Genomic DNA, 144,179 nt, shown 5'->3' with positions numbered 1-144,179 from the left:
GAAACGTGATGCAAAAACCATTCATTGAGAAGAAAACTTCTTTTATAGTCACATATGCCTTCAAAAGCTTTGTTTCTCCCTTTAAATGGTTATATAATCTCATAATTGATTTTAAGTTGAGTTTTTTTTACATTTTTGGTTAAAACAGATTATAATTGAATGTTTACCTCGAGAAACGTGATGCAAAATCCATTCATTGAGAAGAAAACTTCTTTTATAGTCACTTATGCCTTCAAAAGCTTTGTTTCTCCCTTTAAATGGTTATATAATCTCATAATTGATTTTAAGTTGCGTTTTTTTTACATTTTTGGTTAAAACAGATTATAATTGAATGTTTACCTCGAGAATCTTGAAGCGAAAGCCATTCATTGAGAAGAAAACTTCTTTTATAGTCACTTATGCCTTCAAAAACTTTATTTTCTCCCTTTAAATGGTTATATAATCTCATAATTGATTTTAAGTTGCGTTTTTTTAAATTTTTAGTTAAAACAGATTATAATTGAATGTTTACCTCGAGAAACGTGATGCAAAAACCATTCATTGAGAAGAAAACTTCTTTTATAGTCACTTATGCCTTCAAAAGCTTTGTTTCTCCCTTTAAATGGTTATATAATCTCATAATTGATTTTAAGTTGAGTTTTTTTTACATTTTTGGTTAAAACAGATTATAATTGAATGTTTACCTCGAGAATCTTGAACCAAAAACCATTCATTGAAAAGAAAACTTCTTTTATAGTCACTTATGCCTTCAAAAGCTTTGTTTCTCGCTTTAAATGATTATATAATCTCATAATTGATTTTAAGTTGAATTTTTTTACATTTTTAATTAAAACAGATTATAATTGAATGTTTACCTCGAGAAACGTGATGCAAAATCCATTCATTGAGAAGAAAACTTCTTTTATAGTCACTTATGCCTTCAAAAGCTTTGTTTCTCCCTTTAAATGGTTATATAATCTCATAATTGATTTTAAGTTGAGTTTTGTTTACATTTTTAGTTAAAACAGATTAGAATTGAATGTTTACCTCGAGAATCTTGAAGCGAAAGCCATTCATTGAGAAGAAAACTTCTTTTATAGTCACTTATGCCTTCAAAAGCTTTGTTTCTCCCTTTAAATGGTTATATAATCTCATAATTGATTTTAAGTTGCGTTTTTTTTACATTTTTGGTCAAAACAGATTATAATTGAATGTTGACCTCGAGAATCTTGAAGCGAAAGCCATTCATTGAGAAGAAAACTTCTTTTATTGCCACTTATGCCTTCAAAAGCTTTGTTTCTCCTTTTAAATGGTTATATAATCTCATAATTGATTTTAAGTTGAGTTTGTTTTACATCTTTGGTTAAAACTTGATTATAATTGAATGTTTACCTCGAGAATCTTGAAGCGAAAGCCATTCATTGGGAAGAAAACTTCTTTTATAGTCACTTATACCTTCAAAAGCTTTGTTTCTCCCTTTAAATGGTTATATAATCTCATAATTGATTTTAAGTTGCATTTTTTTTACATTTTTGGTTAAAACAGATTATAATTGAATGTTTACCTCGAGAAACGTGATGCAAAAACCATTCATTGAGAAGAAAACTTCTTTTATAGTCACTTATGCCTTCAAAAACTTTGTTTTCTCCCTTTAAATGGTTATATAATCTCATAATTGATTTTAAGTTGCGTTTTTTTAAATTTTTAGTTAAAACAGATTATAATTGAATGTTTACCTCGAGAAACGTGATGCAAAAACCATTCATTGAGAAGAAAACTTCATTTATAGTCACTTATGCCTTCAAAAGCTTTGCTTCTCCCTTTAAATGGTTATATAATCTCATAATTGATTTTAAGTTGAGTTTTTTTTACATTTTTGGTTCAAACAGATTATAATTGAATGTTTACCTCGAGAATCTTGAAGCGAAGCCATTCATTGAGAAGAAAACTTCTTTTATAGTCACTTATGCCTTCAAAAGCTTTGTTTCTCCCTTTAAATGGTTTTATAATCTCATAATTGATTTTAAGTTGAGTATTTTTTGCATTTTTGGTTAAAACAGATTATAATTGAATGTTTACCTCGAGAAACGTGATGCAAAATCCATTCATTGAGAAGAAAACTTCTTTTATAGTCACTTATGCCTTCAAAAGCTTTGTTTCTCCCTTTAAATGGTTATATAATCTCATAATTGATTTTAAGTTGAGTTTTGTTTACATTTTTGGTTAAAACAGATTAGAATTGAATGTTTACCTCGAGAATCTTGAAGCGAAAGCCATTCATTGAGAAGAAAACTTCTTTTATAGTCACTTATGCCTTCAAAAGCTTTGTTTCTCCCTTTAAATGGTTATATAATCTCATAATTGATTTTAAGTTGTGTTTTTTTTACATTTTTGGTCAAAACAGATTATAATTGAATGTTGACCTCGAGAATCTTGAAGCGAAAGCCATTCATTGAGAAGAAAACTTCTTTTATTGCCACTTATGCCTTCAAAAGCTTTGTTTCTCCTTTTAAATGGTTATATAATCTCATAATTGATTTTAAGTTGAGTTTGTTTTACATCTTTGGTTAAAACTTGATTATAATTGAATGTTTACCTCGAGAATCTTAGAGCGAAAGCCATTCATTGGGAAGAAAACTTCTTTTATAGTCACTTATACCTTCAAAAGCTTTGTTTCTCCCTTTAAATGGTTATATAATCTCATAATTGATTTTAAGTTGAGTTTTTTTACATTTTTGGTTAAAGCAGATTATAATTGAATGTTTACCTCGAGAAACGTGATGCAAAAACCATTCATTGAGAAGAAAACTTCTTTTATAGTCACATATGCCTTCAAAAGCTTTGTTTCTCCCTTTAAATGGTTATATAATCTCATAATTGATTTTAAGTTGCATTTTTTTTACATTTTTGGTTAAAACAGATTATAATTGAATGTTTACCTCGAGAAACGTGATGCAAAAACCATTCATTGAGAAGAAAACTTCTTTTATAGTCACTTATGCCTTCAAAAACTTTGTTTTCTCCCTTTAAATGGTTATATAATCTCATAATTGATTTTAAGTTGCGTTTTTTTAAATTTTTAGTTAAAACAGATTATAATTGAATGTTTACCTCGAGAAACGTGATGCAAAAACCATTCATTGAGAAGAAAACTTCATTTATAGTCACTTATGCCTTCAAAAGCTTTGCTTCTCCCTTTAAATGGTTATATAATCTCATAATTGATTTTAAGTTGAGTTTTTTTTACATTTTTGGTTAAAACAGATTATAATTGAATGTTTACCTCGAGAATCTTGAAGCGAAGCCATTCATTGAGAAGAAAACTTCTTTTATAGTCACTTATGCCTTCAAAAGCTTTGTTTCTCCCTTTAAATGGTTATATAATCTCATAATTGATTTTAAGTTGAGTTTTTTTTACATTTTTGGTTAAAACAGATTATAATTGAATGTTTACCTTGAGAATCTTGAAGCGAAAGCCATTCATTGAGAAGAAAACTTCTTTTATAGTCACTTATGCCTTCAAAAGCTTTGTTTCTCCCTTTAAATGGTTATATAATCTCATAATTGATTTTAAGTTGCGTTTTTTTTTACATTTTTGGTTAAAACAGATTATAATTGAATGTTTACCTCGAGAATCTTGAAGCGAAAGCCATTCATTAAGAAGAAAACTTCTTTTATAGTCACTTATGCCTTCAAAAGCTTTGTTTCCTCCCTTTAAATGGTTATATAATCTCATAATTGATTTTAAGTTGCGTTTTTTTTACATTTTTGGTTAAAACAGATTATAATTGAATGTTTACCTCGAGAATCTTGAAGCGAAAGCCATTCATTGAGAAGAAAACTTCTTTTATAGTCACTTATGCCTTCAAAAGCTTTGTTTCTCCCTTTAAATGGTTATATAATCTCATAATTGATTTTAAGTTGCATTTTTTTTACATTTTTGGTTAAAACAGATTATAATTGAATATTTACCTCGAGAAACGTAATGCAAAAACCATTCATTGAGAAGAAAACTTCTTTTATAGTCACTTATGCCTTCAAAAACTTTGTTTCTCCCTTTAAATGGTTATATAATCTCATAATTGATTTTAAGTTGAGTTTTTTTTACATTTTTGGTTAAAACAGATTATAATTGAATGTTTACCTCGAGAATCTTGAAGCGAAGCCATTCATTGAGAAGAAAACTTCTTTTATAGTCACTTATGCCTTCAAAAGCTTTGTTTCTCCCTTTAAATGGTTATATAATCTCATAATTGATTTTAAGTTGCATTTTTTTTACATTTTTGGTTAAAACAGATTATAATTGAATGTTTACCTCGAGAAACGTGATGCAAAAACCATTCATTGAGAAGAAAACTTCTTTTATAGTCACTTATGCCTTCAAAAACTTTGTTTTCTCCCTTTAAATGGTTATATAATCTCATAATTGATTTTAAGTTGCGTTTTTTTAAATTTTTAGTTAAAACAGATTATAATTGAATGTTTACCTCGAGAAACGTGATGCAAAAACCATTCATTGAGAAGAAAACTTCATTTATAGTCACTTATGCCTTCAAAAGCTTTGCTTCTCCCTTTAAATGGTTATATAATCTCATAATTGATTTTAAGTTGAGTTTTTTTTACATTTTTGGTTAAAACAGATTATAATTGAATGTTTACCTCGAGAATCTTGAAGCGAAGCCATTCATTGAGAAGAAAACTTCTTTTATAGTCACTTATGCCTTCAAAAGCTTTGTTTCTCCCTTTAAATGGTTATATAATCTCATAATTGATTTTAAGTTGAGTTTTTTTTACATTTTTGGTTAAAACAGATTATAATTGAATGTTTACCTTGAGAATCTTGAAGCGAAAGCCATTCATTGAGAAGAAAACTTCTTTTATAGTCACTTATGCCTTCAAAAGCTTTGTTTCTCCCTTTAAATGGTTATATAATCTCATAATTGATTTTAAGTTGCGTTTGTTTTTACATTTTTGGTTAAAACAGATTATAATTGAATGTTTACCTCGAGAATCTTGAAGCGAAAGCCATTCATTAAGAAGAAAACTTCTTTTATAGTCACTTATGCCTTCAAAAGCTTTGTTTCCTCCCTTTAAATGGTTATATAATCTCATAATTGATTTTAAGTTGCGTTTTTTTTACATTTTTGGTTAAAACAGATTATAATTGAATGTTTACCTCGAGAATCTTGAAGCGAAAGCCATTCATTGAGAAGAAAACTTCTTTTATAGTCACTTATGCCTTCAAAAGCTTTGTTTCTCCCTTTAAATGGTTATATAATCTCATAATTGATTTTAAGTTGCGTTTTTTTTTTACATTTTTGGTTAAAACAGATTATAATTGAATGTTTACCTCGAGAATCTTGAAGCGAAAGCCATTCATTGAGAAGAAAACTTCTTTTATAGTCACTTATGCCTTGAAAAGCTTTGTTTCTCCCTTTAAATGGTTATATAATCTCATAATTGATTTTAAGTTCCCTTTTTTTTACATTTTTGGTTAAAACAGATTATAATTGAATGTTTACCTCGAGAATCTTGAAGCGAAAGCCATTCATTCAGAAGAAAACTTCTTTTATAGTCACTTATGCCTTCAAAAGCTTTGTTTCTCCCTTTAAATGGTTATATAATCTCATAATTGATTTTAAGTTGCGTTTTTTTTTACATTTTTGGTTAAAACAGATTATAATTGAATGTTTACCTCGAGAATCTTGAAGCGAAAGCCATTCATTGAGAAGAAAACTTCTTTTATGGTCACTTATGCCTTCAAAAGCTTTGTTTCTCCCTTTAAATGGTTATATAATCTCATAATTGATTTTAAGTTCCCTTTTTTTTACATTTTTGGTTAAAACAGATTATAATTGAATGTTTACCTCGAGAATCTTAAAGCGAAAGCCATTCATTGAGAAGAAAACTTCTTTTATAGTCACTTATGCCTTCAAAAGCTTTGTTTCTCCCTTTAAATGGTTATATAATCTCATAATTGATTTTAAGTTGCGTTTTTTTAAATTTTTAGTTAAAACAGATTATAATTGAATGTTTACCTCGAGAATCTTGAAGCGAAAGCCATTCATTGAGAAGAAAACTTCTTTTATAGTCACTTATGCCTTCAAAAGCTTCGTTTCTCCCTTTAAATGGTTATATAATCTCATAATTGATTTTAAGTTGCGTTTTTTTTTACATTTTTGGTTAAAACAGATTATAATTGAATGTTTACCTCGAGAATCTTGAAGCGAAAGCCATTCATTGAGAAGAAAACTTCTTTTATAGTCACTTATGCCTTCAAAAGCTTTGTTTCTCCCTTTAAATGGTTATATAATCTCATAATTGATTTTAAGTTGAGTTTTGTTTACATTTTTGGTTAAAACAGATTATAATTGAATGTTTACCTCGAGAATCTTGAAGCGAAAGCCATTCATTGAGAAGAAAACTTCTTTTATAGTCACTTATGCCTTCAAAAGCTTTGTTTCTCCCTTTAAATGGTTATATAATCTCATAATTGATTTTAAGTTGAGTTTTTTTTACATTTTTGGTTAAAACAGATTATAATTGAATGTTTACCTTGAGAATCTTGAAGCGAAAGCCATTCATTGAGAAGAAAACTTCTTTTATAGTCACTTATGCCTTCAAAAGCTTTGTTTCTCCCTTTAAATGGTTATATAATCTCATAATTGATTTTAAGTTGCGTTTTTTTTTACATTTTTGGTTAAAACAGATTATAATTGAATGTTTACCTCGAGAATCTTGAAGCGAAAGCCATTCATTAAGAAGAAAACTTCTTTTATAGTCACCTATGCCTTCAAAAGCTTTGTTTCCTCCCTTTAAATGGTTATATAATCTCATAATTGATTTTAAGTTGCGTTTTTTTTACATTTTTGGTTAAAACAGATTATAATTGAATGTTTACCTCGAGAATCTTGAAGCGAAAGCCATTCATTCAGAAGAAAACTTCTTTTATAGTCACTTATGCCTTCAAAAGCTTTGTTTCTCCCTTTAAATGGTTATATAATCTCATAATTGATTTTAAGTTGCGTTTTTTTTTACATTTTTGGTTAAAACAGATTATAATTGAATGTTTACCTCGAGAATCTTGAAGCGAAAGCCATTCATTGAGAAGAAAACTTCTTTTATAGTCACTTATGCCTTCAAAAGCTTTGTTTCTCCCTTTAAATGGTTATATAATCTCATAATTGATTTTAAGTTCCCTTTTTTTTACATTTTTGGTTAAAACAGATTATAATTGAATGTTTACCTCGAGAATCTTGAAGCGAAAGCCATTCATTCAGAAGAAAACTTCTTTTATAGTCACTTATGCCTTCAAAAGCTTTGTTTCTCCCTTTAAATGGTTATATAATCTCATAATTGATTTTAAGTTGCGTTTTTTTTTACATTTTTGGTTAAAACAGATTATAATTGAATGTTTACCTCGAGAATCTTGAAGCGAAAGCCATTCATTGAGAAGAAAACTTCTTTTATGGTCACTTATGCCTTCAAAAGCTTTGTTTCTCCCTTTAAATGGTTATATAATCTCATAATTGATTTTAAGTTCCCTTTTTTTTACATTTTTGGTTAAAACAGATTATAATTGAATGTTTACCTCGAGAATCTTAAAGCGAAAGCCATTCATTGAGAAGAAAACTTCTTTTATAGTCACTTATGCCTTCAAAAGCTTTGTTTCTCCCTTTAAATGGTTATATAATCTCATAATTGATTTTAAGTTGCGTTTTTTTAAATTTTTAGTTAAAACAGATTATAATTGAATGTTTACCTCGAGAATCTTGAAGCGAAAGCCATTCATTGAGAAGAAAACTTCTTTTATAGTCACTTATGCCTTCAAAAGCTTCGTTTCTCCCTTTAAATGGTTATATAATCTCATAATTGATTTTAAGTTGCGTTTTTTTTTACATTTTTGGTTAAAACAGATTATAATTGAATGTTTACCTCGAGAATCTTGAAGCGAAAGCCATTCATTGAGAAGAAAACTTCTTTTATAGTCACTTATGCCTTCAAAAGCTTTGTTTCTCCCTTTAAATGGTTATATAATCTCATAATTGATTTTAAGTTGAGTTTTGTTTACATTTTTGGTTAAAACAGATTAGAATTGAATGTTTACCTCGAGAATCTTGAAGCGAAAGCCATTCATTGAGAAGAAAACTTCTTTTATAGTCACTTATGCCTTCAAAAGCTTTGTTTCTCCCTTTAAATGGTTATATAATCTCATAATTGATTTTAAGTTGCGTTTTTTTTACATTTTTGGTCAAAACAGATTATAATTGAATGTTGACCTCGAGAATCTTGAAGCGAAAGCCATTCATTGAGAAGAAAACTTCTTTTATTGCCACTTATGCCTTCAAAAGCTTTGTTTCTCCTTTTAAATGGTTATATAATCTCATAATTGATTTTAAGTTAAGTTTGTTTTACATCTTTGGTTAAAACTTGATTATAATTGAATGTTTACCTCGAGAATCTTGAAGCGAAAGCCATTCATTGGGAAGAAAACTTCTTTTATAGTCACTTATGCCTTCAAAAGCTTTGTTTCTCCCTTTAAATGGTTATATAATCTCATAATTGATTTTAAGTTGCATTTTTTTTACATTTTTGGTTAAAACAGATTATAATTGAATGTTTACCTCGAGAAACGTGATGCAAAAACCATTCATTGAGAAGAAAACTTCTTTTATAGTCACTTATGCCTTCAAAAACTTTGTTTTCTCCCTTTAAATGGTTATATAATCTCATAATTGATTTTAAGTTGCGTTTTTTTAAATTTTTAGTTAAAACAGATTATAATTGAATGTTTACCTCGAGAAACGTGAAGAAAAAACCATTCATTGAGAAGAAAACTTCATTTATAGTCACTTATGCCTTCAAAAGCTTTGCTTCTCCCTTTAAATGGTTATATAATCTCATAATTGATTTTAAGTTGAGTTTTTTTTACATTTTTGGTTAAAACAGATTATAATTGAATGTTTACCTCGAGAATCTTGAAGCGAAAGCCATTCATTGAGAAGAAAACTTCTTTTATAGTCACTTATGCCTTCAAAAGCTTTGTTTCTCCCTTTAAATGGTTATATAATCTCATAATTGATTTTAAGTTGCGTTTTTTTTACATTTTTGGTTAAAACAGATTATAATTGAATGTTTACCTCGAGAATCTTGAAGCGAAAGCCATTCATTGAGAAGAAAACTTCTTTTATAGTCACTTATGCCTTCAAAAACTTTGTTTTCTCCCTTTAATCGGTTAGATAATCTCATAATTGATTTTAAGTTGCGTTTTTTTAAATTTTTAGTTAAAACAGATTATAATTGAATGTTTACCTCGAGAAACGTGAAGAAAAAACCATTCATTGAGAAGAAAACTTCATTTATAGTCACTTATGCCTTCAAAAGCTTTGCTTCTCCCTTTAAATGGTTATATAATCTCATAATTGATTTTAAGTTGAGTTTTTTTTACATTTTTGGTTAAAACAGATTATAATTGAATGTTTACCTCGAGAATCTTGAAGCGAAGCCATTCATTGAGAAGAAAACTTCTTTTATAGTCACTTATGCCTTCAAAAGCTTTGTTTCTCCCTTTAAATGGTTATATAATCTCATAATTGATTTTAAGTTGAGTTTTTTTTACATTTTTGTTTAAAACAGATTATAATTGAATGTTTACCTTGAGAATCTTGAAGCGAAAGCCATTCATTGAGAAGAAAACTTCTTTTATAGTCACTTATGCCTTCAAAAGCTTTGTTTCTCCCTTTAAATGGTTATATAATCTCATAATTGATTTTAAGTTGAGTTTTTTTTACATTTTTGGTTAAAACAGATTATAATTGAATGTTTACCTCGAGAATCTTGAAGCGAAAGCCATTCATTGAGAAGAAAACTTCTTTTATAGTCACTTATGCCTTCAAAAGCTTTGTTTCTCCCTTTAAATGGTTATATAATCTCATAATTGATTTTAAGTTGCGTTTTTTTTACATTTTTGGTTAAAACAGATTATAATTGAATGTTTACCTCGAGAATCTTGAAGCGAAAGCCATTCATTGAGAAGAAAACTTCTTTTATAGTCACTTATGCCTTCAAAAGCTTTGTTTCTCCCTTTAAATGGTTATATAATCTCATAATTGATTTTAAGTTGCGTTTTTTTTACATTTTTGGTTAAAACAGATTATAATTGAATGTTTACCTCGAGAATCTTGAAGCGAAAGCCATTCATTGAGAAGAAAACTTCTTTTATAGTCACTTATGCCTTCAAAAGCTTTGTTTCTCCCTTTAAATGGTTATATAATCTCATAATTGATTTTAAGTTGCGTTTTTTTTACATTTTTGGTTAAAACAGATTATAATTGAATGTTTACCTCGAGAATCTTGAAGCGAAAGCCATTCATTGAGAAGAAAACTTCTTTTATTGCCACTTATGCCTTCAAAAGCTTTGTTTCTCCTTTTAAATGGTTATATAATCTCATAATTGATTTTAAGTTAAGTTTGTTTTACATCTTTGGTTAAAACTTGATTATAATTGAATGTTTACCTCGAGAATCTTGAAGCGAAAGCCATTCATTGGGAAGAAAACTTCTTTTATAGTCACTTATGCCTTCAAAAGCTTTGTTTCTCCCTTTAAATGGTTATATAATCTCATAATTGATTTTAAGTTGCATTTTTTTTACATTTTTGGTTAAAACAGATTATAATTGAATGTTTACCTCGAGAAACGTGATGCAAAAACCATTCATTGAGAAGAAAACTTCTTTTATAGTCACTTATGCCTTCAAAAACTTTGTTTTCTCCCTTTAAATGGTTATATAATCTCATAATTGATTTTAAGTTGCGTTTTTTTAAATTTTTAGTTAAAACAGATTATAATTGAATGTTTACCTCGAGAAACGTGAAGAAAAAACCATTCATTGAGAAGAAAACTTCATTTATAGTCACTTATGCCTTCAAAAGCTTTGCTTCTCCCTTTAAATGGTTATATAATCTCATAATTGATTTTAAGTTGAGTTTTTTTTACATTTTTGGTTAAAACAGATTATAATTGAATGTTTACCTCGAGAATCTTGAAGCGAAAGCCATTCATTGAGAAGAAAACTTCTTTTATAGTCACTTATGCCTTCAAAAGCTTTGTTTCTCCCTTTAAATGGTTATATAATCTCATAATTGATTTTAAGTTGCGTTTTTTTTACATTTTTGGTTAAAACAGATTATAATTGAATGTTTACCTCGAGAATCTTGAAGCGAAAGCCATTCATTGAGAAGAAAACTTCTTTTATAGTCACTTATGCCTTCAAAAACTTTGTTTTCTCCCTTTAATCGGTTAGATAATCTCATAATTGATTTTAAGTTGCGTTTTTTTAAATTTTTAGTTAAAACAGATTATAATTGAATGTTTACCTCGAGAAACGTGAAGAAAAAACCATTCATTGAGAAGAAAACTTCATTTATAGTCACTTATGCCTTCAAAAGCTTTGCTTCTCCCTTTAAATGGTTATATAATCTCATAATTGATTTTAAGTTGAGTTTTTTTTACATTTTTGGTTAAAACAGATTATAATTGAATGTTTACCTCGAGAATCTTGAAGCGAAGCCATTCATTGAGAAGAAAACTTCTTTTATAGTCACTTATGCCTTCAAAAGCTTTGTTTCTCCCTTTAAATGGTTATATAATCTCATAATTGATTTTAAGTTGAGTTTTTTTTACATTTTTGTTTAAAACAGATTATAATTGAATGTTTACCTTGAGAATCTTGAAGCGAAAGCCATTCATTGAGAAGAAAACTTCTTTTATAGTCACTTATGCCTTCAAAAGCTTTGTTTCTCCCTTTAAATGGTTATATAATCTCATAATTGATTTTAAGTTGCGTTTTTTTTACATTTTTGGTTAAAACAGATTATAATTGAATGTTTACCTCGAGAATCTTGAAGCGAAAGCCATTCATTGAGAAGAAAACTTCTTTTATAGTCACTTATGCCTTCAAAAGCTTTGTTTCTCCCTTTAAATGGTTATATAATCTCATAATTGATTTTAAGTTGCGTTTTTTTTACATTTTTGGTTAAAACAGATTATAATTGAATGTTTACCTCGAGAATCTTGAAGCGAAAGCCATTCATTGAGAAGAAAACTTCTTTTATAGTCACTTATGCCTTCAAAAGCTTTGTTTCTCCCTTTAAATGGTTATATAATCTCATAATTGATTTTAAGTTGCATTTTTTTTACATTTTTGGTTAAAACAGATTATAATTGAATATTTACCTCGAGAAACGTAATGCAAAAACCATTCATTGAGAAGAAAACTTCTTTTATAGTCACTTATGCCTTCAAAAACTTTGTTTCTCCCTTTAAATGGTTATATAATCTCATAATTGATTTTAAGTTGAGTTTTTTTTACATTTTTGGTTAAAACAGATTATAATTGAATGTTTACCTCGAGAATCTTGAAGCGAAAGCCATTCATTGAGAAGAAAACTTCTTTTATAGTCACTTATGCCTTCAAAAGCTTTGTTTCTCCCTTTAAATGGTTATATAATCTCATAATTGATTTTAAGTTGCGTTTTTTTTTACATTTTTGGTTAAAACAGATTATAATTGAATGTTTACCTCGAGAATCTTGAAGCGAAAGCCATTCATTGAGAAGAAAACTTCTTTTATAGTCACTTATGCCTTCAAAAGCTTTGTTTCTCCCTTTAAATGGTTATATAATCTCATAATTGATTTTAAGTTCCCTTTTTTTTACATTTTTGGTTAAAACAGATTATAATTGAATGTTTACCTCGAGAATCTTGAAGCGAAAGCCATTCATTCAGAAGAAAACTTCTTTTATAGTCACTTATGCCTTCAAAAGCTTTGTTTCTCCCTTTAAATGGTTATATAATCTCATAATTGATTTTAAGTTGCGTTTTTTTTTACATTTTTGGTTAAAACAGATTATAATTGAATGTTTACCTCGAGAATCTTGAAGCGAAAGCCATTCATTGAGAAGAAAACTTCTTTTATAGTCACTTATGCCTTCAAAAGCTTTGTTTCTCCCTTTAAATGGTTATATAATCTCATAATTGATTTTAAGTTCCCTTTTTTTTACATTTTTGGTTAAAACAGATTATAATTGAATGTTTACCTCGAGAATCTTGAAGCGAAAGCCATTCATTGAGAAGAAAACTTCTTTTATAGTCACTTATGCCTTCAAAAGCTTTGTTTCTCCCTTTAAATGGTTATATAATCTCATAATTGATTTTAAGTTGCGTTTTTTTAAATTTTTAGTTAAAACAGATTATAATTGAATGTTTACCTCGAGAATCTTGAAGCGAAAGTCATTCATTGAGAAGAAAACTTCTTTTATAGTCACTTATGCCTTCAAAAGCTTCGTTTCTCCCTTTAAATGGTTATATAATCTCATAATTGATTTTAAGTTGCGTTTTTTTTTACATTTTTGGTTAAAACAGATTATAATTGAATGTTTACCTCGAGAATCTTGAAGCGAAAGCCATTCATTGAGAAGAAAACTTCTTTTATAGTCACTTATGCCTTCAAAAGCTTTGTTTCTCCCTTTAAATGGTTATATAATCTCATAATTGATTTTAAGTTGCATTTTTTTTACATTTTTGGTTAAAACAGATTATAATTGAATATTTACCTCGAGAAACGTAATGCAAAAACCATTCATTGAGAAGAAAACTTCTTTTATAGTCACTTATGCCTTGAAAAACTTTGTTTCTCCCTTTAAATGGTTATATAATCTCATAATTGATTTTAAGTTGAGTTTTTTTTACATTTTTGGTTAAAACAGATTATAATTGAATGTTTACCTCGAGAATCTTGAAGCGAAAGCCATTCATTGAGAAGAAAACTTCTTTTATAGTCACTTATGCCTTCAAAAGCTTTGTTTCTCCCTTTAAATGGTTATATAATCTCATAATTGATTTTAAGTTGCGTTTTTTTTTACATTTTTGGTTAAAACAGATTATAATTGAATGTTTACCTCGAGAATCTTGAAGCGAAAGCCATTCATTGAGAAGAAAACTTCTTTTATAGTCACTTATGCCTTCAAAAGCTTTGTTTCTCCCTTTAAATGGTTATATAATCTCATAATTGATTTTAAGTTCCCTTTTTTTTACATTTTTGGTTAAAACAGATTATAATTGAATGTTTACCTCGAGAATCTTGAAGCGAAAGCCATTCATTCAGAAGAAAACTTCTTTTATAGTCACTTATGCCTTCAAAAGCTTTGTTTCTCCCTTTAAATGGTTATATAATCTCATAATTGATTTTAAGTTGCGTTTTTTTTTACATTTTTGGTTAAAACAGATTATAATTGAATGTTTACCTCGAGAATCTTGAAGCGAAAGCCATTCATTGAGAAGAAAACTTCTTTTATAGTCACTTATGCCTTCAAAAGCTTTGTTTCTCCCTTTAAATGGTTATATAATCTCATAATTGATTTTAAGTTCCCTTTTTTTTACATTTTTGGTTAAAACAGATTATAATTGAATGTTTACCTCGAGAATCTTGAAGCGAAAGCCATTGATTGAGAAGAAAACTTCTTTTATAGTCACTTATGCCTTCAAAAGCTTTGTTTCTCCCTTTAAATGGTTATATAATCTCATAATTGATTTTAAGTTGCGTTTTTTTAAATTTTTAGTTAAAACAGATTATAATTGAATGTTTACCTCGAGAATCTTGAAGCGAAAGCCATTCATTGAGAAGAAAACTTCTTTTATAGTCACTTATGCCTTCAAAAGCTTCGTTTCTCCCTTTAAATGGTTATATAATCTCATAATTGATTTTAAGTTGCGTTTTTTTTTACATTTTTGGTTAAAACAGATTATAATTGAATGTTTACCTCGAGAATCTTGAAGCGAAAGCCATTCATTGAGAAGAAAACTTCTTTTATAGTCACTTATGCCTTCAAAAGCTTTGTTTCTCCCTTTAAATGGTTATATAATCTCATAATTGATTTTAAGTTGAGTTTTGTTTACATTTTTGGTGAAAACAGATTAGAATTGAATGTTTACCTCGAGAATCTTGAAGCGAAAGCCATTCATTGAGAAGAAAACTTCTTTTATAGTCACTTATGCCTTCAAAAGCTTTGTTTCTCCCTTTAAATGGTTATATAATCTCATAATTGATTTTAAGTTGCGTTTTTTTTACATTTTTGGTCAAAACAGATTATAATTGAATGTTGACCTCGAGAATCTTGAAGCGAAAGCCATTCATTGAGAAGAAAACTTCTTTTATTGCCACTTATGCCTTCAAAAGCTTTGTTTCTCCTTTTAAATGGTTATATAATCTCATAATTGATTTTAAGTTGAGTTTGTTTTACATCTTTGGTTAAAACTTGATTATAATTGAATGTTTACCTCGAGAATCTTGAAGCGAAAGCCATTCATTGGGAAGAAAACTTCTGTTATAGTCACTTATGCCTTCAAAAGCTTTGTTTCTCCCTTTAAATGGTTATATAATCTCATAATTGATTTTAAGTTGCATTTTTTTTACATTTTTGGTTAAAACAGATTATAATTGAATGTTTACCTCGAGAAACGTGATGCAAAAACCATTCATTGAGAAGAAAACTTCTTTTATAGTCACTTATGCCTTTAAAAACTTTGTTTTCTCCCTTTAAATGGTTATATAATCTCATAATTGATTTTAAGTTGCGTTTTTTTAAATTTTTAGTTAAAACAGATTATAATTGAATGTTTACCTCGAGAAACGTGATGCAAAAACCATTCATTGAGAAGAAAACTTCATTTATAGTCACTTATGCCTTCAAAAGCTTTCCTTCTCCCTTTAAATGGTTATATAATCTCATAATTGATTTTAAGTTGAGTTTTTTTTACATTTTTGGTTAAAACAGATTAAAATTGAATGTTTACCTCGAGAATCTTGAAGCGAAAGCCATTCATTGAGAAGAAAACTTCTTTTATAGTCACTTATGCCTTCAAAAGCTTTGTTTTTCCCTTTAAATGGTTATATAATCTCATAATTGATTTTAAGTTGAGTTTTTTTGACATTTTTGGTTAAAACAGATTATAATTGAATGTTTTCCTTGAGAATCTTGAAGCGAAAGCCATTCATTGAGAAGAAAACTTCTTTTATAGTCACTTATGCCTTCTAAAGCTTTGTTTCTCCCTTTAAATGGTTATATAATCTCATAATTGATTTTAAGTTGCGTTTTTTTTTACATTTTTGGTTAAAACAGATTATAATTGAATGTTTACCTCGAGAATCTTGAAGCGAAAGCCATTCATTAAGAAGAAAACTTCTTTTATAGTCACTTATGCCTTCAAAAGCTTTGTTTCCTCCCTTTAAATGGTTATATAATCTCATAATTGATTTTAAGTTGCGTTTTTTTTACATTTTTGGTTAAAACAGATTATAATTGAATGTTTACCTCGAGAATCTTGAAGCGAAAGCCATTCATTGAGAAGAAAACTTCTTTTATAGTCACTTATGCCTTCAAAAGCTTTGTTTCTCCCTTTAAATGGTTATATAATCTCATAATTGATTTTAAGTTGCATTTGTTTTACATTTTTGGTTAAAACAGATTATAATTGAATATTTACCTCGAGAAACGTAATGCAAAAACCATTCATTGAGAAGAAAACTTCTTTTATAGTCACTTATGCCTTGAAAAACTTTGTTTCTCCCTTTAAATGGTTATATAATCTCATAATTGATTTTAAGTTGAGTTTTTTTTACATTTTTGGTTAAAACAGATTATAATTGAATGTTTACCTCGAGAATCTTGAAGCGAAAGCCATTCATTGAGAAGAAAACTTCTTTTATAGTCACTTATGCCTTCAAAAGCTTTGTTTCTCCCTTTAAATGGTTATATAATCTCATAATTGATTTTAAGTTGAGTTTTTTTTACATTTTTGGTTAAAACAGATTATAATTGAATGTTTTCCTTGAGAATCTTGAAGCGAAAGCCATTCATTGAGAAGAAAACTTCTTTTATAGTCACTTATGCCTTCAAAAGCTTTGTTTCTCCCTTTAAATGGTTATATAATCTCATAATTGATTTTAAGTTGCGTTTTTTTTTACATTTTTGGTTAAAACAGATTATAATTGAATGTTTACCTCGAGAATCTTGAAGCGAAAGCCATTCATTAAGAAGAAAACTTCTTTTATAGTCACTTATGCCTTCAAAAGCTTTGTTTCCTCCCTTTAAAAGGTTATATAATCTCATAATTGATTTTAAGTTGCGTTTTTTTTACATTTTTGGTTAAAACAGATTATAATTGAATGTTTACCTCGAGAATCTTGAAGCGAAAGCCATTCATTGAGAAGAAAACTTCTTTTATAGTCACTTATGCCTTCAAAAGCTTTGTTTCTCCCTTTAAATGGTTATATAATCTCATAATTGATTTTAAGTTGCATTTGTTTTACATTTTTGGTTAAAACAGATTATAATTGAATATTTACCTCGAGAAACGTAATGCAAAAACCATTCATTGAGAAGAAAACTTCTTTTATAGTCACTTATGCCTTGAAAAACTTTGTTTCTCCCTTTAAATGGTTATATAATCTCATAATTGATTTTAAGTTGAGTTTTTTTTACATTTTTGGTTAAAACAGATTATAATTGAATGTTTACCTCGAGAATCTTGAAGCGAAAGCCATTCATTGAGAAGAAAACCTCTTTTATAGTCAGTTATGCCTTCAAAAGCTTTGTTTCTCCCTTTAAATGGTTATATAATCTCATAATTGATTTTAAGTTGCGTTTTTTTTTACATTTTTGGTTAAAACAGATTATAATTGAATGTTTACCTCGAGAATCTTGAAGCGAAAGCCATTCATTGAGAAGAAAACTTCTTTTATGGTCACTTATGCCTTCAAAAGCTTTGTTTCTCCCTTTAAATGGTTATATAATCTCATAATTGATTTTAAGTTCCCTTTTTTTTACATTTTTGGTTAAAACAGATTATAATTGAATGTTTACCTCGAGAATCTTGAAGCGAAAGCCATTCATTGAGAAGAAAACTTCTTTTATCGTCACTTATGCCTTCAAAAGCTTTGTTTCTCCCTTTAAATGGTTATATAATCTCATAATTGATTTTAAGTTGCGTTTTTTGAAATTTTTAGTTAAAACAGATTATAATTGAATGTTTACCTCGAGAATCTTGAAGCGAAAGCCATTCATTGAGAAGAAAACTTCTTTTATAGTCACTTATGCCTTCAAAAGCTTCGTTTCTCCCTTTAAATGGTTATATAATCTCATAATTGATTTTAAGTTGCGTTTTTTTTTACATTTTTGGTTAAAACAGATTATAATTGAATGTTTACCTCGAGAATCTTGAAGCGAAAGCCATTCATTGAGAAGAAAACTTCTTTTATAGTCACTTATGCCTTCAAAAGCTTTGTTTCTCCCTTTAAATGGTTATATAATCTCATAATTGATTTTAAGTTGCATTTTTTTTACATTTTTGGTTAAAACAGATTATAATTGAATATTTACCTCGAGAAACGTAATGCAAAAACCATTCATTGAGAAGAAAACTTCTTTTATAGTCACTTATGCCTTGAAAAACTTTGTTTCTCCCTTTAAGTTACGTTTTTTTTTACATTTTATTTTAAAACAGATTATAATTGAATGTTTACCTCGAGAATCTTGAAGCGAAAGCCATTCATTGAGAAGAAAACTTCTTTTATAGTCACTTATGCCTTCAAAAGCTTTGTTTCTCCCTTTAAATGGTTATATAATCTCATAATTGATTTTAAGTTGCATTTGTTTTACATTTTTGGTTAAAACAGATTATAATTGAATATTTACCTCGAGAAACGTAATGCAAAAACCATTCATTGAGAAGAAAACTTCTTTTATAGTCACTTATGCCTTGAAAAATTTTGTTTCTCCCTTTAAATGGTTATATAATCTCATAATTGATTTTAAGTTGAGTTTTTTTTACATTTTTGGTTAAAACAGATTATAATTGAATGTTTACCTCGAGAATCTTGAAGCGAAAGCCATTCATTGAGAAGAAAACTTCTTTTATAGTCACTTATGCCTTCAAAAGCTTTGTTTCTCCCTTTAAATGGTTATATAATCTCATAATTGATTTTAAGTTGCATTTGTTTTACATTTTTGGTTAAAACAGATTATAATTGAATATTTACCTCGAGAAACGTAATGCAAAAACCATTCATTGAGAAGAAAACTTCTTTTATAGTCACTTATGCCTTGAAAAACTTTGTTTCTCCCTTTAAATGGTTATATAATCTCATAATTGATTTTAAGTTGAGTTTTTTTTACATTTTTGGTTAAAACAGATTATAATTGAATGTTTACCTCGAGAATCTTGAAGCGAAAGCCATTCATTGAGAAGAAAACTTCTTTTATAGTCACTTATGCCTTCAAAAGCTTTGTTTCTCCCTTTAAATGGTTATATAATCTCATAATTGATTTTAAGTTGCGTTTTTTTTTACATTTTTGGTTAAAACAGATTATAATTGAATGTTTACCTCGAGAATCTTGAAGCGAAAGCCATTCATTGAGAAGAAAACTTCTTTTATAGTCACTTATGCCTTCAAAAGCTTTGTTTCTCCCTTTAAATGGTTATATAATCTCATAATTGATTTTAAGTTCCCTTTTTTTTACATTTTTGGTTAAAACAGATTATAATTGAATGTTTACCTCGAGAATCTTGAAGCGAAAGCCATTCATTGAGAAGAAAACTTCTTTTATAGTCACTTATGCCTTCAAAAGCTTTGTTTCTCCCTTTAAATGGTTATATAATCTCATAATTGATTTTAAGTTGCGTTTTTTTTTACATTTTTGGTTAAAACAGATTATAATTGAATGTTTACCTCGAGAATCTTGAAGCGAAAGCCATTCATTGAGAAGAAAACTTCTTTTATAGTCACTTATGCCTTCAAAAGCTTTGTTTCTCCCTTTAAATGGTTATATAATCTCATAATTGATTTTAAGTTCCCTTTTTTTTACATTTTTGGTTAAAACAGATTATAATTGAATGTTTACCTCGAGAATCTTGAAGCGAAAGCCATTGATTGAGAAGAAAACTTCTTTTATAGTCACTTATGCCTTCAAAAGCTTTGTTTCTCCCTTTAAATGGTTATATAATCTCATAATTGATTTTAAGTTGCGTTTTTTTAAATTTTTAGTTAAAACAGATTATAATTGAATGTTTACCTCGAGAATCTTGAAGCGAAAGCCATTCATTGAGAAGAAAACTTCTTTTATAGTCACTTATGCCTTCAAAAGCTTCGTTTCTCCCTTTAAATGGTTATATAATCTCATAATTGATTTTAAGTTGCGTTTTTTTTTACATTTTTGGTTAAAACAGATTATAATTGAATGTTTACCTCGAGAATCTTGAAGCGAAAGCCATTCATTGAGAAGAAAACTTCTTTTATAGTCACTTATGCCTTCAAAAGCTTTGTTTCTCCCTTTAAATGGTTATATAATCTCATAATTGATTTTAAGTTGAGTTTTGTTTACATTTTTGGTGAAAACAGATTAGAATTGAATGTTTACCTCGAGAATCTTGAAGCGAAAGCCATTCATTGAGAAGAAAACTTCTTTTATAGTCACTTATGCCTTCAAAAGCTTTGTTTCTCCCTTTAAATGGTTATATAATCTCATAATTGATTTTAAGTTGCGTTTTTTTTACATTTTTGGTCAAAACAGATTATAATTGAATGTTGACCTCGAGAATCTTGAAGCGAAAGCCATTCATTGAGAAGAAAACTTCTTTTATTGCCACTTATGCCTTCAAAAGCTTTGTTTCTCCTTTTAAATGGTTATATAATCTCATAATTGATTTTAAGTTGAGTTTGTTTTACATCTTTGGTTAAAACTTGATTATAATTGAATGTTTACCTCGAGAATCTTGAAGCGAAAGCCATTCATTGGGAAGAAAACTTCTGTTATAGTCACTTATGCCTTCAAAAGCTTTGTTTCTCCCTTTAAATGGTTATATAATCTCATAATTGATTTTAAGTTGCATTTTTTTTACATTTTTGGTTAAAACAGATTATAATTGAATGTTTACCTCGAGAAACGTGATGCAAAAACCATTCATTGAGAAGAAAACTTCTTTTATAGTCACTTATGCCTTCAAAAACTTTGTTTTCTCCTTTTAAATGGTTATATAATCTCATAATTGATTTTAAGTTGCGTTTTTTTAAATTTTTAGTTAAAACAGATTATAATTGAATGTTTACCTCGAGAAACGTGATGCAAAAACCATTCATTGAGAAGAAAACTTCATTTATAGTCACTTATGCCTTCAAAAGCTTTCCTTCTCCCTTTAAATGGTTATATAATCTCATAATTGATTTTAAGTTGAGTTTTTTTTACATTTTTGGTTAAAACAGATTATAATTGAATGTTTACCTCGAGAATCTTGAAGCGAAAGCCATTCATTGAGAAGAAAACTTCTTTTATAGTCACTTATGCCTTCAAAAGCTTTGTTTTTCCCTTTAAATGGTTATATAATCTCATAATTGATTTTAAGTTGAGTTTTTTTGACATTTTTGGTTAAAACAGATTATAATTGAATGTTTTCCTTGAGAATCTTGAAGCGAAAGCCATTCATTGAGAAGAAAACTTCTTTTATAGTCACTTATGCCTTCAAAAGCTTTGTTTCTCCCTTTAAATGGTTATATAATCTCATAATTGATTTTAAGTTACGTTTTTTTTTACATTTTATTTTAAAACAGATTATAATTGAATGTTTACCTCGAGAATCTTGAAGCGAAAGCCATTCATTAAGAAGAAAACTTCTTTTATAGTCACTTATGCCTTCAAAAGCTTTGTTTCCTCCCTTTAAATGGTTATATAATCTCATAATTGATTTTAAGTTGCGTTTTTTTTACATTTTTGGTTAAAACAGATTATAATTGAATGTTTACCTCGAGAATCTTGAAGCGAAAGCCATTCATTGAGAAGAAAACTTCTTTTATAGTCACTTATGCCTTCAAAAGCTTCGTTTCTCCCTTTAAATGGTTATATAATCTCATAATTGATTTTAAGTTGCATTTGTTTTACATTTTTGGTTAAAACAGATTATAATTGAATATTTACCTCGAGAAACGTAATGCAAAAACCATTCATTGAGAAGAAAACTTCTTTTATAGTCACTTATGCCTTGAAAAACTTTGTTTCTCCCTTTAAATGGTTATATAATCTCATAATTGATTTTAAGTTGAGTTTTTTTTACATTTTTGGTTAAAACAGATTATAATTGAATGTTTACCTCGAGAATCTTGAAGCGAAAGCCATTCATTGAGAAGAAAACTTCTTTTATAGTCACTTATGCCTTCAAAAGCTTTGTTTCTCCCTTTAAATGGTTATATAATCTCATAATTGATTTTAAGTTGCATTTGTTTTACATTTTTGGTTAAAACAGATTATAATTGAATATTTACCTCGAGAAACGTAATGCAAAAACCATTCATTGAGAAGAAAACTTCTTTTATAGTCACTTATGCCTTGAAAAACTTTGTTTCTCCCTTTAAATGGTTATATAATCTCATAATTGATTTTAAGTTGAGTTTTTTTTACATTTTTGGTTAAAACAGATTATAATTGAATGTTTACCTCGAGAATCTTGAAGCGAAAGCCATTCATTGAGAAGAAAACTTCTTTTATAGTCACTTATGCCTTCAAAAGCTTTGTTTCTCCCTTTAAATGGTTATATAATCTCATAATTGATTTTAAGTTGCGTTTTTTTTTACATTTTTGGTTAAAACAGATTATAATTGAATGTTTACCTCGAGAATCTTGAAGCGAAAGCCATTCATTGAGAAGAAAACTTCTTTTATAGTCACTTATGCCTTCAAAAGCTTTGTTTCTCCCTTTAAATGGTTATATAATCTCATAATTGATTTTAAGTTCCCTTTTTTTTACATTTTTGGTTAAAACAGATTATAATTGAATGTTTACCTCGAGAATCTTGAAGCGAAAGCCATTCATTCAGAAGAAAACTTCTTTTATAGTCACTTATGCCTTCAAAAGCTTTGTTTCTCCCTTTAAATGGTTATATAATCTCATAATTGATTTTAAGTTGCGTTTTTTTTTACATTTTTGGTTAAAACAGATTATAATTGAATGTTTACCTCGAGAATCTTGAAGCGAAAGCCATTCATTGAGAAGAAAACTTCTTTTATAGTCACTTATGCCTTCAAAAGCTTTGTTTCTCCCTTTAAATGGTTATATAATCTCATAATTGATTTTAAGTTCCCTTTTTTTTACATTTTTGGTTAAAACAGATTATAATTGAATGTTTACCTCGAGAATCTTGAAGCGAAAGCCATTGATTGAGAAGAAAACTTCTTTTATAGTCACTTATGCCTTCAAAAGCTTTGTTTCTCCCTTTAAATGGTTATATAATCTCATAATTGATTTTAAGTTGCGTTTTTTTAAATTTTTAGTTAAAACAGATTATAATTGAATGTTTACCTCGAGAATCTTGAAGCGAAAGCCATTCATTGAGAAGAAAACTTCTTTTATAGTCACTTATGCCTTCAAAAGCTTCGTTTCTCCCTTTAAATGGTTATATAATCTCATAATTGATTTTAAGTTGCGTTTTTTTTTACATTTTTGGTTAAAACAGATTATAATTGAATGTTTACCTCGAGAATCTTGAAGCGAAAGCCATTCATTGAGAAGAAAACTTCTTTTATAGTCACTTATGCCTTCAAAAGCTTTGTTTCTCCCTTTAAATGGTTATATAATCTCATAATTGATTTTAAGTTGAGTTTTGTTTACATTTTTGGTGAAAACAGATTAGAATTGAATGTTTACCTCGAGAATCTTGAAGCGAAAGCCATTCATTGAGAAGAAAACTTCTTTTATAGTCACTTATGCCTTCAAAAGCTTTGTTTCTCCCTTTAAATGGTTATATAATCTCATAATTGATTTTAAGTTGCGTTTTTTTTACATTTTTGGTCAAAACAGATTATAATTGAATGTTGACCTCGAGAATCTTGAAGCGAAAGCCATTCATTGAGAAGAAAACTTCTTTTATTGCCACTTATGCCTTCAAAAGCTTTGTTTCTCCTTTTAAATGGTTATATAATCTCATAATTGATTTTAAGTTGAGTTTGTTTTACATCTTTGGTTAAAACTTGATTATAATTGAATGTTTACCTCGAGAATCTTGAAGCGAAAGCCATTCATTGGGAAGAAAACTTCTGTTATAGTCACTTATGCCTTCAAAAGCTTTGTTTCTCCCTTTAAATGGTTATATAATCTCATAATTGATTTTAAGTTGCATTTTTTTTACATTTTTGGTTAAAACAGATTATAATTGAATGTTTACCTCGAGAAACGTGATGCAAAAACCATTCATTGAGAAGAAAACTTCTTTTATAGTCACTTATGCCTTCAAAAACTTTGTTTTCTCCTTTTAAATGGTTATATAATCTCATAATTGATTTTAAGTTGCGTTTTTTTAAATTTTTAGTTAAAACAGATTATAATTGAATGTTTACCTCGAGAAACGTGATGCAAAAACCATTCATTGAGAAGAAAACTTCATTTATAGTCACTTATGCCTTCAAAAGCTTTCCTTCTCCCTTTAAATGGTTATATAATCTCATAATTGATTTTAAGTTGAGTTTTTTTTACATTTTTGGTTAAAACAGATTATAATTGAATGTTTACCTCGAGAATCTTGAAGCGAAAGCCATTCATTGAGAAGAAAACTTCTTTTATAGTCACTTATGCCTTCAAAAGCTTTGTTTTTCCCTTTAAATGGTTATATAATCTCATAATTGATTTTAAGTTGAGTTTTTTTGACATTTTTGGTTAAAACAGATTATAATTGAATGTTTTCCTTGAGAATCTTGAAGCGAAAGCCATTCATTGAGAAGAAAACTTCTTTTATAGTCACTTATGCCTTCAAAAGCTTTGTTTCTCCCTTTAAATGGTTATATAATCTCATAATTGATTTTAAGTTGCGTTTTTTTTTACATTTTTGGTTAAAACAGATTATAATTGAATGTTTACCTCGAGAATCTTGAAGCGAAAGCCATTCATTAAGAAGAAAACTTCTTTTATAGTCACTTATGCCTTCAAAAGCTTTGTTTCCTCCCTTTAAATGGTTATATAATCTCATAATTGATTTTAAGTTGCGTTTTTTTTACATTTTTGGTTAAAACAGATTATAATTGAATGTTTACCTCGAGAATCTTGAAGCGAAAGCCATTCATTGAGAAGAAAACTTCTTTTATAGTCACTTATGCCTTCAAAAGCTTTGTTTCTCCCTTTAAATGGTTATATAATCTCATAATTGATTTTAAGTTGCATTTGTTTTACATTTTTGGTTAAAACAGATTATAATTGAATATTTACCTCGAGAAACGTAATGCAAAAACCATTCATTGAGAAGAAAACTTCTTTTATAGTCACTTATGCCTTGAAAAACTTTGTTTCTCCCTTTAAATGGTTATATAATCTCATAATTGATTTTAAGTTGAGTCTTTTTTACATTTTTGGTTAAAACAGATTATAATTGAATGTTTACCTCGAGAATCTTGAAGCGAAAGCCATTCATTGAGAAGAAAACTTCTTTTATAGTCACTTATGCCTTCAAAAGCTTTGTTTCTCCCTTTAAATGGTTATATAATCTCATAATTGATTTTAAGTTGAGTTTTTTTTACATTTTTGGTTAAAACAGATTATAATTGAATGTTTTCCTTGAGAATCTTGAAGCGAAAGCCATTCATTGAGAAGAAAACTTCTTTTATAGTCACTTATGCCTTCAAAAGCTTTGTTTCTCCCTTTAAATGGTTATATAATCTCATAATTGATTTTAAGTTGCGTTTTTTTTTACATTTTTGGTTAAAACAGATTATAATTGAATGTTTACCTCGAGAATCTTGAAGCGAAAGCCATTCATTAAGAAGAAAACTTCTTTTATAGTCACTTATGCCTTCAAAAGCTTTGTTTCCTCCCTTTAAAAGGTTATATAATCTCATAATTGATTTTAAGTTGCGTTTTTTTTACATTTTTGGTTAAAACAGATTATAATTGAATGTTTACCTCGAGAATCTTGAAGCGAAAGCCATTCATTGAGAAGAAAACTTCTTTTATAGTCACTTATGCCTTCAAAAGCTTTGTTTCTCCCTTTAAATGGTTATATAATCTCATAATTGATTTTAAGTTGCATTTGTTTTACATTTTTGGTTAAAACAGATTATAATTGAATATTTACCTCGAGAAACGTAATGCAAAAACCATTCATTGAGAAGAAAACTTCTTTTATGGTCACTTATGCCTTGAAAAACTTTGTTTCTCCCTTTAAATGGTTATATAATCTCATAATTGATTTTAAGTTGAGTTTTTTTTACATTTTTGGTTAAAACAGATTATAATTGAATGTTTACCTCGAGAATCTTGAAGCGAAAGCCATTCATTGAGAAGAAAACTTCTTTTATAGTCAGTTATGCCTTCAAAAGCTTTGTTTCTCCCTTTAAATGGTTATATAATCTCATAATTGATTTTAAGTTGCGTTTTTTTTTACATTTTTGGTTAAAACAGATTATAATTGAATGTTTACCTCGAGAATCTTGAAGCGAAAGCCATTCATTGAGAAGAAAACTTCTTTTATGGTCACTTATGCCTTCAAAAGCTTTGTTTCTCCCTTTAAATGGTTATATAATCTCATAATTGATTTTAAGTTCCCTTTTTTTTACATTTTTGGTTAAAACAGATTATAATTGAATGTTTACCTCGAGAATCTTGAAGCGAAAGCCATTCATTGAGAAGAAAACTTCTTTTATCGTCACTTATGCCTTCAAAAGCTTTGTTTCTCCCTTTAAATGGTTATATAATCTCATAATTGATTTTAAGTTGCGTTTTTTTAAATTTTTAGTTAAAACAGATTATAATTGAATGTTTACCTCGAGAATCTTGAAGCGAAAGCCATTCATTCAGAAGAAAACTTCTTTTATAGTCACTTATGCCTTCAAAAGCTTCGTTTCTCCCTTTAAATGGTTATATAATCTCATAATTGATTTTAAGTTGCGTTTTTTTTTACATTTTTGGTTAAAACAGATTATAATTGAATGTTTACCTCGAGAATCTTGAAGCGAAAGCCATTCATTGAGAAGAAAACTTCTTTTATAGTCACTTATGCCTTCAAAAGCTTTGTTTCTCCCTTTAAATGGTTATATAATCTCATAATTGATTTTAAGTTGCATTTTTTTTACATTTTTGGTTAAAACAGATTATAATTGAATATTTACCTCGAGAAACGTAATGCAAAAACCATTCATTGAGAAGAAAACTTCTTTTATAGTCACTTATGCCTTCAAAAACTTTGTTTCTCCCTTTAAATGGTTATATAATCTCATAATTGATTTTAAGTTGAGTTTTTTTTACATTTTTGGTTAAAACAGATTATAATTGAATGTTTACCTCGAGAATCTTGAAGCGAAAGCCATTCATTGAGAAGAAAACTTCTTTTATAGTCACTTATGCCTTCAAAAGCTTTGTTTCTCCCTTTAAATGGTTATATAATCTCATAATTGATTTTAAGTTGCGTTTTTTTTTACATTTTTGGTTAAAACAGATTATAATTGAATGTTTACCTCGAGAATCTTGAAGCGAAAGCCATTCATTGAGAAGAAAACTTCTTTTATAGTCACTTATGCCTTCAAAAGCTTTGTTTCTCCCTTTAAATGGTTATATAATCTCATAATTGATTTTAAGTTCCCTTTTTTTTACATTTTTGGTTAAAACAGATTATAATTGAATGTTTACCTCGAGAATCTTGAAGCGAAAGCCATTCATTCAGAAGAAAACTTCTTTTATAGTCACTTATGCCTTCAAAAGCTTTGTTTCTCCCTTTAAATGGTTATATAATCTCATAATTGATTTTAAGTTGCGTTTTTTTTTACATTTTTGGTTAAAACAGATTATAATTGAATGTTTACCTCGAGAATCTTGAAGCGAAAGCCATTCATTGAGAAGAAAACTTCTTTTATAGTCACTTATGCCTTCAAAAGCTTTGTTTCTCCCTTTAAATGGTTATATAATCTCATAATTGATTTTAAGTTCCCTTTTTTTTACATTTTTGGTTAAAACAGATTATAATTGAATGTTTACCTCGAGAATCTTGAAGCGAAAGCCATTCATTGAGAAGAAAACTTCTTTTATAGTCACTTATGCCTTCAAAAGCTTTGTTTCTCCCTTTAAATGGTTATATAATCTCATAATTGATTTTAAGTTGCGTTTTTTTAAATTTTTAGTTAAAACAGATTATAATTGAATGTTTACCTCGAGAATCTTGAAGCGAAAGCCATTCATTGAGAAGAAAACTTCTTTTATAGTCACTTATGCCTTCAAAAGCTTCGTTTCTCCCTTTAAATGGTTATATAATCTCATAATTGATTTTAAGTTGCGTTTTTTTTTACATTTTTGGTTAAAACAGATTATAATTGAATGTTTACCTCGAGAATCTTGAAGCGAAAGCCATTCATTGAGAAGAAAACTTCTTTTATAGTCACTTATGCCTTCAAAAGCTTTGTTTCTCCCTTTAAATGGTTATATAATCTCATAATTGATTTTAAGTTGAGTTTTGTTTACATTTTTGGTTAAAACAGATTAGAATTGAATGTTTACCTCGAGAATCTTGAAGCGAAAGCCATTCATTGAGAAGAAAACTTCTTTTATAGTCACTTATGCCTTCAAAAGCTTTGTTTCTCCCTTTAAATGGTTATATAATCTCATAATTGATTTTAAGTTGCGTTTTTTTTACATTTTTGGTCAAAACAGATTATAATTGAATGTTGACCTCGAGAATCTTGAAGCGAAAGCCATTCATTGAGAAGAAAACTTCTTTTATTGCCACTTATGCCTTCAAAAGCTTTGTTTCTCCTTTTAAATGGTTATATAATCTCATAATTGATTTTAAGTTGAGTTTGTTTTACATCTTTGGTTAAAACTTGATTATAATTGAATGTTTACCTCGAGAATCTTGAAGCGAAAGCCATTCATTGGGAAGAAAACTTCTGTTATAGTCACTTATGCCTTCAAAAGCTTTGTTTCTCCCTTTAAATGGTTATATAATCTCATAATTGATTTTAAGTTACATTTTTTTTACATTTTTGGTTAAAACAGATTATAATTGAATGTTTACCTCGAGAAACGTGATGCAAAAACCATTCATTGAGAAGAAAACTTCTTTTATAGTCACTTATGCCTTCAAAAACTTTGTTTTCTCCCTTTAAATGGTTATATAATCTCATAATTGATTTTAAGTTGCGTTTTTTTAAATTTTTAGTTAAAACAGATTATAATTGAATGTTTACCTCGAGAAACGTGATGCAAAAACCATTCATTGAGAAGAAAACTTCATTTATAGTCACTTATGCCTTCAAAAGCTTTCCTTCTCCCTTTAAATGGTTATATAATCTCATAATTGATTTTAAGTTGAGTTTTTTTTACATTTTTGGTTAAAACAGATTATAATTGAATGTTTACCTCGAGAATCTTGAAGCGAAAGCCATTCATTGAGAAGAAAACTTCTTTTATAGTCACTTATGCCTTCAAAAGCTTTGTTTCTCCCTTTAAATGGTTATATAATCTCATAATTGATTTTAAGTTGAGTTTTTTTGACATTTTTGGTTAAAACAGATTATAATTGAATGTTTTCCTTGATAATCTTGAAGCGAAAGCCATTCATTGAGAAGAAAACTTCTTTTATAGTCACTTATGCCTTCAAAAGCTTTGTTTCTCCCTTTAAATGGTTATATAATCTCATAATTGATTTTAAGTTGCGTTTTTTTTTACATTTTTGGTTAAAACAGATTATAATTGAATGTTTACCTCGAGAATCTTGAAGCGAAAGCCATTCATTAAGAAGAAAACTTCTTTTATAGTCACTTATGCCTTCAAAAGCTTTGTTTCCTCCCTTTAAATGGTTATATAATCTCATAATTGATTTTAAGTTGCGTTTTTTTTACATTTTTGGTTAAAACAGATTATAATTGAATGTTTACCTCGAGAATCTTGAAGCGAAAGCCATTCATTGAGAAGAAAACTTCTTTTATAGTCACTTATGCCTTCAAAAGCTTTGTTTCTCCCTTTAAATGGTTATATAATCTCATAATTGATTTTAAGTTGCATTTGTTTTACATTTTTGGTTAAAACAGATTATAATTGAATATTTACCTCGAGAAACGTAATGCAAAAACCATTCATTGAGAAGAAAACTTCTTTTATAGTCACTTATGCCTTGAAAAACTTTGTTTCTCCCTTTAAATGGTTATATAATCTCATAATTGATTTTAAGTTGAGTTTTTTTTACATTTTTGTTTAAAACAGATTATAATTGAATGTTTACCTCGAGAATCTTGAAGCGAAAGCCATTCATTGAGAAGAAAACTTCTTTTATAGTCACTTATGCCTTCAAAAGCTTTGTTTCTCCCTTTAAATGGTTATATAATCTCATAATTGATTTTAAGTTGAGTTTTTTTTACATTTTTGGTTAAAACAGATTATAATTGAATGTTTTCCTTGAGAATCTTGAAGCGAAAGCCATTCATTGAGAAGAAAACTTCTTTTATAGTCACTTATGCCTTCAAAAGCTTTGTTTCTCCCTTTAAATGGTTATATAATCTCATAATTGATTTTAAGTTACGTTTTTTTTTACATTTTTGGTTAAAACAGATTATAATTGAATGTTTACCTCGAGAATCTTGAAGCGAAAGCCATTCATTAAGAAGAAAACTTCTTTTATAGTCACTTATGCCTTCAAAAGCTTTGTTTCCTCCCTTTAAATGGTTATATAATCTCATAATTGATTTTAAGTTGCGTTTTTTTTACATTTTTGGTTAAAACAGATTATAATTGAATGTTTACCTCGAGAATCTTGAAGCGAAAGCCATTCATTGAGAAGAAAACTTCTTTTATAGTCACTTATGCCTTCAAAAGCTTTGTTTCTCCCTTTAAATGGTTATATAATCTCATAATTGATTTTAAGTTGCATTTGTTTTACATTTTTGGTTAAAACAGATTATAATTGAATATTTACCTCGAGAAACGTAATGCAAAAACCATTCATTGAGAAGAAAACTTCTTTTATAGTCACTTATGCCTTGAAAAACTTTGTTTCTCCCTTTAAATGGTTATATAATCTCATAATTGATTTTAAGTTGAGTTTTTTTTACATTTTTGGTTAAAACAGATTATAATTGAATGTTTACCTCGAGAATCTTGAAGCGAAAGCCATTCATTGAGAAGAAAACTTCTTTTATAGTCAGTTATGCCTTCAAAAGCTTTGTTTCTCCCTTTAAATGGTTATATAATCTCATAATTGATTTTAAGTTGCGTTGTTTTTTACATTTTTGGTTAAAACAGATTATAATTGAATGTTTACCTCGAGAATCTTGAAGCGAAAGCCATTCATTGAGAAGAAAACTTCTTTTATGGTCACTTATGCCTTCAAAAGCTTTGTTTCTCCCTTTAAATGGTTATATAATCTCATAATTGATTTTAAGTTCCCTTTTTTTTACATTTTTGGTTAAAACAGATTATAATTGAATGTTTACCTCGAGAATCTTGAAGCGAAAGCCATTCATTGAGAAGAAAACTTCTTTTATCGTCACTTATGCCTTCAAAAGCTTTGTTTCTCCCTTTAAATGGTTATATAATCTCATAATTGATTTTAAGTTGCGTTTTTTTAAATTTTTAGTTAAAACAGATTATAATTGAATGTTTACCTCGAGAATCTTGAAGCGAAAGCCATTCATTGAGAAGAAAACTTCTTTTATACTCACTTATGCCTTCAAAAGCTTCGTTTCTCCCTTTAAATGGTTATATAATCTCATAATTGATTTTAAGTTGCGTTTTTTTTACATTTTTGGTTAAAACAGATTATAATTGAATGTTTACCTCGAGAATCTTGAAGCGAAAGCCATTCATTGAGAAGAAAACTTCTTTTATAGTCACTTATGCCTTCAAAAGCTTTGTTTCTCCCTTTAAATGGTTATATAATCTCATAATTGATTTTAAGTTCCCCTTTTTTTACATTTTTGGTTAAAACAGATTATAATTGAATGTTTACCTCGAGAATCTTGAAGCGAAAGCCATTCATTGAGAAGAAAACTTCTTTTATAGTCACTTATGCCTTCAAAAACTTTGTTTTCTCCCTTTAAATGGTTATATAATCTCATAATTGATTTTAAGTAGCGTTTTTTTTACATTTTTAGTTAAAACAGATTATAATTGAATGTTTACCTCGAGAATCTTGAAGCGAAAGCCATTCATTCAGAAGAAAACTTCTTTTATAGTCACTTATGCCTTCAAAAGCTTTGTTTCTCCCTTTAAATGGTTATATAATCTCATAATTGATTTTAAGTTGCGTTTTTTTTTACATTTTTGGTTAAAACAGATTATAATTGAATGTTTACCTCGAGAATCTTGAAGCGAAAGCCATTCATTGAGAAGAAAACTTCTTTTATGGTCACTTATGCCTTCAAAAGCTTTGTTTCCTCCCTTTAAATGGTTATATAATCTCATAATTTATTTTAAGTTCCCTTTTTTTTACATTTTTGGTTAAAACAGATTATAATTGAATGTTTACCTCGAGAATCTTGAAGCGAAAGCCATTCATTGAGAAGAAAACTTCTTTTATAGTCACTTATGCCTTCAAAAGCTTTGTTTCTCCCTTTAAATGGTTATATAATCTCATAATTGATTTTAAGTTGCGTTTTTTTAAATTTTTAGCTAAAACAGATTATAATTGAATGTTTACCTCGAGAATCTTGAAGCGAAAGCCATTCATTGAGAAGAAAACTTCTTTTGTAGTCACTTATTCCTTCAAAAGCTTCGTTTCTCCCTTTAAATGGTTATATAATCTCATAATTGATTTTAAGTAGCGTTTGTTTTACATTTTTGGTTAAAACAGATTATAATTGAATGTTTACCTCGAGAATCTTGAAGCAAAAGCCATTCATTGAGAAGAAAACTTCTTTTAAAGTCACTTATGCCTTCAAAAGCTTTGTTTCTCCCTTTAAATGGTTATATAATCTCATAATTGATTTTAAGTTGCCTTTTTTTTACATTTTTGATTAAAACAGATAATATTTGAATGTTTACCTCGAGAATCTTGAAGCGAAAGCCATTCATTGAGAAGAAAACTTCTTTTATAGTCACTTATGCCTTCAAAAACTTTGTTTTCTCCCTTTAAATGGTTATATAATCTCATAATTGATTTTAAGTTGCGTTTTTTTAAATTTTTGGTTAAAACAGATTATAATTGAATGTTTACCTCGAGAATCTTGAAGCGAAAGCCATTCATTGAGAAGAAAACTTCTTTTATAGTCACTTATGCCTTCAAAAGCTTTGTTTCTCCCTTTAAATGGTTATATAATCTCATAATTGATTTTAAGTTGAGTTTTTTTTACATTTTTGGTTAAAACATATTATAATTGAATGTTTACGTCGAGAATCTTGAAGCGAAAGCCATTCATTGAGAAGAAAACTTCTTTTATAGTCACTTATGCCTTCGAAAGCTTTGTTTCTCCCTTTAAATGGTTATATAATCTCATAATTGATTTTAAGTTGCGTTTTTTTTACATTTTTGGTTAAAACAGATTATAATTGAATGTTTACCTCGAGAATCTTGAAGCGAAAGCCATTCATTGAGAAGAAAACTTCTTTTATAGTCACTTATGCCTTCAAAAGCTTTGTTTCTCCCTTTAAATGGTTATATAATCTCATAATTGATTTTAAGTTGCGTTTTTTTAAATTTTTAGTTAAAACAGATTATAATTGAATGTTTACCTCGAGAATCTTGAAGCGAAAGCCATTCATTGAGAAGAAAACTTCTTTTATAGTCACTTATGCCTTCAAAAGCTTCGTTTCTCCCTTTAAATGGTTATATAATCTCATAATTGATTTTAAGTTGCATTTTTTTTTTTACATTTTTGGTTAAAACAGATTATAATTGAATGTTTACCTCGAGAATTTTGAAGCGAAAGCCATTCATTGAGAAGAAAACTTCTTTTATAGTCACTTATGCCTTCAAAAGCTTTGTTTCTCCCTTTAAATGGTTATATAATCTCATAATTGATTTTAAGTTGCGTTTTTTTTACATTTTTGGTTAAAACAGATTATAATTGAATGTTTACCTCGAGAATCTTGAAGCGAAAGCCATTCATTAAGAAGAAAACTTCTTTTATAGTCACTTATGCCTTCAAAAGCTTTGTTTCCTCCCTTTAAATGGTTATATAATCTCATAATTGATTTTAAGTTGCATTTTTTTTACATTTTTGGTTAAAACAGATTATAATTGAATGTTTACCTCGAGAATCTTGAAGCGAAAGCCATTCATTGAGAAGAAAACTTCTTTTATAGTCACTTATGCCTTCAAAAGCTTTGTTTCTCCCTTTAAATGGTTATATAATCTCATAATTGATTTTAAGTAGCGTTTGTTTTACATTTTTGGTTAAAACAGATTATAATTGAATGTTTACCTCGAGAATCTTGAAGCGAAAGCCATTCATTGAGAAGAAAACTTCTTTTATAGTCACTTATGCCTTCAAAAGCTTCGTTTCTCCCTTTAAATGGTTATATAATCTCATAATTGATTTTAAGTAGCGTTTTTTTTACATTTTTGGTTAAAACAGATTATAATTGAATGTTTACCTCGAGAATCTTGAAGCGAAAGCCATTCATTCAGAAGAAAACTTCTTTTATAGTCACTTATGCCTTCAAAAGCTTTGTTTCTCCCTTTAAATGGTTATATAATCTCATAATTGATTTTAAGTTGCGTTTTTTTTTACATTTTTGGTTAAAACAGATTATAATTGAATGTTTACCTCGAGAATCTTGAAGCGAAAGCCATTCATTGAGAAGAAAACTTCTTTTATGGTCACTTATGCCTTCAAAAGCTTTGTTTCCTCCCTTTAAATGGTTATATAATCTCATAATTTATTTTAAGTTCCCTTTTTTTTACATTTTTGGTTAAAACAGATTATAATTGAATGTTTACCTCGAGAATCTTGAAGCGAAAGCCATTCATTGAGAAGAAAACTTCTTTTATAGTCACTTATGCCTTCAAAAGCTTTGTTTCTCCCTTTAAATGGTTATATAATCTCATAATTCATTTTAAGTTGCGTTTTTTTAAATTTTTAGTTAAAACAGATTATAATTGAATGTTTACCTCGAGAATCTTGAAGCGAAAGCCATTCATTGAGAAGAAAACTTCTTTTATACTCACTTATTCCTTCAAAAGCTTCGTTTCTCCCTTTAAATGGTTATATAATCTCATAATTGATTTTAAGTAGCGTTTGTTTTACATTTTTGGTTAAAACAGATTATAATTGAATGTTTACCTCGAGAATCTTGAAGCAAAAGCCATTCATTGAGAAGAAAACTTCTTTTATAGTCACTTATGCCTTCAAAAGCTTTGTTTCTCCCTTTAAATGGTTATAGAATCTCATAATTGATTTTAAGTTGCCTTTTTTTTACATTTTTGATTAAAACAGATAATAATTGAATGTTTCCCTCGAGAATCTTGAAGCGAAAGCCATTCATTGAGAAGAAAACTTCTTTTATAGTCACTTATGCCTTCAAAAACTTTGTTTTCTCCCTTTAAATGGTTATATAATCTCATAATTGATTTTAAGTTGCGTTTTTTTAAATTTTTGGTTAAAACAGATTATAATTGAATGTTTACCTCGAGAATCTTGAAGCGAAAGCCATTCATTGAGAAGAAAACTTCTTTTATAGTCACTTATGCCTTCAAAAGCTTTGTTTCTCCCTTTAAATGGTTATATAATCTCATAATTGATTTTAAGTTGAGTTTTTTTTACATTTTTGGTTAAAACAGATTATAATTGAATGTTTACGTCGAGAATCTTGAAGCGAAAGCCATTCATTGAGAAGAAAACTTCTTTTATAGTCACTTATGCCTTCGAAAGCTTTGTTTCTCCCTTTAAATGGTTATATAAGCTCATAATTGATTTTAAGTTGCGTTTTTTTTACATTTTTGGTTAAAACAGATTATAATTGAATGTTTACCTCGAGAATCTTGAAGCGAAAGCCATTCATTGAGAAGAAAACTTCTTTTATAGTCACTTATGCCTTCAAAAGCTTTGTTTCTCCCTTTAAATGGTTATATAATCTCATAATTGATTTTAAGTTGCGTTTTTTTAAATTTTTAGTTAAAACAGATTATAATTGAATGTTTACCTCGAGAATCTTGAAGCGAAAGCCATTCATTGAGAAGAAAACTTCTTTTATAGTCACTTATGCCTTCAAAAGCTTCGTTTCTCCCTTTAAATGGTTATATAATCTCATAATTGATTTTAAGTTGCATTTTTTTTTACATTTTTGGTTAAAACAGATTATAATTGAATGTTTACCTCGAGAATTTTGAAGCGAAAGCCATTCATTGAGAAGAAAACTTCTTTTATAGTCACTTATGCCTTCAAAAGCTTTGTTTCTCCCTTTAAATGGTTATATAATCTCATAATTGATTTTAAGTTGCGTTTTTTTTACATTTTTGGTTAAAACAGATTATAATTGAATGTTTACCTCGAGAATCTTGAAGCGAAAGCCATTCATTAAGAAGAAAACTTCTTTTATAGTCACTTATGCCTTCAAAAGCTTTGTTTCCTCCCTTTAAATGGTTATATAATCTCATAATTGATTTTAAGTTGCATTTTTTTTACATTTTTGGTTAAAACAGATTATAATTGAATGTTTACCTCGAGAATCTTGAAGCGAAAGCCATTCATTGAGAAGAAAACTTCTTTTATAGTCACTTATGCCTTCAAAAGCTTTGTTTCTCCCTTTAAATGGTTATATAATCTCATAATTGATTTTAAGTTTCGTTTTTTTTACATTTTTGGTTAAAACAGATTATAATTGAATGTTTACCTCGAGAATCTTGAAGCGAAAGCCATTCATTGAGAAGAAAACTTCTTTTATAGTCACTTATGCCTTCAAAAACTTTGTTTTCTCCCTTTAAATGGTTATATAATCTCATAATTGATTTTAAGTAGCGTTTTTTTTACATTTTTGGTTAAAATAGATTATAATTGAATGTTTACCTCGAGAATCTTGAAGCGAAAGCCATTCATTCAGAAGAAAACTTCTTTTATAGTCACTTATGCCTTCAAAAGCTTTGTTTCTCCCTTTAAATGGTTATATAATCTCATAATTGATTTTAAGTTGCGTTTTTTTTTACATTTTTGGTTAAAACAGATTATAATTGAATGTTTACCTCGAGAATCTTGAAGCGAAAGCCATTCATTGAGAAGAAAACTTCTTTTATGGTCACTTATGCCTTCAAAAGCTTTGTTTCTCCCTTTAAATGGTTATATAATCTCATAATTGATTTTAAGTTCCCTTTTTTTTACATTTTTGGTTAAAACAGATTATAATTGAATGTTTACCTCGAGAATCTTGAAGCGAAAGCCATTCATTGAGAAGAAAACTTCTTTTATAGTCACTTATGCCTTCAAAAGCTTTGTTTCTCCCTTTAAATGGTTATATAATCTCATAATTGATTTTAAGTTACGTTTTTTTAAATTTTTAGTTAAAACAGATTATAATTGAATGTTTACCTCGAGAATCTTGAAGCGAAAGCCATTCATTGAGAAGAAAACTTCTTTTATAGTCACTTATGCCTTCAAAAGCATCGTTTCTCCCTTTAAATGGTTATATAATCTCATAATTGATTTTAAGTAGCGTTTTTTTTACATTTTTGGTTAAAACAGATTATAATTGAATGTTTACCTCGAGAATCTTGAAGCAAAAGCCATTCATTAAGAAGAAAACTTCTTTTATAGTCACTTATGCCTTCAAAAGCTTTGTTTCTCCCTTTAAATGGTTATATAATCTCATAATTGATTTTAAGTTGCCTTTTTTTTACATTTTTGATTAAAACAGATAATAATTGAATGTTTACCTCGAGAATCTTGAAGCGAAAGCCATTCCTTGAGAAGAAAACTTCTTTTATAGTCACTTATGCCTTCAAAAACTTTGTTTTCTCCCTTTAAATGGTTATATAATCTCATAATTGATTTTAAGTTGCGTTTTTTTAAATTTTTGGTTAAAACAGATTATAATTGAATGTTTACCTCGAGAATCTTGAAGCGAAAGCCATTCATTCAGAAGAAAACTTCTTTTATAGTCACTTATGCCTTCAAAAGCTTTGTTTCTCCCTTTAAATGGTTATATAATCTCATAATTGATTTTAAGTTGCGTTTTTTTTTACATTTTTGGTTAAAACAGATTATAATTGAATGTTTACCTCGAGAATCTTGAAGCGAAAGCCATTCATTGAGAAGAAAACTTCTTTTATAGTCACTTATGCCTTCAAAAGCTTTGTTTCTCCCTTTAAATGGTTATATAATCTCATAATTGATTTTAAGTTGAGTTTTTTTTACATTTTTGGTTAAAACAGATTATAATTGAATGTTTACCTCGAGAATCTTGAAGCGAAAGCCATTCATTGAGAAGAAAACTTCTTTTATAGTCACTTATGCCTTCAAAAGCTTTGTTTCTTCCTTTAAATGGTTATATAATCTCATAATTGATTTTAAGTTGAGTTTTTTTTACATTTTTGGTTAAAACAGATTATAATTGAATGTTTACCTCGAGAATCTTGAAGCGAAAGCCATTCATTGAGAAGAAAACTTCTTTTATAGTCACTTATGCCTTCAAAAGCTTTGTTTCTCCCTTTAAATGGTTATATAATCTCATAATTGATTTTAAGTTGCGTTTTTTTTACATTTTTGGTTAAAACAGATTATAATTGAATGTTTACCTCGAGAATCTTGAAGCGAAAGCCATTCATTGAGAAGAAAACTTCTTTTATAGTCACTTATGCCTTCAAAAGCTTTGTTTCTCCCTTTAAATGGTTATATAATCTCATAATTGATTTTAAGTTGCGTTTTTTTAAATTTTTAGTTAAAACAGATTATAATTGAATGTTTACCTCGAGAATCTTGAAGCGAAAGCCATTCATTGAGAAGAAAACTTCTTTTATAGTCACTTATGCCTTCAAAAGCTTCGTTTCTCCCTTTAAATGGTTATATAATCTCATAATTGATTTTAAGTTGCATTTTTTTTTTACATTTTTGGTTAAAACAGATTATAATTGAATGTTTACCTCGAGAATTTTGAAGCGAAAGCCATTCATTGAGAAGAAAACTTCTTTTATAGTCACTTATGCCTTCAAAAGCTTTGTTTCTCCCTTTAAATGGTTATATAATCTCATAATTGATTTTAAGTTGCGTTTTTTTTACATTTTTGGTTAAAACAGATTATAATTGAATGTTTACCTCGAGAATCTTGAAGCGAAAGCCATTCATTAAGAAGAAAACTTCTTTTATAGTCACTTATGCCTTCAAAAGCTTTGTTTCCTCCCTTTAAATGGTTATATAATCTCATAATTGATTTTAAGTTGCATTTTTTTTACATTTTTGGTTAAAACAGATTATAATTGAATGTTTACCTCGAGAATCTTGAAGCAAAAGCCATTCATTGAGAAGAAAACTTCTTTTATAGTCACTTATGCCTTCAAAAGCTTTGTTTCTCCCTTTAAATGGTTATATAATCTCATAATTGATTTTAAGTTGCCTTTTTTTTACATTTTTGATTAAAACAGATAATAATTGAATGTTTATGTCACGACCCAAATTCCGGGTCATGACCGGCGCATGGGTCCAATGGACATAATCCACTAAATCCAAGCAAGCCTATTATTTATTTTACTTATGATTCTATTTATTATCACTAAGTCGTATTTCATGACTTTGAGTCAAAATAGTGATACACATTGCCAACTCGTACTGGCATTACTCTTTTAAAATTTACATTTAAGTTCATCTATACATAACAAAATAATACTCGACCTCCAGCGGAGTGACTCGGATGGATATACAGCTACCGAATGCCGAGACACCTACCAGAAGATGTACACAGATCTACAAGGACACCTCGTCCTAATTATCGGCTACCTCGTGATCTGAAAACATGAATTTGAAAATGGTGAGTATAAACCCAGTGAGTGAACAAGGAAGGGAACAAGCAACAATTAGGAAAAATTTAAAATCATGATGCACTTGTTTCAAACAATGCAATTTAGTTCATTCCTATTTAAAACCCCTCCAAACCCCAGAGTTTTTCGCTACAGCGAGCATGAATTTCGATGCAGTGAAAACAAAGCAACAAGAGAAACATTTTTCCTCACTCAACAATAGCCATCCTGCTAAACTAATAAAATCAACCTAACATTCATGAAAATTCTCAAAGTATAATGTGTCAAATTTTACGTACATTACAACCATAAATCATTGTCCATCAATTTGCTATATCACACACATTTACATATGTATATATATATATACGTATATACCCATCATCATCATCTCATCAACCCATCATCATCATCACCAGCTCATCATCATCATCATCACCAGCTCATGCGCACTCCCTACTCGCACATGGCTGGGTCATCACCGGATTATGCGCACTCCCTACTCGCACATAACCGGGTCATCCTCGGCTTATGCACACTCCCTACTCGCACATAGCCGAGTCAACATAATTACACAACATTATATTCAAGCATATATGTATATCAACATAATGCAGCCACATAGAAATCCATAATAACCACATTTCATAACATAAACCTTTTCTTAAAAGCTTGTTCCCAAGGCATTCATTTTCATGAAAAATTTCATAAAATCATTCAAACACTTTGTTCAAAATAGTCATATTCCCAAAACAATTTTGATAGGCAGTCCACTCACAGGTGTTGAAAATTCGGATTCTGGGTGAACTCTGACTAATAGTCCTCAGGCGTAATTCCTTTGCCTTTTCCGGACGTCTCACCACCTTGACAAATAACAAAGTCGAGGAATTTACTATATTGTCCCTAAATTGATATAAATTAATTTAAACTACTAATGCTTGATATGTAATGCAAAAATATGTCTGATTACCGCTTAATCACGGTATCGATTAAATTTGACCGATCACCCGATTAATCGGCGATTGTGTCCAAATCACCTCCAAATTAATTCATTTCTCCTCTAATACCTTAATTTACCACATACATTTAAATAAAGCCAAATTCAGCATTAGAACCCTCACAATTCCTTATAGAAAAAAATTTGGTCATTTGGTGTACTAGCATCGAATCTTTTTCTACATAACCGTTTCACCTTACTTCATCATTTTCCATGCCATTTTCCTTGAAATAAAAACAATACCCCATTGATATTCAGCCCTCATGGTTCAGCCAACAAGGAACCCTAGAGAAATTGAATATTTCTTTTGTGTTTTTGTTCATAACCATGCTTAACTATCCCTAAACACTAACATAGTCTAAAATCAAATTATTCCAACAACAATTCCTCTTCCATACCCATTTTTCAGAATTGAATTCATCATGATAACTCAATATTCAACCATGGAAATCAAGAACAAAAGCATGGGTAAGCTAGGTATCAAGGAGAATTAAAGAAATTTTAACTTACCTAGCTTGTTTCCTTGATTTCTTCACTTTTTCTTTGAATTTCCACCTAGGTTTTCTTGTTTTTCCTTTTGTTCTTCCTTTTTTTCTGGTTGCTGGATGTCTAGGCCGAATATGGTGAGGGAATTGGGGATTTAATGGGCTGATTTCTATAGAAAATAATAAAATAATCAAGCATGCCATGTGTCACATGCTTATTGGCCAAATTTTTAACTTTTTGACTTTTTCTTCTTAATTTTCCACCACAAATATTCTGGTATTTATCCAATCCTACCACAATTAAAATCCCTTGGTCTTGACAAGTGCTGGGCCGAAAATTTTACTGATTTGCCCCCGAGACAAAAAAAATTACGATTTTGCCCTTATACTCTGAAATGTACCGGAATCTCATTATTTCTACTTTTCAACCTAAAATAACACTAATATTGATCAATATTAACTAAATGGGGCAAAAATTGTTTAAAAAAAAAAATTTTCGTTTAGTCCACTAGTGGCAAAATTACCATTTTGCCCTTGTGCTCTATAAATACCGAGAATCAAAATTTTTCACTACTAAACATCATTTTATACTCCAATAATCATAATTATATTTCATATAATTATTCTTGGTCAAATGTGATCAAATCTTGGCTAAAAATCTCCATTTTATCATCAAATGGTAAAATGACCGTTTTGTCCCTAATCGGTCAATTTTCTGATGGACTCCAAACTGGACCTTGAACTCCAAATCACTATTCTAAACCATTCTGTTGGTTTTAAAATTTTCAAATTCCTCTTAGAATTTCTATTTGAACTAGTTCAAGGCTCGATTTAACTTAATTGTACCACTCGATACAATACCGTCTTTTAATCGAGCTTGACAGGGTCTCACATTCTCCCCCACTAATAAAAATTCGGTCCCCGAATTTAAATTCAATGTAGAGTGGCTTACCTTTACATATCGAAGAGGTGTGGATGCTTTGTCCGCATCTCATCCTCAGCTTCCCACGTTACCTCCTCGCTAGTGTGATTCCGCCACAACACTTTCACTGAGGCTACATCCTTTGAACGGAGCTTTTTAACTTGCCTATCAAGGATAGCTACCGGTTGTTCCTCATAGGTTAGATCATCTTGCAACTGAATTGTTTCATACCGTATTACATGTGATGGATCTGGGTTGTACTTCCTAAGCATGGATACATGAAACACGGGATGAATATTAGAGAGGTCTGGTGGTAATGCCAAACGATAAGCCACCGCTCCAACCTTTTCTAAGATCTCGAATGGCCCTATATACCGAGGACTTAACTTCCCTTTCTTGCCAAACCTCATTATCCCTTTAGTTGGCGAAACTTTCAAAAATACATGATCTCCTACTTGGAACTCCAAGTCTCTCCGTCGGTTATCAGCATATGATTTCTGTCTACTTTGTGCTGTTAACATCCTTTGACGGATCATGTGTATTTTCTCGGTTGCATCCTGCACCAATTCAGGCCCCAAAAGTTTCCTTTCTCCCACCTCTAGCCATCCAATGGGTGACCTACATCTTCGTCCATATAAGGCCTCAAATGGTGCCATTTGGATGCTAGTTTGGAAACTGTTGTTGTAGGCAAATTCCACTAAGGGTAAATATTGTTCCCACCTGACACCAAGGTCTATCACACAAGCCCTCAACATATCCTCCAATGTCTGTATGGTCCGTTCAGATTGTCCATCAGTCTGAGGGTGGAAAGCTGTGCTGAAATCCAACTTAGTGCCCAATGCTTCTTGCAACTTTCCCCAAAACCTACTAGTAAACTGAGCTCCTCTGTCAGATACTATAGAAATGGGAATACCATGTAGTCGCACTATCTCATCCACATAAACTCGAGCATATTGGGCAGCCCCATAAGTAGTCTTAACCGGAAGAAAATGAGCTGACTTTGTTAACCGGTCCACTACTATCCAAATTGAATCATATCCCCCACTGGTTCGAGGCAAACCCGTTACAAAGTCCATAGCAATATGTTCCCACTTCCACTCGGGTACTGGTAATGGCTGTAGTAGCCCTGCAGGCTTTTGATGCTCGGCCTTAACCTGCTGACAAACTAGGCACTTGGAGACAAACTCAGCTACATCTCTCTTAAGTCCTTCCCACCAATACACCTCTTTCAAATCTTGATACATTTTTGTAGCCCCTGGATGTACCACATAAGCTGCCATGTGAGCTTCCTCTAATATTTCTCTCCTCAACCCGTCACCATCAGGCACATAAAGTCTGGTTCCATACCTCAACACTCCATCTGTGCCTTTAGTAAACATTTTTCCTTTCCTACCCTGAGGATCCTCTAAGGCCTTAATCACAAATTCATCTTTACTTTGTGCTTCTTTAATCCTATCCATTAAAATAGGCCTCACTCTAAAGTGTGCTAACAAAGCATTTGTCTCCGCAACTTCCAAACGCACACCTATGTCTCCCAAACTATGGATCTCTCTAACCAAAGATCTCCTACCAATGGAAATATGTGCCAAGCTTCCCATTGATTTTCGACTCAAGGCATCCGCCACTACATTGGCCTTACCGGGATGATAAAGAATAGTACAATCATAATCCTTTAGCAACTCCATCCATCTACGTTGCCGTAAGTTAAGATCCCTCTGCTGAAATATATACTTCAGACTTTTGTGGTCCGTGTATATCTCGCAAGTCTCACCATACAAGTAATGTCTCCAAATCTTTAAGGCAAACACGATTGCTGCCATTTCCAAATCGTGTATGGGGTAATTCTGCTCATGCCTTTTAAGTTGCCTAGATGCATACGCAATCACCTTCCCATGTTGCATCAATACACATCCTAAACCAACCCCCGATGCATCACAAAACACCGTGTAACCCCCTGTGCCTTGCGGCAGGCTTAACACTGGAGCTGTGGTGAGACATGCCTTAAGCTTCTCAAAACTATTCTCACAAGCATCAGACCACTCAAATTTTGTATCTTTACGTGTCAGCTTAGTCAAAGGGGCAACTATTTTGGAGAAGTCTTTCACAAAGCGACGATAATAGCCAGCTAAACCCACAAAGCTTCTAATCTCCGTAACTGATGTTGGCCTTGGCCATTTTTCCACTGCTTCAATTTTCTTTGTATCAACTCGTATCCCCTCCTTAGATACCACATGCCCCAAGAATGCAACACTTTCGAGCCAAAACTCACACTTGGAGAACTTAGCATACAATCGATGTTCTCTCAAAATTTGGAGCACTATCTTAAGATGCTGCTCATGCTCCTCTCGACTCTTTGAATATATCAAAATATCATCAATAAACACCACTACAAACTTATCCAAATAAGGTTTGAACACTCGGTTCATCAAATCCATAAAGGCTGCAGGAGCATTCGTGAGCCCAAATGACATCACTAAGAACTCATAGTGCCCATATCTTGTTCGAAATGCGGTCTTGGGTATATCTTCGTTCCGGATTCTCAACTGATGGTACCCAGATCGCAGATCTATCTTAGAAAAACATTGTGCTCCTTGTAGTTGATCAAATAAATCATCTATCCTTGGGAGAGGATATTTATTCTTCACCGTCACTTTATTAAGCTGTCGATAATCAATGCACAGCCTAAGTGACCCATCTTTCTTCTTCACAAATAACACTGGTGCTCCCCATGGGGATACACTAGGTCGTATGAAACCTTTATCCAACAAATCCTCCAACTGATCCTTAAGCTCTTTAAGCTCTGCAGGTGCCATTCTATATGGGGGTATGGATATAGGTCTAGTGTCGGGAATCAAATCTATGCAAAACTCAACCTCCCGTTCAGGAGGCAAACCTGGTAGCTCTTCAGGAAATACATCCACGAACTCCTTCACCACCGACACTTGAGTTACATCTCCAATCTTTGCCTGACTATCCTTTACAACAGCCAAGTAACCTATACAACCCTGTCGTAATAATCTTCTGGCAGATATGACCGATATCAAATTGGTTGGAGCATTACTCCTATCCCCTTGAATACTAAATGATGGTTCACCGGGGAAATCAAATCTAACCAATTTATGATAGCAGTCCACACTAGCATGACAGGGTGATAACCAATTCATCCCCAAGATTACATCAAAGTCTAAGGTGTCTAGCACCACTAGATTCACCGAAGTGTCTTTATCCTTGACTCGCACTACACAAGACTCATATTCCCACTCGGCCACAAATATCTCCTTTAAAGGAGTAGACACCACTAATTGTTCCTCTCTCCTAACACGACCTCTACCCAACCGAGATGCAAAACATGGAGAGATAAAAGAATGGGTAGCACCAGGATCAAATAGTACTCGAGCATTCATATTACAAACGGAGAGAATACCTGAGACCACGGCATTGGATGTTTGAGCCTCCTGCTGTGTTAAAGCAAACACCCTCGCTTGGCCTCTACCAATAGAACTTTGATGTCCGGACCCAGATGGTCTGCCTTGAGAGGAAGTACCCGCACCTCTACCTCTCGATCCACTAACCTCCCGGCCAGATGAGACAGCAACTGACGGAGCAGATGAAGCTGGCTGAGTGGAACCACGAGCAGAATCTGGTGATTGATGTGCCATCGGACAATCCCTCCTAATATGCCCAGGTTGACCGCACCCGTAACAAGTTTTTGTAGTAAGGAAGCACCGTCCACTATGTCGTCTCCCACAAGTATCACAAGAGCGAATGACTTGACTACTCTGTCTAGAATCTTGCTGCCTCCTAGAATTGAAGGTTCTCTGTCCCACCCTAATATTAGCACCAGGTGCGTCACTCCCCTGCTGCGGTAACCGTGAGTCCCTCTGTGGACCCTGACGGCTAGAAGATGAACCACCACTGCTGAAATCTCTACGGCCCTGATAACCCTCTGTCTTGCCCCTTTTTGCTCTATCTCTCGCAGCCCTACTCTCATTGGTCCTCATCTCGATGCGTTGAGCACGATCCACTGCTGCAGAATAGGTAGTGAAATCTCGGGATGCCACAGCCCTAAATAATGGCTCCACTAACCCATCCACAAATCTCTGAATCTTCATCTCCTCAGTAGAAACGAGATAGGGCGCATAACGAGCTAGCTGCGTGAACTTGATGTCATACTCAGACACCGTCATGCTTGAAGTCTGTACCAAAGTCTCAAACTCTCTAGCTCTAGCATTACGCACACTGAGTGGTAAGAATCGATCTAAGAAGGCTACACTGAACTCACTCCAAGCCAACGGTGTTGCATTAGTCGGTCTGCCTCTACATAAAGAGCTATACCATTCCTGCGCCACATCCTCTAATTGGAAGGCGGCTAGCTCAACTGACCGAACACTAGAACATCCCAAGGCTTTACAAATTTTCTCCATCTTATCCAAGAAAACCTGGGGTTTCTCCGATGCATCAGACCCTGAAAATGTTGGAGGCTTAAGCTTGAGAAAGTCAGGAAGAGAAATATCTAGATGTCCCCTCTCCTCCTCATGATGTTGGTGATCGGCCTGTCCTTGGGAGCTAGGGGATTCTTGTACTGTAGGTCTCCCCTCTACTACCCTTTGTATATCTTCCATGCGGGTCGCCATCATCTCTACAACCCGGTTAACTCCCTGTAGGCCTGCCGCCAAATCCTCAATAGTAATACCCCTAGCTGGGTGTCTATCTACATCACCTGAGGACTGTCCCTCTTCTTGCCTACTCACAGGCGTATCCAACCCCATCGGCCTAGTGACCCTGCCACGTCTACCTCGGCCTCTCTGGGTGGATGCCCGTGGTCTATCTGCCATCTCAATGGGAACATCTTGCTCCCCTGCCCGTCTTGAGGCGGCTCGTGTCTTAGGCGGCATTCTTACCTAGACAAAAGCAAACGCCTGTTATTAAACACATATTATAATCATACTTAAAGCAACAGGTGGTTTCTAAGATAGGGAATCTATGCGGTCATTTGGTTGTAAAATGTGCCGCGGTTCACACTTTACAACTGAAGTTCCCACATAAAGACCCGACTCTCCGCTGGACTAACAAAAAGGAAGTTCTAGGACCTAGACAAACCTAGGGCTCTGATACCAATACTGTCACGACCCAAATTCCGGGTCATGACCGGCGCATGGGTCCAATGGACATAATCCACTAAATCCAAGCAAGCCTATTATTTATTTTACTTATGATTCTATTTATTATCACTAAGTCGTATTTCATGACTTTGAGTCAAAATAGTGATACACATTGCCAACTCGTACTGGCATTACTCTTTTAAAATTTACATTTAAGTTCATCTATACATAACAAAATAATACTCGACCTCCAGCGGAGTGACTCGGATGGATATACAGCTACCGAATGCCGAGACACCTACCAAAAGATGTACACAGATCTACAAGGACACCTCGTCCTAATTATCGGCTACCTCGTGATCTGAAAACATGAATTTGAAAATGGTGAGTATAAACCCAGTGAGTGAACAAGGAAGGGAACAAGCAACAATTAGGAAAAATTTAAAATCATGATGCACTTGTTTCAAACAATGCAATTTAGTTCATTCCTATTTAAAACCCCTCCAAACCCCAGAGTTTTTCGCTACAGCGAGCATGAATTTCGATGCAGTGAAAACAAAGCAACAAGAGAAACATTTTTCCTCACTCAACAATAGCCATCCTGCTAAACTAATAAAATCAACCTAACATTCATGAAAATTCTCAAAGTATAATGTGTCAAATTTTACGTACATTACAACCATAAATCATTGTCCATCAATTTGCTATATCACACACATTTACATATGTATATATATATATACGTATATACCCATCATCATCATCTCATCAACCCATCATCATCATCACCAGCTCATCATCATCATCATCACCAGCTCATGCGCACTCCCTACTCGCACATGGCTGGGTCATCACCGGATTATGCGCACTCCCTACTCGCACATAACCGGGTCATCCTCGGCTTATGCACACTCCCTACTCGCACATAGCCGAGTCAACATAATTACACAACATTATATTCAAGCATATATGTATATCAACATAATGCAGCCACATAGAAATCCATAATAACCACATTTCATAACATAAACCTTTTCTTAAAAGCTTGTTCCCAAGGCATTCATTTTCATGAAAAATTTCATAAAATCATTCAAACACTTTGTTCAAAATAGTCATATTCCCAAAACAATTTTGATAGGCAGTCCACTCACAGGTGTTGAAAATTCGGATTCTGGGTGAACTCTGACTAATAGTCCTCAGGCGTAATTCCTTTGCCTTTTCCGGACGTCTCACCACCTTGACAAATAACAAAGTCGAGGAATTTACTATATTGTCCCTAAATTGATATAAATTAATTTAAACTACTAATGCTTGATATGTAATGCAAAAATATGTCTGATTACCGCTTAATCACGGTATCGATTAAATTTGACCGATCACCCGATTAATCGGCGATTGTGTCCAAATCACCTCCAAATTAATTCATTTCTCCTCTAATACCTTAATTTACCACATACATTTAAATAAAGCCAAATTCAGCATTAGAACCCTCACAATTCCTTATAGAAAAAAATTTGGTCATTTGGTGTACTAGCATCGAATCTTTTTCTACATAACCGTTTCACCTTACTTCATCATTTTCCATGCCATTTTCCTTGAAATAAAAACAATACCCCATTGATATTCAGCCCTCATGGTTCAGCCAACAAGGAACCCTAGAGAAATTGAATATTTCTTTTGTGTTTTTGTTCATAACCATGCTTAACTATCCCTAAACACTAACATAGTCTAAAATCAAATTATTCCAACAACAATTCCTCTTCCATACCCATTTTTCAGAATTGAATTCATCAAGATAACTCAATATTCAACCATGGAAATCAAGAACAAAAGCATGGGTAAGCTAGGTATCAAGGAGAATTAAATAAATTTTAACTTACCTAGCTTGTTTCCTTGATTTCTTCACTTTTTCTTTGAATTTCCACCTAGGTTTTCTTGTTTTTCCTTTTGTTCTTCCTTTTTTTCTGGTTGCTGGATGTCTAGGCCGAATATGGTGAGGGAATTGGGGATTTAATGGGCTGATTTCTATAGAAAATAATAAAATAATCAAGCATGCCATGTGTCACATGCTTATTGGCCAAATTTTTAACTTTTTGACTTTTTCTTCTTAATTTTCCACCACAAATATTCTGGTATTTATCCAATCCTACCACAATTAAAATCCCTTGGTCTTGACAAGTGCTGGGCCGAAAATTTTACTGATTTGCCCCCGAGACAAAAAAAATTACGATTTTGCCCTTATACTCTGAAATGTACCGGAATCTCATTATTTCTACTTTTCAACCTAAAATAACACTAATATTGATCAATATTAACTAAATGGGGCAAAAATTGTTTAAAAAAAAAAATTTCGTTTAGTCCACTAGTGGCAAAATTACCATTTTGCCCTTGTGCTCTATAAATACCGAGAATCAAAATTTTTCACTACTAAACATCATTTTATACTCCAATAATCATAATTATATTTCATATAATTATTCTTGGTCAAATGTGATCAAATCTTGGCTAAAAATCTCCATTTTATCATCAAATGGTAAAATGACCGTTTTGTCCCTAATCGGTCAATTTTCTGATGGACTCCAAACTGGACCTTGAACTCCAAATCACTATTCTAAACCATTCTGTTGGTTTTAAAATTTTCAAATTCCTCTTAGAATTTCTATTTGAACTAGTTCAAGGCTCGATTTAACTTAATTGTACCACTCGATACAATACCGTCTTTTAATCGAGCTTGACAGGGTCTCACAGTTTACCTCGAGAATCTTGAAGCGAAAGCCATTCATTGAGAAGAAAACTTCTTTTATAGTCACTTATGCCTTCAAAAACTTTGTTTTCTCCCTTTAAATGGTTATATAATCTCATAATTGATTTTAAGTTGCGTTTTTTTAAATTTTTGGTTAAAACAGATTATAATTGAATGTTTACCTCGAGAATCTTGAAGCGAAAGCCATTCATTGAGAAGAAAACTTCTTTTATAGTCACTTATGCCTTCAAAAGCTTTGTTTCTCCCTTTAAATGGTTATATAATCTCATAATTGATTTTAAGTTGCGTTTTTTTTACATTTTTGGTTAAAACAGATTATAATTGAATGTTTACCTCGAGAATCTTGAAGCGAAAGCCATTCATTGAGAAGAAAACTTCTTTTATAGTCAATTATGCCTTCAAAAGCTTTGTTTCTCCCTTTAAATGGTTATATAATCTCATAATTGATTTTAAGTTGCGTTTTTTTAAATTTTTAGTTAAAACAGATTATAATTGAATGTTTACCTCGAGAATCTTGAAGCGAAAGCCATTCATTGAGAAGAAAACTTCTTTTATAGTCACTTATGCCTTCAAAAGCTTCGTTTCTCCCTTTAAATGGTTATATAATCTCATAATTGATTTTAAGTCGCATTTTTTTTTTACATTTTTGGTTAAAACAGATTATAATTGAATGTTTACCTCAAGAATTTTGAAGCGAAAGCCATTCATTGAGAAGAAAACTTCTTTTATAGTCACTTATGCCTTCAAAAGCTTTGTTTCTCCCTTTAAATGGTTATATAATCTCATAATTGATTTTAAGTTGCATTTTTTTTACATTTTTGGTTAAAACAGAATATAATTGAATGTTTACCTCGAGAATCTTGAAGCGAAAGCCATTCATTGAGAAGAAAACTTCTTTTATAGTCACTTCTGCCTTCAAAAGCTTTGTTTCCTCCCTTTAAATGGTTATATAATCTCATAATTGATTTTAAGTTGCATTTTTTTTACATTTTTGGTTAAAACAGATTATAATTGAATGTTTACCTCGAGAATCTTGAAGCGAAAGCCATTCATTAAGAAGAAAACTTCTTTTATAGTCACTTATGCCTTCAAAAGCTTTGTTTCTCCCTTTAAATGGTTATATAATCTCATAATTGATTTTAAGTTGCGTTTTTTTAAATTTTTAGTTAAAACAGATTATAATTGAATGTTTACCTCGAGAATCTTGAAGCGAAAGCCATTCATTGAGAAGAAAACTTCTTTTATAGTCACTTATGCCTTCAAAAGCTTTGTTTCTCCCTTTAAATGGTTATATAATCTCATAATTGATTTTAAGTTGCGTTTTTTTTACATTTTTGGTTAAAAAAGATTATAATTGAATGTTTACCTCGAGAAACGTAATGCAAAAACCATTCATTGAGAAGAAAACTTCTTTTATAGTCACTTATGCCTTCAAAAACTTTGTTTCTCCCTTTAAATGTTTATATAATCTCATACTTGATTTTAAGTTGAGTTTTTTTTACATTTTTGGTTAAAACAGATTATAATTGATTGTTTACCTCGAGAATCTTGAAGCGAAAGCCATTCATTAAGAAGAAAACTTCTTTTATAGTCACTTATGCCTTCAAAAGCTTTGTTTCCTCCCTTTAAATCGTTATATAATCTCATAATTGATTTTAAGTTGCGTTTTTTTTACATTTTTGGTTAAAACAGATTATAATTGAATGTTTACCTCGAGAATCTTGAAGCGAAAGCCATTCATTGAGAAGAAAACTTCTTTTATAGTCACTTATGCCTTCAAAAGCTTTGTTTCTCCCTTTAAATGGTTCTATAATCTCATAATTGATTTTAAGTTGAGTTTTTTTTACATTTTTGGTTAAAACAGATTATAATTGAATGTTTACCTCGAGAAACGTGATGCAAAAACCATTCATTGAGAAGAAAACTTCTTTTATAGTCACTTATGCCTTCAAAAGCTTTGTTTATCTTTTTAAATGGTTATATAATCTCATAATTGATTTTAAGTTGAGTTTTTTTTACATTTTTGGTTAAAACAGATTATAATTGAATGTTTACCTCGAGAATCTTGAAGCGAAAGCCATTCATTGAGAAGAAAACTTCTTTTATAGTCACTTATGCCTTCAAAAGCTTTTTTTCTCCCTTTAAATGGTTATATAATCTCATAATTGATTTTAAGTTGAGTTTTTTTTTCATTTTTGGTTAAAACAGATTATAATTGAATGTTTACCTCGAGAAACGTGATGCAAAAACTATTCATTGAGAAGAAAACTTCTTTTATAGTCACTTATGCCTTCAAAAGCTTTGTTTCTCCCTTTAAATGGTTATATAATCTCATAATTGATTTTAAGTTGAATTTTTTTTACATTTTTTATTAAAATAGATTATAATTGAATGTTTTCCTCGAGAAACGTGATGCAAAAACCATTCATTGAGAAGAAAACTTCTTTTATAGTCACTTATGCCTTCAAAAGCTTTGTTTCTCCCTTTAAATGGTTATATAATCTCATAATTGATTTTAAGTTGCGTTTTTTTTACATTTTTGGTTAAAACAGATTATAATTGAATGTTTACCTCGAGAATCTTGAAGCGAAAGCCATTCATTGAGAAGAAAACTTCTTTTATAGTCACTTATGCCTTCAAAAGCTTTGTTTCTCCCTTTAAATGGTTATATAATCTCATAATTGATTTTAAGATGAGTTTTTTTTACATTTTTGGTTAAAACAGATTATAATTGAATGTTTACCTCGAGAATCTTGAAGCGAAAGCCATTCATTAAGAAGAAAACTTCTTTTATAGTCACTTATGCCTTCAAAAGCTTTGTTTCTCCCTTTAAATGGTTATATAATCTCATAATTGATTTTAAGTTGCGTTTTTTTAAATTTTTAGTTAAAACAGATTATAATTGAATGTTTACCTCGAGAATCTTGAAGCGAAAGCCATTCATTGAGAAGAAAACTTCTTTTATAGTCACTTATGCCTTCAAAAGCTTTGTTTCTCCCTTTAAATGGTTATATAATCTCATAATTGATTTTAAGTTGCGTTTTTTTTACATTTTTGGTTAAAACAGATTATAATTGAATGTTTACCTCGAGAATCTTGAAGCGAAAGCCATTCATTGAGAAGAAAACTTCTTTTATAGTCACTTATGCCTTCAAAAGCTTTGTTTCTCCCTTTAAATGGTTATATAATCTCATAATTGATTTTAAGTTGCATTTTTTTTTACATTTTTGGTTAAAACAGATTATAATTGAATATTTACCTCGAGAATCTTGAAGCGAAATCCATTTATTGAGAAGAAAACTTCTTTTATAGTCACTTATGCCTTCAAAAGCTTTGTTTCTCCCTTTAAATGGTTATATAATCTCATAATTGATTTTAAGTTGCATTTTTTTTACATTTTTGGTTAAAACAGATTATAATTGAATGTTTACCTCGAGAAACGTGATGCAAAAACCATTCATTGAGAAGAAAACTTGTTTTATAGTCACTTATGCCTTCAAAAACTTTGTTTTCTCCCTTTAAATGGTTATATAATCTCATAATTGATTTTAAGTTGCGTTTTTTTAAAATTTTAGTTAAAACAGATTATAATTGAATGTTTACCTCGAGAATCTTGAAGCGAAAGCCATTCATTGAGAAGAAAACTTCTTTTATAGTCACTTATGCCTTCAAAAACTTTGTTTTCTCCCTTTAAATGGTTATATAATCTCATAATTGATTTTAAGTTGCGTTTTTTTTACATTTTAGTTAAAACAGATTATAATTGAATGTTTACCTCGAGAATCTTGAAGCGAAAGCCATTCATTGAGAAGAAAACTTCTTTTATAGTCACTTATGCCTTCAAAAGCTTCGTTTCTCCCTTTAAATGGTTATATAATCTCATAATTGATTTTAAGTAGCGTTTTTTTTACATTTTTGGTTAAAACAGATTATAATTGAATGTTTACCTCGAGAATCTTGAAGCGAAAGCCATTTATTGAGAAGAAAACTTCTTTTATAGTCACTTATGCCTTCAAAAGCTTTGTTTCTCCCTTTAAATGGTTATATAATCTCATAATTGATTTTAAGTTGAGTTTTTTTTACATTTTTGGTTAAAACAGATTATAATTGAATGTTTACCTCGAGAATCTTGAAGCGAAAGCCATTCATTGAGAAGAAAACTTCTTTTATAGTCACTTATGCCTTCAAAAGCTTTCTTCCTCCCTTTAAATGGTTCTATAATCTCATAATTGATTTTAAGTTGAGTTTTTTTTACATTTTTGGTTAAAACAGATTATAATTGAATGTTTACCTCGAGACTCTTGAAGCGAAAGTCATTCATTGAGAAGAAAACTTCTTTTATAGTCACTTATGCCTTCAAAAGCTTTGTTTCTCCCTTTAAATGGTTATATAATCTCATAATTGATTTTAAGTTACGTTTTTTTTTACATTTTTGGTTAAAACAGATTATAATTGAATATTTACCTCGAGAATTTTGAAGCGAAAGCCATTCATTGAGAAGAAAACTTCTTTTATAGTCACTTATGCCTTCAAAAGCTTTGTTTCTCCCTTTAAATGGTTATATAATCTCATAATTGATTTTAAGTTGCGTTTTTTTTACATTTTTGGTTAAAACAGATTATAATTGAATGTTTACCTCGAGAATCTTGAAGCGAAAGCCATTCATTAAGAAGAAAACTTCTTTTATAGTCACTTATGCCTTCAAAAGCTTTGTTTCCTCCCTTTAAATGGTTATATAATCTCATAATTGATTTGAAGTTGCGTTTTTTTTACATTTTTGGTTAAAACAGATTATAATTGAATGTTTACCTCGAGAATCTTGAAGCGAAAGCCATTCATTGAGAAGAAAACTTCTTTTATAGTCACTTATGCCTTCAAAAGCTTTGTTTCTCCCTTTAAATGGTTATATAATCTCATAACTGATTTTAAGTTTCGTTTTTTTTACATTTTTGGTTAAAACAGATTATAATTGAATGTTTACCTCGAGAAACGTGATGCAAAAACCATTCATTGAGAAGAGAACTTCTTTTATAATCACTTATGCCTTCAAAAGCTTTGTTTCTCCCTTTAAATGGTTATATAATCTCATAATTAATTTTAAGTTGCATTTTTTTTACATTTTTGGTTAAAACAGATTATAATTGAATGTTTACCTTGAGAATCTTGAAGCGAAAGCCATTCATTGAGAAGAAAACTTCTTTTATAGTCACTTATGCCTTCAAAAGCTTTGTTTCTCCCTTTAAATGGTTATATAATCTCATAATTGATTTTAAGTAGCGTTTTTTTTTACATTTTTGGTTAAAACAGATTATAATTGAATGTTTACCTCGAGAATCTTGAAGCGAAAGCCATTCATTGAGAAGAAAACTTCTTTTATAGTCACTTATGCCTTCAAAAGCTTTGTTTCTCCCTTTAAATGGTTATATAATCTCATAATTGATTTTAAGTTGCGTTTTTTTTTACATTTTTGGTTAAAACAGATTATAATTGAATGTTTACCTCGAGAATCTTGAAGCGAAAGCCATTCATTAAGAAGAAAACTTCCTTTATAGTCACTTATGCCTTCAAAAGCTTTGTTTCTCCCTTTAAATGGTTATATAATCTCATAATTGATTTTAAGTTGCGTTTTTTTTTACATTTTTGGTTAAAACAGATTATAATTGAATGTTTACCTCGAGAATCTTGAAGCGAAAGCCATTCATTAAGAAGAAAACTTCCTTTATAGTCACTTATGCCTTCAAAAGCTTTGTTTCCTCCCTTTAAATGGTTATATAATCTCATAATTGATTTTAAGTTGCGTTTTTTTTACATTTTTGGTTAAAACAGATTATAATTGAATGTTTACCTTGAGAATCTTGAAGCGAAAGCCATTCATTGAGAAGAAAACTTCTTTTATAGTCACTTATGCCTTCAAAAGCTTCGTTTCTCCCTTTAAATGGTTATATAATCTCATAATTGATTTTAAGTAGCGTTTTTTTTACATTTTTGGTTAAAACAGATTATAATTGAATGTTTACCTCGAGAATCTTGAAGCGAAAGCCATTTATTGAGAAGAAAACTTCTTTTATAGTCACTTATGCCTTCAAAAGCTTTGATTCTCCCTTTAAATGGTTATATAATCTCATAATTGATTTTAAGTTGAGTTTTTTTTACATTTTTGGTTAAAACAGATTATAATTGAATGTTTACCTCGAGAATCTTGAAGCGAAAGCCATTCATTGAGAAGAAAACTTCTTTTATAGTCACTTATGCCTTCAAAAGCTTTGTTTCTCCCTTTAAATGGTTCTATAATCTCATAATTGATTTTAAGTTGAGTTTTTTTTACATTTTTGTTTAAAACAGATTATAATTGAATGTTTACCTCGAGACTCTTGAAGCGAAAGTCATTCATTGAGAAGAAAACTTCTTTTATAGTCACTTATGCCTTCAAAAGCTTTGTTTCTCCCTTTAAATGGTTGTATAATCTCATAATTGATTTTAAGTTGCGTTTTTTTTTTACATTTTTGGTTAAAACAGATTATAATTGAATGTTTACCTCGAGAATTTTGAAGCGAAAGCCATTCATTGAGAAGAAAACTTCTTTTATAGTCACTTATGCCTTCAAAAGCTTTGTTTCTCCCTTTAAATGGTTATATAATCTCATAATTGATTTTAAGTTGCGTTTTTTTTTTACATTTTTGGTTAAAACAGATTATAATTGAATGTTTACCTCGAGAATTTTGAAGCGAAAGCCATTCATTGAGAAGAAAACTTCTTTTATAGTCACTTATGCCTTCAAAAGCTTTGTTTCTCCCTTTAAATGGTTATATAATCTCATAATTAATTTTAAGTTGCGTTTTTTTTACATTTTTTGTTAAAACAGATTATAATTGAATGTTTACCTCGAGAATCTTGAAGCGAAAGCCATTCATTAAGAAGAAAACTTCTTTTATAGTCACTTATGCCTTCAAAAGCTTTGTTTCCTCCCTTTAAATGGTTATATAATCTCATAATTGATTTTAAGTTGCGTTTTTTTTACATTTTTGGTTAAAACATATTATAATTGAATGTTTACCTCGAGAATCTTGAAGCGAAAGCCTTTCATTGAGAAGAAAACTTCTTTTATAGTCACTTATGCCTTCAAAAGCTTTGTTTCTCCCTTTAAATGGTTATATAATCTCATAATTGATTTTAAGTTTCTTTTTTTTTACATTTTTGGTTAAAACAGATTATAATTGAATGTTTACCTCGAGAAACGTGACGCAAAAACCATTCATTGAGAAGAGAACTTCTTTTATAATCACTTATGCCTTCAAAAGCTTTGTTTCTCCCTTTAAATGGTTATATAATCTCATAATTAATTTTAAGTTGCGTTTTTTTTACATTTTTGGTTAAAACAGATTATAATTGAATGTTTACCTTGAGAATCTTGAAGCGAAAGCCATTCATTGAGAAGAAAACTTCTTTTATAGTCACTTATGCCTTCAAAAGCTTTGTTTCTCCCTTTAAATGGTTATATAATCTCATAATTGATTTTAAGTTGCGTTTTTTTTTACATTTTTGGTTAAAACAGATTATAATTGAATGTTTACCTCGAGAATCTTGAAGCGAAAGCCATTCATTAAGAAGAAAACTTCTTTTATAGTCACTTATGCCTTCAAAAGCTTTGTTTCCTCCCTTTAAATGGTTATATAATCTCATAATTGATTTTAAGTTGCGTTTTTTTTACATTTTTGGTTAAAACAGATTATAATTGAATGTTTACCTCGAGAATCTTGAAGCGAAAGCCATTCATTGAGAAGAAAACTTCTTTTATAGTCACTTATGCCTTCAAAAGCTTTGTTTCTCCCTTTAAATGGTTATATAATCTCATAATTGATTTTAAGTTGCATTTTTTTTACATTTTTGGTTAAAAAAGATTATAATTGAATGTTTACCTCGAGAAACGTAATGCAAAAACCATTCATTGAGAAGAAAACTTCTTTTATAGTCACTTATGCCTTCAAAAACTTTGTTTCTCCCTTTAAATGTTTATATAATCTCATACTTGATTTTAAGTTGAGTTTTTTTTACATTTTTGGTTAAAACAGATTATAATTGATTGTTTACCTCGAGAATCTTGAAGCGAAAGCCATTCATTAAGAAGAAAACTTCTTTTATAGTCACTTATGCCTTCAAAAGCTTTGTTTCCTCCCTTTAAATCGTTATATAATCTCATAATTGATTTTAAGTTGCGTTTTTTTTACATTTTTGGTTAAAACAGATTATAATTGAATGTTTACCTCGAGAATCTTGAAGCGAAAGCCATTCATTGAGAAGAAAACTTCTTTTATAGTCACTTATGCCTTCAAAAGCTTTGTTTCTCCCTTTAAATGGTTCTATAATCTCATAATTGATTTTAAGTTGAGTTTTTTTTACATTTTTGGTTAAAACAGATTATAATTGAATGTTTACCTCGAGAAACGTGATGCAAAAACCATTCATTGAGAAGAAAACTTCTTTTATAGTCACTTATGCCTTCAAAAGCTTTGTTTATCTCTTTAAATGGTTATATAATCTCATAATTGATTTTAAGTTGAGTTTTTTTTACATTTTTGGTTAAAACAGATTATAATTGAATGTTTACCTCGAGAATCTTGAAGCGAAAGCCATTCATTGAGAAGAAAACTTCTTTTATAGTCACTTATGCCTTCAAAAGCTTTTTTTCTCCCTTTAAATGGTTATATAATCTCATAATTGATTTTAAGTTGAGTTTTTTTTTCATTTTTGGTTAAAACAGATTATAATTGAATGTTTACCTCGAGAAACGTGATGCAAAAACTATTCATTGAGAAGAAAACTTCTTTTATAGTCACTTATGCCTTCAAAAGCTTTGTTTCTCCCTTTAAATGGTTATATAATCTCATAATTGATTTTAAGTTGAATTTTTTTTACATTTTTTATTAAAATAGATTATAATTGAATGTTTTCCTCGAGAAACGTGATGCAAAAACCATTCATTGAGAAGAAAACTTCTTTTATAGTCACTTATGCCTTCAAAAGCTTTGTTTCTCCCTTTAAATGGTTATATAATCTCATAATTGATTTTAAGTTGCGTTTTTTTTACATTTTTGGTTAAAACAGATTATAATTGAATGTTTACCTCGAGAATCTTGAAGCGAAAGCCATTCATTGAGAAGAAAACTTCTTTTATAGTCACTTATGCCTTCAAAAGCTTTGTTTCTCCCTTTAAATGGTTATATAATCTCATAATTGATTTTAAGTTGAGTTTTTTTTACATTTTTGGTTAAAACAGATTATAATTGAATGTTTACCTCGAGAATCTTGAAGCGAAAGCCATTCATTAAGAAGAAAACTTCTTTTATAGTCACTTATGCCTTCAAAAGCTTTGTTTCTCCCTTTAAATGGTTATATAATCTCATAATTGATTTTAAGTTGCGTTTTTTTAAATTTTTAGTTAAAACAGATTATAATTGAATGTTTACCTCGAGAATCTTGAAGCGAAAGCCATTCATTGAGAAGAAAACTTCTTTTATAGTCACTTATGCCTTCAAAAGCTTTGTTTCTCCCTTTAAATGGTTATATAATCTCATAATTGATTTTAAGTTGCGTTTTTTTTACATTTTTGGTTAAAACAGATTATAATTGAATGTTTACCTCGAGAATCTTGAAGCGAAAGCCATTCATTGAGAAGAAAACTTCTTTTATAGTCACTTATGCCTTCAAAAGCTTTGTTTCTCCCTTTAAATGGTTATATAATCTCATAATTGATTTTAAGTTGCATTTTTTTTTACATTTTTGGTTAAAACAGATTATAATTGAATATTTACCTCGAGAATCTTGAAGCGAAATCCATTTATTGAGAAGAAAACTTCTTTTATAGTCACTTATGCCTTCAAAAGCTTTGTTTCTCCCTTTAAATGGTTATATAATCTCATAATTGATTTTAAGTTGCATTTTTTTTACATTTTTGGTTAAAACAGATTATAATTGAATGTTTACCTCGAGAAACGTGATGCAAAAACCATTCATTGAGAAGAAAACTTGTTTTATAGTCACTTATGCCTTCAAAAACTTTGTTTTCTCCCTTTAAATGGTTATATAATCTCATAATTGATTTTAAGTTGCGTTTTTTTAAAATTTTAGTTAAAACAGATTATAATTGAATGTTTACCTCGAGAATCTTGAAGCGAAAGCCATTCATTGAGAAGAAAACTTCTTTTATAGTCACTTATGCCTTCAAAAACTTTGTTTTCTCCCTTTAAATGGTTATATAATCTCATAATTGATTTTAAGTTGCGTTTTTTTTTACATTTTAGTTAAAACAGATTATAATTGAATGTTTACCTCGAGAATCTTGAAGCGAAAGCCATTCATTGAGAAGAAAACTTCTTTTATAGTCACTTATGCCTTCAAAAGCTTCGTTTCTCCCTTTAAATGGTTATATAATCTCATAATTGATTTTAAGTAGCGTTTTTTTTACATTTTTGGTTAAAACAGATTATAATTGAATGTTTACCTCGAGAATCTTGAAGCGAAAGCCATTCATTGAGAAGAAAACTTCTTTTATAGTCACTTATGCCTTCAAAAGCTTTGTTTCTCCCTTTAAATGGTTATATAATCTCATAATTGATTTTAAGTTGAGTTTTTTTTTTCATTTTTGGTTAAAACAGATTATAATTGAATGTTTACCTCGAGAAACGTGATGCAAAAACCATTCATTGAGAAGAAAACTTCTTTTATAGTCACTTATGCCTTCAAAAGCTTTGTTTCTCCCTTTAAATGGTTATATAATCTCATAATTGATTTTAAGTTGAATTTTTTAACATTTTTTGTTAAAACAGATTATAATTGATTGTTTACCTCGAGAATCTTGAAGCGAAAGCCATTCATTGAGAAGAAAACTTCTTTTATAGTCACTTATGCCTTCAAAAGCTTTGTTTCTCCCTTTAAATGGTTATATAATCTCATAATTGATTCTAAGTTGAGTATTTTTTACATTTTTTGTTAAAACAGATTATAATTGAATGTTTACCTCGAGAAACGTGATGCAAAAACTATTCATTGAGAAGAAAACTTCTTTTATAGTCACTTATGCCTTCAGAAGCTTTGTTTCTCCCTTTAAATGGTTATATAATCTCATAATTGATTTTAAGTTGAATTTTTTTTACATTTTTTATTAAAATAGATTATAATTGAATGTTTTCCTCGAGAAACGTGATGCAAAAACTATTCATTGAGAAGAAAACTTCTTTTATAGTCACTTATGCCTTCAAAAGCTTTGTTTCTCCCTTTAAATGGTTATATAATCTCATAATTGATTTTAAGTTGAATTTTTTTTACATTTTTTATTAAAATAGATTATAATTGAATGTTTTGCTCGAGAAACGTGATGCAAAAACCATTCATTGAGAAGAAAACTTCTTTTATAGTCACTTATGCCTTCAAAAGCTTTGTTTCTCCCTTTAAATGGTTATATAATCTCATAATTGATTTTAAGTTGCGTTTTTTTTACATTTTTAGTTAAAACAGATTATAATTGAATGTTTACCTCGAGAAACGTGACGCAAAAACCATTCATTGAGAAGAGAACTTCTTTTATAGTCACTTATGCCTTCAAAAGCTTTGTTTCTCCCTTTAAATGGTTATATAATCTCATAATTGATTTTAAGTTGCGTTTTTTTTTACATTTTTGGTTAAAACAGATTATAATTGAATGTTTACCTCGAGAATCTTGAAGCGAAAGCCATTCATTGAGAAGAAAACTTCTTTTATAGTCACTTAAGCCTTCAAAAGCTTTGTTTCTCCCTTTAAATGGTTATATAATCTCATAATTGATTTTAAGTTGAGTTTTTTTTTCATTTTTGGTTAAAACAGATTATAATTGAATGTTTACCTCGAGAATCTTGAAGCGAAAGCCATTCATTGAGAAGAAAACTTCTTTTATAGTCACTTATGCCTTCAAAAGCTTTGTTTCTCCCTTTAAATGGTTATATAATCTCATAATTGATTTTAAGTTGAGTTTTTTTTTTCATTTTTGGTTAAAACAGATTATAATTGAATGTTTACCTCGAGAAACGTGATGCAAAAACCATTCATTGAGAAGAAAACTTCTTTTATAGTCACTTATGCCTTCAAAAGCTTTGTTTCTCCCTTTAAATGGTTATATAATCTCATAATTGATTTTAAGTTGAATTTTTTAACATTTTTTGTTAAAACAGATTATAATTGATTGTTTACCTCGAGAATCTTGAAGCGAAAGCCATTCATTGAGAAGAAAACTTCTTTTATAGTCACTTATGCCTTCAAAAGCTTTGTTTCTCCCTTTAAATGGTTATATAATCTCATAATTGATTCTAAGTTGAGTATTTTTTACATTTTTTGTTAAAACAGATTATAATTGAATGTTTACCTCGAGAAACGTGATGCAAAAACCATTCATTGAGAAGAAAACTTCTTTTATAGTCACTTATGCCTTCAAAAGCTTTGTTTATCCCTTTAAATGGTTATATAATCTCATAATTGATTTTAAGTTGAGTTTTGTTTACATTTTTGGTTAAAACAGATTATAATTGAATGTTTACCTCGAGAAACGTGATGCAAAAACCATTCATTGAGAAGAAAACTTCTTTTATAGTCACTTATGCCTTCAAAAGCTTTGTTTCTCCATTTAAATGGTTATATAATCTAATAATTGATTTTAAGTTTCTTTTTTTTACATTTTTGGTTAAAACAGATTATAATTGAATGTTTACCTCGAGAAACGTGACGCAAAAACCATTCATTGAGAAGAGAACTTCTTTTATAGTCACTTATGCCTTCAAAAGCTTTGTTTCTCCCTTTAAATGGTTATATAATCTCATAATTGATTTTAAGTTGCGTTTTTTTTTACGTTTTTGGTTAAAACAGATTATAATTGAATGTTTACCTCGAGAATCTTGAAGCGAAAGCCATTCATTGAGAAGAAAACTTCTTTTATAGTCACTTAAGCCTTCAAAAGCTTTGTTTCTCCCTTGAAATGGTTATATAATCTCATAATTGATTTTAAGTTGAGTTTTTTTTTCATTTTTGGTTAAAACAGATTATAATTGAATGTTTACCTCGAGAATCTTGAAGCGAAAGCCATTCATTGAGAAGAAAACTTCTTTTATAGTCACTTATGCCTTCAAAAGCTTTGTTTCTCCCTTTAAATGGTTATATAATCTCATAATTGATTTTAAGTTGAGTTTTTTTTTTCATTTTTGGTTAAAACAGATTATAATTGAATGTTTACCTCGAGAAACGTGATGCAAAAACCATTCATTGAGAAGAAAACTTCTTTTATAGTCACTTATGCCTTCAAAAGCTTTGTTTCTCCCTTTAAATGGTTATATAATCTCATAATTGATTTTAAGTTGAATTTTTTAACATTTTTTTTTAAAACAGATTATAATTGATTGTTTACCTCGAGAATCTTGAAGCGAAAGCCATTCATTGAGAAGAAAACTTCTTTTATAGTCACTTATGCCTTCAAAAGCTTTGTTTCTCCCTTTAAATGGTTATATAATCTCATAATTGATTCTAAGTTGAGTATTTTTTACATTTTTTGTTAAACCAGATTATAATTGAATGTTTACCTCGAGAAACGTGATGCAAAAACCATTCATTAAGAAGAAAACTTCTTTTATAGTCACTTATGCCTTCAAAAGCTTTGTTTATCCCTTTAAATGGTTATATAATCTCATAATTGATTTTAAGTTGAGTTTTTTTTACATTTTTGGTTAAAACAGATTATAATTGACTGTTTACCTCGAGAAACGTGATGCACAAATCATTCATTGAGAAGAAAACTTCTTTTATAGTCACTTATGCCTTCAAAAGCTTTGTTTATCCCTTTAAATGGTTATATAATCTCATAATTGATTTTAAGTTGAGTTTTTTTTACATTTTTGGTTAAAACATATTATAATTGAATGTTTACCTCGAGAATCTTGAAGCGAAAGCCATTCATTGAGAAGAAAACTTCTTTTATAGTCACTTATGCCTTCAAAAGCTTTGTTTCTCCCTTTAAATGGTTATATAATCTCATAATTGATTTTAAGTTGAGTTTTTTTTTCATTTTTGGTTAAAACAGATTATAATTGAATGTTTACCTCGAGAAACGTGATGCAAAAACTATTCATTGAGAAGAAAACTTCTTTTATAGTCACTTATGCCTTCAAAAGCTTTGTTTCTCCCTTTAAATGGTTATATAATCTCGTAATTGATTTTAAGTTGAATTTTTTTTACATTTCTTATTAAAATAGATTATAATTGAATGTTTTCCTCGAGAAACGTGATGCAAAAACCATTCATTGAGAAGAAAACTTCTTTTATAGTCACTTATGCCTTCAAAAGCTTTGTTTCTCCCTTGAAATGGTTATATAATCTCATAATTGATTTTAAGTTGAGTTTTTTTTTCATTTTTGGTTAAAACAGATTATAATTGAATGTTTACCTCGAGAATCTTGAAGCGAAAGCCATTCATTGAGAAGAAAACTTCTTTTATAGTCACTTATGCCTTCAAAAGCTTTGTTTCTCCCTTTAAATGGTTATATAATCTCATAATTGATTTTAAGTTGAGTTTTTTTTTTCATTTTTGGTTAAAACAGATTATAATTGAATGTTTACCTCGAGAAACGTGATGCAAAAACCATTCATTGAGAAGAAAACTTCTTTTATAGTCACTTATGCCTTCAAAAGCTTTGTTTCTCCCTTTAAATGGTTATATAATCTCATAATTGATTTTAAGTTGAATTTTTTAACATTTTTTTTTAAAACAGATTATAATTGATTGTTTACCTCGAGAATCTTGAAGCGAAAGCCATTCATTGAGAAGAAAACTTCTTTTATAGTCACTTATGCCTTCAAAAGCTTTGTTTCTCCCTTTAAATGGTTATATAATCTCATAATTGATTCTAAGTTGAGTATTTTTTACATTTTTTGTTAAAACAGATTATAATTGAATGTTTACCTCGAGAAACGTGATGCAAAAACCATTCATTAAGAAGAAAACTTCTTTTATAGTCACTTATGCCTTCAAAAGCTTTGTTTATCCCTTTAAATGGTTATATAATCTCATAATTGATTTTAAGTTGAGTTTTTTTTACATTTTTGGTTAAAACAGATTATAATTGACTGTTTACCTCGAGAAACGTGATGCACAAATCATTCATTGAGAAGAAAACTTCTTTTATAGTCACTTATGCCTTCAAAAGCTTTGTTTATCCCTTTAAATGGTTATATAATCTCATAATTGATTTTAAGTTGAGTTTTTTTTACATTTTTGGTTAAAACATATTATAATTGAATGTTTACCTCGAGAATCTTGAAGCGAAAGCCATTCATTGAGAAGAAAACTTCTTTTATAGTCACTTATGCCTTCAAAAGCTTTGTTTCTCCCTTTAAATGGTTATATAATCTCATAATTGATTTTAAGTTGAGTTTTTTTTTCATTTTTGGTTAAAACAGATTATAATTGAATGTTTACCTCGAGAAACGTGATGCAAAAACTATTCATTGAGAAGAAAACTTCTTTTATAGTCACTTATGCCTTCAAAAGCTTTGTTTCTCCCTTTAAATGGTTATATAATCTCGTAATTGATTTTAAGTTGAATTTTTTTTACATTTCTTATTAAAATAGATTATAATTGAATGTTTTCCTCGAGAAACGTGATGCAAAAACCATTCATTGAGAAGAAAACTTCTTTTATAGTCACTTATGCCTTCAAAAGCTTTGTTTCTCCCTTTAAATGGTTATATAATCTCATAATTGATTTTAAGTTGCGTTTTTTTTACATTTTTGGTTAAAACAGATTATAATTGAATGTTTTCCTCGAGAATCTTGAAGCGAAAGCCATTCATTGAGAAGAAAACTTCTTTTATAGTCACTTATGCCTTCAAAAGCTTTTTTTCTCCCTTTAAATGGTTATATAATCTCATAATTGATTTTAAGTTGAGTTTTTTTTTCATTTTTGGTTAAAACAGATTATAATTGAATGTTTACCTCGAGAAACGTGATGCAAAAACTATTCATTGAGAAGAAAACTTCTTTTATAGTCACTTATGCCTTCAAAAGCTTTGTTTCTCCCTTTAAATGGTTATATAATCTCATAATTGATTTTAAGTTGAATTTTTTTTACATTTTTTATTAAAATAGATTATAATTGAATGTTTTCCTCGAGAAACGTGATGCAAAAACCATTCATTGAGAAGAAAACTTCTTTTATAGTCACTTATGCCTTCAAAAGCTTTGTTTCTCCCTTTAAATGGTTATATAATCTCATAATTGATTCTAAGTTGAGTATTTTTTACATTTTTTGTTAAAACAGATTATAATTGAATGTTTACCTCGAGAAACGTGATGCAAAAACCATTCATTAAGAAGAAAACTTCTTTTATAGTCACTTATGCCTTCAAAAGCTTTGTTTATCCCTTTAAATGGTTATATAATCTCATAATTGATTTTAAGTTGAGTTTTTTTTACATTTTTGGTTAAAACAGATTATAATTGAATGTTTACCTCGAGAAACGTGATGCAAAAACCATTCATTGAGAAGAAAACTTCTTTTATAGTCACTTATGCCTTCAAAAGCTTTGTTTATCCCTTTAAATGGTTATATAATCTCATAATTGATTTTAAGTTGAGTTTTTTTTACATTTTTGGTTAAAACAGATTATAATTGAATGTTTACCTCGAGAATCTTGAAGCGAAAGCCATTCATTGAGAAGAAAACTTCTTTTATAGTCACTTATGCCTTCAAAAGGTTTGTTTCTCCCTTTAAATGGTTATATAATCTCATAATTGATTTTAAGTTGAGTTTTTTTTTTCATTTTTGGTTAAAACAGATTATAATTGAATGTTTACCTCGAGAAACGTGATGCAAAAACCATTCATTGAGAAGAAAACTTCTTTTATAGTCACTTATGCCTTCAAAAGCTTTGTTTCTCCCTTTAAATGGTTATATAATCTCATAATTGATTTTAAGTTGAATTTTTTAACATTTTTTGTTAAAACAGATTATAATTGATTGTTTACCTCGAGAATCTTGAATCGAAAGCCATTCATTGAGAAGAAAACTTCTTTTATAGTCACTTATGCCTTCAAAAGCTTTGTTTCTCCCTTTAAATGGTTATATAATCTCATAATTGATTCTAAGTTGAGTATTTTTTACATTTTTTGTTAAAACAGATTATAATTGAATGTTTACCTCGAGAAACGTGATGCAAAAACCATTCATTGAGAAGAAAACTTCTTTTATAGTCACTTATGCCTTCAAAAGCTTTGTTTATCCCTTTAAATGGTTATATAATCTCATAATTGATTTTAAGTTGAGTTTTTTTTACATTTTTGGTTAAAACAGATTATAATTGAATGTTTACCTCGAGAAACGTGATGCAAAAACCATTCATTGAGAAGAAAACTTCTTTTATAGTCACTTATGCCTTCAAAAGCTTTGTTTCTCCTTTTAAATGGTTATATAATCTAATAATTGATTTTAAGTTTCTTTTTTTTTACATTTTTGGTTAAAACAGATTATAATTGAATGTTTACCTCGAGAAACGTGACGCAAAAACCATTCATTGAGAAGAGAACTTCTTTTATAGTCACTTATGCCTTCAAAAGCTTTGTTTCTCCCTTTAAATGGTTATATAATCTCATAATTGATTTTAAGTTGCGTTTTTTTTTACATTTTTGGTTAAAACAGATTATAATTGAATGTTTACCTCGAGAATCTTGAAGCGAAAGCCATTCATTGAGAAGAAAACTTCTTTTATAGTCACTTAAGCCTTCAAAAGCTTTGTTTCTCCCTTTAAATGGTTATATAATCTCATAATTGATTTTAAGTTGAGTTTTTTTTTCATTTTTGGTTAAAACAGATTATAATTGAATGTTTACCTCGAGAAACGTGATGCAAAAACTATTCATTGAGAAGAAAACTTCTTTTATAGTCACTTATGCCTTCAAAAGCTTTGTTTCTCCCTTTAAATGGTTATATAATCTCGTAATTGATTTTAAGTTGAATTTTTTTTACATTTCTTATTAAAATAGATTATAATTGAATGTTTTCCTCGAGAAACGTGATGCAAAAACCATTCATTGAGAAGAAAACTTCTTTTATAGTCACTTATGCCTTCAAAAGCTTTGTTTCTCCCTTTAAATGGTTATATAATCTCATAATTGATTTTAAGTTGCGTTTTTTTTACATTTTTGGTTAAAACAGATTATAATTGAATGTTTACCTCGAGAATCTTGAATCGAAAGCCATTCATTGAGAAGAAAACTTCTTTTATAGTCACTTATGCCTTCAAAAGCTTTGTTTCTCCCTTTAAATGGTTATATAATCTCATAATTGATTCTAAGTTGAGTATTTTTTACATTTTTTGTTAAAACAGATTATAATTGAATGTTTACCTCGAGAAACGTGATGCAAAAACCATTCATTGAGAAGAAAACTTCTTTTATAGTCACTTATGCCTTCAAAAGCTTTGTTTATCCCTTTAAATGGTTATATAATCTCATAATTGATTTTAAGTTGAGTTTTTTTTACATTTTTGGTTAAAACAGATTATAATTGAATGTTTACCTCGAGAAACGTGATGCAAAAACCATTCATTGAGAAGAAAACTTCTTTTATAGTCACTTATGCCTTCAAAAGCTTTGTTTCTCCTTTTAAATGGTTATATAATCTAATAATTGATTTTAAGTTTCTTTTTTTTTACATTTTTGGTTAAAACAGATTATAATTGAATGTTTACCTCGAGAAACGTGACGCAAAAACCATTCATTGAGAAGAGAACTTCTTTTATAGTCACTTATGCCTTCAAAAGCTTTGTTTCTCCCTTTAAATGGTTATATAATCTCATAATTGATTTTAAGTTGCGTTTTTTTTTACATTTTTGGTTAAAACAGATTATAATTGAATGTTTACCTCGAGAATCTTGAAGCGAAAGCCATTCATTGAGAAGAAAACTTCTTTTATAGTCACTTAAGCCTTCAAAAGCTTTGTTTCTCCCTTTAAATGGTTATATAATCTCATAATTGATTTCAAGTTGAGTTTTTTTTTCATTTTTGGTTAAAACAGATTATAATTGAATGTTTACCTCGAGAAACGTGATGCAAAAACTATTCATTGAGAAGAAAACTTCTTTTATAGTCACTTATGCCTTCAAAAGCTTTGTTTCTCCCTTTAAATGGTTATATAATCTCGTAATTGATTTTAAGTTGAATTTTTTTTACATTTCTTATTAAAATAGATTATAATTGAATGTTTTCCTCGAGAAACGTGATGCAAAAACCATTCATTGAGAAGAAAACTTCTTTTATAGTCACTTATGCCTTCAAAAGCTTTGTTTCTCCCTTTAAATGGTTATATAATCTCATAATTGATTTTAAGTTGCGTTTTTTTTACATTTTTGGTTAAAACAGATTATAATTGAATGTTTACCTCGAGAATCTTGAAGCGAAAGCCATTCATTGAGAAGAAAACTTCTTTTATAGTCACTTATGCCTTCAAAAGCTTTTTTTCTCCCTTTAAATGGTTATATAATCTCATAATTGATTTTAAGTTGAGTTTTTTTTTAATTTTTGGTTAAAACAGATTATAATTGAATGTTTACCTCGAGAAACGTGATGCAAAAACTATTCATTGAGAAGAAAACTTCTTTTATAGTCACTTATGCCTTCAAAAGCTTTGTTTCTCCCTTTAAATGGTTATATAATCTCATAATTGATTTTAAGTTGAATTTTTTTTACATTTTTTATTAAAATAGATTATAATTGAATGTTTTCCTCGAGAAACGTGATGCAAAAACCATTCATTGAGAAGAAAACTTCTTTTATAGTCACTTATGCCTTCAAAAGCTTTGTTTCTCCCTTTAAATGGTTATATAATCTCATAATTGATTCTAAGTTGAGTATTTTTTACATTTTTTGTTAAAACAGATTATAATTGAATGTTTACCTCGAGAAACGTGATGCAAAAACCATTCATTAAGAAGAAAACTTCTTTTATAGTCACTTATGCCTTCAAAAGCTTTGTTTATCCCTTTAAATGGTTATATAATCTCATAATTGATTTTAAGTTGAGTTTTTTTTACATTTTTGGTTAAAACAGATTATAATTGAATGTTTACCTCGAGAAACGTGATGCAAAAACCATTCATTGAGAAGAAAACTTCTTTTATAGTCACTTATGCCTTCAAAAGCTTTGTTTATCCCTTTAAATGGTTATATAATCTCATAATTGATTTTAAGTTGAGTTTTTTTTACATTTTTGGTTAAAACAGATTATAATTGAATGTTTACCTCGAGAATCTTGAAGCGAAAGCCATTCATTGAGAAGAAAACTTCTTTTATAGTCACTTATGCCTTCAAAAGGTTTGTTTCTCCCTTTAAATGGTTATATAATCTCATAATTGATTTTAAGTTGAGTTTTTTTTTTCATTTTTGGTTAAAACAGATTATAATTGAATGTTTACCTCGAGAAACGTGATGCAAAAACCATTCATTGAGAAGAAAACTTCTTTTATAGTCACTTATGCCTTCAAAAGCTTTGTTTCTCCCTTTAAATGGTTATATAATCTCATAATTGATTTTAAGTTGAATTTTTTAACATTTTTTGTTAAAACAGATTATAATTGATTGTTTACCTCGAGAATCTTGAATCGAAAGCCATTCATTGAGAAGAAAACTTCTTTTATAGTCACTTATGCCTTCAAAAGCTTTGTTTCTCCCTTTAAATGGTTATATAATCTCATAATTGATTCTAAGTTGAGTATTTTTTACATTTTTTGTTAAAACAGATTATAATTGAATGTTTACCTCGAGAAACGTGATGCAAAAACCATTCATTGAGAAGAAAACTTCTTTTATAGTCACTTATGCCTTCAAAAGCTTTGTTTATCCCTTTAAATGGTTATATAATCTCATAATTGATTTTAAGTTGAGTTTTTTTTACATTTTTGGTTAAAACAGATTATAATTGAATGTTTACCTCGAGAAACGTGATGCAAAAACCATTCATTGAGAAGAAAACTTCTTTTATAGTCACTTATGCCTTCAAAAGCTTTGTTTCTCCTTTTAAATGGTTATATAATCTAATAATTGATTTTAAGTTTCTTTTTTTTTACATTTTTGGTTAAAACAGATTATAATTGAATGTTTACCTCGAGAAACGTGACGCAAAAACCATTCATTGAGAAGAGAACTTCTTTTATAGTCACTTATGCCTTCAAAAGCTTTGTTTCTCCCTTTAAATGGTTATATAATCTCATAATTGATTTTAAGTTGCGTTTTTTTTTACATTTTTGGTTAAAACAGATTATAATTGAATGTTTACCTCGAGAATCTTGAAGCGAAAGCCATTCATTGAGAAGAAAACTTCTTTTATAGTCACTTAAGCCTTCAAAAGCTTTGTTTCTCCCTTTAAATGGTTATATAATCTCATAATTGATTTTAAGTTGAGTTTTTTTTTCATTTTTGGTTAAAACAGATTATAATTGAATGTTTACCTCGAGAATCTTGAAGCGAAAGCCATTCATTGAGAAGAAAACTTCTTTTATAGTCACTTATGCCTTCAAAAGCTTTGTTTCTCCCTTTAAATGGTTATATAATCTCATAATTGATTTTAAGTTGAGTTTTTTTTTTCATTTTTGGTTAAAACAGATTATAATTGAATGTTTACCTCGAGAAACGTGATGCAAAAACCATTCATTGAGAAGAAAACTTCTTTTATAGTCACTTATGCCTTCAAAAGCTTTGTTTCTCCCTTTAAATGGTTATATAATCTCATAATTGATTTTAAGTTGAATTTTTTAACATTTTTTGTTAAAACAGATTATAATTGATTGTTTACCTCGAGAATCTTGAAGCGAAAGCCATTCATTGAGAAGAAAACTTCTTTTATAGTCACTTATGCCTTCAAAAGCTTTGTTTCTCCCTTTAAATGGTTATATAATCTCATAATTGATTCTAAGTTGAGTATTTTTTACATTTTTTGTTAAAACAGATTATAATTGAATGTTTACCTCGAGAAACGTGATGCAAAAACCATTCATTAAGAACAAAACTTCTTTTATAGTCACTTATGCCTTCAAAAGCTTTGTTTATCCCTTTAAATGGTTATATAATCTCATAATTGATTTTAAGTTGAGTTTTTTTTACATTTTTGGTTAAAACAGATTATAATTGAATGTTTACCTCGAGAAACGTGATGCAAAAACCATTCATTGAGAAGAAAACTTCTTTTATAGTCACTTATGCCTTCAAAAGCTTTGTTTATCCCTTTAAATGGTTATATAATCTCATAATTGATTTTAAGTTGAGTTTTTTTTACATTTTTGGTTAAAACAGATTATAATTGAATGTTTACCTCGAGAATCTTGAAGCGAAAGCCATTCATTGAGAAGAAAACTTCTTTTATAGTCACTTATGCCTTCAAAAGCTTTGTTTCTCCCTTTAAATGGTTATATAATCTCATAATTGATTTTAAGTTGAGTTTTTTTTTCATTTTTGGTTAAAACAGATTATAATTGAATGTTTACCTCGAGAAACGTGATGCAAAAACTATTCATTGAGAAGAAAACTTCTTTTATAGTCACTTATGCCTTCAAAAGCTTTGTTTCTCCCTTTAAATGGTTATATAATCTCATAATTGATTTTAAGTTGAATTTTTTTTACATTTTTTATTAAAATAGATTATAATTGAATGTTTTCCTCGAGAAACGTGATGCAAAAACCATTCATTGGGAAGAAAACTTCTTTTATAGTCACTTATGCCTTCAAAAGCTTTGTTTCTCCCTTTAAATGGTTATATAATCTCATAATTGATTTTAAGTTGCGTTTTTTTTACATTTTTGGTTAAAACAGATTATAATTGAATGTTTACCTCGAGAAACGTGACGCAAAAACCATTCATTGAGAAGAGAACTTCTTTTATAGTCACTTATGCCTTCAAAAGCTTTGTTTCTCCCTTTAAATGGTTATATAATCTCATAATTGATTTTAAGTTTCGTTTTTTTTTACATTTTTGGTTAAAACAGATTATAATTGAATGTTTACCTCGAGAATCTTGAAGCGAAAGCCATTCATTGAGAAGAAAACTTCTTTTATAGTCACTTATGCCTTCAAAAGCTTTGTTTCCTCCCTTTAAATGGTTATATAATCTCATAATTGATTTTAAGTTGTGTTTTTTTTACATTTTTGGTTAAAACAGATTATAATTGAATGTTTACCTCAAGAAACGTGATGCATAAACCATTCATTAAGAAGAAAACTTCTTTTATAGTCACTTATGCCTTCAAAAGCTTTGTTTCTCCCTTTAAATGAATATATAATCTCATAATTGATTTTAAGTTGAGTTTTTTTTACATTTTTGGTTAAAACAGATTATAATTGAATGTTTACCTCGAGAAACGTGATGCAAAATCCATTCATTGAGAAGAAAACTTCTTTTATAGTCACTTATGCCTTCAAAAGCTTTGTTTCTCCCTTTAAATGGTTATATAATCTCATAATTGATTTTAAGTTGAGTTTTTTTTACATTTTTGGTTAAAACAGATTATAATTGAATGTTTACCTCGAGAAACGTGATGCAAAATCCATTCATTGAGAAGAGAACTTCTTTTATAGTCACTTATGCCTTCAAAAGCTTTGTTTCTCCTTTTAAATGGTTATATAATCTCATAATTGATTTTAAGTTGAATTTTTTAACATTTTTTGTTAAAACAGATTATAATTGATTGTTTACCTTGAGAATCTTGAAGCGAAAGCCATTCATTGAGAAGAAAACTTCTTTTATAGTCACTTATGCCTTCAAAAGCTTTGTTTCTCCCTTTAAATGGTTATATAATCTCATAATTGATTCTAAGTTGAGTATTTTTTACATTTTTTGTTAAAACAGATTATAATTGAATGTTTACCTCGAGAAACGTGATGCAAAAATCATTCATTGAGAAGAAAACTTCTTTTATAGTCACTTATGCCTTCAAAAGCTTTGTTTATCCCTTTAAATGGTTATATAATCTCATAATTGATTTTAAGTTGAGTTTTTTTTTACATTTTTGGTTAAAACAGATTATAATTGAATGTTTACCTCGAGAAACGTGATGCAAAAACCATTCATTGAGAAGAAAACTTCTTTTATAGTCACTTATGCCTTCAAAAGCTTTGTTTATCCCTTTAAATGGTTATATAATCTCATAATTGATTTTAAGTTGAGTGTTTTTTACATTTTTGGTTAAAACAGATTATAATTGAATGTTTACCTCGAGAATCTTGAAGCGAAAGCCATTCATTGAGAAGAAAACTTCTTTTATAGTCACTTATGCCTTCAAAAGGTTTGTTTCTCCCTTTAAATGGTTATATAATCTCATAATTGATTTTAAGTTGAGTTTTTTTTTCATTTTTGGTTAAAACAGATTATAATTGAATGTTTACCTCGAGAAACGTGATGCAAAAACTATTCATTGAGAAGAAAACTTCTTTTATAGTCACTTATGCCTTCAAAAGCTTTGTTTCTCCCTTTAAATGGTTATATAATCTCATAATTGATTTTAAGTTGAATTTTTTTTACATTTTTTATTAAAATAGATTATAATTGAATGTTTTCCTCGAGAAACGTGATGCAAAAACCATTCATTGAGAAGAAAACTTCTTTTATAGTCACTTATGCCTTCAAAAGCTTTGTTTCTCCCTTTAAATGGTTATATAATCTCATAATTGATTTTAAGTTGCGTTTTTTTTACATTTTTGGTTAAAACAGATTATAATTAAATGTTTACCTCGAGAAACGTGACGCAAAAACCATTCATTGAGAAGAGAACTTCTTTTATAGTCACTTATGCCTTCAAAAGCTTTGTTTCTCCCTTTAAATGGTTATATAATCTCATAATTGATTTTAAGTTGCGTTTTTTTTTACATTTTTGGTTAAAACAGATTATAATTGAATGTTTACCTCGAGAATCTTGAAGCGAAAGCCATTCATTGAGAAGAAAACTTCTTTTATAGTCACTTATGCCTTCAAAAGCTTTGTTTCCTCCCTTTAAATGGTTATATAATCTCATAATTGATTTTAAGTTGAGTTTTTTTTACATTTTTGGTTAAAACAGATTATAATTGAATGTTTACCTCGAGAAACGTGATGCATAAACCATTCATTAAGAAGAAAACTTCTTTTATAGTCACTTATGCCTTCAAAAGCTTTGTTTCTCCCTTTAAATGGTTATATAATCTCATAATTGATTTTAAGTTGAGTTTTTTTTACATTTTTGGTTAAAACAGATTATAATTGAATGTTTACCTCGAGAAACGTGATGCAAAATCCATTCATTGAGAAGAAAACTTCTTTTATAGTCACTTATACCTTCAAAAGCTTTGTTTATCCCTTTAAATGGTTATATAATCTCATAATTGATTTTAAGTTGAGTTTTTTTTACATTTTTGGTTAAAACAGATTATAATTGAATGTTTACCTCGAGAATCTTGAAGCGAAAGCCATTCATTGAGAAGAAAACTTCTTTTATAGTCACTTATGCCTTCAAAAGCTTTGTTTCTCCCTTTAAATGGTTATATAATCTCATAATTGATTTTAAGTTGAGTTTTTTTTACATTTTTGGTTAAAACAGATTATAATTGAATGTTTACCTCAAGAAACGTGATGCAAAAACCATTGATTGAGAAGAAAACTTCTTTTATAGTCACTTATGCCTTCAAAAGCTTTGTTTCTCCCTTTAAATGGTTATATAATCTCATAATTGATTTAAAGATGAATTTTTTTACATTTTTGGTTAAAACAGATTATAATTGAATGTTCACCTCGAGAAACGTGATGCAAAAACCATTCATTGAGAAGAAAACTTCTTTTATAGTCACTTATGCCTTCAAAAGCTTTGTTTCTCCCTTTAAATGGTTATATAATCTCATAATTGATTTTAAGTTGAATTTTTTTTACATTTTTTGTTAAAATAGATTATAATTGAATGTTTACCTCGAGAAACGTGATGCAAAAACCATTCATTGAGAAGAAAACTTTTTTTATAGTCACTTATGCCTTCAAAAGCTTTGTTTCGCCCTTTAAATGGTTATATAATCTCATAATTGATTTTAAGTTGCGTTTTTTTTTACATTTTTGGTTAAAACAGATTATAATTGAATTTTTACCTCGAGAATCTTGAAGCGAAAGCCATTCATTGAGAAGAAAACTTCTTTTATAGTCACTTATGCCTTCAAAAGCTTTGTTTCTCCCTTTAAATGGTTATATAATCTCATAATTGATTTTAAGTTGAATTTTTTTTACATTTTTTATTAAAATAGATTATAATTGAATGTTTACCTCGAGAAACGTGATGTAAAAACCATTCATTGAGAAGAAAACTTCTTTTATAGTCACTTATGCCTTCAAAAGCTTTGTTTCTCCCTATAAATGGTTATATAATCTCATAATTGATTTTAAGTTGAGTTTTTTTTACATTTTTGGTTAAAACAGATTATAATTGAATGTTTACCTCGAGAATCTTGAAGCGAAAGCCATTCATTGAGAAGAAAACTTCTTTTATAGTCACTTATGCCTTCAAAAGCTTTGTTTCTCCCTTTAAATGGTTATATAATCTCATAATTGATTTTAAGTTGAGTTTTTTTTACATTTTTGGTTAAAACAGATTATAATTGAATGTTTACCTCGAGAATTTTGAAGCGAAAGCCATTCATTGAGAAGAAAACTTCTTTTATAGTCACTTATGCCTTCAAAAGCTTTGTTTCTCCCTTTAAATGGTTATATAATCTCATAATTGATTTTAAGTTGAGTTTTTTTTACATTTTTGGTTAAAACAGATTATAATTGAATGTTTACCTCGAGAATCTTGAAGCGAAAGCCATTCATTAAGAAGAAAACTTCTTTTATAGTCACTTATGCCTTCAAAAGCTTTGTTTCCTCCCTTTAAATGGTTATATAATCTCATAATTGATTTTAAGTTGCGTTTTTTTTACATTTTTGGTTAAAACAGATTATAATTGAATGTTTACCTCGAGAATCTTGAAGCGAAAGCCATTCATTGAGAAGAAAACTTCTTTTATAGTCACTTATGCCTTCAAAAGCTTTGTTTCTCCCTTTAAATGGTTATATAATCTAATAATTGATTTTAAGTTTCTTTTTTTTTACATTTTTGGTTAAAACAGATTATAATTGAATGTTTACCTCGAGAAACGTGAAGCGAAAGCCATTCATTAAGAAGAAAACTTCTTTTATAGTCACTTATGCCTTCAAAAGCTTTGTTTCCTCCCTTTAAATGGTTATATAATCTCATAATTGATTTTAAGTTGCGTTTTTTTTACATTTTTGGTTAAAACAGATTATAATTGAATGTTTACCTCGAGAATCTTGAAGCGAAAGCCATTCATTGAGAAGAAAACTTCTTTTATAGTCACTTATGCCTTCAAAAGCTTTGTTTCTCCCTTTAAATGGTTCTATAATCTCATAATTGATTTTAAGTTGAGTTTTTTTTACATTTTTGGTTAAAACAGATTATAATTGAATGTTTACCTCGAGACTCTTGAAGCGAAAGTCATTCATTGAGAAGAAAACTTCTTTTATAGTCACTTATGCCTTCAAAAGCTTTGTTTCTCCCTTTAAATGGTTATATAATCTCAGAATTGATTTTAAGTTGCGTTTTTTTTTTACATTTTTGGTTAAAACAGATTATAATTGAATATTTACTTGGAGAATTTTGAAGCGAAAGCCATTCATTGAGAAGAAAACTTCTTTTATAGTCACTTATGCCTTCAAAAGCTTTGTTTCTCCCTTTAAATGGTTATATAATCTCATAATTGATTTTACGTTGTGTTTTTTTTACATTTTTGGTTAAAACAGATTATAATTGAATGTTTACCTCGAGAATCTTGAAGCGAAAGCCATTCATTAAGAAGAAAACTTCTTTTATAGTCACTTATGCCTTCAAAAGCTTTGTTTCCTCCCTTTAAATGGTTATATAATCTCATAATTGATTTTAAGTTGCGTTTTTTTTACATTTTTGGTTAAAACAGATTATAATTGAATGTTTACCTCGAGAATCTTGAAGCGAAAGCCATTCATTGAGAAGAAAACTTCTTTTATAGTCACTTATGGCTTCAAAAGCTTTGTTTCTCCCTTTAAATGGTTATATAATCTCATAATTGATTTTAAGTTTCGTTTTTTTTACATTTTTGGTTAAAACAGATTATAATTGAATGTTTACCTCGAGAAACATGATGCAAAAACCATTCATTGAGAAGAGAACTTCTTTTATAATCACTTATGCCTTCAAAAGCTTTATTTCTCCCTTTAAATGGTTATATAATCTCATAATTAATTTTAAGTTGCATTTTTTTTACATTTTTGGTTAAAACAGATTATAATTGAATGTTTACCTTGAGAATCTTGAAGCGAAAGCCATTCATTGAGAAGAAAACTTCTTTTATAGTCACTTATGCCTTCAAAAGCTTTGTTTCTCCCTTTAAATGGTTATATAATCTCATAATTGATTTTAAGTTGCGTTTTTTTTTACATTTTTGGTTAAAACAGATTATGATTGAATGTTTACCTCGAGAATCTTGAAGCGAAAGCCATTCATTAAGAAGAAAACTTCTTTTATAGTCACTTATGCCTTCAAAAGCTTTGTTTCCTCCCTTTAAATGGTTATATAATCTCATAATTGATTTTAAGTTGCGTTTTTTTTACATTTTTGGTTAAAACAGATTATAATTGAATGTTTACCTCGAGAATCTTGAAGCGAAAGCCATTCATTGAGAAGAAAACTTCTTTTATAGTCACTTATGCCTTCAAAAGCTTTGTTTCTCCCTTTAAATGGTTCTATAATCTCATAATTGATTTTAAGTTGAGTTTTTTTTACATTTTTGGTTAAAACAGATTATAATTGAATGTTTACCTCGAGACTCTTGAAGCGAAAGTCATTCATTGAGAAGAAAACTTCTTTTATAGTCACTTATGCCTTCAAAAGCTTTGTTTCTCCCTTTAAATGGTTATATAATCTCAGAATTGATTTTAAGTTGCGTTTTTTTTTTACATTTTTGGTTAAAACAGATTATAATTGAATATTTACTTGGAGAATTTTGAAGCGAAAGCCATTCATTGAGAAGAAAACTTCTTTTATAGTCACTTATGCCTTCAAAAGCTTTGTTTCTCCCTTTAAATGGTTATATAATCTCATAATTGATTTTACGTTGTGTTTTTTTTACATTTTTGGTTAAAACAGATTATAATTGAATGTTTACCTCGAGAATCTTGAAGCGAAAGCCATTCATTAAGAAGAAAACTTCTTTTATAGTCACTTATGCCTTCAAAAGCTTTGTTTCCTCCCTTTAAATGGTTATATAATCTCATAATTGATTTTAAGTTGCGTTTTTTTTACATTTTTGGTTAAAACAGATTATAATTGAATGTTTACCTCGAGAATCTTGAAGCGAAAGCCATTCATTGAGAAGAAAACTTCTTTTATAGTCACTTATGGCTTCAAAAGCTTTGTTTCTCCCTTTAAATGGTTATATAATCTCATAATTGATTTTAAGTTTCGTTTTTTTTACATTTTTGGTTAAAACAGATTATAATTGAATGTTTACCTCGAGAAACATGATGCAAAAACCATTCATTGAGAAGAGAACTTCTTTTATAATCACTTATGCCTTCAAAAGCTTTATTTCTCCCTTTAAATGGTTATATAATCTCATAATTAATTTTAAGTTGCATTTTTTTTACATTTTTGGTTAAAACAGATTATAATTGAATGTTTACCTTGAGAATCTTGAAGCGAAAGCCATTCATTGAGAAGAAAACTTCTTTTATAGTCACTTATGCCTTCAAAAGCTTTGTTTCTCCCTTTAAATGGTTATATAATCTCATAATTGATTTTAAGTTGAATTTTTTTTACATTTTTTATTAAAATAGATTATAATTGAATGTTTACCTCGAGAAACGTGATGTAAAAACCATTCATTGAGAAGAAAACTTCTTTTATAGTCACTTATGCCTTCAAAAGCTTTGTTTCTCCCTATAAATGGTTATATAATCTCATAATTGATTTTAAGTTGAGTTTTTTTTACATTTTTGGTTAAAACAGATTATAATTGAATGTTTACCTCGAGAATCTTGAAGCGAAAGCCATTCATTGAGAAGAAAACTTCTTTTATAGTCACTTATGCCTTCAAAAGCTTTGTTTCTCCCTTTAAATGGTTATATAATGTCATAATTGATTTTAAGTTGAGTTTTTTTTACATTTTTGGTTAAAACAGATTATAATTGAATGTTTACCTCGAGAATTTTGAAGCGAAAGCCATTCATTGAGAAGAAAACTTCTTTTATAGTCACTTATGCCTTCAAAAGCTTTGTTTCTCCCTTTAAATGGTTATATAATCTCATAATTGATTTTAAGTTGAGTTTTTTTTACATTTTTGGTTAAAACAGATTATAATTGAATGTTTACCTCGAGAATCTTGAAGCGAAAGCCATTCATTAAGAAGAAAACTTCTTTTATAGTCACTTATGCCTTCAAAAGCTTTGTTTCCTCCCTTTAAATGGTTATATAATCTCATAATTGATTTTAAGTTGCGTTTTTTTTACATTTTTGGTTAAAACAGATTATAATTGAATGTTTACCTCGAGAATCTTGAAGCGAAAGCCATTCATTGAGAAGAAAACTTCTTTTATAGTCACTTATGCCTTCAAAAGCTTTGTTTCTCCCTTTAAATGGTTATATAATCTAATAATTGATTTTAAGTTTCTTTTTTTTTACATTTTTGGTTAAAACAGATTATAATTGAATGTTTACCTCGAGAAACGTGAAGCGAAAGCCATTCATTAAGAAGAAAACTTCTTTTATAGTCACTTATGCCTTCAAAAGCTTTGTTTCCTCCCTTTAAATGGTTATATAATCTCATAATTGATTTTAAGTTGCTTTTTTTTTACATTTTTGGTTAAAACAGATTATAATTGAATGTTTACCTCGAGAATCTTGAAGCGAAAGCCATTCATTGAGAAGAAAACTTCTTTTATAGTCACTTATGCCTTCAAAAGCTTTGTTTCTCCCTTTAAATGGTTCTATAATCTCATAATTGATTTTAAGTTGAGTTTTTTTTACATTTTTGGTTAAAACAGATTATAATTGAATGTTTACCTCGAGACTCTTGAAGCGAAAGTCATTCATTGAGAAGAAAACTTCTTTTATAGTCACTTATGCCTTCAAAAGCTTTGTTTCTCCCTTTAAATGGTTATATAATCTCAGAATTGATTTTAAGTTGCGTTTTTTTTTTACATTTTTGGTTAAAACAGATTATAATTGAATATTTACTTGGAGAATTTTGAAGCGAAAGCCATTCATTGAGAAGAAAACTTCTTTTATAGTCACTTATGCCTTCAAAAGCTTTGTTTCTCCCTTTAAATGGTTATATAATCTCATAATTGATTTTACGTTGTGTTTTTTTTACATTTTTGGTTAAAACAGATTATAATTGAATGTTTACCTCGAGAATCTTGAAGCGAAAGCCATTCATTAAGAAGAAAACTTCTTTTATAGTCACTTATGCCTTCAAAAGCTTTGTTTCCTCCCTTTAAATGGTTATATAATCTCATAATTGATTTTAAGTTGCGTTTTTTTTACATTTTTGGTTAAAACAGATTATAATTGAATGTTTACCTCGAGAATCTTGAAGCGAAAGCCATTCATTGAGAAGAAAACTTCTTTTATAGTCACTTATGGCTTCAAAAGCTTTGTTTCTCCCTTTAAATGGTTATATAATCTCATAATTGATTTTAAGTTTCGTTTTTTTTACATTTTTGGTTAAAACAGATTATAATTGAATGTTTACCTCGAGAAACATGATGCAAAAACCATTCATTGAGAAGAGAACTTCTTTTATAATCACTTATGCCTTCAAAAGCTTTATTTCTCCCTTTAAATGGTTATATAATCTCATAATTAATTTTAAGTTGCATTTTTTTTACATTTTTGGTTAAAACAGATTATAATTGAATGTTTACCTTGAGAATCTTGAAGCGAAAGCCATTCATTGAGAAGAAAACTTCTTTTATAGTCACTTATGCCTTCAAAAGCTTTGTTTCTCCCTTTAAATGGTTATATAATCTCATAATTGATTTTAAGTTGCGTTTTTTTTTACATTTTTGGTTAAAACAGATTATGATTGAATGTTTACCTCGAGAATCTTGAAGCGAAAGCCATTCATTAAGAAGAAAACTTCTTTTATAGTCACTTATGCCTTCAAAAGCTTTGTTTCCTCCCTTTAAATGGTTATATAATCTCATAATTGATTTTAAGTTGCGTTTTTTTTACATTTTTGGTTAAAACAGATTATAATTGAATGTTTACCTCGAGAATCTTGAAGCGAAAGCCATTCATTGAGAAGAAAACTTCTTTTATAGTCACTTATGCCTTCAAAAGCTTTGTTTCTCCCTTTAAATGGTTCTATAATCTCATAATTGATTTTAAGTTGAGTTTTTTTTACATTTTTGGTTAAAACAGATTATAATTGAATGTTTACCTCGAGACTCTTGAAGCGAAAGTCATTCATTGAGAAGAAAACTTCTTTTATAGTCACTTATGCCTTCAAAAGCTTTGTTTCTCCCTTTAAATGGTTATATAATCTCAGAATTGATTTTAAGTTGCGTTTTTTTTTTACATTTTTGGTTAAAACAGATTATAATTGAATATTTACTTGGAGAATTTTGAAGCGAAAGCCATTCATTGAGAAGAAAACTTCTTTTATAGTCACTTATGCCTTCAAAAGCTTTGTTTCTCCCTTTAAATGGTTATATAATCTCATAATTGATTTTACGTTGTGTTTTTTTTACATTTTTGGTTAAAACAGATTATAATTGAATGTTTACCTCGAGAATCTTGAAGCGAAAGCCATTCATTAAGAAGAAAACTTCTTTTATAGTCACTTATGCCTTCAAAAGCTTTGTTTCCTCCCTTTAAATGGTTATATAATCTCATAATTGATTTTAAGTTGCGTTTTTTTTACATTTTTGGTTAAAACAGATTATAATTGAATGTTTACCTCGAGAATCTTGAAGCGAAAGCCATTCATTGAGAAGAAAACTTCTTTTATAGTCACTTATGGCTTCAAAAGCTTTGTTTCTCCCTTTAAATGGTTATATAATCTCATAATTGATTTTAAGTTTCGTTTTTTTTACATTTTTGGTTAAAACAGATTATAATTGAATGTTTACCTCGAGAAACATGATGCAAAAACCATTCATTGAGAAGAGAACTTCTTTTATAATCACTTATGCCTTCAAAAGCTTTATTTCTCCCTTTAAATGGTTATATAATCTCATAATTAATTTTAAGTTGCATTTTTTTTACATTTTTGGTTAAAACAGATTATAATTGAATGTTTACCTTGAGAATCTTGAAGCGAAAGCCATTCATTGAGAAGAAAACTTCTTTTATAGTCACTTATGCCTTCAAAAGCTTTGTTTCTCCCTTTAAATGGTTATATAATCTCATAATTGATTTTAAGTTGCGTTTTTTTTTACATTTTTGGTTAAAACAGATTATGATTGAATGTTTACCTCGAGAATCTTGAAGCGAAAGCCATTCATTAAGAAGAAAACTTCTTTTATAGTCACTTATGCCTTCAAAAGCTTTGTTTCCTCCCTTTAAATGGTTATATAATCTCATAATTGATTTTAAGTTGCGTTTTTTTTACATTTTTGGTTAAAACAGATTATAATTGAATGTTTACCTCGAGAATCTTGAAGCGAAAGCCATTCATTGAGAAGAAAACTTCTTTTATAGTCACTTATGCCTTCAAAAGCTTTGTTTCTCCCTTTAAATGGTTCTATAATCTCATAATTGATTTTAAGTTGAGTTTTTTTTACATTTTTGGTTAAAACAGATTATAATTGAATGTTTACCTCGAGACTCTTGAAGCGAAAGTCATTCATTGAGAAGAAAACTTCTTTTATAGTCACTTATGCCTTCAAAAGCTTTGTTTCTCCCTTTAAATGGTTATATAATCTCAGAATTGATTTTAAGTTGCGTTTTTTTTTTACATTTTTGGTTAAAACAGATTATAATTGAATATTTACTTGGAGAATTTTGAAGCGAAAGCCATTCATTGAGAAGAAAACTTCTTTTATAGTCACTTATGCCTTCAAAAGCTTTGTTTCTCCCTTTAAATGGTTATATAATCTCATAATTGATTTTACGTTGTGTTTTTTTTACATTTTTGGTTAAAACAGATTATAATTGAATGTTTACCTCGAGAATCTTGAAGCGAAAGCCATTCATTAAGAAGAAAACTTCTTTTATAGTCACTTATGCCTTCAAAAGCTTTGTTTCCTCCCTTTAAATGGTTATATAATCTCATAATTGATTTTAAGTTGCGTTTTTTTTACATTTTTGGTTAAAACAGATTATAATTGAATGTTTACCTCGAGAATCTTGAAGCGAAAGCCATTCATTGAGAAGAAAACTTCTTTTATAGTCACTTATGGCTTCAAAAGCTTTGTTTCTCCCTTTAAATGGTTATATAATCTCATAATTGATTTTAAGTTTCGTTTTTTTTACATTTTTGGTTAAAACAGATTATAATTGAATGTTTACCTCGAGAAACATGATGCAAAAACCATTCATTGAGAAGAGAACTTCTTTTATAATCACTTATGCCTTCAAAAGCTTTATTTCTCCCTTTAAATGGTTATATAATCTCATAATTAATTTTAAGTTGCATTTTTTTTACATTTTTGGTTAAAACAGATTATAATTGAATGTTTACCTTGAGAATCTTGAAGCGAAAGCCATTCATTGAGAAGAAAACTTCTTTTATAGTCACTTATGCCTTCAAAAGCTTTGTTTCTCCCTTTAAATGGTTATATAATCTCATAATTGATTTTAAGTTGCGTTTTTTTTTACATTTTTGGTTAAAACAGATTATGATTGAATGTTTACCTCGAGAATCTTGAAGCGAAAGCCATTCATTAAGAAGAAAACTTCTTTTATAGTCACTTATGCCTTCAAAAGCTTTGTTTCCTCCCTTTAAATGGTTATATAATCTCATAATTGATTTTAAGTTGCGTTTTTTTTACATTTTTGGTTAAAACAGATTATAATTGAATGTTTACCTCGAGAATCTTGAAGCGAAAGCCATTCATTGAGAAGAAAACTTCTTTTATAGTCACTTATGCCTTCAAAAGCTTTGTTTCTCCCTTTAAATGGTTCTATAATCTCATAATTGATTTTAAGTTGAGTTTTTTTTACATTTTTGGTTAAAACAGATTATAATTGAATGTTTACCTCGAGACTCTTGAAGCGAAAGTCATTCATTGAGAAGAAAACTTCTTTTATAGTCACTTATGCCTTCAAAAGCTTTGTTTCTCCCTTTAAATGGTTATATAATCTCAGAATTGATTTTAAGTTGCGTTTTTTTTTTACATTTTTGGTTAAAACAGATTATAATTGAATATTTACTTGGAGAATTTTGAAGCGAAAGCCATTCATTGAGAAGAAAACTTCTTTTATAGTCACTTATGCCTTCAAAAGCTTTGTTTCTCCCTTTAAATGGTTATATAATCTCATAATTGATTTTACGTTGTGTTTTTTTTACATTTTTGGTTAAAACAGATTATAATTGAATGTTTACCTCGAGAATCTTGAAGCGAAAGCCATTCATTAAGAAGAAAACTTCTTTTATAGTCACTTATGCCTTCAAAAGCTTTGTTTCCTCCCTTTAAATGGTTATATAATCTCATAATTGATTTTAAGTTGCGTTTTTTTTACATTTTTGGTTAAAACAGATTATAATTGAATGTTTACCTCGAGAATCTTGAAGCGAAAGCCATTCATTGAGAAGAAAACTTCTTTTATAGTCACTTATGGCTTCAAAAGCTTTGTTTCTCCCTTTAAATGGTTATATAATCTCATAATTGATTTTAAGTTTCGTTTTTTTTACATTTTTGGTTAAAACAGATTATAATTGAATGTTTACCTCGAGAAACATGATGCAAAAACCATTCATTGAGAAGAGAACTTCTTTTATAATCACTTATGCCTTCAAAAGCTTTATTTCTCCCTTTAAATGGTTATATAATCTCATAATTAATTTTAAGTTGCATTTTTTTTACATTTTTGGTTAAAACAGATTATAATTGAATGTTTACCTTGAGAATCTTGAAGCGAAAGCCATTCATTGAGAAGAAAACTTCTTTTATAGTCACTTATGCCTTCAAAAGCTTTGTTTCTCCCTTTAAATGGTTATATAATCTCATAATTGATTTTAAGTTGCGTTTTTTTTTACATTTTTGGTTAAAACAGATTATGATTGAATGTTTACCTCGAGAATCTTGAAGCGAAAGCCATTCATTAAGAAGAAAACTTCTTTTATAGTCACTTATGCCTTCAAAAGCTTTGTTTCCTCCCTTTAAATGGTTATATAATCTCATAATTGATTTTAAGTTGCGTTTTTTTTACATTTTTGGTTAAAACAGATTATAATTGAATGTTTACCTCGAGAATCTTGAAGCGAAAGCCATTCATTGAGAAGAAAACTTCTTTTATAGTCACTTATGCCTTCAAAAGCTTTGTTTCTCCCTTTAAATGGTTCTATAATCTCATAATTGATTTTAAGTTGAGTTTTTTTTACATTTTTGGTTAAAACAGATTATAATTGAATGTTTACCTCGAGACTCTTGAAGCGAAAGTCATTCATTGAGAAGAAAACTTCTTTTATAGTCACTTATGCCTTCAAAAGCTTTGTTTCTCCCTTTAAATGGTTATATAATCTCAGAATTGATTTTAAGTTGCGTTTTTTTTTTACATTTTTGGTTAAAACAGATTATAATTGAATATTTACTTGGAGAATTTTGAAGCGAAAGCCATTCATTGAGAAGAAAACTTCTTTTATAGTCACTTATGCCTTCAAAAGCTTTGTTTCTCCCTTTAAATGGTTATATAATCTCATAATTGATTTTACGTTGTGTTTTTTTTACATTTTTGGTTAAAACAGATTATAATTGAATGTTTACCTCGAGAATCTTGAAGCGAAAGCCATTCATTAAGAAGAAAACTTCTTTTATAGTCACTTATGCCTTCAAAAGCTTTGTTTCCTCCCTTTAAATGGTTATATAATCTCATAATTGATTTTAAGTTGCGTTTTTTTTACATTTTTGGTTAAAACAGATTATAATTGAATGTTTACCTCGAGAATCTTGAAGCGAAAGCCATTCATTGAGAAGAAAACTTCTTTTATAGTCACTTATGGCTTCAAAAGCTTTGTTTCTCCCTTTAAATGGTTATATAATCTCATAATTGATTTTAAGTTTCGTTTTTTTTACATTTTTGGTTAAAACAGATTATAATTGAATGTTTACCTCGAGAAACATGATGCAAAAACCATTCATTGAGAAGAGAACTTCTTTTATAATCACTTATGCCTTCAAAAGCTTTATTTCTCCCTTTAAATGGTTATATAATCTCATAATTAATTTTAAGTTGCATTTTTTTTACATTTTTGGTTAAAACAGATTATAATTGAATGTTTACCTTGAGAATCTTGAAGCGAAAGCCATTCATTGAGAAGAAAACTTCTTTTATAGTCACTTATGCCTTCAAAAGCTTTGTTTCTCCCTTTAAATGGTTATATAATCTCATAATTGATTTTAAGTTGAATTTTTTTTACATTTTTTATTAAAATAGATTATAATTGAATGTTTACCTCGAGAAACGTGATGTAAAAACCATTCATTGAGAAGAAAACTTCTTTTATAGTCACTTATGCCTTCAAAAGCTTTGTTTCTCCCTATAAATGGTTATATAATCTCATAATTGATTTTAAGTTGAGTTTTTTTTACATTTTTGGTTAAAACAGATTATAATTGAATGTTTACCTCGAGAATCTTGAAGCGAAAGCCATTCATTGAGAAGAAAACTTCTTTTATAGTCACTTATGCCTTCAAAAGCTTTGTTTCTCCCTTTAAATGGTTATATAATCTCATAATTGATTTTAAGTTGAGTTTTTTTTACATTTTTGGTTAAAACAGATTATAATTGAATGTTTACCTCGAGAATTTTGAAGCGAAAGCCATTCATTGAGAAGAAAACTTCTTTTATAGTCACTTATGCCTTCAAAAGCTTTGTTTCTCCCTTTAAATGGTTATATAATCTCATAATTGATTTTAAGTTGAGTTTTTTTTACATTTTTGGTTAAAACAGATTATAATTGAATGTTTACCTCGAGAATCTTGAAGCGAAAGCCATTCATTAAGAAGAAAACTTCTTTTATAGTCACTTATGCCTTCAAAAGCTTTGTTTCCTCCCTTTAAATGGTTATATAATCTCATAATTGATTTTAAGTTGCGTTTTTTTTACATTTTTGGTTAAAACAGATTATAATTGAATGTTTACCTCGAGAATCTTGAAGCGAAAGCCATTCATTGAGAAGAAAACTTCTTTTATAGTCACTTATGCCTTCAAAAGCTTTGTTTCTCCCTTTAAATGGTTATATAATCTAATAATTGATTTTAAGTTTCTTTTTTTTTACATTTTTGGTTAAAACAGATTATAATTGAATGTTTACCTCGAGAAACGTGAAGCGAAAGCCATTCATTAAGAAGAAAACTTCTTTTATAGTCACTTATGCCTTCAAAAGCTTTGTTTCCTCCCTTTAAATGGTTATATAATCTCATAATTGATTTTAAGTTGCTTTTTTTTTACATTTTTGGTTAAAACAGATTATAATTGAATGTTTACCTCGAGAATCTTGAAGCGAAAGCCATTCATTGAGAAGAAAACTTCTTTTATAGTCACTTATGCCTTCAAAAGCTTTGTTTCTCCCTTTAAATGGTTCTATAATCTCATAATTGATTTTAAGTTGAGTTTTTTTTACATTTTTGGTTAAAACAGATTATAATTGAATGTTTACCTCGAGACTCTTGAAGCGAAAGTCATTCATTGAGAAGAAAACTTCTTTTATAGTCACTTATGCCTTCAAAAGCTTTGTTTCTCCCTTTAAATGGTTATATAATCTCAGAATTGATTTTAAGTTGCGTTTTTTTTTTACATTTTTGGTTAAAACAGATTATAATTGAATATTTACTTGGAGAATTTTGAAGCGAAAGCCATTCATTGAGAAGAAAACTTCTTTTATAGTCACTTATGCCTTCAAAAGCTTTGTTTCTCCCTTTAAATGGTTATATAATCTCATAATTGATTTTACGTTGTGTTTTTTTTACATTTTTGGTTAAAACAGATTATAATTGAATGTTTACCTCGAGAATCTTGAAGCGAAAGCCATTCATTAAGAAGAAAACTTCTTTTATAGTCACTTATGCCTTCAAAAGCTTTGTTTCCTCCCTTTAAATGGTTATATAATCTCATAATTGATTTTAAGTTGCGTTTTTTTTACATTTTTGGTTAAAACAGATTATAATTGAATGTTTACCTCGAGAATCTTGAAGCGAAAGCCATTCATTGAGAAGAAAACTTCTTTTATAGTCACTTATGGCTTCAAAAGCTTTGTTTCTCCCTTTAAATGGTTATATAATCTCATAATTGATTTTAAGTTTCGTTTTTTTTACATTTTTGGTTAAAACAGATTATAATTGAATGTTTACCTCGAGAAACATGATGCAAAAACCATTCATTGAGAAGAGAACTTCTTTTATAATCACTTATGCCTTCAAAAGCTTTATTTCTCCCTTTAAATGGTTATATAATCTCATAATTAATTTTAAGTTGCATTTTTTTTACATTTTTGGTTAAAACAGATTATAATTGAATGTTTACCTTGAGAATCTTGAAGCGAAAGCCATTCATTGAGAAGAAAACTTCTTTTATAGTCACTTATGCCTTCAAAAGCTTTGTTTCTCCCTTTAAATGGTTATATAATCTCATAATTGATTTTAAGTTGCGTTTTTTTTTACATTTTTGGTTAAAACAGATTATGATTGAATGTTTACCTCGAGAATCTTGAAGCGAAAGCCATTCATTAAGAAGAAAACTTCTTTTATAGTCACTTATGCCTTCAAAAGCTTTGTTTCCTCCCTTTAAATGGTTATATAATCTCATAATTGATTTTAAGTTGCGTTTTTTTTACATTTTTGGTTAAAACAGATTATAATTGAATGTTTACCTCGAGAATCTTGAAGCGAAAGCCATTCATTGAGAAGAAAACTTCTTTTATAGTCACTTATGCCTTCAAAAGCTTTGTTTCTCCCTTTAAATGGTTCTATAATCTCATAATTGATTTTAAGTTGAGTTTTTTTTACATTTTTGGTTAAAACAGATTATAATTGAATGTTTACCTCGAGACTCTTGAAGCGAAAGTCATTCATTGAGAAGAAAACTTCTTTTATAGTCACTTATGCCTTCAAAAGCTTTGTTTCTCCCTTTAAATGGTTATATAATCTCAGAATTGATTTTAAGTTGCGTTTTTTTTTTACATTTTTGGTTAAAACAGATTATAATTGAATATTTACTTGGAGAATTTTGAAGCGAAAGCCATTCATTGAGAAGAAAACTTCTTTTATAGTCACTTATGCCTTCAAAAGCTTTGTTTCTCCCTTTAAATGGTTATATAATCTCATAATTGATTTTACGTTGTGTTTTTTTTACATTTTTGGTTAAAACAGATTATAATTGAATGTTTACCTCGAGAATCTTGAAGCGAAAGCCATTCATTAAGAAGAAAACTTCTTTTATAGTCACTTATGCCTTCAAAAGCTTTGTTTCCTCCCTTTAAATGGTTATATAATCTCATAATTGATTTTAAGTTGCGTTTTTTTTACATTTTTGGTTAAAACAGATTATAATTGAATGTTTACCTCGAGAATCTTGAAGCGAAAGCCATTCATTGAGAAGAAAACTTCTTTTATAGTCACTTATGGCTTCAAAAGCTTTGTTTCTCCCTTTAAATGGTTATATAATCTCATAATTGATTTTAAGTTTCGTTTTTTTTACATTTTTGGTTAAAACAGATTATAATTGAATGTTTACCTCGAGAAACATGATGCAAAAACCATTCATTGAGAAGAGAACTTCTTTTATAATCACTTATGCCTTCAAAAGCTTTATTTCTCCCTTTAAATGGTTATATAATCTCATAATTAATTTTAAGTTGCATTTTTTTTACATTTTTGGTTAAAACAGATTATAATTGAATGTTTACCTTGAGAATCTTGAAGCGAAAGCCATTCATTGAGAAGAAAACTTCTTTTATAGTCACTTATGCCTTCAAAAGCTTTGTTTCTCCCTTTAAATGGTTATATAATCTCATAATTGATTTTAAGTTGCGTTTTTTTTTACATTTTTGGTTAAAACAGATTATGATTGAATGTTTACCTCGAGAATCTTGAAGCGAAAGCCATTCATTAAGAAGAAAACTTCTTTTATAGTCACTTATGCCTTCAAAAGCTTTGTTTCCTCCCTTTAAATGGTTATATAATCTCATAATTGATTTTAAGTTGCGTTTTTTTTACATTTTTGGTTAAAACAGATTATAATTGAATGTTTACCTCGAGAATCTTGAAGCGAAAGCCATTCATTGAGAAGAAAACTTCTTTTATAGTCACTTATGCCTTCAAAAGCTTCATTTCTCCCTTTAAATGGTTATATAATCTCATAATTGATTTTAAGTAGCGTTTTTTTTACATTTTTGGTTAAAACAGATTATAATTGAATGTTTACCTCGAGAATCCTGAAGCGAAAGCCATTTATTGAGAAGAAAACTTCTTTTATAGTCACTTATGCCTTCAAAAGCTTTGTTTCTCCCTTTAAATGGTTATATAATCTCATAATTGATTTTAAGTTGAGTTTTTTTTACATTTTTGGTTAAAACAGATTATAATTGAATGTTTACCTCGAGAATCTTGAAGCGAAAGCCATTCATTGAGAAGAAAACTTCTTTTATAGTCACTTATGCCTTCAAAAGCTTTGTTTCTCCCTTTAAATGGTTCTATAATCTCATAATTGATTTTAAGTTGAGTTTTTTTTACATTTTTGGTTAAAACAGATTATAATTGAATGTTTACCTCGAGACTCTTGAAGCGAAAGTCATTCATTGAGAAGAAAACTTCTTTTATAGTCACTTATGCCTTCAAAAGCTTTGTTTCTCCCTTTAAATGGTTATATAATCTCATAATTGATTTTAAGTTGCCTTTTTTTTTTACATTTTTGGTTAAAACAGATTATAATTGAATGTTTACCTCGAGAATTTTGAAGCGAAAGCCATTCATTGAGAAGAAAACTTCTTTTATAGTCACTTATGCCTTCAAAAGCTTTGTTTCTCCCTTTAAATGGTTATATAATCTCATAATTGATTTTAAGTTGCGTTTTTTTTTTGCATTTTTGGTTAAAACGGATTATAATTGAATGTTTACCTCGAGAATTTTGAAGCGAAAGCCATTCATTGAGAAGAAAACTTCTTTTATAGTCACTTATGCCTTCAAAAGCTTTGTTTCTCCCTTTAAATGGTTATATAATCTCATAATTAATTTTAAGTTGCGTTTTTTTTACATTTTTGGTTAAAACAAATTATAATTAAATGTTTACCTCGAGAATCTTGAAGCGAAAGCCATTCATTAAGAAGAAAACTTCTTTTATAGTCACTTATGCCTTCAAAAGCTTTGTTTCCTCCCTTTAAATGGTTATATAATCTCATAATTGATTTTAAGTTGCGTTTTTTTTACATTTTTGGTTAAAACAGATTATAATTGAATGTTTACCTCGAGAATCTTGAAGCGAAAGCCATTCATTGAGAAGAAAACTTCTTTTATAGTCACTTATGCCTTCAAAAGCTTTGTTTCTCCCTTTAAATGGTTATATAATCTCATAATTGATTTTAAGTTGCCTTTTTTTTACATTTTTGGTTAAAACAGATTATAATTGAATGTTTACCTCGAGAATCTTGAAGCGAAAGCCATTCATTGAGAAGAAAACTTCTTTTATAGTCACTTATGCCTTCAAAAACTTTGTTTTCCCCTTTAAATTGTTATATAATCTCATAATTGATTTTAAGTTGCGTTTTTTTAAATTTTTAGTTAAAACAGATTATAATTGAATGTTTACCCCGAGAATCTTGAAGCGAAAGCCATTCATTGAGAAGAAAACTTCTTTTATAGTCACTTATGCCTTCAAAAGCTTCGTTTCTCCCTTTAAATGCTTATATAATCTCATAATTGATTTTAAGTAGCGTTTTTTGTACATTTTTGGTTAAAACAGATTATAATTGAATGTTTACCTCGAGAATCTTGAAGCGAAAGCCATTCATTGAGAAGAAAACTTCTTTTATAGTCACTTATGCCTTCAAAACCTTTGTTTCTCCCTTTAAATGGTTCTATAATCTCATAATTGATTTTAAGTTGCGTTTTTTTTTACATTTTTGGTTAAAACAGATTATAATTGAATGTTTACCTCGAGAATCTTGAAGCGAAAGCCATTGATTGAGAAGAAAACTTCTTTTATAGTCACTTATGCGTTCAAAAGCTTTGTTTCTCCCTTTAAATGGTTATATAATCTCATAATTGATTTTAAGTTGCGTTTTTTTTTACATTTTTGGTTAAAACAGATTATAATTGAATGTTTACCTCGAGAATCTTGAAGCGAAAGCCATTCATTGAGAAGAAAACTTCTTTTATAGTCACTTATGCCTTCAAAAGCTTTGTTTCTCCCTTTAAATGGTTATATAATCTCATAATTGATTTTAAGTTGCATTTTTTTTACATATTTGGTTAAAACAGATTATAATTGAATGTTTACCTCGAGAAACGTAATGCAAAAACCATTCATTGAGAAGAAAACTTCTTTTATAGTCACTTATGCCTTCAAAAACTTTGTTTCTCCCTTTAAATGGTTATATAATCTCATAATTGATTTTAAGTTGAGTTTTTTTTACATTTTTGGTTAAAACAGATTATAATTGAATGTTTACCTCGAGAATCTTGAAGCGAAAGCCATTCATTGAGAAGAAAACTTCTTTTATAGTCACTTATGCCTTCAAAAGCTTTGTTTCTCCCTTTCAATGGTTATATAATCTCATAATTGATTTTAAGTTGCGTTTTTTTTCACATTTTTGGTTAAAACAGATTATAATTGAATGTTTACCTCGAGAATCTTGAAGCGAAAGCCATTCATTGAGAAGAAAACTTCTTTTATAGTCACTTATGCCTTCAAAAGCTTTGTTTCTACCTTTAAATGGTTATATAATCTCATAATTGATTTTAAGTTACCTTTTTTTTAGATTTTTGGTTAAAACAGATTATAATTGAATGTTTACCTCGAGAATCTTGAAGCGAAAGCCATTCATTGAGAAGAAAACTTCTTTTATAGTCACTTATGCCTTCAAAAACTTTGTTTTCTCCCTTTAAATGGTTATATAATCTCATAATTGATTTTAAGTTGCGTTTTTTTAAATTTTTAGTTAAAACAGATTATAATTGAATGTTTACCCCGAGAATCTTGAAGGGAAAGCCATTCATTGAGAAGAAAACTTCTTTTATAGTCACTTATGCCTTCAAAAGCTTCGTTTCTCCCTTTAAATGCTTATATAATCTCATAATTGATTTTCAGTTGCTTTTTTTTTACATTTTTGGTTAAAACAGATTATAATTGAATGTTTACCTCGAGAATCTTGAAGCGAAAGCCATTTATTGAGAAGAAAACTTCTTTTATAGTCACTTATGCCTTCAAAAGCTTTGTTTCTCCCTTTAAATGGTTATATAATCTCATAATTGATTTTAAGTTGAGTTTTTTTTACATTTTTGGTTAAAACAGATTATAATTGAATGTTTATCTCGAGAATCTTGAAGCGAAAGCCATTCATTGAGAAGAAAACTTCTTTTATAGTCACTTATGCCTTCAAAAGCTTTGTTTCTCCCTTTAAATGGTTATATAATCTCATAATTGATTTTAAGTTGTGTTTTTTTTTACATTTTTGGTTAAAACAGATTATAATTGAATGTTTACCTCGAGAATCTTGTAGCGAAAGCCATTCATTGAGAAGAAAACTTCTTTTATAGTCACTTATGCCTTCAAAAGCTTTGTTTCTCCCTTTAAATGGTTATATAATCTCATAATTGATTTTAAGTTGCATTTTTTTTACATTTTTGGTTAAAACAGATTATAATTGAATGTTTACCTCGAGAATCTTGAAGCGAAAGCCATTCATTGAGAAGAAAACTTCTTTTATAGTCACTTATGCCTTCAAAAACTTTGTTTTCTCCCTTTAAATGGTTATATAATCTCATAATTGATTTTAAGTAGCGTTTTTTTTACATTTTTGGTTAAAACAGATTATAATTGAATGTTTACCTCGAGAATCTTGAAGCGAAAGCCATTCATTCAGAAGAGAACTTCTTTTATAGTCACTTATGCCTTCAAAAGCTTTGTTTCTCGCTTTAAATGGTTATATAATCTCATAATTGATTTTAAGTTGAATTTTTTTACATTTTTGGTTAAAGCAGATTATAATTGAATGTTTACCTCGAGAAACGTGATGCAAAAACCATTCATTGAGAAGAAAACTTCTTTTATAGTCACTTATGCCTTCAAAAGCTTTGTTTCTCCCTTTAAATGGTTATATAATCTCATAATTGATTTTAAGTTGAGTTTTTTTTACATTTTTGATTAAAACAGATTATAATTGAATGTTTACCTCAAGAAACGTGATGCAAAAGCCATTCACTGAGAAGAAAACTTCTTTTATAGTCAGTTATGCCTTCAAAAGCTTTGTTTCTCGCTTTAAATGGTTATATAATCTCATAATTGATTTTAAGTTGAATTTTTTTACATTTTTGGTTAAAGCAGATTATAATTGAATGTTTACCTCGAGAAACGTGATGCAAAAACCATTCATTGAGAAGAAAACTTCTTTTATAGTCACTTATGCCTTCAAAAGCTTTGTTTCTCCCTTTAAATGGTTATATAATCTCATAATTGATTTTAAGTTGAGTTTTTTTTACATTTTTGGTTAAAACAGATTATAATTGATTGTTTACCTCGAGAAACGTGATGCAAAAACCATTCATTGAGAAGAAAACTTCTTTTATAGTCACTTATGCCTTCAAAAGCTTTGTTTCTCCCTTTAAATGGTTATATAATCTCATAATTGATTTTAAGATGAATTGTTTTACATTTTTGGTTAAAACAGATTATAATTGAATGTTTACCTCGAGAATCTTGAAGCAAAAGCCATTCATTGAGAAGAAAACCTCTTTTATAGTCACTTATGCCTTCAAAAGCTTCGTTTCTCCCTTTAAATGGTTATATAATCTCATAATTGATTTTAAGTAGCGTTTTTTTTACATTTTTGGTTAAAACAGATTATAATTGAATGTTTACCTCGAGAATCTTGAAGCGTAAGCCATTCATTGAGAAGAAAACTTCTTTTATAGTCACTTATGCCTTCAAAAGCTTTGTTTCTCCCTTTAAATGGTTATATAATCTCATAATTGATTTTAAGTTGCATTTTTTTTACATTTTTGGTTAAAACAGATTATAATTGAATGTTTACCTCGAGAATCTTGAAGCGAAAGCCATTCATTGAGAAGAAAACTTCTTTTATGGTCACTTATGCCTTCAAAAGCTTTGTTTCTCCCTTTAAATGGTTATCTAATCTCATAATTGATTTTAAGTAGCGTTTTTTTTACATTTTTGGTTCAAACAGATTATAATTGAATGTTTACCTCGAGAATCTTGAAGCGAAAGCCATTTATTGAGAAGAAAACTTCTTTTATAGTCACTTATGCCTTCAAAAGCTTTGTTTCTCTCTTTAAATGGTTATATAATCTCATAGTTGATTTTAAGTAGCGTTTTTTTTACATTTTTGGTTAAAACAGATTATAATTGAATGTTTACCTCGAGAATCTTGAAGCGAAAGCCATTCATTGAGAAGAAAACTTCTTTTATGGTCACTTATGCCTTCAAAAGCTTCGTTTCTCCCTTTAAATGGTTATATAATCTCATAATTGATTTTAAGTAGCGTTTTTTTTACATTTTTGGTTAAAACAGATTATAATTGAATGTTTACCTCGAGAATCTTGAAGCGAAAGCCATTCATTGAGAAGAAAACTTCTTTTATAGTCACTTATGCCTTCAAAAGCTTTGTTTCTCCCTTTAAATGGTTATATAATCTCATAATTGATTTTAAGTTGCCTTTTTTTTACATTTTTGGTTAAAACAGATTATAATTGAATGTTTACCTCGAGAATCTTGAAGCGAAAGCCATTATTTGAGAAGAAAACTTCTTTTATAGTCACTTATGCCTTCAAAAACTTTGTTTTCTCCCTTTAAATGGTTATATAATCTCATAATTGATTTTAAGTTGCGTTTTTTTAAATTTTTAGTTAAAACAGATTATAATTGAATGTTTACCCCGAGAATCTTGAAGCGAAAGCCATTCATTGAGAAGAAAACTTCTTTTATAGTCACTTATGCCTTCAAAAGCTTCGTTTCTCCCTTTAAATGGTTATATAATCTCATAATTGATTTTAAGTAGCGTTTTTTTTACATTTTTGGTTCAAACAGATTATAATTGAATGTTTACCTCGAGAATCTTGAAGCGAAAGCCATTTATTGAGAAGAAAACTTCTTTTATAGTCACTTATGCCTTCAAAAGCTTTGTTTCTCTCTTTAAATGGTTATATAATCTCATAATTGATTTTAAGTAGCGTTTTTTTTACATTTTTGGTTAAAACAGATTATAATTGAATGTTTACCTCGAGAATCTTGAAGCGAAAGCCATTCATTGAGAAGAAAACTTCTTTTATGGTCACTTATGCCTTCAAAAGCTTCGTTTCTCCCTTTAAATGGTTATATAATCTCATAATTGATTTTAAGTAGCGTTTTTTTTACATTTTTGGTTAAAACAGATTATAATTGAATGTTTACCTCGAGAATCTTGAAGCGAAAGCCATTCATTGAGAAGAAAACTTCTTTTATAGTCACTTATGCCTTCAAAAGCTTTGTTTCTCCCTTTAAATGGTTATATAATCTCATAATTGATTTTAAGTTGCCTTTTTTTTACATTTTTGGTTAAAACAGATTATAATTGAATGTTTACCTCGAGAATCTTGAAGCGAAAGCCATTATTTGAGAAGAAAACTTCTTTTATAGTCACTTATGCCTTCAAAAACTTTGTTTTCTCCCTTTAAATGGTTATATAATCTCATAATTGATTTTAAGTTGCGTTTTTTTAAATTTTTAGTTAAAACAGATTATAATTGAATGTTTACCCCGAGAATCTTGAAGCGAAAGCCATTCATTGAGAAGAAAACTTCTTTTATAGTCACTTATGCCTTCAAAAGCTTCGTTTCTCCCTTTAAATGGTTATATAATCTCATAATTGATTTTAAGTAGCGTTTTTTTTACATTTTTGGTTCAAACAGATTATAATTGAATCTTTACCTCGAGAATCTTGAAGCGAAAGCCATTTATTGAGAAGAAAACTTCTTTTATAGTCACTTATGCCTTCAAAAGCTTTGTTTCTCCCTCTAAATGGTTATATAATATCATAATTGATTTTAAGTTGAGTTTTTTTTACATTTTTGGTTAAAACAGATTATAATTGAACGTTTACCTCAAGAATCTTGAAGCGAAAGCCATTCATTGAGAAGAAAACTTCTTTTATAGTCACTTATGCCTTCAAATGCTTTGTTTCTCCCTTTAAATGGTTATATAATCTCATAATTGATTTTAAGTTGAGTTTTTTTTACATTTTTGGTTAAAACAGATTATAATTGAATGTTTACCTCGAGAATCTTGAAGCGAAAGCCATTCATTGAGAAGAAAACTTCTTTTATAGTCACTTATGCCTTCAAAAGCTTTGTTTTCTCCCTTTAAATGGTTATATAATCTCATAATTGATTTTAAGTAGCGTTTTTTTTACATTTTTGGTTAAAACAGATTATAATTGAATGTTTACCTCGAGAATCTTGAAGCGAAAGCCATTCATTCAGAAGAGAACTTCTTTTATAGTCACTTATGCCTTCAAAAGCTTTGTTTCTCGCTTTAAATGGTTATATAATCTCATAATTGATTTTAAGTTGAATTTTTTTACATTTTTGGTTAAAGCAGATTATAATTGAATGTTTACCTCGAGAAACGTGATGCAAAAACCATTCATTGAGAAGAAAACTTCTTTTATAGTCACTTATGCCTTCAAAAGCTTTGTTTCTCCCTTTAAATGGTTATATAATCTCATAATTGATTTTAAGTTGAGTTTTTTTTACATTTTTGATTAAAACAGATTAGAATTGAATGTTTACCTCAAGAAACGTGATGCAAAATCCATTCATTGAGAAGAAAACTTCTTTTATAGTCACTTATGCCTTCAAAAGCTTTGTTTCTCGCTTTAAATGGTTATATAATCTCATAATTGATTTTAAGTTGAATTTTTTTACATTTTTGGTTAAAGCAGATTATAATTGAATGTTTACCTCGAGAAACGTGATGCAAAAACCATTCATTGAGAAGAAAACTTCTTTTATAGTCACTTATGCCTTCAAAAGCTTTGTTTCTCCCTTTAAATGGTTATATAATCTCATAATTGATTTTAAGTTGAGTTTTTTTTACATTTTTGGTTAAAACAGATTATAATTGAATGTTTACCTCGAGAATCTTGAAGCGAAAGCCATTCATTGAGAAGAAAACTTCTTTTATAGTCACTTATGCCTTCAAAAGCTTCGTTTCTCCCTTTAAATGGTTACATAATCTCATAATTGATTTTAAGTAGCGTTTTTTTTACATTTTTGGTTAAAACAGATTATAATTGAATGTTTACCTCGAGAATTTTGAAGCGAAAGCCATTCATTGAGAAGAAAACTACTTTTATAGTCACTTATGCCTTCAAAAGCTTTATTTCTCCCTTTAAATGGTTATATAATCTCATAATTGATTTTAAGTTGAGTTTTTTTTACATTTTTGGTTAAAACAGATTATAATTGAATGTTTACCTCGAGAATCTTGAAGCGAAAGCCATTCATTGAGAAGAAAACTACTTTTATAGTCACTTATGCCTTCAAAAGCTTTGTTTCTCGCTTTAAATGGTTATATAATCTCATAATTGATTTTAAGTAGCGTGTTTTTTACATTTTTGGTTAAAACAGATTATAATTGAATGTTTACCTCGAGAATCTTGAAGCGAAAGCCATTCATTGAGAAGAAAACTTCTTTTATAGTCACTTATGCCTTCAAAAGCTTTGTTTCTCCCTTTAAATGGTTATATAATCTCATAATTGATTTTAAGTTGCCTTTTTTTTACATTTTTGGTTAAAACAGATTATAATTGAATGTTTACCTCGAGAATCTTGAAGCGAAAGCCATTCATTGAGAAGAAAACTTCTTTTATAGTCACTTATGCCTTCAAAAACTTTGTTTTCTCCCTTTAAATGGTTATATAATCTCATAATTGATTTTAAGTTGAGTTTTTTTTACATTTTTGGTTAAAACAGATTATAATTGAATGTTTACCTCGAGAATCTTGAAGCGAAAGCCATTCATTGAGAAGAAAACTACTTTTATAGTCACTTATGCCTTCAAAAGCTTTGTTTCTCGCTTTAAATGGTTATATAATCTCATAATTGATTTTAAGTAGCGTGTTTTTTACATTTTTGGTTAAAACAGATTATAATTGAATGTTTACCTCGAGAATCTTGAAGCGAAAGCCATTCATTGAGAAGAAAACTTCTTTTATAGTCACTTATGCCTTCAAAAGCTTTGTTTCTCCCTTTAAATGGTTATATAATCTCATAATTGATTTTAAGTTGCCTTTTTTTTACATTTTTGGTTAAAACAGATTATAATTGAATGTTTACCTCGAGAATCTTGAAGCGAAAGCCATTCATTGAGAAGAAAACTGTGAGACCCTGTCAAGCTCGATTAAAAGACGGTATTGTATCGAGTGGTACAACTAAGTTAAATCGAGCCTTGAACTAGTTCAAATAGAAATTCTAAGAGGAATTTGAAAATTTTAAAACCAACAGAATGGTTTAGAATAGTGATTTGGAGTTCAAGGTCCAGTTTGGAGTCCATCAGAAAATTGACCAATTAGGGACAAAACGGTCATTTTACCATTTGATGATTAAATGGAGATTTTTAGCCAAGATTTGATCACATTTGACCAAGAATAATTATATGAAATATAATTATGATTATTGGAGTATAAAATGATGTTTAGTAGTGAAAAATTGTGATTCCCGGTATTTATAGAGTAGAAGGGCAAAATGGTAATTTTGCCACTAGTGGACTAAACGAAAATTTTTTTAAACAATTTTTGCCCCATTTGGTTAATATTGATCAATAGTAGTGTTATTTTAGGTTGAAAAGTAGAAATAATGAGATTCCGGTACATTTCGGAGTATAAGGGCAAAATCGTAATTTTTTTGTCTCGGGGGCAAATCAGTAAAATTTTCGGCCCAGCACTTGTCAAGACCAAGGGATTTTAATTGTGGTAGGATTGGATAAATACCAGAATATTTGTGGTGGAAAATTAAGAAGAAAAAGTCAAAAAGTTAAAATTTTGGCCAATAAGCATGTGACACATGGCATGCTTGATTATTTTATTATTTTCTATAGAAATCAGCCCATTAAATCCCCAATTCCCTCACCATATTCGGCCTAGACATCCAGCAACCAGAAAAAAGGAAGAACAAAAGGAAAAACAAGAAAACCTAGGTGGAAATTCAAAGAAAAAGTGAAGAAATCAAGGAAACAAGCTAGGTAAGTTAAAATTTCTTTAATTCTCCTTGATACCTAGCTTACCCATGCTTTTGTTCTTGATTTCCATGGTTGAATATTGAGTTATCATGATGAATTCAATTCTGAAAAATGGGTATGGAAGAGGAATTGTTGTTGGAATAATTTGATTTTAGACTATGTTAGTGTTTAGAGATAGTTAAGCATGGTTATGAACAAAAACACTAAAGAAATATTTAATTTCTCTAGGGTTCCTTGTTGGCTGAACCATGAGGGCTGAATATCAATGGGGGATTGTTTTTATTTCAAGGAAAATGGCATGGAAAATGATGAAGTAAGGTGAAACAGTTATGTAGAAAAAATTCGATGCTAGTACACCAAATGACCAAATTTTTTTTCTATAAGGAATTGTGAGGGTTCTAATGCTGAATTTGGCTTTATTTAAATGTATGTGGTAAATTAAGGTATTAGAGGAGAAATGAATTAATTTAGAGGTGATTTGGACACAATCGTCGATTAATCGGGTGATCGGTCGAATTTAATCGATACCGTATTAAGCGGTAATCGGGTATATTTGTGCATTTACATATCAAGCATTAGTAGTTTAAATTAATTTATATCAATTTAGGGACAATATAGTAAATTCCTCGACTTGGTTATTTGTCAAGGTGGTGAGACGTCCGGAAAAGGCAAAGGAATTACGCTTGAGGACTATTAGTCAGAGTTCACCCGGAATCCGAATTTTCGACACCTGTGAGTGGACTGCCTATCAAAATTGTTTTGGGAATATGACTGTTTTGAACAAAGTGTTTGAATGATTTTATGCAATTTTTCATGAAAATGAATGCCTTGGGAACAAGCTTTTGAGAAAAGGTTTATGTTATGAAATGTGGTTATTATGGATTTCTATGTGGCTGCATTATGTTGATATACATATGTGCTTGAATATAATGTTGTGTAATTATGTTGACTCGGCTATGTGCGAGTAGGGAGTGTGCATAAGCCGAGGATGACCCGGTTATGTGCGAGTAGGGAGTGCGCATAATCCGGTGATGACCCAGCCATGTGCGAGTAGGGAGTGCGCATGAGCTGGTGATGATGATGATGGGTTGGTGAGATGATGATGATGGGTATATACGTATATATATATACATATGTAAATGTGTGTGATATAGCAAATTGATGGACAATGATTTATGGTTGTAATGTACGTAAAATTTGACACATTATACTTTGAGAATTTTCATGAATGTTAGGTTGATTTTATTAGTTTAGTAGGATGGCTTTTGTTGAGTGAGGAAAAATGTTTATCTTGTTGCCTTGTTTTCACTGCATCGAAATTCATGCTCGCTGTAGCGAAAAAAAACTCTGGGGTTTGGAGGGGTTTTAAATAGGAATGAACTAAATTGCATTGTTTGAAACAAGTGCATCATGATTTTAAATTTTTCCTAATTGTTGCTTGTTCCCTTCCTTGTTCACTCACTGGGTTTATACTCACCATTTTCAAATTCATGTTTTCAGATCACGAGGTAGCCGATATTTAGGACGAGGTGTCCTTGTAGATCTGTGTACATCTTCTGGTAGGTGTCTCGGCATTCGGTAGCTGTATATCCATCTGAGTCACTCCGCTGGAGGTCGAGTATTATTTTGTTATGTATAGATGAACTTAAATGTAAATTTTAAAAGAGTAATGCCAGTACGAGTTGGCAATGTGTATCACTATTTTGACTCAAAGTCATGAAATACGACTTAGTGATAATAAATAGAATCATAAGTAAAATAAATAATAGGCTTGCTTGGGTTTAGTGGATTACGTCCATTGGACCCATGCGCCGGTCATGACCCGGAATTTGGGTCGTGACAGTATTGGTATCAGAGCCCTAGGTTTGTCTAGGTCCTAGAACTTCCTTTTTGTTAGTCCAGCGGAGAGTCGGGTCTTTATGTGGGAACTTCAGTTGTAAAGTGTGAACCGCGGCACATTTTACAACCAAATGACCGCATAGATTCCCTATCTTAGAAACCACCTGTTGCTTTAAGTATGATTATAATATGTGTTTAATAACAGGCGTTTGCTTTTGTCTAGGTAAGAATGCCGCCTAAGACACGAGCCGCCTCAAGACGGGCAAGGGAGCAAGATGTTCCCATTGAGATGGCAGATAGACCACGGGCATCCACCCAGAGAGGCCGAGGTAGACGTGGCAGGGTCACTAGGCCGGTGGGGTTGGATACGCCTGTGAGTAGGCAAGAAGAGGGACAGTCCTCAGGTGATGTAGATAGACACCCAGCTAGGGGTATTACTATTGAGGATTTGGCGGCAGGCCTACAGGGAGTTAACCGGGTTGTAGAGATGATGGCGACCCGCATGGAAGATATACAAAGGGTAGTAGAGGGGAGACCTACAGTACAAGAATCCCCTAGCTCCCAAGGACAGGCCGATCACCAACATCATGAGGAGGAAAGGGGACATCTAGATATTTCTCTTCCTGACTTTCTCAAGCTTAAGCCTCCAACATTTACAGGGTCTGATGCATCGGAGAAACCCCAGGTTTTCTTGGATAAGATGGAAAAAATTTGTAAAGCCTTGGGATGTTCTAGTGTTCGGTCAGTTGAGCTAGCCGCCTTCCAATTAGAGGATGTGGCGCAGGAATGGTATAGCTCTTTATGTAGAGGCAGACCGACTAATGCAACACCGTTGGCCTGGAGTGAGTTCAGTGTAGCCTTCTTAGATCGATTCTTACCACTCAGTGTGCGTAATGCCAGAGCTAGAGAGTTTGAGACTTTGGTACAGACTTCAAGCATGACGGTGTCTGAGTATGACATCAAGTTCACGCAGCTAGCTCGTTATGCGCCCTATCTCGTTTCTACTGAGGAGATGAAGATTCAGAGGTTTGTGGATGGGTTAGTGGAGCCATTATTTAGGGCTGTGGCATCCCGAGATTTCACTACCTATTCTGCAGCAGTGGATCGTGCTCAACGCATCGAGATGAGGACCAATGAGAGTAGGGCTGCGAGAGATAGAGCAAAAAGGGGCAAGACAGAGGGTTATCAGGGCCGTAGAGATTTCAGCAGTGGTGGTTCATCTTCTAGCCGTCAGGGTCCACAGAGGGACTCACGGTTACCGCAGCAGGGGAGTGACGCACCTGGTGCTAATATTAGGGTGGGACAGAGAACCTTTAGTTCTAGGAGGCAGCAAGATTCTAGACAGAGTAGTCAAGTCATTCGCTCTTGTGATACTTGTGGGAGACGACATAGTGGACGGTGCTTCCTTACTACAAAAACTTGTTACGGGTGCGGTCAACCTGGGCATATTAGGAGGGATTGTCCGATGGCACATCAATCACCAGATTCTGCTCGTGGTTCCACTCAGCCAGCTTCATCTGCTCCGTCAGTTGCTGTCTCATCTGGCCGGGAGGTTAGTGGATCGAAAGGTAGAGGTGCGGGTACTTCCTCTCAAGGCAGACCATCTGGGTCCGGACATCAAAGTTCTATTGGTAGAGGCCAAGCGAGGGTGTTTGCTTTAACACAGCAGGAGGCTCAAACATCCAATGCCGTGGTCTCAGGTATTCTCTCCGTTTGTAATATGAATGCTCGAGTACTATTTGATCCTGGTGCTACCCATTCTTTTATCTCTCCATGTTTTGCATCTCGGTTGGGTAGAGGTCGTGTTAGGAGAGAGGAACAATTAGTGGTGTCTACTCCTTTAAAGGAGATATTTGTGGCCGAGTGGGAATATGAGTCATGTGTAGTGCGAGTCAAGGACAAAGACACTTCGGTGAATCTAGTGGTGCTAGACACCTTAGACTTTGATGTAATCTTGGGGATGAATTGGTTATCACCCTGTCATGCTAGTGTGGACTGCTATCATAAATTGGTTAGATTTGATTTCCCCGGTGAACCATCATTTAGTATTCAGGGGGATAGGAGTAATGCTCCAACCAATTTGATATCGGTCATATCTGCCAGAAGATTATTACGACAGGGTTGTATAGGTTACTTGGCTGTTGTAAAGGATAGTCAGGCAAAGATTGGAGATGTAACTCAAGTGTCGGTGGTGAAGGAGTTCGTGGATGTATTTCCTGAAGAGCTACCAGGTTTGCCTCCTGAACGGGAGGTTGAGTTTTGCATAGATTTGATTCCCGACACTAGACCTATATCCATACCCCCATATAGAATGGCACCTGCAGAGCTTAAAGAGCTTAAGGATCAGTTGGAGGATTTGTTGGATAAAGGTTTCATACGACCTAGTGTATCCCCATGGGGAGCACCAGTGTTATTTGTGAAGAAGAAAGATGGGTCACTTAGGCTGTGCATTGATTATCGACAGCTTAATAAAGTGACGGTGAAGAATAAATATCCTCTCCCAAGGATAGATGATTTATTTGATCAACTACAAGGAGCACAATGTTTTTCTAAGATAGATCTGCGATCTGGGTACCATCAGTTGAGAATCCGGAACGAAGATATACCCAAGACCGCATTTCGAACAAGATATGGGCACTATGAGTTCTTAGTGATGTCATTTGGGCTCACGAATGCTCCTGCAGCCTTTATGGATTTGATGAACCGAGTGTTCAAACCTTATTTGGATAAGTTTGTAGTGGTGTTTATTGATGATATTTTGATATATTCAAAGAGTCGAGAGGAGCATGAGCAGCATCTTAAGATAGTGCTCCAAATTTTGAGAGAACATCGATTGTATGCTAAGTTCTCCAAGTGTGAGTTTTGGCTCGAAAGTGTTGCATTCTTGGGGCATGTGGTATCTAAGGAGGGGATACGAGTTGATACAAAGAAAATTGAAGCAGTGGAAAAATGGCCAAGGCCAACATCAGTTACGGAGATTAGAAGCTTTGTGGGTTTAGCTGGCTATTATCGTCGCTTTGTGAAAGACTTCTCCAAAATAGTTGCCCCTTTGACTAAGCTGACACGTAAAGATACAAAATTTGAGTGGTCTGATGCTTGTGAGAATAGTTTTGAGAAGCTTAAGGCATGTCTCACCACAGCTCCAGTGTTAAGCCTGCCGCAAGGCACAGGGGGTTACACGGTGTTTTGTGATGCATCGGGGGTTGGTTTAGGATGTGTATTGATGCAACATGGGAAGGTGATTGCGTATGCATCTAGGCAACTTAAAAGGCATGAGCAGAATTACCCCATACACGATTTGGAAATGGCAGCAATCGTGTTTGCCTTAAAGATTTGGAGACATTACTTGTATGGTGAGACTTGCGAGATATACACGGACCACAAAAGTCTGAAGTATATATTTCAGCAGAGGGATCTTAACTTACGGCAACGTAGATGGATGGAGTTGCTAAAGGATTATGATTGTACTATTCTTTATCATCCCGGTAAGGCCAATGTAGTGGCGGATGCCTTGAGTCGAAAATCAATGGGAAGCTTGGCACATATTTCCATTGGTAGGAGATCTTTGGTTAGAGAGATCCATAGCTTGGGAGACATAGGTGTGCGTTTGGAAGTTGCGGAGACAAATGCTTTGCTAGCACACTTTAGAGTGAGGCCTATTTTAATGGACAGGATTAAAGAAGCACAAAGTAAAGATGAGTTTGTGATTAAGGCCTTAGAGGATCCTCAGGGTAGGAAAGGAAAAATGTTTACTAAAGGCACAGATGGAGTGTTGAGGTATGGAACCAGACTTTATGTGCCTGATGGTGACGGGTTGAGGAGAGAAATATTAGAGGAAGCTCACATGGCAGCTTATGTGGTACATCCAGGGGCTACAAAAATGTATCAAGATTTGAAAGAGGTGTATTGGTGGGAAGGACTTAAGAGAGATGTAGCTGAGTTTGTCTCCAAGTGCCTGGTTTGTCAGCAGGTTAAGGCCGAGCATCAAAAGCCTGCAGGGCTACTACAGCCATTACCAGTACCCGAGTGGAAGTGGGAACATATTGCTATGGACTTTGTAACGGGTTTGCCTCGAACCAGTGGGGGATATGATTCAATTTGGATAGTAGTGGACCGGTTAACAAAGTCAGCTCATTTTCTTCCGGTTAAGACTACTTATGGGGCTGCCCAATATGCTCGAGTTTATGTGGATGAGATAGTGCGACTACATGGTATTCCCATTTCTATAGTATCTGACAGAGGAGCTCAGTTTACTAGTAGGTTTTGGGGAAAGTTGCAAGAAGCATTGGGCACTAAGTTGGATTTCAGCACAGCTTTCCACCCTCAGACTGATGGACAATCTGAACGGACCATACAGACATTGGAGGATATGTTGAGGGCTTGTGTGATAGACCTTGGTGTCAGGTGGGAACAATATCTACCCTTAGTGGAATTTGCCTACAACAACAGTTTCCAAACTAGCATCCAAATGGCACCATTTGAGGCCTTATATGGACGAAGATGTAGGTCACCCATTGGATGGCTAGAGGTGGGAGAAAGGAAACTTTTGGGGCCTGAATTGGTGCAGGATGCAACCGAGAAAATACACATGATCCGTCAGAAGATGTTAACAGCACAAAGTAGACAGAAATCATATGCTGATAACCGACGGAGAGACTTGGAGTTCCAAGTAGGAGATCATGTATTTTTGAAAGTTTCGCCAACTAAAGGGGTAATGAGGTTTGGCAAGAAAGGGAAGTTAAGTCCTCGGTATATAGGGCCATTCGAGATCTTAGAAAAGGTTGGAGCGGTGGCTTATCGTTTGGCATTACCACCAGACCTCTCTAATATTCATCCCGTGTTTCATGTGTCCATGCTTAGGAGGTACAACCCAGATCCATCACATGTAATACGGTATGAAACAATTCAGTTGCAAGATGATCTAACCTATGAGGAACAACCGGTAGCTATCCTTGATAGGCAAGTTAAAAAGCTCCGTTCAAAGGATGTAGCCTCAGTGAAAGTGTTGTGGCGGAATCACACTAGCGAGGAGGTAACGTGGGAAGCTGAGGATGAGATGCGGACAAAGCATCCACACCTCTTCGATATGTAAAGGTAAGCCACTCTACATTGAATTTAAATTCGGGGACCGAATTTTTATTAGTGGGGGAGAATGTGAGACCCTGTCAAGCTCGATTAAAAGACGGTATTGTATCGAGTGGTACAACTAAGTTAAATCGAGCCTTGAACTAGTTCAAATAGAAATTCTAAGAGGAATTTGAAAATTTTAAAACCAACAGAATGGTTTAGAATAGTGATTTGGAGTTCAAGGTCCAGTTTGGAGTCCATCAGAAAATTGACCAATTAGGGACAAAACGGTCATTTTACCATTTGATGATTAAATGGAGATTTTTAGCCAAGATTTGATCACATTTGACCAAGAATAATTATATGAAATATAATTATGATTATTGGAGTATAAAATGATGTTTAGTAGTGAAAAATTGTGATTCCCGGTATTTATAGAGTAGAAGGGCAAAATGGTAATTTTGCCACTAGTGGACTAAACGAAAATTTTTTTAAACAATTTTTGCCCCATTTGGTTAATATTGATCAATAGTAGTGTTATTTTAGGTTGAAAAGTAGAAATAATGAGATTCCGGTACATTTCGGAGTATAAGGGCAAAATCGTAATTTTTTTGTCTCGGGGGCAAATCAGTAAAATTTTCGGCCCAGCACTTGTCAAGACCAAGGGATTTTAATTGTGGTAGGATTGGATAAATACCAGAATATTTGTGGTGGAAAATTAAGAAGAAAAAGTCAAAAAGTTAAAATTTTGGCCAATAAGCATGTGACACATGGCATGCTTGATTATTTTATTATTTTCTATAGAAATCAGCCCATTAAATCCCCAATTCCCTCACCATATTCGGCCTAGACATCCAGCAACCAGAAAAAAGGAAGAACAAAAGGAAAAACAAGAAAACCTAGGTGGAAATTCAAAGAAAAAGTGAAGAAATCAAGGAAACAAGCTAGGTAAGTTAAAATTTCTTTAATTCTCCTTGATACCTAGCTTACCCATGCTTTTGTTCTTGATTTCCATGGTTGAATATTGAGTTATCATGATGAATTCAATTCTGAAAAATGGGTATGGAAGAGGAATTGTTGTTGGAATAATTTGATTTTAGACTATGTTAGTGTTTAGAGATAGTTAAGCATGGTTATGAACAAAAACACTAAAGAAATATTTAATTTCTCTAGGGTTCCTTGTTGGCTGAACCATGAGGGCTGAATATCAATGGGGGATTGTTTTTATTTCAAGGAAAATGGCATGGAAAATGATGAAGTAAGGTGAAACAGTTATGTAGAAAAAATTCGATGCTAGTACACCAAATGACCAAATTTTTTTTCTATAAGGAATTGTGAGGGTTCTAATGCTGAATTTGGCTTTATTTAAATGTATGTGGTAAATTAAGGTATTAGAGGAGAAATGAATTAATTTAGAGGTGATTTGGACACAATCGTCGATTAATCGGGTGATCGGTCGAATTTAATCGATACCGTATTAAGCGGTAATCGGGTATATTTGTGCATTTACATATCAAGCATTAGTAGTTTAAATTAATTTATATCAATTTAGGGACAATATAGTAAATTCCTCGACTTGGTTATTTGTCAAGGTGGTGAGACGTCCGGAAAAGGCAAAGGAATTACGCTTGAGGACTATTAGTCAGAGTTCACCCGGAATCCGAATTTTCGACACCTGTGAGTGGACTGCCTATCAAAATTGTTTTGGGAATATGACTGTTTTGAACAAAGTGTTTGAATGATTTTATGCAATTTTTCATGAAAATGAATGCCTTGGGAACAAGCTTTTGAGAAAAGGTTTATGTTATGAAATGTGGTTATTATGGATTTCTATGTGGCTGCATTATGTTGATATACATATGTGCTTGAATATAATGTTGTGTAATTATGTTGACTCGGCTATGTGCGAGTAGGGAGTGTGCATAAGCCGAGGATGACCCGGTTATGTGCGAGTAGGGAGTGCGCATAATCCGGTGATGACCCAGCCATGTGCGAGTAGGGAGTGCGCATGAGCTGGTGATGATGATGATGGGTTGGTGAGATGATGATGATGGGTATATACGTATATATATATACATATGTAAATGTGTGTGATATAGCAAATTGATGGACAATGATTTATGGTTGTAATGTACGTAAAATTTGACACATTATACTTTGAGAATTTTCATGAATGTTAGGTTGATTTTATTAGTTTAGTAGGATGGCTTTTGTTGAGTGAGGAAAAATGTTTATCTTGTTGCCTTGTTTTCACTGCATCGAAATTCATGCTCGCTGTAGCGAAAAAAAACTCTGGGGTTTGGAGGGGTTTTAAATAGGAATGAACTAAATTGCATTGTTTGAAACAAGTGCATCATGATTTTAAATTTTTCCTAATTGTTGCTTGTTCCCTTCCTTGTTCACTCACTGGGTTTATACTCACCATTTTCAAATTCATGTTTTCAGATCACGAGGTAGCCGATAATTAGGACGAGGTGTCCTTGTAGATCTGTGTACATCTTCTGGTAGGTGTCTCGGCATTCGGTAGCTGTATATCCATCTGAGTCACTCCGCTGGAGGTCGAGTATTATTTTGTTATGTATAGATGAACTTAAATGTAAATTTTAAAAGAGTAATGCCAGTACGAGTTGGCAATGTGTATCACTATTTTGACTCAAAGTCATGAAATACGACTTAGTGATAATAAATAGAATCATAAGTAAAATAAATAATAGGCTTGCTTGGGTTTAGTGGATTACGTCCATTGGACCCATGCGCCGGTCATGACCCGGAATTTGGGTCGTGACAAAAACTTCTTTTATAGTCACTTATGCCTTCAAAAACTTTGTTTTCTCCCTTTAAATGGTTATATAATCTCATAATTGATTTTAAGTTGAGTTTTTTTAAATTTTTAGTTAAAACAGATTATAATTGAATGTTTACCTCGAGAATCTTGAAGCGAAAGCCATTCATTGAGAAGAAAACTTCTTTTATTGTCACTTATGCCTTCAAAAGCTTCGTTTCTCCCTTTAAATGGTTATATAATCTCATAATTGATTTTAAGTAGCGTTTTTTTTACATTTTTGGTTAAAACAGACTATAATTGAATGTTTACCTCGAGAATCTTGAAGTGAAAGCCATTCATTGAGAAGAAAACTTCTTTTATAGTCACTTATGCCTTCAAAAGCTTTGTTTCTCCCTTTAAATGGTTATATAATCTCATAATTGATTTTAAGTTGCCTTTTTTTTACATTTTTGGTTAAAACAGATTATAATTGAATGTTTACCTCGAGAATCTTGAAGCGAAAGCCATTCATTGAGAAGAAAACTTCTTTTATAGTCACTTATGCCTTCAAAAACTTTGTTTTCTCCCTTTAAATGGTTATATAATCTCATAATTGATTTTAAGTTGCGTTTTTTTAAATTTTTAGTTAAAACAGATTATAATTGAGTGTTTACCCCGAGAATCTTGAAGCGAAAGCCATTCATTGAGAAGAAAACCTCTTTTATAGTCACTTATGCCTTCAAAAGCTTCGTTTCTCCCTTTAAATGGTTATATAATCTCATAATTGATTTTAAGTTGCGTTTTTTAAAATTTTTAGTTAAAACAGATTATAATTGAATGTTTACCCCGAGAATCTTGAAGCGAAAGCCATTCATTGAGAAGAAAACTTCTTTTATAGTCACTTATGCCTTCAAAAGCTTTGTTTCTCCCTTTAAATGGTTATATAAACTCATAATTGATTTTAAGTTGCCTTTTTTTTACATTTTTGGTTAAAACAGATTATAATTGAATGTTTACCTCGAGAATCTTGAAGCGAAAGCCATTCATTGAGAAGAAAACTTCTTTTATAGTCACTTATGCCTTCAAAAACTTTATTTTCTCCCTTTAAATGGTTATATAATCTCATAATTGATTTTAAGTTGCGTTTTTTTAAATTTTTAGTTAAAACAGATTATAATTGAATGTTTACCCCGAGAATCTTGAAGCGAAAGCCATTCATTGAGAAGAAAACTTCTTTTATAGTCATTTATGCCTTCAAAAGCTTCGTTTCTCCCTTTAAATGGTTATATAATCTCATAATTGATTTTAAGTAGCGTTTTTTTTACATTTTTGGTTCAAACAGATTATAATTGAATGTTTACCTGGAGAATCTTGAAGCGAAAGCCATTTATTGAGAAGAAAACTTCTTTTATAGTCACTTATGCCTTCAAAAGCTTTGTTTCTCTCTTTAAATGATTATATAATCTCATAATTGATTTTAAGTTGAGTTTTTTTTACATTTTTGGTTAAAACAGATTATAATTGAATGTTTACCTCGAGAATCTTGAAGCGAAAGCCATTCATTGAGAAGAAAACTTCTTTTATAGTCACTTATGCCTTCAAAAGCTTTGTTTCTCCCTTTAAATGGTTCTATAATCTCATAATTGATTTTAAGTTGAGTTTTTTTTACATTTTTGGTTAAAACAGATTATAATTGAATGTTTACCTCGAGACTCTTGAAGCGAAAGTCATTCATTGAGAAGAAAACTTCTTTTATAGTCACTTATGCCTTCAAAAGCTTTGTTTCTCCCTTTAAATGGTTATATAATCTCATAATTGATTTTAAGTTACGTTTTTTTTGCATTCTTGGTTAAAACAGATTATAATTGAATGTTTACCTAGAGAAACGTGAAGCAAAAACCATTCATTGAGAAGAAAACTTCTTTTATAGTCACTTATGCCTTCAAAAGCTTTGTTTCTCCCTTTAAATGTTTATATAATCTCATAATTGATTTTAAGTTGAGTTTTTTTTAATTTTTGGTTAAAACAGATTATAATTGAATGTTTACCTCGAGAAACGTGAAGCAAAAACCATTCATTGAGAAGAAAACTTCTTTTATAGTCACTTATGCCTTCAAAAGCTTTGTTTCTCGCTTTAAATGGTTATATAATCTCATAATTGATTTTAAGTTGAATTTTTTTACATTTTTGGTTAAAGCAGATTATAATTGAATGTTTACCTCGGGAAACGTGATGCAAAATCCATTCATTGGGAAGAAAACTTCTTTTATAGTCACTTATGCCTTCAAAAGCTTTGTTTCTCCCTTTAAATGGTTATATAATCTCATAATTGATTTTAAGTTGAGTTGTTTTTACATTTTTGGTTAAAACATATTATAATTGAATGTTTACCTTGAGAAACGTGATGCAAAATCCATTCATTGAGAAGAAAACTTCTTTTATAGTCACTTATGCCTTCAAAAGCTTTGTTTCTCCCTTTAAATGGTTATATAATCTCATAATTGATTTTAAGTTAAGTTTTTTTTACATTTTTGGTTAAAACAGATTATAATTGAATGTTTACCTCGAGAATCTTGAAGCGAAAGCCATTCATTGAGAAGAAAACTTCTTTTATAGTCACTTATGCCTTCAAAAGCTTTGTTTCTCCCTTTAAATGGTTATATAAACTCATAATTGATTTTAAGTTGCCTTTTTTTTACATTTTTGGTTAAAACAGATTATAATTGAATGTTTACCTCGAGAATCTTGAAGCGAAAGCCATTCATTGAGAAGAAAACTTCTTTTATAGTCACTTATGCCTTCAAAAACTTTATTTTCTCCCTTTAAATGGTTATATAATCTCATAATTGATTTTAAGTTGCGTTTTTTTAAATTTTTAGTTAAAACAGATTATAATTGAATGTTTACCCCGAGAATCTTGAAGCGAAAGCCATTCATTGAGAAGAAAACTTCTTTTATAGTCATTTATGCCTTCAAAAGCTTCGTTTCTCCCTTTAAATGGTTATATAATCTCATAATTGATTTTAAGTAGCGTTTTTTTTACATTTTTGGTTCAAACAGATTATAATTGAATGTTTACCTCGAGAATCTTGAAGCGAAAGCCATTTATTGAGAAGAAAACTTCTTTTATAGTCACTTATGCCTTCAAAAGCTTTGTTTCTCTCTTTAAATGATTATATAATCTCATAATTGATTTTAAGTTGAGTTTTTTTTACATTTTTGGTTAAAACAGATTATAATTGAATGTTTACCTCGAGAATCTTGAAGCGAAAGCCATTCATTGAGAAGAAAACTTCTTTTATAGTCACTTATGCCTTCAAAAGCTTTGTTTCTCCCTTTAAATGGTTCTATAATCTCATAATTGATTTTAAGTTGAGTTTTTTTTACATTTTTGGTTAAAACAGATTATAATTGAATGTTTACCTCGAGACTCTTGAAGCGAAAGTCATTCATTGAGAAGAAAACTTCTTTTATAGTCACTTATGCCTTCAAAAGCTTTGTTTCTCCCTTTAAATGGTTATATAATCTCATAATTGATTTTAAGTTACGTTTTTTTTACATTTTTGGTTAAAACAGATTATAATTGAATGTTTACCTCGAGAAACGTGAAGCAAAAACCATTCATTGAGAAGAAAACTTCTTTTATAGTCACTTATGCCTTCAAAAGCTTTGTTTCTCCCTTTAAATGGTTATATAATCTCATAATTGATTTTAAGTTGAGTTTTTTTTAATTTTTGGTTAAAACAGATTATAATTGAATGTTTACCTCGAGAAACGTGAAGCAAAAACCATTCATTGAGAAGAAAACTTCTTTTATAGTCACTTATGCCTTCAAAAGCTTTGTTTCTCGCTTTAAATGGTTATATAATCTCATAATTGATTTTAAGTTGAATTTTTTTACATTTTTGGTTAAAGCAGATTATAATTGAATGTTTACCTCGGGAAACGTGATGCAAAATCCATTCATTGGGAAGAAAACTTCTTTTATAGTCACTTATGCCTTCAAAAGCTTTGTTTCTCCCTTTAAATGGTTATATAATCTCATAATTGATTTTAAGTTGAGTTGTTTTTACATTTTTGGTTAAAACATATTATAATTGAATGTTTACCTTGAGAAACGTGATGCAAAATCCATTCATTGAGAAGAAAACTTCTTTTATAGTCACTTATGCCTTCAAAAGCTTTGTTTCTCCCTTTAAATGGTTATATAATCTCATAATTGATTTTAAGTTGCGTTTTTTTTACATTTTTGGTTAAAACAGATTATAATTGAATGTTTACCTCGAGAATCTTGAAGCGAAAGCCATTCATTGAGAAGAAAACTTCTTTTATAGTCACTTATGCCTTCAAAAGCTTCGTTTCTCCCTTTAAATGGTTACATAATCTCATAATTGATTTTAAGTAGCGTTTTTTTTTACATTTTTGGTTAAAACAGATTATAATTGAATGTTTACCTCGAGAATCTTGAAGCGTAAGCCATTCATTGAGAAGAAAACTTCTTTTCTAGTCACTTATGCCTTCAAAAGCTTTGTTTCTCCCTTTAAATGGTTATATAATCTCATAATTGATTTTAAGTTGCATTTTTTTTACATTTTTGGTTAAAACAGATTATAATTGAATGTTTACCTCGAGAAACGTAATGCAAAAACCATTCATTGAGAAGAAAACTTCTTTTATAGTCACTTATGCCTTCAAAAACTTTGTTTCTCCCTTTAAATGGTTATATAATCTCATAATTGATTTTAAGTTGAGTTTTTTTTATATTTTTGGTTAAAACAGATTATAATTGAATGTTTACCTCGAGAATCTTGAAGCGAAAGCCATTCATTGAGAAGAAAACTTCTTTTATAGTCACTTATGCCTTCAAAAGCTTTGTTTCTCCCTTTAAATGGTTATATAATCTTATAATTGATTTTAAGTTGAGTTTTTTTTACATTTTTGGTTAAAACAGATTATAATTGAATGTTTACCTCGAGAATCTTGAAGCGAAAGCCATTCATTGAGAAGAAAACTTCTTTTATAGTCACTTATGCCTTCAAAAGCTTTGTTTCTCCCTTTAAATGGTTATATAATCTCATAATTGATTTTAAGTTGAGTTTTTTTTACATTTTTGGTTCAAACAGATTATAATTGAATGTTTACCTCGAGAATCTTGAAGCGAAAGTCATTCATTGAGAAGAAAACTTCTTTTATAGTCACTTATGCCTTCAAAAGCTTTGTTTCTCCCTTTAAATGGTTCTATAATCTCATAATTGATTTTAAGTTGAGTTTTTTTTACATTTTTGGTTAAAACAGATTATAATTGAATGTTTACCTCGAGACTCTTGAAGCGAAAGTCATTCATTGAGAAGAAAACTTCTTTTATAGTCACTTATGCCTTCAAAAGCTTTGTTTCTCCCTTTAAATGGTTATATAATCTCATAATTGATTTTAAGTTACGTTTTTTTTACATTTTTGGTTAAAACAGATTATAATTGAATGTTTACCTCGAGAAACGTGAAGCAAAAACCATTCATTGAGAAGAAAACTTCTTTTATAGTCACTTATGCCTTCAAAAGCTTTGTTTCTCCCTTTAAATGGTTATATAATCTCATAATTGATTTTAAGTTGAGTTTTTTTTAATTTTTGGTTAAAACAGATTATAATTGAATGTTTACCTCGAGAAACGTGAAGCAAAAACCATTCATTGAGAAGAAAACTTCTTTTATAGTCACTTATGCCTTCAAAAGCTTTGTTTCTCGCTTTAAATGGTTATATAATCTCATAATTGATTTTAAGTTGAATTTTTTTACATTTTTGGTTAAAGCAGATTATAATTGAATGTTTACCTCGGGAAACGTGATGCAAAATCCATTCATTGGGAAGAAAACTTCTTTTATAGTCACTTATGCCTTCAAAAGCTTTGTTTCTCCCTTTAAATGGTTATATAATCTCATAATTGATTTTAAGTTGAGTTGTTTTTACATTTTTGGTTAAAACATATTATAATTGAATGTTTACCTTGAGAAACATGATGCAAAATCCATTCATTGAGAAGAAAACTTCTTTTATAGTCACTTATGCCTTCAAAAGCTTTGTTTCTCCCTTTAAATGGTTATATAATCTCATAATTGATTTTAAGTTGCGTTTTTTTTACATTTTTGGTTAAAACAGATTATAATTGAATGTTTACCTCGAGAATCTTGAAGCGAAAGCCATTCATTGAGAAGAAAACTTCTTTTATAGTCACTTATGCCTTCAAAAGCTTCGTTTCTCCCTTTAAATGGTTACATAATCTCATAATTGATTTTAAGTAGCGTTTTTTTTTACATTTTTGGTTAAAACAGATTATAATTGAATGTTTACCTCGAGAATCTTGAAGCGTAAGCCATTCATTGAGAAGAAAACTTCTTTTCTAGTCACTTATGCCTTCAAAAGCTTTGTTTCTCCCTTTAAATGGTTATATAATCTCATAATTGATTTTAAGTTGCATTTTTTTTACATTTTTGGTTAAAACAGATTATAATTGAATGTTTACCTCGAGAAACGTAATGCAAAAACCATTCATTGAGAAGAAAACTTCTTTTATAGTCACTTATGCCTTCAAAAACTTTGTTTCTCCCTTTAAATGGTTATATAATCTCATAATTGATTTTAAGTTGAGTTTTTTTTATATTTTTGGTTAAAACAGATTATAATTGAATGTTTACCTCGAGAATCTTGAAGCGAAAGCCATTCATTGAGAAGAAAACTTCTTTTATAGTCACTTATGCCTTCAAAAGCTTTGTTTCTCCCTTTAAATGGTTATATAATCTTATAATTGATTTTAAGTTGAGTTTTTTTTACATTTTTGGTTAAAACAGATTATAATTGAATGTTTACCTCGAGAATCTTGAAGCGAAAGCCATTCATTGAGAAGAAAACTTCTTTTATAGTCACTTATGCCTTCAAAAGCTTTGTTTCTCCCTTTAAATGGTTATATAATCTCATAATTGATTTTAAGTTGAGTTTTTTTTACATTTTTGGTTCAAACAGATTATAATTGAATGTTTACCTCGAGAATCTTGAAGCGAAAGTCATTCATTGAGAAGAAAACTTCTTTTATAGTCACTTATGCCTTCAAAAGCTTTGTTTCTCCCTTTAAATGGTTCTATAATCTCATAATTGATTTTAAGTTGAGTTTTTTTTACATTTTTGGTTAAAACAGATTATAATTGAATGTTTACCTTGAGAAACGTGAAGCAAAAACCATTCATTGAGAAGAAAACTTCTTTTATAGTCACTTATGCCTTCAAAAGCTTTGTTTCTCCCTTTAAATGGTTATATAATCTCATAATTGATTTTAAGTTGAGTTTTTTTTAATTTTTGGTTAAAACAGATTATAATTGAATGTTTACCTCGAGAAACGTGAAGCAAAAACCATTCATTGAGAAGAAAACTTCTTTTATAGTCACTTATGCCTTCAAAAGCTTTGTTTTTCGCTTTAAATGGTTATATAATCTCATAATTGATTTTAAGTTGAATTTTTTTACATTTTTGGTTAAAGCAGATTATAATTGAATGTTTACCTCGGGAAACGTGATGCAAAATCCATTCATTGGGAAGAAAACTTCTTTTATAGTCACTTATGCCTTCAAAAGCTTTGTTTCTCCCTTTAAATGGTTATATAATCTCATAATTGATTTTAAGTTGAGTTGTTTTTACATTTTTGGTTAAAACATATTATAATTGAATGTTTACCTTGAGAAACGTGATGCAAAATCCATTCATTGAGAAGAAAACTTCTTTTATAGTCACTTATGCCTTCAAAAGCTTTGTTTCTCCCTTTAAATGGTTATATAATCTCATAATTGATTTTAAGTTACGTTTTTTTTACATTTTTGGTTAAAACAGATTATAATTGAATGTTTACCTTGAGAAACGTGAAGCAAAAACCATTCATTGAGAAGAAAACTTCTTTTATAGTCACTTATGCCTTCAAAAGCTTTGTTTCTCCCTTTAAATGGTTATATAATCTCATAATTGATTTTAAGTTGAGTTTTTTTTAATTTTTGGTTAAAACAGATTATAATTGAATGTTTACCTCGAGAAACGTGAAGCAAAAACCATTCATTGAGAAGAAAACTTCTTTTATAGTCACTTATGCCTTCAAAAGCTTTGTTTCTCGCTTTAAATGGTTATATAATCTCATAATTGATTTTAAGTTGAATTTTTTTACATTTTTGGTTAAAGCAGATTATAATTGAATGTTTACCTCGGGAAACGTGATGCAAAATCCATTCATTGGGAAGAAAACTTCTTTTATAGTCACTTATGCCTTCAAAAGCTTTGTTTCTCCCTTTAAATGGTTATATAATCTCATAATTGATTTTAAGTTGAGTTGTTTTTACATTTTTGGTTAAAACATATTATAATTGAATGTTTACCTTGAGAAACGTGATGCAAAATCCATTCATTGAGAAGAAAACTTCTTTTATAGTCACTTATGCCTTCAAAAGCTTTGTTTCTCCCTTTAAATGGTTATATAATCTCATAATTGATTTTAAGTTGCGTTTTTTTTACATTTTTGGTTAAAACAGATTATAATTGAATGTTTACCTCGAGAATCTTGAAGCGAAAGCCATTCATTGAGAAGAAAACTTCTTTTATAGTCACTTATGCCTTCAAAAGCTTCGTTTCTCCCTTTAAATGGTTACATAATCTCATAATTGATTTTAAGTAGCGTTTTTTTTTACATTTTTGGTTAAAACAGATTATAATTGAATGTTTACCTCGAGAATCTTGAAGCGAAAGCCATTCATTGAGAAGGAAACTTCATTTATAGTCACTTATGCCTTCAAAAGCTTTATTTCTCCCTTTAAATGGTTATATAATCTCATAATTGATTTTAAGTTGAGTTTTTTTTACATTTTTGGTTAAAACAGATTATAATTGAATGTTTACCTCGAGAATCTTGAAGCGAAAGCCATTCATTGAGAAGAAAACTACTTTTATAGTCACTTATGCCTTCAAAAGCTTTGTTTCTCGCTTTAAATGGTTATATAATCTCATAATTGATTTTAAGTAGCGTGTTTTTTACATTTTTGGTTAAAACAGATTATAATTGAATGTTTACCTCGAGAATCTTGAAGCGAAAGCCATTCATTGAGAAGAAAACTTCTTTTATAGTCACTTATGCCTTCAAAAGCTTTGTTTCTCCCTTTAAATGGTTATATAATCTCATAATTGATTTTAAGTTGCCTTTTTTTTACATTTTTGGTTAAAACAGATTATAATTGAATGTTTACCTCGAGAATCTTGAAGCGAAAGCCATTCATTAAGAAGAAAACTTCTTTTATAGTCACTTATGCCTTCAAAAACTTTGTTTTCTCCCTTTAAATGGTTATATAATCTCATAATTGATTTTAAGTTGAGTTTTTTTAAATTTTTAGTTAAAACAGATTATAATTGAATGTTTACCTCGAGAATCTTGAAGCGAAAGCCATTCATTGAGAAGAAAACTTCTTTTATAGTCACTTATGCCTTCAAAAGCTTCGTTTCTCCCTTTAAATGGTTATATAATCTCATAATTGATTTTAAGTTAAGTTTTTTTTACATTTTTGGTTAAAACAGATTATAATTGAATGTTTACCTCGAGAATCTTGAAGTGAAAGCCATTCATTGAGAAGAAAACTTCTTTTATAGTCACTTATGCCTTCAAAAGCTTTGTTTCTCCCTTTAAATGGTTATATAATCTCATAATTGATTTTAAGTTGCCTTTTTTTTACATTTTTGGTTAAAACAGATTATAATTGAATGTTTACCTCGAGAATCTTGAAGCGAAAGCCATTCATTGAGAAGAAAACTTCTTTTATAGTCACTTATGCCTTCAAAAACTTTGTTTTCTCCCTTTAAATGGTTATATAATCTCATAATTGATTTTAAGTTGCGTTTTTTTCAATTTTTAGTTAAAACAGATTATAATTGAGTGTTTACCCCGAGAATCTTGAAGCGAAAGCCATTCATTGAGAAGAAAACCTCTTTTATAGTCACTTATGCCTTCAAAAGCTTCGTTTCTCCCTTTAAATGGTTATATAATCTCATAATTGATTTTAAGTAGCGTTTTTTAAAATTTTTAGTTAAAACAGATTATAATTGAATGTTTACCCCGAGAATCTTGAAGCGAAAGCCATTCATTGAGAAGAAAACTTCTTTTATAGTCACTTATGCCTTCAAAAGCTTTGTTTCTCCCTTTAAATGGTTATATAAACTCATAATTGATTTTAAGTTGCCTTTTTTTTACATTTTTGGTTAAAACAGATTATAATTGAATGTTTACCTCGAGAATCTTGAAGCGAAAGCCATTCATTGAGAAGAAAACTTCTTTTATAGTCACTTATGCCTTCAAAAACTTTATTTTCTCCCTTTAAATGGTTATATAATCTCATAATTGATTTTAAGTTGCGTTTTTTTAAATTTTTAGTTAAAACAGATTATAATTGAATGTTTACCCCGAGAATCTTGAAGCGAAAGCCATTCATTGAGAAGAAAACTTCTTTTATAGTCATTTATGCCTTCAAAAGCTTCGTTTCTCCCTTTAAATGGTTATATAATCTCATAATTGATTTTAAGTAGCGTTTTTTTTACATTTTTGGTTCAAACAGATTATAATTGAATGTTTACCTCGAGAATCTTGAAGCGAAAGCCATTTATTGAGAAGAAAACTTCTTTTATAGTCACTTATGCCTTCAAAAGCTTTGTTTCTCTCTTTAAATGATTATATAATCTCATAATTGATTTTAAGTTGAGTTTTTTTTACATTTTTGGTTAAAACAGATTATAATTGAATGTTTACCTCGAGAATCTTGAAGCGAAAGCCATTCATTGAGAAGAAAACTTCTTTTATAGTCACTTATGCCTTCAAAAGCTTTGTTTCTCCCTTTAAATGGTTCTATAATCTCATAATTGATTTTAAGTTGAGTTTTTTTTACATTTTTGGTTAAAACAGATTATAATTGAATGTTTACCTCGAGACTCTTGAAGCGAAAGTCATTCATTGAGAAGAAAACTTCTTTTATAGTCACTTATGCCTTCAAAAGCTTTGTTTCTCCCTTTAAATGGTTATATAATCTCATAATTGATTTTAAGTTACGTTTTTTTTATATTTTTGGTTAAAACAGATTATAATTGAATGTTTACCTCAAGAAACGTGAAGCAAAAACCATTCATTGAGAAGAAAACTTCTTTTATAGTCACTTATGCCTTCAAAAGCTTTGTTTCTCCCTTTAAATGGTTATATAATCTCATAATTGATTTTAAGTTGAGTTTTTTTTAATTTTTGGTTAAAACAGATTATAATTGAATGTTTACCTCGAGAAACGTGAAGCAAAAACCATTCATTGAGAAGAAAACTTCTTTTATAGTCACTTATGCCTTCAAAAGCTTTGTTTCTCGCTTTAAATGGTTATATAATCTCATAATTGATTTTAAGTTGAATTTTTTTACATTTTTGGTTAAAGCAGATTATAATTGAATGTTTACCTCGGGAAACGTGATGCAAAATCCATTCATTGGGAAGAAAACTTCTTTTATAGTCACTTATGCCTTCAAAAGCTTTGTTTCTCCCTTTAAATGGTTATATAATCTCATAATTGATTTTAAGTTGAGTTGTTTTTACATTTTTGGTTAAAACATATTATAATTGAATGTTTACCTTGAGAAACGTGATGCAAAATCCATTCATTGAGAAGAAAACTTCTTTTATAGTCACTTATGCCTTCAAAAGCTTTGTTTCTCCCTTTAAATGGTTATATAATCTCATAATTGATTTTAAGTTAAGTTTTTTTTACATTTTTGGTTAAAACAGATTATAATTGAATGTTTACCTCGAGAATCTTGAAGCGAAAGCCATTCATTGAGAAGAAAACTTCTTTTATAGTCACTTATGCCTTCAAAAGCTTTGTTTCTCCCTTTAAATGGTTATATAATCTCATAATTGATTTTAAGTTTCGTTTTTTTTACATTTTTGGTTAAAACAGATTATAATTGAATGTTTACCTCAAGAATGTTGAAGCGAAAGCCATTCATTGAGAAGAAAACTTCTTTTATAGTCACTTATGCCTTTAAAAACTTTGTTTTCTCCCTTTAAATGGTTATATAATCTCATAATTGATTTTAAGTTGCGTTTTTTTAAATTTTTAGTTAAAACAGATTGTAATTGAACGTTTACCTCGAGAATCTTGAAGCGAAAGCCATTCATTGAGAAGAAAACTTCTTTTATAGTCACTTATGCCTTTAAAAAGTTTGTTTTCTCCCTTTAAATGGTTATATAATCTCATAATTGATTTTAAGTTACGTTTTTTTTACATTTTTGGTTACAAAAGATTATAGTTAAATGTTTACCTCGAGAATCTTGAAGCGAAAGCCATTCATTGAGAAGAAAACTTCTTTTATAGTCACTTATGCCTTCAAAAACATTGTTTTCTCCCTTTAAATGGTTATATAATCTCATAATTGATTTTAAGTTGCGTTTTTTAAAATTTTTAGTTAAAACAGATTATAATTGAACGTTTACCTAGAGAAACGTGATGCAAAAACCATTCATTGAGAAGAAAACTTCTTTTCTAGTCACTTATGCCTTCAAAAGCTTTGTTTCTCGCTTTAAATGGTTATATAATCTCATAATTCATTTTAAGTTGAATTTTTTTACATTTTTGGTTAAAGCAGATTATAATTGAATGTTTACCTCGAGAAACATGATGCAAAAACCATTCATTGAGAAGAAAACTTCTTTTATAGTCACTTATGCCTTCAAAAGCTTTATTTCTCCCTTTAAATGGTTATATAATCTCATAATTAATTTTAAGTTGTGTTTTTTTTACATTTTTGGTTAAAACAGATTATAATTGAATGTTTACCTTGAGAAACGTGATGCAAAATCCATTCATTAAGAAGAAAACTTCTTTTATAGTCACTTATGCCTTCAAAAGCTTTGTTTCTCCCTTTAAATGGTTATATAATCTCATAATTGATTTTAAGTTGAATTGTTTTTACATTTTTTATTAAAATAGATTATAATTGAATGTTTACCTTGAGAAACGTGATGCAAAAACCATTCATTGAGAAGAAAACTTCTTTTATAGTCACTTATGCCTTCAAAAGCTTTGTTTCTCCCTTTAAATGGTTATATAATCTCATAATTGATTTTAAGTTGAGTTTTTTTTACATTTTTGGTTAAAACAGATTATAATTGAATGTTTACCTCGAGAATCTTGAAGCGAAAGCCATTCATTGAGAAGAAAACTTCTTTTATAGTCACTTATGCCTTCAAAAGCTTTGTTTCTCCCTTTAAATGGTTATATAATCTCATAATTGATTTTAAGTTGAGTTTTTTTTACATTTTTGGTTTAAACAGATTAGAATTGAATGTTTACCTCGAGAATCTTGAAGCGAAAGCCATTCATTGAGAAGAAAACTTCTTTTATAGTCACTTATGCCTTCAAAAGCTTTGTTTCTCCCTTTAAATGGTTATATAATCTCATAATTGATTTTAAGTTGAGTTTTTTTTACATTTTTGGTTAAAACAGATTATAATTGAATGTTTACCTCGAGAATCTTGAAGCGAAAGCCATTCATTGAGAAGAAAACTTCTTTTATAGTCACTTATGCCTTCAAAAACTTTGTTTTCTCCCTTTAAATGGTTATATAATCTCATAATTGATTTTAAGTTGCGTTTTTTAAAATTTTTAGTTAAAACAGATTATAATTGAACGTTTACCTCGAGAAACGTGATGCAAAAACCATTCATTGAGAAGAAAACTTCTTTTCTAGTCACTTATGCCTTCAAAAGCTTTGTTTCTCCCTTTAAATGGTTATATAATCTCATAATTGATTTTAAGTTGAGTTTTTTTTATATTTTTGGTTAAAACATATTATAATTGAATGTTTACCTTGAGAAACGTGATGCAAAATCCATTCATTGAGAAGAAAACTTCTTTTATAGTCACTTATGCCTTCAAAAGCTTTGTTTCTCCCTTTAAATGGTTATATAATCTCATAATTGATTTTAAGTTGAGTTTTTTTTACATTTTTGGTTAAAACAGATTATAATTGAATGTTTACCTCGAGAATCTTGAAGCGAAAGCCATTCATTGAGAAGAAAACTTCTTTTATAGTCACTTATGCCTTCAAAAGTTTTGTTTCTCCCTTTAAATGGTTATATAATCTCATAATTGATTTTAAGTTGCGTTTTTTTTACATTTTTGGTTAAAACAGATTATAATTGAATGTTTACCTCGAGAATCTTGAAGCGAAAGCCATTCATTGAGAAGAAAACTTCTTTTATAGTCACTTATGCCTTCAAAAACTTTGTTTTCTCCCTTTAAATGGTTATATAATCTCATAATTGATTTTAAGTTGCGTTTTTTTAAATTTTTAGTTAAAACAGATTATAATTGAACGTTTACCTCGAGAATCTTGAAGCGAAAGCCATTCATTGAGAAGAAAACTTCTTTTATTGTCACGACCCAAATTCCGGGTCATGACCGGCGCATGGGTCCAATGGACGTAATCCACTAAACCCAAGCAAGCCTATTATTTATTTTACTTATGATTCTATTTATTATCACTAAGTCGTATTTCATGACTTTGAGTCAAAATAGTGATACACATTGCCAACTCGTACTGGCATTACTCTTTTAAAATTTACATTTAAGTTCATCTATACATAACAAAATAATACTCGACCTCCAGCGGAGTGACTCGGATGGATATACAGCTACCGAATGCCGAGACACCTACCAGAAGATGTACACAGATCTACAAGGACACCTCGTCCTAATTATCGGTTACCTCGTGATCTGAAAACATGAATTTGAAAATGGTGAGTATAAACCCAGTGAGTGAACAAGGAAGGGAACAAGCAACAATTAGGAAAAATTTAAAATCATGATGCACTTGTTTCAAACAATGCAATTTAGTTCATTCCTATTTAAAACCCCTCCAAACCCCAGAGTTTTTCGCTACAGCGAGCATGAATTTCGATGCAGTGAAAACAAAGCAACAAGAGAAACATTTTTCCTCACTCAACAATAGCCATCCTGCTAAACTAATAAAATCAACCTAACATTCATGAAAATTCTCAAAGTATAATGTGTCAAATTTTACGTACATTACAACCATAAATCATTGTCCATCAATTTGCTATATCACACACATTTACATATGTATATATATATATATACGTATATACCCATCATCATCATCTCATCAACCCATCATCATCATCACCAGCTCATCATCATCATCATCACCAGCTCATGCGCACTCCCTACTCGCACATGGCTGGGTCATCACCGGATTATGCGCACTCCCTACTCGCACATAACCGGGTCATCCTCGGCTTATGCACACTCCCTACTCGCACATAGCCGAGTCAACATAATTACACAACATTATATTCAAGCATATATGTATATCAACATAATGCAGCCACATAGAAATCCATAATAACCACATTTCATAACGTAAACCTTTTCTCAAAAGCTTGTTCCCAAGGCATTCATTTTCATGAAAAATTTCATAAAATCATTCAAACACTTTGTTTAAAATAGTCATATTCCCAAAACAATTTTGATAGGCAGTCCACTCACAGGTATCGAAAAATCCGGATTTCGGATGAACTCTGACTAATAGTCCTCAGGCGCAATTCCTTTGCCTTTTTCGGATGTCTCACCACCTTGACAAATAACAAAGTTGAGGAATTTACTATATTGTCCCTAAATTGATATAAATTAATTTAAACTACTAATGCTTGATATGTAAATGCACAAATATACCCGATTACCGCTTAATCACGGTATCGATTAAATTCGACCGATCACCCGATTAATCGGCGATTGTGTCCAAATCACCTCCAAATTAATTCATTTCTCCTCTAATACCTTAATTTACCACATACATTTAAATAAAGCCAAATTCAGCATTAGAACCCTCACAATTCCTTATAGAAAAAAATTTGGTCATTTGGTGTACTAGCATCGAATCTTTTTCTACATAACCGTTTCACCTTACTTCATCATTTTCCATGCCATTTTCCTTGAAATAAAAACAATACCCCATTGATATTCAGCCCTCATGGTTCAGCCAACAAGGAACCCTAGAGAAATTGAATATTTCTTTTGTGTTTTTGTTCATAACCATGCTTAACTATCCCTAAACACTAACATAGTCTAAAATCAAATTATTCCAACAACAATTCCTCTTCCATACCCATTTTTCAGAATTGAATTCATCATGATAACTCAATATTCAACCATGGAAATCAAGAACAAAAGCATGGGTAAGCTAGGTATCAAGGAGAATTAAAGAAATTTTAACTTACCTAGCTTGTTTCCTTGATTTCTTCACTTTTTCTTTGAATTTCCACCTAGGTTTTCTTGTTTTTCCTTTTGTTCTTCCTTTTTTCTGGTTGCTGGATGTCTAGGCCGAATATGGTGAGGGAATTGGGGATTTAATGGGCTGATTTCTATAGAAAATAATAAAATAATCAAGCATGCCATGTGTCACATGCTTATTGGCCAAATTTTTAACTTTTTGACTTTTTCTTCTTAATTTTCCACCACAAATATTCTGGTATTTATCCAATCCTACCACAATTAAAATCCCTTGGTCTTGACAAGTGCTGGGCCAAAAATTTTACTGATTTGCCCCCGAGACAAAAAAATTACGATTTTGCCCTTATACTCCGAAATGTACCGGAATCTCATTATTTCTACTTTTCAACCTAAAATAACACTACTATTGATCAATATTAACCAAATGGGGCAAAAATTGTTTAAAAAATTTTTCGTTTAGTCCACTAGTGGCAAAATTACCATTTTGCCCTTCTACTCTATAAATACCGGGAATCACAATTTTTCACTACTAAACATCATTTTATACTCCAATAATCATAATTATATTTCATATAATTATTCTTGGTCAAATGTGATCAAATCTTGGCTAAAAATCTCCATTTAATCATCAAATGGTAAAATGACCGTTTTGTCCCTAATTGGTCAATTTTCTGATGGACTCCAAACTGGACCTTGAACTCCAAATCACTATTCTAAACCATTCTGTTGGTTTTAAAATTTTCAAATTCCTCTTAGAATTTCTATTTGAACTAGTTCAAGGCTCGATTTAACTTAGTTGTACCACTCGATACAATACCGTCTTTTAATCGAGCTTGACAGGGTCTCACATTTATAGTCACTTATGCCTTTAAAAAGTTTGTTTTCTCCCTTTAAATGGTTATATAATCTCATAATTGATTTTAAGTTACGTTTTTTTTACATTTTTGGTTACAACAGATTATAATTAAATGTTTACCTCGAGAATCTTGAAGCGAAAGCCATTCATTGAGAAGAAAACTTCTTTTATAGTCACTTATGCCTTCAAAAACTTTGTTTTCTCCCTTTAAATGGTTATATAATCTCATAATTGATTTTAAGTTGCGTTTTTTAAAATTTTTAGTTAAAACAGATTATAATTGAACGTTTACCTCGAGAAACGTGATGCAAAAACCATTCATTGAGAAGAAAACTTCTTTTCTAGTCACTTATGCCTTCAAAAGCTTTGTTTCTCCCTTTAAATGGTTATATAATCTCATAATTGATTTTAAGTTGAGTTTTTTTTACATTTTTGGTTAAAACATATTATAATTGAATGTTTACCTTGAGAAACGTGATGCAAAATCCATTCATTGAGAAGAAAACTTCTTTTATAGTCACTTATGCCTTCAAAAGCTTTGTTTCTCCCTTTAAATGGTTATATAATCTCATAATTAATTTTAAGTTGTGTTTTTTTTACATTTTTGGTTAAAACAGATTATAATTGAATGTTTACCTCGAGAAACGTGATGCAAAATCCATTCATTAAGAAGAAAACTTCTTTTATAGTCACTTATGCCTTCAAAAGCTTTGTTTCTCCCTTTAAATGGTTATATAATCTCATAATTGATTTTAAGTTGAATTGTTTTTACATTTTTTATTAAAATAGATTATAATTGAATGTTTACCTTGAGAAACGTGATGCAAAAACCATTCATTGAGAAGAAAACTTCTTTTATAGTAACTTATGCCTTCAAAAGCTTTGTTTCTCCCTTTAAATGGTTATATAATCTCATAATTGATTTTAAGTTGAGTTTTTTTTACATTTTTGGTTAAAACAGATTAGAATTGAATGTTTACCTCGAGAATCTTGAAGCGAAAGCCATTCATTGAGAAGAAAACATCTTTTATAGTCACTTATGCCTTCAAAAGCTTTGTTTCTCCCTTTAAATGGTTATATAATCTCATAATTGATTTTAAGTTGAGTTTTTTTTACATTTTTGGTTAAAACAGATTATAATTGAATGTTTACCTCGAGAATCTTGAAGCGAAAGCCATTCATTGAGAAGAAAACTTCTTTTATAGTCACTTATGCCTTCAAAAACTTTGTTTCCTCCGTTTAAATGGTTATATAATCTCATAATTGATTTTAAGTTGTGTTTTTTTACATTTTTGGTTAAAGCAGATTATAATTGAATGTTTACCTCGAGAAACGTGATGCAAAAACCATTCATTGAGAAGAAAACTTCTTTTATAGTCACTTATGCCTTCAAAAGCTTTGTTTCTCCCTTTAAATGGTTATATAATCTCATAATTGATTTTAAGTTGAGTTTTTTTTACATTTTTGGTTAAAACAGATTATAATTGAATGTTTACCTCGAGAATCTTGAAGCGAAAGCCATTCATTGAGAAGAAAACTTCTTTTATAGTCACTTATGCCTTCAAAAACTTTGTTTCCTCCGTTTAAATGGTTATATAATCTCATAATTGATTTTAAGTTGTGTTTTTTTACATTTTTGGTTAAAGCAGATTATAATTGAATGTTTACCTCGAGAAACGTGATGCAAAAACCATTCATTGAGAAGAAAACTTCTTTTATAGTCACTTATGCCTTCAAAAGCTTTGTTTCTCCCTTTAAATGGTTATATAATCTCATAATTGATTTTAAGTTGCGTTTTTTTTACATTTTTGGTTAAAACAGATTATAATTGAATGTTTACCTCGAGAATCTTGAAGCGAAAGCCATTCATTGAGAAGAAAACTTCTTTTATAGTCACTTATGCCTTCAAAAACTTTGTTTTCTCCCTTTAAATGGTTATATAATCTCATAATTGATTTTAAGTTGCGTTTTTTTAAATTTTTAGTTAAAACAGATTATAATTGAATGTTTACCTCGAGAATCTTGAAGCGAAAGCCATTCATTGAGAAGAAAACTTCTTTTATAGTCACTTATGCCTTCAAAAAGTTTGTTTTCTCCCTTTAAATGGTTATATAATCTCATAATTGATTTTAAGTTACGTTTTTTTTACATTTTTGGTTACAACAGATTATAATTAAATGTTTACCTCGAGAATCTTGAAGCGAAAGCCATTCATTGAGAAGAAAACTTCTTTTATAGTCACTTATGCCTTCAAAAACTTTGTTTTCTCCCTTTAAATGGTTATATAATCTCATAATCGATTTTAAGTTGCGTTTTTTAAAATTTTTAGTTAAAACAGATTATAATTGAACGTTTACCTCGAGAAACGTGATGCAAAAACCATTCATTGAGAAGAAAACTTCTTTTCTAGTCACTTATGCCTTCAAAAGCTTTGTTTCTCCCTTTAAATGGTTATATAATCTCATAATTGATTTTAAGTTGAGTTTTTTTTACATTTTTGGTTAAAACATATTATAATTGAATGTTTACCTTGAGAAACGTGATGCAAAATCCATTCATTGAGAAGAAAACTTCTTTTATAGTCACTTATGCCTTCAAAAGCTTTGTTTCTCCCTTTAAATGGTTATATAATCTCATAATTGATTTTAAGTTGAGTTTTTTTTACATTTTTGGTTAAAACAGATTATAATTGAATGTTTACCTCGAGAATCTTGAAGCGAAAGCCATTCATTGAGAAGAAAACTTCTTTTATAGTCACTTATGCCTTCAAAAGCTTTGTTTCTCCCTTTAAATGGTTATATAATCTCATAATTGATTTTAAGTTGCGTTTTTTTTACATTTTTGGTTAAAACAGATTATAATTGAATGTTTACCTCGAGAATCTTGAAGCGAAAGCCATTCATTGAGAAGAAAACTTCTTTTATAGTCACTTATGCCTTCAAAAACTTTGTTTTCTCCCTTTAAATGGTTATATAATCTCATAATTGATTTTAAGTTGCGTTTTTTTAAATTTTTAGTTAAAACAGATTATAATTGAACGTTTACCTCGAGAATCTTGAAGCGAAAGCCATTCATTGAGAAGAAAACTTCTTTTATTGTCACGACCCAAATTCCGGGTCATGACCGGCGCATGGGTCCAATGGACGTAATCCACTAAACCCAAGCAAGCCTATTATTTATTTTACTTATGATTCTATTTATTATCACTAAGTCGTATTTCATGACTTTGAGTCAAAATAGTGATACACATTGCCAACTCGTACTGGCATTACTCTTTTAAAATTTACATTTAAGTTCATCTATACATAACAAAATAATACTCGACCTCCAGCGGAGTGACTCGGATGGATATACAGCTACCGAATGCCGAGACACCTACCAGAAGATGTACACAGATCTACAAGGACACCTCGTCCTAATTATCGGTTACCTCGTGATCTGAAAACATGAATTTGAAAATGGTGAGTATAAACCCAGTGAGTGAACAAGGAAGGGAACAAGCAACAATTAGGAAAAATTTAAAATCATGATGCACTTGTTTCAAACAATGCAATTTAGTTCATTCCTATTTAAAACCCCTCCAAACCCCAGAGTTTTTCGCTACAGCGAGCATGAATTTCGATGCAGTGAAAACAAAGCAACAAGAGAAACATTTTTCCTCACTCAACAATAGCCATCCTGCTAAACTAATAAAATCAACCTAACATTCATGAAAATTCTCAAAGTATAATGTGTCAAATTTTACGTACATTACAACCATAAATCATTGTCCATCAATTTGCTATATCACACACATTTACATATGTATATATATATATATACGTATATACCCATCATCATCATCTCATCAACCCATCATCATCATCACCAGCTCATCATCATCATCATCACCAGCTCATGCGCACTCCCTACTCGCACATGGCTGGGTCATCACCGGATTATGCGCACTCCCTACTCGCACATAACCGGGTCATCCTCGGCTTATGCACACTCCCTACTCGCACATAGCCGAGTCAACATAATTACACAACATTATATTCAAGCATATATGTATATCAACATAATGCAGCCACATAGAAATCCATAATAACCACATTTCATAACGTAAACCTTTTCTCAAAAGCTTGTTCCCAAGGCATTCATTTTCATGAAAAATTTCATAAAATCATTCAAACACTTTGTTTAAAATAGTCATATTCCCAAAACAATTTTGATAGGCAGTCCACTCACAGGTATCGAAAAATCCGGATTTCGGATGAACTCTGACTAATAGTCCTCAGGCGCAATTCCTTTGCCTTTTTCGGATGTCTCACCACCTTGACAAATAACAAAGTTGAGGAATTTACTATATTGTCCCTAAATTGATATAAATTAATTTAAACTACTAATGCTTGATATGTAAATGCACAAATATACCCGATTACCGCTTAATCACGGTATCGATTAAATTCGACCGATCACCCGATTAATCGGCGATTGTGTCCAAATCACCTCCAAATTAATTCATTTCTCCTCTAATACCTTAATTTACCACATACATTTAAATAAAGCCAAATTCAGCATTAGAACCCTCACAATTCCTTATAGAAAAAAATTTGGTCATTTGGTGTACTAGCATCGAATCTTTTTCTACATAACCGTTTCACCTTACTTCATCATTTTCCATGCCATTTTCCTTGAAATAAAAACAATACCCCATTGATATTCAGCCCTCATGGTTCAGCCAACAAGGAACCCTAGAGAAATTGAATATTTCTTTTGTGTTTTTGTTCATAACCATGCTTAACTATCCCTAAACACTAACATAGTCTAAAATCAAATTATTCCAACAACAATTCCTCTTCCATACCCATTTTTCAGAATTGAATTCATCATGATAACTCAATATTCAACCATGGAAATCAAGAACAAAAGCATGGGTAAGCTAGGTATCAAGGAGAATTAAAGAAATTTTAACTTACCTAGCTTGTTTCCTTGATTTCTTCACTTTTTCTTTGAATTTCCACCTAGGTTTTCTTGTTTTTCCTTTTGTTCTTCCTTTTTTCTGGTTGCTGGATGTCTAGGCCGAATATGGTGAGGGAATTGGGGATTTAATGGGCTGATTTCTATAGAAAATAATAAAATAATCAAGCATGCCATGTGTCACATGCTTATTGGCCAAATTTTTAACTTTTTGACTTTTTCTTCTTAATTTTCCACCACAAATATTCTGGTATTTATCCAATCCTACCACAATTAAAATCCCTTGGTCTTGACAAGTGCTGGGCCAAAAATTTTACTGATTTGCCCCCGAGACAAAAAAATTACGATTTTGCCCTTATACTCCGAAATGTACCGGAATCTCATTATTTCTACTTTTCAACCTAAAATAACACTACTATTGATCAATATTAACCAAATGGGGCAAAAATTGTTTAAAAAATTTTTCGTTTAGTCCACTAGTGGCAAAATTACCATTTTGCCCTTCTACTCTATAAATACCGGGAATCACAATTTTTCACTACTAAACATCATTTTATACTCCAATAATCATAATTATATTTCATATAATTATTCTTGGTCAAATGTGATCAAATCTTGGCTAAAAATCTCCATTTAATCATCAAATGGTAAAATGACCGTTTTGTCCCTAATTGGTCAATTTTCTGATGGACTCCAAACTGGACCTTGAACTCCAAATCACTATTCTAAACCATTCTGTTGGTTTTAAAATTTTCAAATTCCTCTTAGAATTTCTATTTGAACTAGTTCAAGGCTCGATTTAACTTAGTTGTACCACTCGATACAATACCGTCTTTTAATCGAGCTTGACAGGGTCTCACATTTATAGTCACTTATGCCTTTAAAAAGTTTGTTTTCTCCCTTTAAATGGTTATATAATCTCATAATTGATTTTAAGTTACGTTTTTTTTACATTTTTGGTTACAACAGATTATAATTAAATGTTTACCTCGAGAATCTTGAAGCGAAAGCCATTCATTGAGAAGAAAACTTCTTTTATAGTCACTTATGCCTTCAAAAACTTTGTTTTCTCCCTTTAAATGGTTATATAATCTCATAATTGATTTTAAGTTGCGTTTTTTAAAATTTTTAGTTAAAACAGATTATAATTGAACGTTTACCTCGAGAAACGTGATGCAAAAACCATTCATTGAGAAGAAAACTTCTTTTCTAGTCACTTATGCCTTCAAAAGCTTTGTTTCTCCCTTTAAATGGTTATATAATCTCATAATTGATTTTAAGTTGAGTTTTTTTTACATTTTTGGTTAAAACATATTATAATTAAATGTTTACCTTGAGAAACGTGATGCAAAATCCATTCATTGAGAAGAAAACTTCTTTTATAGTCACTTATGCCTTCAAAAGCTTTGTTTCTCCCTTTAAATGGTTATATAATCTCATAATTAATTTTAAGTTGTGTTTTTTTTACATTTTTGGTTAAAACAGATTATAATTGAATGTTTACCTCGAGAAACGTGATGCAAAATCCATTCATTAAGAAGAAAACTTCTTTTATAGTCACTTATGCCTTCAAAAGCTTTGTTTCTCCCTTTAAATGGTTATATAATCTCATAATTGATTTTAAGTTGAATTGTTTTTACATTTTTTATTAAAATAGATTATAATTGAATGTTTACCTTGAGAAACGTGATGCAAAAACCATTCATTGAGAAGAAAACTTCTTTTATAGTAACTTATGCCTTCAAAAGCTTTGTTTCTCCCTTTAAATGGTTATATAATCTCATAATTGATTTTAAGTTGAGTTTTTTTTACATTTTTGGTTAAAACAGATTAGAATTGAATGTTTACCTCGAGAATCTTGAAGCGAAAGCCATTCATTGAGAAGAAAACATCTTTTATAGTCACTTATGCCTTCAAAAGCTTTGTTTCTCCCTTTAAATGGTTATATAATCTCATAATTGATTTTAAGTTGAGTTTTTTTTACATTTTTGGTTAAAACAGATTATAATTGAATGTTTACCTCGAGAATCTTGAAGCGAAAGCCATTCATTGAGAAGAAAACTTCTTTTATAGTCACTTATGCCTTCAAAAACTTTGTTTCCTCCGTTTAAATGGTTATATAATCTCATAATTGATTTTAAGTTGTGTTTTTTTACATTTTTGGTTAAAGCAGATTATAATTGAATGTTTACCTCGAGAAACGTGATGCAAAAACCATTCATTGAGAAGAAAACTTCTTTTATAGTCACTTATGCCTTCAAAAGCTTTGTTTCTCCCTTTAAATGGTTATATAATCTCATAATTGATTTTAAGTTGAGTTTTTTTTACATTTTTGGTTAAAACAGATTATAATTGAATGTTTACCTCGAGAATCTTGAAGCGAAAGCCATTCATTGAGAAGAAAACTTCTTTTATAGTCACTTATGCCTTCAAAAACTTTGTTTCCTCCGTTTAAATGGTTATATAATCTCATAATTGATTTTAAGTTGTGTTTTTTTACATTTTTGGTTAAAGCAGATTATAATTGAATGTTTACCTCGAGAAACGTGATGCAAAAACCATTCATTGAGAAGAAAACTTCTTTTATAGTCACTTATGCCTTCAAAAGCTTTGTTTCTCCCTTTAAATGGTTATATAATCTCATAATTGATTTTAAGTTGCGTTTTTTTTACATTTTTGGTTAAAACAGATTATAATTGAATGTTTACCTCGAGAATCTTGAAGCGAAAGCCATTCATTGAGAAGAAAACTTCTTTTATAGTCACTTATGCCTTCAAAAACTTTGTTTTCTCCCTTTAAATGGTTATATAATCTCATAATTGATTTTAAGTTGCGTTTTTTTAAATTTTTAGTTAAAACAGATTATAATTGAATGTTTACCTCGAGAATCTTGAAGCGAAAGCCATTCATTGAGAAGAAAACTTCTTTTATAGTCACTTATGCCTTCAAAAAGTTTGTTTTCTCCCTTTAAATGGTTATATAATCTCATAATTGATTTTAAGTTACGTTTTTTTTACATTTTTGGTTACAACAGATTATAATTAAATGTTTACCTCGAGAATCTTGAAGCGAAAGCCATTCATTGAGAAGAAAACTTCTTTTATAGTCACTTATGCCTTCAAAAACTTTGTTTTCTCCCTTTAAATGGTTATATAATCTCATAATCGATTTTAAGTTGCGTTTTTTAAAATTTTTAGTTAAAACAGATTATAATTGAACGTTTACCTCGAGAAACGTGATGCAAAAACCATTCATTGAGAAGAAAACTTCTTTTCTAGTCACTTATGCCTTCAAAAGCTTTGTTTCTCCCTTTAAATGGTTATATAATCTCATAATTGATTTTAAGTTGAGTTTTTTTTACATTTTTGGTTAAAACATATTATAATTGAATGTTTACCTTGAGAAACGTGATGCAAAATCCATTCATTGAGAAGAAAACTTCTTTTATAGTCACTTATGCCTTCAAAAGCTTTGTTTCTCCCTTTAAATGGTTATATAATCTCATAATTGATTTTAAGTTGAGTTTTTTTTACATTTTTGGTTAAAACAGATTATAATTGAATGTTTACCTCGAGAATCTTGAAGCGATAGCCATTCATTGAGAAGAAAACTTCTTTTATAGTCACTTATGCCTTCAAAAGCTTTGTTTCTCCCTTTAAATGGTTATATAATCTCATAACTGATTTTAAGTTGCGTTTTTTTTACATTTTTGGTTAAAACAGATTATAATTGAATGTTTACCTCGAGAATCTTGAAGCGAAAGCCATTCATTGAGAAGAAAACTTCTTTTATAGTCACTTATGCCTTCAAAAACTTTGTTTTCTCCCTTTAAATGGTTATATAATCTCATAATTGATTTTAAGTTGCGTTTTTTAAAATTTTTAGTTAAAACAGATTATAATTGAACGTTTACCTCGAGAAACGTGATGCAAAAACCATTCATTGAGAAGAAAACTTCTTTTCTAGTCACTTATGCCTTCAAAAGCTTTGTTTCTCGCTTTAAATGGTTATATAATCTCATAATTGATTTTAAGTTGAATTTTTTTACATTTTTGGTTAAAGCAGATTATAATTGAATGTTTACCTCGAGAAACATGATGCAAAAACCATTCATTGAGAAGAAAACTTCTTTTATAGTCACTTATGCCTTCAAAAGCTTTGTTTCTCCCTTTAAATGGTTATATAATCTCATAATTAATTTTAAGTTGTGTTTTTTTTACATTTTTGGTTAATACAGATTATAATTGAATGTTTACCTCGAGAAACGTGATGCAAAATCCATTCATTAAGAAGAAAACTTCTTTTATAGTCACTTATGCCTTCAAAAGCTTTGTTTCTCCCTTTAAATGGTTATATAATCTCATAATTGATTTTAAGTTGAATTGTTTTTACATTTTTTATTAAAATAGATTATAATTGAATGTTTACCTTGAGAAACGTGATGCAAAAACCATTCATTGAGAAGAAAACTTCTTTTATAGTAACTTATGCCTTCAAAAGCTTTGTTTCTCCCTTTAAATGGTTATATAATCTCATAATTGATTTTAAGTTGAGTTTTTTTTACATTTTTGGTTAAAACAGATTAGAATTCAATGTTTACCTCGAGAATCTTGAAGCGAAAGCCATTCATTGAGAAGAAAACTTGTTTTATAGTCACTTATGCCTTCAAAAGCTTTGTTTCTCCCTTTAAATGGTTATATAATCTCATAATTGATTTTAAGTTGAGTTTTTTTTACATTTTTGGTTAAAACAGATTATAATTGAATGTTTACCTCGAGAATCTTGAAGCGAAAGCCATTCATTGAGAAGAAAACTTCTTTTATAGTCACTTATGCCTTCAAAAACTTTGTTTCCTCCGTTTAAATGGTTATATAATCTCATAATTGATTTTAAGTTGTGTTTTTTTACATTTTTGGTTAAAGCAGATTATAATTGAATGTTTACCTCGAGAAACGTGATGCAAAAACCATTCATTGAGAAGAAAACTTCTTTTATAGTCACTTATGCCTTCAAAAGCTTTGTTTCTCCCTTTAAATGGTTATATAATCTCATAATTGATTTTAAGTTGCGTTTTTTTTACATTTTTGGTTAAAACAGAATATAATTGAATGTTTACCTCGAGAATCTTGAAGTGAAAGCCATTCATTGAGAAGAAAACTTCTTTTATAGTCACTTATGCCTTCAAAAACTTTGTTTTCTCCCTTTAAATGGTTATATAATCTCATAATTGATTTTAAGTTGCGTTTTTTTAAATTTTTAGTTAAAACAGATTATAATTGAACGTTTACCTCGAGAATCTTGAAGCGAAAGCCATTCATTGAGAAGAAAACTTCTTTTATAGTCACTTATGCCTTCAAAAAGTTTGTTTTCTCCCTTTAAATGGTTATATAATCTCATAATTGATTTTAAGTTACCTTTTTTTTACATTTTTGGTTACAACAGATTATAATTAAATGTTTACCTCGAGAATCTTGAAGCGAAAGCCATTCATTGAGAAGAAAACTTCTTTTATAGTCACTTATGCCTTCAAAAACTTTGTTTTCTCCCTTTAAATGGTTATATAATCTCATAATTGATTTTAAGTTGCGTTTTTTAAAATTTTTAGTTAAAACAGATTATAATTGAACGTTTACCTCGAGAAACGTGATGCAAAAACCATTCATTGAGAAGAAAACTTCTTTTCTAGTCACTTATGCCTTCAAAAGCTTTGTTTCTCGCTTTAAATGGTTATATAATCTCATAATTGATTTTAAGTTGAATTTTTTACATTTTTGGTTAAAGCAGTTTATAATTGAATGTTTACCTCGAGAAACATGATGCAAAAACCATTCATTGAGAAGAAAACTTCTTTTATAGTCACTTATGCCTTCAAAAGCTTTGTTTCTCCCTTTAAATGGTTATATAATCTCATAATTAATTTTAAGTTGTGTTTTTTTTACATTTTTGGTTAAAACAGATTATAATTGAATGTTTACCTCGAGAAACATGATGCAAAAACCATTCATTGAGAAGAAAACTTCTTTTATAGTCACTTATGCCTTCAAAAGCTTTGTTTCTCCCTTTAAATGGTTATATAATCTCATAATTGATTTTAAGTTGAATTGTTTTTACATTTTTTATTAAAATAGATTATAATTGAATGTTTACCTTGAGAAACGTGATGCAAAAACCATTCATTGAGAAGAAAACTTCTTTTATAGTCACTTATGCCTTCAAAAGCTTTGTTTCTCCCTTTAAATGGTTATATAATCTCATAATTGATTTTAAGTTGAGTTTTTTTTACATTTTTGGTTAAAACAGATTAGAATTGAATGTTTACCTCGAGAATCTTGAAGCGAAAGCCATTCATTGAGAAGAAAACTTCTTTTATAGTCACTTATGCCTTCAAAAGCTTTGTTTCTCCCTTTAAATGGTTATATAATCTCATAATTGATTTTAAGTTGAGTTTTTTTTACATTTTTGGTTAAAACAGATTATAATTGAATGTTTACCTCGAGAATCTTGAAGCGAAAGCCATTCATTGAGAAGAAAACTTCTTTTATAGTCACTTATGCCTTCAAAAGCTTTGTTTCCTCCGTTTAAATGGTTATATAATCTCATAATTGATTTTAAGTTGTGTTTTTTTACATTTTTAGTTAAAACAAATTATAATTGAATGTTTACCTCAAGAAACGTGATGCAAAAACCATTCATTGAGAAGAAAACTTCTTTTATAGTCACTTATGCCTTCAAAAGCTTTGTTTCTCCCTTTAAATGGTTATATAATCTCATAATTGATTTTAAGTTGAGTTTTTTTTACATTTTTGGTTAAAACAGATTAGAATTGAATGTTTACCTCGAGAATCTTGAAGCGAAAGCTATTCATTGAGAAGAAAACTTCTTTTATAGTCACTTGTGCCTTCAAAAGCTTTGTTGCTCCCTTTAAATGGTTATATAATCTCATAATTGATTTTAAGTTGAGTTTTTTTTTACATTTTTGGTTAAAACAGATTATAATTGAATGTTTACCTTGAGAATCTTGAAGCGAAAGCCATTCATTGAGAAGAAAACTTCTTATATAGTCACTTATGCCTTCAAAAGCTTTGTTTCCTCCCTTTAAATGGTTATATAATCTCATAATTGATTTTAAGTTGCGTTTTTTTACATTTTTAGTTAAAACAAATTATAATTGAATGTTTACCTCAAGAAACGTGATGCATAAACCATTCATTGAGAAGAAAACTTCTTTTATAGTCACTTATGCCTTCAAAAGCTTTGTTTCTCGCTTTAATTGGTTATATAATCTCATAATTGATTTTAGGTTGAATTTTTTTACATTTTTGGTTAAAGCAGATTATAATTGAATGTTTACCTCGAGAAACGTGATGCAAAAACCATTCATTGAGAAGAAAACTTCCTTTATAGTCACTTATGCCTTCAAAAACTTTGTTTTCTCCCTTTAAATGGTTATATAATCTCATAATTGATTTTAAGTTGCGTTTTTTTAAATTTTTAGTTAAAACAGATTATAATTGAATGTTTACCTCGAGAAACGTGATGCAAAAACCATTCATTAAGAAGAAAACTTCTTTTATAGTCACTTATGCCTTCAAAAGCTTTGTTTATCCCTTTAAATGGTTATATAATCTCATAATTGATTTTAAGTTGAGTTTTTTTTACATTTTTGATTAAAACAGATTATAATTGAATGTTTACCTCGAGAAACGTGATGCAAAATCCGTTCATTGAGAAGAAAACTTCTTTTATAGTCACTTATGCCTTCAAAAGCTTTGTTTCTCGCTTTAAATAGTTATATAATCTCATAATTGATTTTAAGTTGAATTTTTTTACATTTTTGGTTAAAGCAGATTATAATTGAATGTTTACCTCGAGAAACGTGATGCACAAACCATTCATTGAGAAGAAAACTTCTTTTATAGTCACTTATGCCTTCAAAAGCTTTGTTTCTCGCTTTAAATGGTTATATAATCTCATAATTGATTTTAAGTTGAATTTTTTTACATTTTTGGTTAAAGCAGATTATAATTGAATGTTTACCTCGAGAAACGTGATGCAAAAACCATTCATTGAGAAGAAAACTTCTTTTATAGTCACTTATGCCTTCAAAAGCTTTGTTTCTCCCTTTAAATGGTTATATAATCTCATAATTGATTTTAAGTTGAGTTTTTTTTACATTTTTGGTTAAAACAGATTATAATTGAATGTTTACCTCGAGAAACATGATGCAAAAACCATTCATTGAGAAGAAAACTTCTTTTATAGTCACTTATGCCTTCAAAAGCTTTGTTTCTCGCTTTAAATGGTTATATAATCTCATAATTGATTTTAAGTTGAATTTTTTTACATTTTTGGTTAAAGCAGATTATAATTGAATGTTTACCTTGAGAAACGTGATGCAAAAACCATTCATTGAGAAGAAAACTTCTTTTATAGTCACTTATGCCTTCAAAAGCTTTGTTTCTCCCTTTAAATGGTTATATAATCTCATAATTGATTTTAAGTTGAGTTTTTTTTACATTTTTGATTAAAACAGATTATAATTGAATGTTTACCTCGAGAAACGTGATGCAAAATCCGTTCATTGAGAAGAAAACTTCTTTTATAGTCACTTATGCCTTCAAAAGCTTTGTTTCTCGCTTTAAATGGTTATATAATCTCATAATTGATTTTAAGTTGAATTTTTTTACATTTTTGGTTAAAGCAGATTATAATTGAATGCTTACCTCGAGAAAAGTGATGCAAAAACCATTCATTGAGAAGAAAACTTCTTTTATAGTCACTTATGCCTTCAAAAGCTTTGTTTCTCCCTTTAAATGGTTATATAATCTCATAATTGATTTTAAGTTGAGTTTTTTTTACATTTTTGGTTAAAACAGATTATAATTGAATGTTTACCTCGAGAAACGTGATGCAAAAACCATTCATTGAGAAGAAAACTTCTTTTATAGTCACTTATGCCTTCAAAAACTTTGTTTTCTCCCTGTAAATGGTTATATAATCTCATAATTGATTTTAAGTTGCGTTTTTTTAAATTTTTAGTTAAAACAGATTATAATTGAATGTTTACCTCGAGAAACGTGATGCAAAAACCATTCATTGAGAAGAAAACTTCTTTTATAGTCACTTATGCCTTCAAAAGCTTTGTTTCTCGCTTTAAATGGTTATATAATCTCATAATTGATTTTAAGTTGAATTTTTTTACATTTTTGGTTAAAGCAGATTATAATTGAATGTTTACCTCGAGAAACGTGATGCAAAAACCATTCATTGAGAAGAAAACTTCTTTTATAGTCACTTATGCCTTCAAAAGCTTTGTTTCTCCCTTTAAATGGTTATATAATCTCATAATTGATTTTAAGTTGAGTTTTTCTTACATTTTTCATTAAAACAGATTATAATTGAATGTTTCCCTCGAGAAACGTGATGCAAAATCCGTTCATTGAGAAGAAAACTTCTTTTATAGTCACTTATGCCTTCAAAAGCTTTGTTTCTCGCTTTAAATGGTTATATAATCTCATAATTGATTTTAAGTTGAATTTTTTTACATTTTTGGTTAAAGCAGATTATAATTGAATGCTTACCTCGAGAAACGTGATGCAAAAACCATTCATTGAGAAGAAAACTTCTTTTATAGTCACTTATGCCTTCAAAAGCTTTGTTTCTCCCTTTAAATGGTTATATAATCTCATAATTGATTTTAAGTTGAGTTTTTTTTACATTTTTGGTTAAAACAGATTATAATTGAATGTTTACCTCGAGAAACGTGATGCAAAAACCATTCATTGAGAAGAAAACTTCTTTTATAGTCACTTATGCCTTCAAAAAGTTTGTTTTCTCCCTTTAAATGGTTATATAATCTCATAATTGATTTTAAGTTACGTTTTTTTTACATTTTTGGTTACAACAGATTATAATTAAATGTTTACCTCGAGAATCTTGAAGCGAAAGCCATTCATTGAGAAGAAAACTTCTTTTATAGTCACTTATGCCTTCAAAAACTTTGTTTTCTCCCTTTAAATGGTTATATAATCTCATAATTGATTTTAAGTTGCGTTTTTTAAAATTTTTAGTTAAAACAGATTATAATTGAACGTTTACCTCGAGAAACGTGATGCAAAAACCATTCATTGAGAAGAAAACTTCTTTTCTAGTCACTTATGCCTTCAAAAGCTTTGTTTCTCGCTTTAAATGGTTATATAATCTCATAATTGATTTTAAGTTGAATTTTTTTACATTTTTGGTTAAAGCAGATTATAATTGAATGTTTACCTCGAGAAACATGATGCAAAAACCATTCATTGAGAAGAAAACTTCTTTTATAGTCACTTATGCCTTCAAAAGCTTTGTTTCTCCCTTTAAATGGTTATATAATCTCATAATTAATTTTAAGTTGTGTTTTCTTTACATTTTTGGTTAAAACAGATTATAATTGAA

At 29.7% G+C, this 144,179-nt stretch overlaps 1 long non-coding RNA gene across 1 annotated transcript; it reads right to left on the bottom strand.

Annotated features, from left to right (window-relative positions):
• Window positions 1–47,192: 47,192 nt before the first annotated feature.
• On the bottom strand, window positions 47,193–127,257 carry LOC148761233 (uncharacterized). The gene is made up of 3 exons (XR_016027870.1): window positions 127,184–127,257; window positions 47,736–47,794; window positions 47,193–47,232 (listed from the first exon to the last, which is right to left on the bottom strand). It is a non-coding gene; the product is annotated as an uncharacterized LOC148761233 (long non-coding RNA).
• Between the last annotated feature and the right edge of the window lie 16,922 nt (window positions 127,258–144,179).

This window comes from Theobroma cacao, chromosome 8, assembly GCF_053813885.1.
Source record: "Theobroma cacao isolate CCN51 chromosome 8, ASM5381388v1, whole genome shotgun sequence".
In the NCBI taxonomy this organism is placed as follows: domain Eukaryota; kingdom Viridiplantae; phylum Streptophyta; class Magnoliopsida; order Malvales; family Malvaceae; genus Theobroma; species Theobroma cacao.
Note: the sequence above shows the minus strand (reverse complement) of the source record. Positions and strands in the feature narration are given on the sequence as shown.